Source organism: Crinia signifera, chromosome 1 (assembly GCF_055691185.1).
Source record: "Crinia signifera chromosome 1, ASM5569118v1, whole genome shotgun sequence".
Taxonomy (NCBI): Eukaryota; Metazoa; Chordata; class Amphibia; order Anura; family Myobatrachidae; genus Crinia; species Crinia signifera.
This window is the reverse complement of record NC_139217.1, coordinates 340,681,186-340,803,081: the sequence shown is the minus strand read 5'-3', so window position 1 is coordinate 340,803,081 and position 121,896 is coordinate 340,681,186. Positions and strand designations below refer to the sequence as shown.

At 45.2% G+C, this 121,896-nt stretch overlaps 2 protein-coding genes across 2 annotated transcripts; one reads left to right on the top strand and one right to left on the bottom strand.

Annotated features, from left to right (window-relative positions):
- The first annotated feature begins 259 nt into the window (after positions 1 to 259).
- On the top strand, positions 260 to 56,889 carry GLTP (glycolipid transfer protein). Its single transcript, XM_083146248.1, has 5 exons — positions 260 to 454; positions 43,334 to 43,392; positions 44,283 to 44,416; positions 51,899 to 52,049; positions 53,958 to 56,889. Exons 1-5 carry the CDS (start codon positions 352 to 354, stop codon positions 54,138 to 54,140), a joined length of 630 nt encoding a protein of 209 aa, XP_083002374.1. The 5' UTR covers positions 260 to 351; the 3' UTR covers positions 54,141 to 56,889.
- Positions 56,890 to 82,911: 26,022 nt separating this feature from the next.
- On the bottom strand, positions 82,912 to 86,165 carry LOC146007694 (lysosomal-associated transmembrane protein 4A-like). Its single transcript, XM_083146232.1, has one exon. It carries the CDS (start codon positions 85,839 to 85,841, stop codon positions 85,152 to 85,154), a length of 690 nt encoding a protein of 229 aa, XP_083002358.1. The 5' UTR covers positions 85,842 to 86,165; the 3' UTR covers positions 82,912 to 85,151.
- Positions 86,166 to 121,896: the final 35,731 nt, after the last annotated feature.

Below are 121,896 nucleotides of genomic sequence, written 5' to 3'. Positions count from 1 at the left end.
AGAGAAAACAAGCAGGCAGCCTCCGCTCTGTGACTTATTCATTTCAGGCTGCTGCACAATAGGGAGCCTATTCGCTGCTGACTTCGTAGGGATTTCCTGTGATTGGTCAGAGAGTAAACTATTTTCAAAGAGTTGCCGAGATGACTGTCGTCACAACCTGAATATTATTTTTTCATTGGCTGAGGATGTTCCCGCTGATTGGATGCGAAGCGTCCAGAAAGCCCCGCCCCCGCCAGTCAGCTGTACAGTGAGTGGGTGAGTGGGGCAGTTCCGTGTTGAAGGGACAGTCTGCTGCAGGCGGTGGCTTAAAGGTAACGTTGTCGCCAGAACCTCGTACGGGACGGACTCGCTATGGCTCTGCTCCTCCAGCACCAGTTCAAACCCTTACCTGCTGATAAGCAGATAGACACCTGCAGCTTCCTAGACTCTGTGTCTCACCTGCCGACTTTCTTTGGTAAGTAACATACCAGGGCAGCGGGTCAGTGTGCGGCTTGCTCTGACCTGTACGGCTCATAACCAATAATAGCATTTCATTTACATCAAATAATGAGTAATATTTCAACTATTAGTTTAACATACAACATTAACTTTATTATGTGGGCACTTTTCCCGTTTATAGGCAGTGATCTATGAAACGTGTCCACAGGTGATTATCAGTGGGCCATGCAGGATTTTAACACTCACACTTAAATCAAGTCAGTAAATTGAAGACAATAGGTGAATAATCACAAGGGTTTTTTTTTTTTTTTTTGTATGTATGTGGAATGCTGTGTACACACATAGCGATTCCCATGGCCACCGATATAGATAACTATATCGGCGGAGCCACGCGGGAACGATATACTGTAGTGCATACACACTGACTGATATTGGTCAGTGATGTCACCCGCCCCCCCACTCTGTACATGCAGCTGCTGATGATATTGTCAGATTGGGCTACATGTACAGAAAATATATATTCCTGTGAAAACATGCCTGAGAGGGAATGCATACTTTATAACCTTTGTGTTATAAAGGGTTGTGTTTTATCAAAGCTCATAAATAAAGCGAGACAAACTACTGCAATCTGCTTCTACCTTAACATTATAAAGGCTGTGTTTGAAAATTGACAGGAGCAGATTGGTAAGCACTTTAAAGGCTCTCAAATTACATGTGGTAATTTGCTGCGGGTGACTATCGCCAGGAGCTTTATTGGGAATTTGGTTTTGTCTTTTTTTTTTTTTTTTTTGTTCTTCAGCATTTGTGGCAGTGAAAATATATAGGTCCCACACATGGATAGATATCAGATCCAATCCAATATCTGTCTAATTTTCTTCCAAATTCAGAACACTGATCATGGCCACACACGGACCGATTGATTAAAGGGGTGTTCGGGGTCTGCCCCTTCGCTGCACCTCAGCAGTCACTTCAACTACTGGCAGACATGGGGAGAGAGAGGTCAGCAGTGGGCAGGAGATTTTCAAATGAATAGGACATGCTCTGATTGGCTGAGAGTACTCGCTCAGCAAATCAGTGGCCACCCTGTTCATTTGAAGTCTCCTGACTGCGGCAGGCCTCTTTCTCTCTCTGTCTGCCAGCGGCGGGGGTAACTACAGAGGTGCGTGCGGCGCAGGGGAGATGCCTGTGCCAGGACATAGCCACATCATGGATCGTGCCCACAGTCGTTAATCTTTCCGCCTGCTGAAGGGATCAGCAGGCTCGATGAGCAACCTGCGGGCAACTGACAATTTGAATGTGTTGGAGAAAGGGTAACTGATGCAGGTTTAGATCGACACCTGATATTGAGAGACATGTGTGATTGTGTATGTATGTACAGTATGTTGAGCATCCCGTATCCGGATATCCATTATCCAAATTCTTCCAAAAAAAAGGTTGTTTTTTTTTTGGAATAGTTCGAAGAAAAAAATTTCTCCCCCCATCCCCTGACCCATTTTTTTTATACTTACCTAGTCCTCCAGCGCATCCACGGCAGGCCTTCAGCTTCATCTCCGGCGTCTCCAGCGGTCCCAGGAGTGTATTGCACGATTTCCCAGGCGCGCCGGTGATCTCGCGCAATGCACTCCTGGGACCGATGGAGACGCCGGTGATGAAGCTGAAGGCCTGCCATGGACGACCTCAGGGACCCACCAGGGGACAGGTGAGTATGTAAAAAAAAAAAAAAAAAAACCACGTAAAAATCCCTTATTCGGAATGCTCGTAGTCCCGAGCATTTCAGATAAGGGATACTCAACGTGTGTATGTATGTATGTATGTATGTGTATATATATATATATATATATATATATATATATATATATATATATATATATATATATATATATATATATTATTCTCTAGCACAGGTTTGGTTTGCATATCAGTGCTGATATACAGACCACTCTGTGTTAGAATCACTACAGCAGACTGTGATACCCCAGGCAGGGAAGAGGAACTGCATGGGTTTTCAAAGATGGCGGGTGCTAGAGTGAACACTATTGGAGATAATGTCATCTCCAAGCACCACCCCTGTTTACACTGCCGGTAGGCACCGCAGTGTAAATGGTGCAAATCTAGGATCCAACCTGGCTTGGATCCGTGTTCCAAATGCCAGGTTGGATTTGGGTGTAAAAGGGATACTTATAAGTGACTTAAATATCTGGGGAAGAAGAAACTGTACTGTACTGATCATCCATCAAAAGTGCCCTGTATGTAGTGACTCAATTCTGTGAGTATCCCCTATATGGTTTTAAATGCACTTCATGGCCATAAACATTGCAAATTTAGCCTTGCATGTCACACCCTATAGTAGAGCGTAGGAGAACTTGCCATGTACAGCATACTGTAAATGACTGATATATGTGCTGCCGACATCTATTTTTACACCTAAAACAAGAAAAGGGATGAATGCACCTTCTAATGTACACATGACCATTAAAGTGACTTTTCTAAACCCCTACCTTAAATAAATAAATAAAAACATTCTTATCTGAAAGAACATGGGTGTCTCCAATTAATTTTTTAATCTAAAAAGAAGATAAAGGCAGAATATAATGTAGTACGATTAAAATCAAAAAGCACATGGTAAATAAAGAAATGCTAATAGAGGAGATCAAGGGAGGTATGCTCTTGGGGAGATACAGTTGTGAGAGATAAAGTGCCACTTAATCAGATCCTAAAGTTGCATACAGATGGAGTGATTTTTACAATGTGATTTCCCTTGAACTCCCCGGAGCCCAGAACTGTACAGTATTGATTATATTTACTTGAGATATTGAGCAGTATACAGTGCCCTGACTGCAAGCTATCGGCACATAGAAGTGGCAATAGCTCGCCGTCAGGGTATTCAACGAATCTGGTTCACTCACCGTTTGCCTCTTCGCCTCTTTCCTGCGTCGAGGAGGAAAACCTCACCGTTTAAGGGGATCCTCGTTGGCCTCTCGCGGCAAGCATTCAGCCCTTACATTGAATACGGCGAGGATGGTTTTATTTTCGGCAAGGAAAACCCATCCTCTCCATACAAACCGCCTCACTGGAGGCACTGAATACCTCTCATTGGGCCTTATTTTGGTTCACTCTTTCTGACAAAATCCTTCTTAGATGGACAAAACCATGTGCACTGCAGGGGGGCAAATGTAAAATGTGCAGAGAGAATTAGATTTGGGTGAGTTATTTTGTTTCTGTGCAGGGTAAATACAGACTGCTTTATTTTTGCACTGCAATATAGATCTCACTTTGAAGTAAAACCCCACCCAAATCTAACTCTCTCTGCACAAGTAACATCTGCCCCACCTGCAGTGCACATGGTTTTGTCCATCTAAGAAGGATTTTGTCAGAAAGAGTGAACCAAAATAAGGCCCATTGTCTAGGGCCTATTTTGACTATACTAGACTGTATACAATATAGTAAAAATAAGCTTGCCTGCACATTCTTTCCCTTGCAATTCTGAACCACTATAGAAAGGCTTATCATACTTATCCCTTTAGACAGTGGCGCTCATGGATTGTACCCGTTCTGTGGTTGTTTAAAACCAGGTGAACCTGTGTAAGTCATTTTTGTCCGGTTTATAGGGAGAGTATAGTTAGGGAACCAGAGTTCTCCAAATATGTGCAAATAGCAAAGGTAACTGTCAGGAAAGTACAACTCAGCGTTTCATCTTAACAATGCACATCGTTCAACGTCCTTGGGGTGGTTATTATAACTATTACCATTGCTAAACTCATACATAATCTATTTTGTTTGAGATGAGCACCTTATGAATAGTGCACGGTTTAGTAGTGACTCAGATACTGTCACTGAAGTTAATATCTGGAATCTCAACACACCCAATATTAAATCTATATGTACTGTGCAATGTCATTATGATCTTGTACAGCAGAATAGGATATATTTTATTGAACCTGTTGTGTTTTTGTGTAGTGATTTTGTATTATAGAGCTTGTATCTACTGTATGTAGTTTGTGTTTTATTCATAGCATTCCTCTTGCTTGTTGGCAAGTCAGTGCAACTTTACACCAGTTAAGGTTTATTAAAGCTTAGAGAGAAATAAAGTAGTGGGTAATCTACTTGTGCCTTACATTTTATAAGCTATATTTGAAATTGACAGGAGCTTCATTGATAGGTACTTTATCTTTCACAATTTTATCTCTCCCTGTGCTTTGATAAATACCCCACTTAATGGATTTACATACTGGGTGCAACGATCTTTATTTAACTTCGATGGCCTTCTAATTTGTGTTTATATCTACCAGAAATGCATGTCCTTTATGTACAGTATTGGTGCAGAACAGTGCCTTGCCAGAGTGGATAGCATCTCTGTATTTTATGAGAAAATTGATGGAAAAGTTCTAGCCTGTCTGCTCTACAGTTGCAGCAGATTTGCTCACACTATTATATTTGTAATAATACAGTCTGCCTGTATGGCATGTATCCTGTTTGGACCCTTGGGGACCACAACCTCTTTCTTTAATTTGGGTATTAGAGGTGGGAGAGAGATAAAATTGTGAGAGCTAATATACCAACCAATGATCTCCTACAGGTGCCCGTACAGCATTTTATAGTAGATGGCATCACCTCCTCTAGTTGAAACCGCCTGTAATGTGCTTTATCTCTCTGAGCTGTGATAAGTACTCCCTTTTAGTCGCCTGATGCTTAGTTCCATGGAATTGTGTAGTCATTTTAGACTAAAATGTAAAAAAGCTAAAAAAAAAATGTTTTTTTTTTTTCTTCTCTTTGAGAACAGCCTGTAATGTAAGTCAGAAGTTGATAAGGTGTTGTCGCCTGCATGGCATTATGCCGGGTGGGGATAGGGGTGTAAAAAGGGGTCAAAAGATGGTTCCAAACCTGGAACTGGTTCCAAAAACCTGGGTGCAACCTGGCTTTTAGGTGTAAAAGGGGTATTAGCAGTCACCCTGATCTGCAAGTTTCGCCTGCGCTGCCTAGTGCCATCTTTGTTGCAGCTGTTTTGTATAACCAGATGTGAGGCTACACTTCAGAAGAGTGGCCTGCTGGAGACTCTAATGCTGCTTTCCCACTGCCTACCCAGGTAAAGACCCGTTTTTTTTTAAACGTGTCTTTACCCGGGTAATAGCCACAAAGACCCTTTCCCACTGCAGCTTTTAAACGTTAAAATAACGTTTAAAAGCAGTTTTTGTCCCATTCACACTTACCCGTGTAAACCACAAAGCAACACGTTTAAACTCTCTAGTAAACCTTGCCTGTCATTAAAAACATCACATGCACCAATCATGTTCTTAACCTTTATTATTATTTCTAAATACCGTTTAAAACCCTTTCCCATTGCCAAAAAAACGGCTCTTACACGGTAAAAACACTGCTTTTTACCCGGGTAACAAATACCGGTATTTGTTACCCTTGTAAAGCAACCTGGAGCTTTCCCACTGCAGCTCTAGCCATTTAAAAAGGCTAAAAAAATGGCATTTTACCGTGTAAAGCCTGCAGTGGGAAAGGGGCATAAAGCATATAACTTTACTTTGGGATGGAGCCCATGTTCTAGTATTTAAATGATGTATATATACAATAGGTACTGTTCTAAAGGTGTGTACAGGCTAATAGCTGATTTCTGACTATCCTATTTCTATCATGTTTTAACTATGCGATTTTGGCTAACTGTTCTTGCGATTTTTGACTATCTTGCTATTTTGTCGTTGGGCCAAATCATTCTAAAATAGACTTGCCTCCCCAGTCTATGTCCCCTTGTGATGCCGACACCGTGGGGCCGCACATCAGTATCGCAAGCCTCCTAAACACTGTGCTATTTTGGTAACTTATTATCCTATTTCTAACTTATACCCCTTTTACACCAAAACAACGGGTCGCTCCCGGCTTTTTGGACCCAGGATCAAGCCGGGTGCGACCCATCGTTTTGTATCTTTTACACCGGCGCCCCCCTCCCGGCGCAGGCGGTTCCTTAGCCGCCGCCGCTTGGAGATGACACCATCTCCAAGCACCAATCGCTGGGACCTGGACCGCTGCGCTGGGGGCTGTGTTAAGAAAACATTTTTCTACATCATTACACTTAAGGCAAGGTAATCTGCTGGGCTGCCCCCAGTCCCAGTGCACCCCCCAGCCATCGTCGGAGGTGAATGGATGCCGCACGCAGGCATCCATTCACCTCCTCCCCTACCGCTGCTGCTGTCTGCAGGGTATAGCAGACAGCAGCGCAGGCTGTCTGTGCCCCCCCCCCCCCCCCGTCCAACCTGGTTGGGCGTCCTGCATTGATGTAAATGGGGGCCAGGTCGGAGGACCCGGCGTACCCATTTACACCGCCCTCTACCCAGGTCCTGGCCGTGTTTTTCACCTTGAAAGAGTCCTCCGTTAAGAGGAAGAAACGCGTTGGTGTTTATGCATATGGATTGATGAGACGGACTGAAACCCGGGAGATCGTGACAGGACCTGGAGCCCAGCTGATATACTCCATAGGACTGTACACACAAGCTGTTTTGGAACTGTTCACCTATCAGTTCCCACTTACCCGGTAATTCTCAGTACCTACTCATTTAGGATTCTGCCCTTGCACTTTAAAGCAGTGCTGTGTGTTTTGTGTATTTGAGATACTTTTTACATGTTTTAATGTCGTGTTTTAATGAGAAATGAATTAAATTAAGGAGTGCTTTAAAAAAACGTACTTCACTATTGCATGCATTTTTTCTCATTTCTATGTGAACTATCACCGGAGAGATCCAGGTGAAATCAGGATTCCAAGCGCCGGACAGTTAGGGCCTGTTTCAGAGTTGAACCTGAAAGTAATGGCTCTCAAATGGGCAAAACAATGCTGCACTGCAGGCGGGGCAGATATAACTTTACAGAGAGAGTTAGATTTGGTTGAGGTGTGTTCAAACTGAAATCTAAATTCCAGTGTAAAAAATAAAGAAGCCAGTATACATTATATCCTGCACAAAAACAAAATACCCAAATCTAACTCTCTGCACATGTAACCTCTGTCCCACCTGCAGTGCACATGGTTTTGCCCATTTGAGAAAGACTTTGCTTTCAACTCTGAATCAGGCCAATTGTACCATCACACAGTTGCTGCAACTGTCCTTTAACATCCCACAAGGGCTCTATAGTCTGTAGAACGCATTAGAGTAAACATACCTTTCTTCTTCTTACTTCATGGCAGCCACACAATGGGTTCATCCCTCTCTCCCCTCGCAATTAGACAGGTAGTTTTTCCCTAGGACACGCCCCTTCTTCCACCAGTACATAGCCAACACCTTCCCCCCTTGTCTCCAGTCTTTTTCCTGTCTCCTAGACAGATAGACAGGGTAGTATAGGTTTTGTTGTTTTTTTCTTACCTACTGGTAGGCGTTACGCTGCCAGTCCTGGGCAGCGTTGGGGTGGCGGTGCCTTTCCCATTTAGAGGTCTGGCCGGCGGCATGTACCTCGCGTGCTGGCGCTGTCAGGAGCCCGGCTGTGAGAGGCAGAAAGTACCGGCGGTTTTCAAACTGGCCGCTGGGTCTCAAGCATATGTCTGAGCGGCGTGTGCTGGGCTTCTAGCGTACGGGTCATCAGGCATGTAGTCGCGCTGCTCTGACCTAGGCACGCTGTCTCCGCTCGGCGCTGTGACGCGAGCGTGCGGTTCACGGGGCAGGAAGTCAGGTGAGCGTGCGTTCCAAGCGTCGGGATGACGCGCACGCTGCCTGACGCTCCCGGAAGGCGGAAATAGCCTTCTTAATGCGCCTGGCCGGTGTTACAGGCGTTCCTCGTGCTAGTTTGTGCGTGCAAAGCCCTGTGGTACCGGAGACATGGAGGAAGAAGCCTCTCAGAAACTATCTGCATTGCTGCCCAGGTAAGTCCTCTCAGAGGACTTGGTTGTTTTTTACGAGTATACTCAGAGTAGTTAGTGATTACTGTTATTAATCTTCTAGTGTGCCCGTGGGGACTAAGAAGAAAGTGGCCAAGAAGAAACATGTTAGCAAGACATGTATTGGTTGTGATAAGATTTTCACTGGAGAGAATTCATTGTGCCGCAGCTGTGACAAAGGAGCGGATACCAGTATTGGGACTGTTTCCCAGATTAGTGAGCTTATGGCCTGGATGAAAGATAACTTTGTCTCCAAAAAAGAATATCAGGGGAAAAGGTCTAGGTCGCAGACAAGTTTGGATGTGGAATGTGATATGCCGGAGGCCGCAGATCCAGAGGATGATGATGAGGAGGATGATGAGATAGAGGCTGGTGAACTAGTTGAGGAAGAACGGTCCTTTAATCTGGAGTTGGTGGAGGTGGTTCTGAAAGAACTGTATAAAACACTGAACTATAAACAACCAGTGAGAACCGAGTATGACGCTCTGTTTGAGGACAGGTCAAGAAAGGGGTTATGTTTTCCCGTGCACAAGGTGGTTAAGGAGATCCTGATTAAGGAGTGGTCCAATGGGGACAAACGGATTGGGCCTGTGAAAAGGACAGAGAAGATGTATCCCATAGAGGATGCAGAGTTTCTAAAGTGGTGCAGTATTCCCAAAATTGATGCGGCGGTGTCCGAAGTCACCACCAAAACCACTATCCCCCTGGAGGACGGCGCATCTCTTAAAGACGCTATGGAGAAGCGTATGGAGAGCGCTTTGAAAAGACTGCACATCTCTAGCGCCACCTCTATAAAATCAGGGGTAGCTATTGCCTCTTTGGCCAGAGCCCTTAGAATATGGTGCGCTTCTTTACAAGAAGATCTGCAGGATAGGGTGGCTAGAGAACAGATGGTCAGCAGTTTGGCCCAAATTCAACTCACTGTTGACTATATATGTGAGGCATCCCTAGACGTGCTGGATTACTCAGCGAAGGCGTTGACCTCTGGAGTAGTGGCAAGGAGAGCCCTGTGCCTCAAGTCCTGGGCAGCAGACGCCCACTCCAAAAATAAGCTGGCAACCTTACCGTTTGAGGGGGAATTCCTTTTCGGCAGTAAACTCGACCAGATGATACAGAGGATGTCGGGTGGGAAGTCAGTTAGACTCCCCCAAGATAAGAGGGGAAGAGGTTTCAATTATTTCCCCAGGCAAAGTTTCAGGCAAGCCAGGGCCTATAGGCCTGGGAGGCCTTTTCGGGAGAGGTATACCTCGGGTATCTCCAGAGCCTTCTTTCGACAGACAGTCAAAAGGGGCGATAAAAAACAGTGACGTGTTGTGTCCCGTGGACAATTTCCAGGTGGCCGGAAGATTGCTGCAGTTTGCCCACATGTGGGAACAAACGGTACAAGACACCTGGGTTTTAGAGGTGGTGTCCACGGGGTATCGCCTAGAATTTCTTTCAAGACCCAGAAGGGAAAAATTTTTAGTTTCAAAAAATCCAGTTTTGAGGGCAGAGCAGGAGGCACTGGCCCTAAGTATAAAGGATCTGGAGGATTCAGGGGCAGTGGAGCCAGTTCCAGAGACAGAGAAGGGCCTAGGGTTCTACTCCCGTCTGTTCGTGGTAACAAAAAGTTCTGGAGGGTTCAGAACAATCTTGGACCTAAGAGATCTGAACGTCAGAATCTGGAAACGCAAGTTTCACATGGAAACAGCCAAGACTATCCTTATGGGTCTGAGAAGGGGAGACTACATGGTCTCAATAGACCTAAAAGACGCTTATTTCCATGTCCCTATCTATATACCAGACAGAAAATTTCTCAGGTTCTGCGTCAGAGGGAAAAATCTTCAGTTTACCTGCCTTCCCTTTGGTCTCACATCCTCACCGAGGGTATTTACAAAAGTACTCATAGTCATGATAGAGTGTCTGAGGAAGAAGAACATAGCAATATGGGCTTATTTGGACGATTTACTTATCTCAGCAAAATCAGAAGCAGAAGCCGTCCGAAATGCGGAGATAGTAGTCCAGTTCCTACAAGAGCACGGGTGGCTGATCAATTGGAACAAGAGCCATCTGTGTCCTACACAGACCATCCAATACCTAGGCGTCATCATAGACACAGTACGGTTCGAGGTCACCCTGTCCGGTCAGAGATGCGAGAAGATTCAAGAGCTAGTGGAGGTGATCCAGGAGAATCGAAAGGTTCCGCTGAGACTAGCAATAAGTCTCTTAGGGATGATGTCGTCCACAGTGGAGGTGGTACCATGGGCCAGGTGGCATATGAGGACGTTGCAGTGGCATCTCCTACCCTATACCAGAAACCAAGTTTCGCTGGAACGCTACATCACGTTCCCTCAAGCAGTGGTGTTATCACTTCAGTGGTGGCGAAGCAGGTACATGGTGTTAAGAAGAATGTCTCTTTCAAGCCCACAGTATGTAGTGCTGACTACAGACGCAAGCGTCACAGGGTGGGGAGCGCATTGCTCAGGCAGAACTACCCAGGGTATCTGGTCCGTCCAAGAATCGGATCTATCTTCCAATCACAGGGAGCTTCGAGCAGTCTTCATGGCCATGAAATTCTTCTCAAACGAAATAGAAAATTCCCATCTAAGAGTCTTCTCAGACAACATAGCGACAGTAGCTTATATCAACAAGCAAGGGGGGACAAAAAGTCCCTCACTACTAGAAGAGATCCGGCTGATCATGGGCTGGGCAGAAAAACATCTCCGATCCATTTCGGCATTACACGTACCAGGGGAAGACAATCAGCTGGCAGACTTCCTAAGCAGGACTCAAATTCTGCCAGGAGAGTGGGAGTTGAAGGACTCAGTCTTCAGACAAATCGTCCGCAGATTCGGCCAGCCACAGATAGATCTGATGGCGACTCCGAAGAATACGAAAGTTCAGCGATTCTTCTCCAGGCACCCGGCACGAGGGTCAGAAGGCGTGGATGCACTGTCCCAGAGATGGCGGTTCTCCCTGGTATACATCTTCCCTCCCTTCCCACTCATACACAAGGTACTGTGGAAGATCAGGTCGGAGAGAGTTCGGGCGATAGTCATCCTTCCATATTGGCCCAGAAGGGCCTGGTTCCCGATGGCAGAGGGCATGGCGGTGGCAGAGCCATGGTTTCTTCCAGTATCACAGGATCTTCTGAGGCAGGGCCCAGTAATGTGCCAAGACCCGCAGAAACTTCATTTAGCGGCATGGAGTTTGAAAGGAAGCAACTGACAGATAAAGGCCTGTCAGCGGTCGTGGTAGACATGCTGCTCCAAGCAAGGAAGAAAGTTTCCTCCGGTATATATTATAGAATCTGGAGAGTCTTCGCGAGATGGTCTGAGCATAAATTCCCCTTTCCCAAAGCTAGACTGGCGCATGTTCTACAGTTCCTCTGTGAAGGGTTCAATAAGGGCCTATCCATAGCAACTCTAAAGGTACAAGTTTCAGCCCTTAGTGTCCTACTGGATAAGAAATTAGCAGACCAAGGATTGATAAAAAGATTTTTTCAAGCAGCCAAGAGAATCCGTCCAAGAGTAAGACCAGTGATTCCTCAGTGGGACCTTAATCTAGTGCTAAACGGTCTCATGGCGAACCCATTTGAACCATGTGAGAGATCGGGGCTAAAATTTCTTACGTGGAAGGTAGCGTTCATGGTCACTATTACGTCAGCAAGACGTGTAGGGGAGTTACATGCGTTACTATGTTGTGAACCCTACCTTAAGTTATTTCCGGACAAAGTAGTCCTAAGAACCAAACCTTCATTTTTTCCGAAGGTAGTTTCATCTTTTCATATGAGTCAAGATATTATTTTGCCATGTTTTTTTCCGAATCCAACCACTAGAAGAGAAAAAGATCTTCATACGCTGGATATGGTGAGAATAATCAAAGTTTATTTGGATCGTACAGCAAGCTTCAGGAAAACGAGATCATTGTTTGTGATTCCGCAAGGAGCAAAGAAAGGATTTGCGCCTTCAAAACAAACTATTTCAAGGTGGCTCAAAGAAGTTATTTGTTTCACCTACAAGAAAGTTGGCCGACAAGTTCCAGAAGGCATAAGGGCACACTCGGCTAGGGCGATGGCAACTTCCTGGGCGAGAGAGGCTAACGTCTCGGTCAAAGACATATGCCAAGCTGCGACGTGGTCGTCCATACATACCTTTGCAAAGCATTATGCATTGGATGTAACTGAAGAGTCTTTCGGAAGCAGAGTTCTACAGCAGGCCTTGATTTAAGGTATTGTAGCCCACCCTACTGCTTTGGTATATCCCATTGTGTGGCTGCCATGAAGTAAGAAGAAGAAAGTTACGGATTATGCTTACGATAATTCCTTTTCTTCGGAGTACTTCATGGCAGCCTATATTATTACCCCCCCCCCCGTGTTTGTGTTTTTCCCTAGGATCGGTGGCGGAGACGAGTCAAAAGACTGGAGACAAGGGGGGAAGGTGTTGGCTATGTACTGGTGGAAGAAGGGGCGTGTCCTAGGGAAAAACTACCTGTCTAATTGCGAGGGGAGAGAGGGATGAACCCATTGTGTGGCTGCCATGAAGTTCTCCGAAGAAAAGGAATTATCGTAAGCATAATCCGTAACTTTCCCAGTTTGAGAGCAGCTTGAAATGACTTGTTCTTTGTGATATAGTATTTTGTCCTGCTGGAAGTAGTCATTGGAAGATTGGTGCCATGAAGAGATGCACATGGGCAGAAAATATTTTTGTGTAGGCTGTGGCATTTAAACAATGCACATTTGTTATTACTGTAAATGGCTCGATTGTGTGTTAAGAAAACATTTTTCTACATCATTACACTTAAGGCCCATATACACTGGGCGACTTTGAGCTGAATGTTGCTCAAAACAGCATGTTTGTCGGCTTTTAGCTCAAAACCGTCCAGTGTGTATGGATCGCGTCCCGGCGATGTCGTGGGAGCGCGCAGCAGCGCTCATCGCCGGGAAAGCCGCTCATCTGCTGGTTATACCAACAGATGGACGGCTTTGCATAGCGCTCCGCTATGCAACGCTGTCCTCCCCCCTCCGTCGGCGCCGGGCAGGGGGAAAGCTGCTCGGTGTGTATGTACTGAGCGACTTTCCCTGCAGCGATGAACACCATCATCGCTGTCCATACATGCTGGGCATAGTCGCCCAGTGTGTATGGACCTTAAGACTACCAGCCTGAACAATTAAACAAGGCAGGATAGGTCTACTTATTAATGGTTATGCCGCATTGTCACTTTAAAGTCTGCATGTAAAAGTGTGGGTGAATGTATTATTATTATTATTATTATTATTCCTACCCTCCCACTTTAGCCTGTTCCTGTAATGAGTGGGCTGTGTCACCTAGTATAGTCTTTCTGAGTTCAGTATGATGATACCAGCAATTAAAATACTGTCACTCATTTGGTTGACACTGTTATAATGGCAAGATATAAATACTGATGGTCAATATCTCAACAGGTACATAATGCCGACAGGCAATATACTGATATGGTCATAATGCCAAACATGTTAAAATGCTGATCAGGACACCCTATTAGTGTACCACATTCCATTGTGTGTCTCGCAGCACCCGCCATGCTTCGGGCACGGTGCTTTGCTGTGCTCAGCACACTGTTATATTCTCCCTCTGTGCCCACTGGGATGGTAAAGTGTGTGTGTGTGTGTGGGGGGGGGGGATATTTGGTATTTATGTCAATATTTTTGATTGTCTGTGTTCTAGAACTGTCAATATTTTGTCCGTTGGCATATGGTTGTGGGGATTCTGTCAATCGGTATTTTGTCAGTAGGTAAATTAAGCACATAGGGGGAAATTTACTAAGGTACCGGGATACGCCGATCCTGGGCACGAATGATGCGACAGGCATCGCCTGTATTTTGTGGAAAATACAAATACAGGAATAGGCAAATTTTACTTTCTGCGGTAGTCTCTGGATTCGTATTTTGCGATGGTGTAGCTGTTCATATCCATTCGTATTCAGCGGTCGTGTTTATGGCCACCAAATATGTAAGAAGTGGCAGCATCACATGGACCAGTCTAATCCGTGCAATGCTTCCCTGTGTAAAAAAAATTGTGGGGTCCCACTACAAATAAATAAAGCTATTCGTAGCCATTCGTGTTTTAGCTAATATCCTCCATAGCGTCTATCCCACTTTTCTCAAACTGTCTTGAACCGCGGCATCCTAGAGTACCATTGCCCTACACATGTATGATAAACTCAGGGGTTAAAGTGAGGGGTAATTAGATTTGTGTGAGTTATTTTGTTTCTGTGCAGGGTAAATAGTTCTAGTTTGCAGGGGGATACCAAAAACCATACCCCTGGCCCTGTCTCTACCTAATGGGGGGGAACGGAGGGGGGGTAATTTAGGTGGCATAGACCCCCACCTCTGCATGACCACTTTAAGCCCTGGATGAACTATAATTGGAGTACATCAAAGCATTCCATTCATAGAGAAGGTTTTGTAACGCCCTGAAAAAAAAATGTTAATGACCCAGCTGATTTACAGCATAAAAACTTTCCCAAACTAGAATATAAAAATATGTTCTGTGCTTCGTAGTTAGTAAACCGGAAAGTCTACTTATTTATAAAAGTCTGAACAAACCGAAACCGGTTTTTGTTTTTTTGTAAGGACCTGTGATTTCTTTGGCCTCCAGGGAAGAGTTGTAATGTGTCACCTCTCACCCTGGACATTTTTCAGTATTTATGGAGTGTAATGGCTCCATGTAAATAAAACTGCCCTGCAAGAAAAACCCATACCTTGACCTAGCACTGACTGCCATTGCCGCTGCGTGGGGAAAGGAAGTGGCAATACCACCGTATTCTGGCCCACTGGGAGCACTGGATGAGAGAGAATTTGATGGAAACAACACACCTCATTCATTATTATTATTATTATTATTATTATTATTATTATTATTATTTTTTTTGTGTGTGAACGGTTCAAGTTGTTGGTGTATTGGAGTGAGCAGTATTTTTATGGCACACATTTTGCCCCTTTCAGCATTTCAGAATTGTTTAAATGACCCAAACTACCAGAGTATGGCTATTTCTAACAGGATAATGTACTATATAACAAAGCCCATCATCCCAAACTGGGACTATTAACATGAAAAGGCATTCATTGTGCTCTTTTGGCTTTCACAGTCACCAGATCTCAAACCAAGCCACCTTGGGCTTTAGTAAAATAATAGATGTTACTTAAAAAAATATGTAGCATCTGTATGACCATAGACTGCAAAGAAAGGCCCTTATTCAGATCTGATCGCAATACAAATTTGTTCTGAAAATGGGCAAAACCATGTGCACTACAGGTGGGGCAGATAGAGTTAAATTTGGGTGGGGTGTATTCAAACTGATATCTAAAGTGCAGTGTTAAAATAATGCAGTCAGTATTTACCCTGCACAGAAACAAAATAACTTGCACATCTAATTCTCTCTATACATGTGACATCTGACCCACCTGCAGTGCACATGGTTTTGCCCATTTTGAGAACAAATTTGTTCTGCGATGAGATATGAATAAGGGCCAATGTTTCCAGCACCTTGAATCCAAGTAATAAAGTATTCAGGCTGTTCTGGAGACAAGTGTAGAGAGGGGGTCCTAGCCAGTATTACAAACATGTGAAAAATTTCATAATCCTAATTTTTTTTTCTCTCTTCTTATCTAGTGATCTAAAATATGGTCTAAATTTTCCTTTATGCTTGAAAATTAAGCCTTATCTCCCTGTTCTGAGAAGAAAAACGTACTCCCCAAGATCTGAATAAGTAAAGTTTTGGCTTAAGCCAGTAAAGTAGGAAAAGTTGTGATCCCCCTTTTACACCAAATTTGTTGCCAGGAGAACCTGGGACCAAGTTTGATGTGAAAGGGTCTACCCAGGTTGTGTTACCCAGCAATCCAATTCTGGTAGTTACCAGGATTGAACCAGGCACTGACTTGGTGGCTTCTAGTGTGAAATGTGTCATTCTAAAAGTATTTTCTCTATCATTCTTATGGGATACAGGGAGTCGTTCATAACGATGGGGAAAAGAGCTTATCCGAAGGAGACAGGCACATATAAAAATTTATACAGGGTGTACTGGCTCCTCCCCTCTGCTCCCCTCCCTCTAGCTTCAGTTTGAGAACTGTGCCTCAGGAGAAGCACAGATCAGGAAGAGCTCCAGAGAGTTTTTCTTCTGTTTTATTTTCTTTATTATTTTGGGGCTGCTGTTTGGACTTAACAGCAGTCCTGCGTCGTGGGAGACTAGGGGAAGGGTTCAGCTGCTGGCCACTTCAAGGTACCGAGCTGTCCCTGCCACAGGACCACCGTCCTGAGTGGGTGATGTTACCGCGGGCATTGCGCTGCAGCGCGCACACCCCTGGCACGCCGCACACCCCTAGTCCAGTCTGAAGACGTCAGTGGTGAGTATTACCCCGGGGTCCCCGGGTTATGGTGCGGCGGTATGGCGGTGCCCTGCACAGGGACCGCGTAACCCCCTGCCTACACTGAGACAGGGTACAGTTCCTGTTTTGTCCAGGGCAGTTACCAAAGAGGATTTGGACATTCCCCAATGTCAGTCTCAGTATAAAACGCAGGTAAGCTCCGGCGCCATTACGCTGGGCGGAGCTTACCCAGAGTGAGACCAGCTCTGTGAGGGCACCAAAACCTGCTTCCTGCTTCTTCCCTGGCTGCTGGAAACGCCATTATACTGCTCCAGACACTCCTCAGCGGTGTGGATCAGAGGGAATCTGCTTGCAGAGACAGCTTCAGGTTTTCAGCGCTTGTGTACTTGTGCACTTGCCTGCTTACACTGTAAAGTACTGTTATTGATTACTGTACTGTATTACCAGCTCTTCTAATCGGAGAGCTAAGGTTATCAGGTGTATTGGTCTCCTCCATTATCCTCTGTACACCACCCCACTGGCTTGTTAAGCTGTACAGATCAGATAAGGCTACACATAGTATTTATCTGGTTAATTTCACACTGCATATCCACTGTGTGTGCGCGCTGTGTGAGGGGAGACTGTTTGTTTGTCACAATGGTGAGGAAACTTACATGTATGGTGTGCAGTGATAAGTTTGTGCCAGCATCTTCATCACAGGTTACTTGTGAGCCATGCATGTCCCCTCAAAGTACTGGGGTCCCCCCACAACTAACTGGGCAGCAAAGTAGCACACAGGACAGCTCACAGGAGCCAGCCTGGGCTACAGGTATAAAAACCATGCTTGAAACTGTGACTACACAGTTAACTGCTACTGCAGCACAGACCCAGAGAGTACAAAGGGAGCTGGCTATCCTCTCTGCCAGAGTGGATGTAATTACTCCCACCCCTGGGGATACTCGTAAGAGAAAGGCCCCCTCTCAAACCCCTGATTCCGGGGCTGACGATGGGGATGATGATGATGATGCAGACGCAGGTGATGACGAGCCTGATGCTTCACAGTCACTACTGCGGGGCACAGAGCCATTGATTCTGGCAATCAGGGAGGTGTTGGACCTTCCCTTGGCTGAATCCACAGCAGGGGATGCCTTCTTTGCTACTCAGAAAAAGCAACAGGTAGTTTTCCCTGAGCAGGCTGACCTGGAAAGTACATTCAAGTCAGCGTGGAATAACCCAGAAATGAGGTTTAAAGTGGCTAAAAAGTTTAAGTCCACGTTTCCCTTTGATCCTGAGGGACGTAAGGTGTGGGAGGAGCCACCAGAGGTTGATTCTTCTGTGTCTCGCTTAGCCAAAAAGATGGTACTCCCAGTACCAGGGTCGTCTTCATTAAAAGTCACCACGGACAGAAAGGTTGAAAACACTTTGAAGTCCATTTTTACTGCTAGTGGCGCGTGTCAGCGTCCTGTATTAGCTAGTTGCTATATGGCCAAGTCCATATACACGTGGGCCTCCCAGATCCAGGAAGGTCTTCTGGGTGACATGACAGTAGCACAGGTGTCTGAGAAATTACACCATATTCAGGACACTGCTAAAGTTCTGTGTGAAGCGCAGAAGGAGTTAGGAGCCATTAACGGCCGTAACTCAGCCATGGCAGTGTCAGGGCGCAGGTCCCTCTGGCTCCGGCAGTGGGTAGCTGACGCTGACTCAAAAAGGAGTGTAGAAAGCCTCCCCTTCACAGGTGGCAGGTTATTTGGGAGTGATTTAGACGATTTAATCTCTAAAGCCACGGCGGGAAAGTCCACTTTCCTACCATCCACTCCACAGGCGCCGAAGCGTCCTTTTCAGGCTCACTCCCAGCAGTCCTTTCGGGCAAGTAAATTCCGCCCTAAAGCCAGGGGTGGTTCAAACGCTGCTAGAGGCTCCCGTGGTAAATTCAGGAAGCCTTCCGCTTCGGCCACCGCAGAGCGGCCATCCGGGGCAGCTGCAGGGAAACCAGCAGCATGACGGTGGGGCTCCACCATTAGCTCCGGCAGAGGTGGGAGCCAGACTGGCGTTCTTCGGCCAGGTTTGGGAAGCCTCGTGCCTCAATTCTTGGGTGCAGGCTCTTATTACGCACGGCTACAAGCTGGAGTTTGCAGTTCAGCCACCTCAGAGGTTCTTCAAGTCAGGCCTCCCAGCGTCCCCAGAGGACCAAGTGGTGTTGCAGCAAGCAATCCAAAAGCTGGTACAGGCCAAGGTAATAACCAGGGTCCCTCCCCTAGAGAGGGGGCAGGGTTATTACTCGAACCTATTTGTAGTTCCGAAACCAGACGGGTCAGTACGCCCAATTCTGAACTTAAAATCCCTGAATCCCTTCTTGAAAGTAACCAAATTCAAGATGGAGTCCTTGCGGGCCGTGATAGCGGCACTGGAGGAGGGGGAGTTCTTGGCGTCCTTAGATGTGAAGGACGCCTACCTTCACATCCCTATATGGCCCCCTCATCAGAAATACCTGAGGTTTGCGCTGCTAAACGAGTACTATCAGTTTCGAGCACTGCCATTCGGCTTGTCCTCAGCCCCGCGCATATTCACCAAGGTGATGGCGGAGATGATAGGGATTTTAAGGAAAAAGGGTATCTGTGTGATACCATACTTGGACGACCTGTTAGTAAAGGCGCGGTCGCCACAGGAACTACAGACAGCCTTACAAGTTACCATACAGACCCTGTCGGGCCATGGTTGGCTTCTAAATCTGGCAAAGTCTTCTCTGATCCCTTCACAGAGACTCCAGTTCCTGGGCATGGTGATGGACACAGCTCTCATGAGAGTGTCCCTGCCACAGGACAAGGTGTTGGACATCCAGCAGCTGGTCACAGACTTGCTGAGGACCCCCCAGGTGACGGTGCACCAGTGCATTGTCCTATTGGGAAAGATGGTCGCCTCTTTCGAGGCTCTCCAATTCGGGAGGTTTCACAGCAGGATTTTCCAGCTCGATCTCCTAGGGAAGTGGTCCGGTTCACACCACCAGATGCACCGGCGTATTGCGTTGTCATCTCGGACCAGACTGTCACTACAGTGGTGGCTCCACACGCCCAACCTGCTGGCAGGGCGTCGGATTGGCATCCAGGATTGGGTCTTAGTCACCACGGATGCAAGCCTCACGGGATGGGGGGCAGTGACCATGGGTCAGTCCTTTCAGGACAAGTGGACCCTATGGGAAACACGCCTCCATATCAACAACCTGGAGTTACGTGCTGTGCATTACGCACTTCTGAAGGCGGCCCCTCTCCTCAGCGGTCAGGCGGTCCGTATCCAATCAGACAACGCCACCACTGTGGCATTCCTGAACAGACAGGGCGGGACCAAGAGCAGGCCCTGTATGAGGGAAGCATCGAAGATCCTGTCCTGGGCAGAGAGTCACTGCCAAGCGCTCTCGGCCATATTCATACCCGGGGTGGACAACTGGGAAGCAGACTTCCTCAGTCGCCACGAGCTCCACCCCGGGGAATGGAGTCTACACCACCAGGTATTCAGTTCTCTGGTGGCTCGGTGGGGGACCCCACTGTTAGACTTGATGGCATCAAGAAGCAACTGGAAAGTATCCAGGTACTTCTCGAGGGCAAGAGACCCTCAGGCAGAAGGAGTGGACGCCCTCTCCATACCGTGGACGTTCAACAGCCTGGTGTATGTCTTCCCACCGATCCCCCTAGTGGCTCGGGTGCTAAGGAAGATAAGAAGAGACGGAACCGAGGTGATTCTGGTGGCCCCAGACTGGCCACGAAGAACGTGGTACCCGGAGCTTCTAAGTCTGCAAAGGGACTCGTGGCGCCTACCCCTGCAAAGAGATCTACTCATGCAAGGACCGTGCGTCTTCCAGGCCTTGGAACAGCTGCGTTTGACGGCCTGGAAGTTGAACGGCAGATCCTGACTCAGAAGGGGTTTCACACTTCAGTCATCAGAACTATGACAAGTGCAAGGAAACCGGTAACGGCTGCACATTACCACCATATCTGGAAAAGATATGTGGGTTGGTGCGAACAGGGAAAGTTTTCTCCATCAGAGTTCAAACTTGAAAGATTTCTTAGCTTTCTTCAAGCTGGTCTGGATCTAGGCCTACGCCTAGGCTCTTTGAAGGTGCAGGTATCTGCATTATCTGTTTTCTTCCAGAAGAAACTAGCTAATATTCCTGAAGTGCAGACATTTCTGCAAGGGGTATTGCATATACAGCCTCCTTTTGTGGCCCCTACTCCACCGTGGGACTTGGATGTTGTGCTGAAGTTCCTTAAATCCTCCTGGTTCGAGCCCTTGGAGGAAATTGACCTGAAATATTTAACCTGGAAGACAGTGGTCTTACTGGCCCTAGCTTCGGCTAGGAGGGTCTCGGAGCTAGGGGCATTGACTTGCAAGAGTCCTTATTTGATATTCTTTGAGGACAGGGCAGAATTACGCACTAACCCACGTTTTCTACCCAAAGTGGTGTCTGCGTTCCATGTGAACCAGCCAATTGTGGTTCCTGCTGGTGGGCCTCATTCTGAGGTGCCAACGTCCTTGGACGTAGTAAGGATTCTCCGTGTCTACATCAGGAGAACAGCAAGGATTCGCAAAACTGATGGACTCTTCGTCCTCTATGACGCCCAAAAGATTGGACGTCCTGCTTCCAAGCAGTCTATTGCACGATGGATATGTGCAACCATTAAACAGGCTTATGTGGTAGCAAAGCTGCCTATGCCTGTTGGGGTGAAAGCTCACTCTACTCGTTCCGTGGGGACATCCTGGGCGGCTGCCCGAGGAGTTTCGGCCTTACAATTGTGTAGAGCAGCCACATGGTCTGGCCAACACACTTTTGTCAAATTTTATAAGTTTGATGCTCTGGCCACTGAGGATACTCAGTTTGGGCAAGCGGTGCTGCGGCAATAGGTTCCGCACAATCCCGCCCGTTCTGATATCTTTGGTATATCCCCATCGTTATGAACGACTCCCTGTATCCCATAAGAATGATAGAGAAAATAGGATTTTAATACCTACCGGTAAATCCTTTTCTCGAAGTTCTTATGGGATACAGGGCACCCGCCTCTGTGCGGAGGTTTGCCTTGCTCACTTTGTGAGATGTGGACCAATACTGGGTCCTTCTGCTACCCTTCTTGTTCCTGGCGGACATAAGGGTGTAGGTTACCTAGGTAACTTAAACTTACATAGTGTACCTTAAAGGTCCACGAGTGTAAATTGTCACTTAGGTGATAATTCTATACATTGTTCCAGTTGGAACACGGTTCAAAATAGTTGTCATGTTGACATGTTCTTAGGCCCTTAGACTTCCCAGGTTATGGGGTTGCTAATGTGGTCTGTTATGTTGAATGTTGGGTGTGCTGGATGAATCTCACCACGGTAAGTATACACATATTCCTTTCATATTGTTCTTCTCCTTCGGCACAGTTCACTTAACTGAAGCTAGAGGGAGGGGAGCAGAGGGGAGGAGCCAGTACACCCTGTATAAATTTTTATATGTGCCTGTCTCCTTCGGATAAGCTCTTTTCCCCATCGTTATGAACGACTCCCTGTATCCCATAAGAACTTCGAGAAAAGGATTTACCGGTAGGTATTAAAATCCTATTTTTAGAACCAGATCAAATGTTGCCAGAGAGAAGACTCTGGTCTACACTGTGGTGTGAACAGGTTCAAGCAATTGGGACACAACTTGAAACCTTGATCAATGATGCAGGGGTAGCATTGTTGTTATTGAGATTAAAAATTTCTTATGGGGTGGAATGATTCATACTGGATTTTGCTGTCAAACCTCCGAAAATGCAGTTTTCTTAAGTTTGGGATGCAATCCGGAGCTTGGTGGGTAACGCTCTCTTTTTTTATATGGATAATAGAAGCATATAGGCTTCATTCTCACTCACCTGCCTCTACAAGGGATTCCATCTGATCGCTCCCAAAGTCCTATACCCATAAATCCCCACACCATAAAGGACCACTTATCGGGAGAGCTGCCCTTTGCATAAAATCTACATGCATACAATGTTAATAAATGCCTGCCCTATATGCATGTGATGAGTGAAGGATTGAACCAGTTAGTTGCTGGATTTGTAACCTCAAAAGGTCATGTGCTACCAGAGGTTGGACTTGTACTATGTAGTTTACATTTTGCCTATTCGTAAAACAAAGACTTTTGCTTGCTGTGAGTTTTGTTTGTTACATTATTTAGTATTTTAGATGATACCGATGTTTGTCATTCTTCTGGCTCTAGTAAAGTGTTCAAAATGAGTTCATTTGTTAGGATTACACAAATACCTGCTGTAGTGTAATTCAATGGGAACATTAATGTTTCACAAGGTACAAATAAGTAAAACGGTTACTTTAAGGGTGACTGGCTTCCTTGGAAGCTTCAGTTACACTGGTTAATGGGCAGACAGATCTTCTTTACTTTTGATTCTGAGGGCTGAGATGGCCCTATTTAGAAGACTACTGCGTGGGCGTATTTCCTTTCAATTCCATGGCAGCTGTTCATAAAAAAATTTAAAGTTGGCTGAGTAAAGACAGTGAAAGATATACCCCAGAAAGGTTTTCATTGTGACTCCTCCTTTCAGTCTAGGTCTGTCTTGTTTTCTCAGATGAGGTAAGTGCCCCTTCTTCTTGCAGCACTCCTCCTGTCCTTAGCAGCTGCTCTTACTGAGAGCAGCTGCAGGCGTCGTCTAATCTAGTCTGGTGCCAGATAGCAGGGGCTGCTGGTATATGTGGTTTTCAAGAGTTTAATGTAATCTAGAAACGAAAGCCCTGGCAGGGAGTATGTACACGCAGGGTGGGTGGTAACCGGGAAGGGAAATGCATAGCTATACATTGCGCGATACGCTCATACACTAAAAGTTAAATATATAATTAGTGGAAGCACAATAGGCATGCTGCAAGTCAACTATAATATAACAAAAATTATCACTATGTGAGCATTATAATGCCACCCAGGGATTGGATACCCCAATGAAAAAATGCACTATACAAGAGTTTTGGAATAATGAAAACTAAAAAAAAAAACCATCAAAAGTGAAAAAATTCCAACACAAATGATTGTCTTGGATTGGAAAAGATGTATACCAGACTATAGGAATGAAGATCAGAAAAAATATGAAAAAAAATAATAATAAATGTTCGAGAAATAATCTGAAAAATTGGGTAAGCTTAACAAAAAAGTGAAGAGTGAAATTAAAATACTCGTACTGATAAAGTTTTGTGGTTTATATCGGAAGGGTGAATGGGACCTTACAAAAGTGGATACAAATATACACAAACGTGGATACAAATATGGTGGTGTGTATGCTACTAATTTAGAGTGCACTATATAGAGTGTGCTACAAAATTGAGCATGTTAATATCTAAGATGGTATAAAGTGAAGGCTATGAACTATGAAAATTGGAAAAATTTAGAAATTATTTAGATTTTTTTTTTTTAGCTTAGATCAGTCCACGTTTCTGTGCTTTCAATCCTTACCGTCATGGCAGTTGAGTCTGTTTTGACAGATAAATGAGGAGTCTGGTTGTGGTACTTCTAGTTGGTGATGATCATTGTAGAAAGATGGATAGTGGATTGTTTTCTTTCATACCTCTTGGTGCTATGGTATCAAGCCGATTATATCTATTTGCTCTTCAGCTTTCGTAACATGAGTGTGGCCACCTCCACAGGCAGGGGGTGGGACTCGGCTAATTAGTTTACATCTTAGGTCTGAGACTTGGTGTTCTGAAGAGAAGAAATGTCTAGGCATCTGCTGTTCAGCAACACGATTGTGATGGGCCTGTCGGATAGATAGCCTATGGTTAGCCATGCGGTACCTGAATTTTCTTGTGGTCATCCACACATAATGGAGTCCGCACGACATGTCAGAATATATTAGATGATCCATAGGGCAGTGCATGCTACAGTTGATACGGATGGGACGGCCAGAGTGTGGGTGCTGGGATGAGGGGCCGGTCAACATGCTTTTGCATGTAGTACAGCCCATGCATCTGAAACAGCCTGGTTTTCTTTCATGGAGCCATGTTGTATTTTTAGGGGTTTCTGGGCAGTTTATTGGTCTTGGGAGTAGTTGTTTCAGATTAGGTGCCCTTCTATATGCCATCATGGGGGGATCCATTCTCCCTAGGTTTAGATCAGTCTTTGTAATAGACCAGTGTTGCCGAACCGTTTTCTGTGTTTTATTTGACATGTTGTCATAGGTGGTGGTGTATAACATACGGCCTGCTTTGGTGGGTTTAGTTTGGTGGATCTCCAGATTAGTGTGCTTGTGTCTAGCATTCTCTAGACATTTGGTAAGGATCTTCCTCGAGTAGCCACGTTCCAAGAATCTGCTAGACACCTCTTGCAGTTGGTGTTCCATGATGGTAGGCTCGGAGTTATTCCTCATCACTCTCATGAACTGGGAGATTGGAAGGTTATCTTTTTAATGCCAGCGGGTGCTGACTGGTAGCTAGTAGCAGTGTGTTGCAGTCTATTACTTTATGAAATAGCCAGGTGCAGATGGACCCTTCACTCAGTGACAGTGATGTCGAGGAAGTTGATGGTTTTGTCTTTAAATTGGTGGGTGAACTTAATAGGGTCCACCATGTCGTTCAATTTGGATATCTCATTGAAGGAGTCAGGTGATGTGTGCCATTCCACAGAATACAGATATTGTCTATGAAATGTTTGTAAAACACAAGATGTTTTCCAAAGTATGGGTAGATATAGGTGTTTTCGAGTCTGGTCATGTAGATATTGGCATGCCAGTGCCAGGTTGAAACCCATAGCAGTGTCAGCTTTAAACAAAGAAGGTATACAAATATGTAAAATGATTGCATTTAAGTACTAGTTCAGCTAGTTCAAGAAGGAACAGCACTTTTAATTAAAAGCAACCTTTTTAGGTATAGTATGTGAAATTGATGGGGAGAACTTACTCCAGAACGTCCAACTAGGTGACCTAGCAATATCTATATGCAGGATGTCTGTTCTAGCAATGTACCCTGTTCCGAATCTTGTTAACCTTGGGACATGACCAATACCATTGTAAATGTTTGCTTCCAGCAAACCGCAGTTGTAGCCGTATGAATTATCAGATTGACCTATCAAAAATTGGAATTTCAGATTATAATAGGCCATATGTAAAATTATGCAGTTCATTTCTGATTTAATTGTTTTGTAGCCAATAACATTTGGGTAAGGTCTTATGCTGGCCATACACGCGACCAACTTTCATCCAACCAACTATTGGACTAAAAATCTGGTCCTGTATGGGAGCAAATGACAGTCTGCAATTTGCTTACAATCCTAGGAAAACGGACAAAAAAATGAGTGTTTAGTGTTGTTGTCACTTTCCAGAATATGACAGACAATAGTATATATGCAGTCAGAAGAGGGGAAGTGCACCATCCAACCTACATTGCTTCCTGTGGTGTGGAAGCAATGTGGTGTGAGGCATGGTGTTTTCCAATTGACATTCTTTACCTAACACTCCTTTTCAGGTTATTGTGGTGTGGCATGCCACTCATAACTAAATGCCCCTTGTCTTTTGCTATTATGAAAATCGAATGGAATTTGTCAGTGAAGCTAAAACAAACAGAGAACAAGATTACATATATGCTGTGAACAAAGCTAAAGGCCCATGCACACTGGGTGATTTCGAGATGAGCGCTGCGCAAAACAGAAAGTTTGAGCAGCTTTCAGATCAAAGCCGCCCAGTGTGTATGGTCCGGCGGTGAGTGGTGATGTGCACTCCCGCATCATCGCCAGGAATGCCATTTATCTGCTGGTATAACCAGCAGATGAGCGGCTTTGTATATGACTTTGCATATCGCTGTGCTATGCAAAGCTGTCTGACCGCGCCGGGCAGGGGGAAAGCCGCTCAGTGTGTATGCACTGAGCGGCTTTACCCCCAGCGATGACAGCAGGTCATCGCAGTCTTTAGCGTGTGTATGTCAGTTGGATTAGGAGCAATGTCTCTGCTGTAAACAAAGAAGAAGAAAAAAACTGGTAGAACCAGTTGATCAATAACATTGATGGGTTTAATACAATATCTGAATAAGTTGTTTAAAGGTATGTCCTCCCAAAAACAAACGTCATTTTAACTTTGGGTAGAGATCAGCAGGTTAAAAGAAAATATGCAATATGAACTTAACTTTGCTGTGTACAAGATCTGTAATTCCCATATTTGCCCCTCTCTAGTTTCTTTTGTAGTATGACTGGGAAGTTTACAGTAGCACTAACAAGCACTCTGATTTATTTGAAATAGAATGCCCGGTAAGAGTTAGTTATTGGGATACATGGAGGATCAGATTAATTGCAGGGCTGCAATTTTGGGGGGTGTTATGTGCCAGATTTGAGGGGGCGCCGATACCTCTGCCAGACTGCTTCCATCTGAGGTCCTCTCAGCCAGCTGCTCCTCACCCCACCTACTGGCGGCGGCATTATCTGCCTTCCCTATTGTACTCCTGCGATTGTGGTACCCCCTTCTTCCCTTGTTCTGTGTTTGCTCCATTTGGTGCTGCTACCCTACCAGGAGACTCTGCTGACAGAGCAGTAAAGTGTGTGGGAGATCCAGTAGGCAGCCTAGTGGGACATGCTGCTGCTGTGCTAGCACCTAGCTGTGTGCTCAGTGGGGATCTGGTGGTGCCCATACCAGCTGGTGAGGAGGTCAGGGTCCAGACCTTTGTGGTAGACTTCCAGTGCACAGAGCTTTGTTAGGTCTATATCCTAGTTTGGGGGGTGTTGGGGAAAGACCTCTGATGTCACAGTCACATGACACAGCACAACAGAGGATGGAGCATTGCCTGAATATGGGAGCTTAAAAGAATACTTTCATTCTTGTTGCGCTTCTAGTGCGGTGGCTCGCTACACTTGCTTACTAAAACTAATAGGTGGTGGCGTGTAGTGACAGCTTAAGGCCACTGGCCTTTCTCCTCCCCCTGCCGTCTCTCTAGTGGCTGGGTGTGAAAGATACTTTCTCCAAACGAGGTCTAGCAACTAATGCATGGGGCTCATCACTCCAAACGAGGTCTAGCAACTAATGCATGGGGCTCATCACTTTCCACAGGCTTGGACAGATTGCTGTGCTGGAGCTCTGTTGCCTGTGCTGCATCCTACTTCTGGCTATCCCAAATGACATGACAGTTGTTGATAGCCAATAAGATCCTGCTTTGAAATCAGAGTAAATCAGAGCCTGCACATCTCCTGCGCCTGGATTAGACCCATTACACATTGTCACACAAAGTTCTGCCCATTACATATTCTACCATACAACGTAATGCCCATTACATAGTATGTCACATAAGTGCTGCTAACTAAATGCTTGTTGCCAGGGTTATTATATGCTCCTTGCCCATGTTAAGAAGTGTATTTCAGCACCTATTAGTCAGGTTCATCTTCTGTTGAACAAAATAATTTTTTAATATGAAAATTGTATAATGCATAAGGATAGAGGTTACTCCTCCAAGGTTATCTTGCACTTTAGGAGTTTTTAGGATTTATCATTTACATATAATTTTTTTTTTTTTTTTTACCATTATATTATCCAAAAATCTTTTATTTGAAACTACGTCCTTTTGGAGTACCCTGGACCCTAGTAGTGTTTTGGAGACCTTAATTCCACTATCTGGGATGCACTACCACATCTGTAGCAGCATGTATTTCATATGGTGACAATCTATTGAATTTTGAAAGGCATCAAAAGAATAAACAAATATTAATTTGATATTGTATCCGATATAGCGAATGTTTCACTATTATGGTGTGTAAATTATTGATTTTTCTTTTATAGTGGTTTTTTTTTTTTTTTTTGTCAATCTGACTTTTTGCCTTTTAATGGTACAGCACTTTTTTTAGCAGGTTAAAAAAAAAAAAGAAGCTGATCAATCTCCACCTATAGTAATACAGATACTTTTAGTCAGTTTAAAAGGTCACAACTATTATTATTTATTTTCTTTTTAACCACCTTCAATGCTATGATCGCATTTCATGTCACATGCTATTTAGGTGTAGCTGAAGCTACATATGTGAAGGATTAGTAATTTAGTCTATTTGTGGAGTTTAAAAGTAACTTTTTTTTTTTTTTAAGTATTATTTCTTCTACGATCCCCATGGCAGCCAAGACCTTGGGATTTCATCCCTCTCCCTTCAGATAGACAGGTTTTTTTTTTTCCAGGACCTCCCCCTTCCTGTATAAAGCCTCTCTCCTCCCCTTCCTCCTTGTCTTTTTTTCCTGTCTCCTAGTGGTCAGTTAGACTAGGGGAATAGGTTTGTTGTTTTTATAGTAAGAGCTTGCCTCCTTTAAAGCAAGGGTTACTCTGGGGAATAGGGCATATGGGAGTGTGACCCGTAGGGGTTCCTGCCCATACAGACAAGCCTGGAGGTGTCCCTTTGGGGTTTTTCACCCAGGTGAATGTAGGATGCATGGTTTTGCACTTACATGGCCGGCTGGAGTCCCATCATGGGGGTAAGACCGTCACCGTGCGGCGCCCGTTTGATTGCCGGAGTCCGGAGCCCGCTGCAGAGTCCGTAACAGCAGGGCAGGAGACGCCGCCGGAAGACTACAGGTACCACAAGGCACCAGGCGCTGAACTTCCGTCGGACGGCAGCGACGGCAGCGAGTGGCAGAAGCTTTGCCGCTAATAGCCTCCGCCGGAAGACTACAAGTCCCACAATCCAGTGGGGAGTGTGGGTAGCTTCCGGCGGGCGGCAGAGCCGCAAAAAAAGGCTACAAAACTACAGCCCCCACAGGGCAGTGCGGCGGAGAGATCATAGTGCCGGAGGCTCAGGGATTTTTTCTCTCAGCCCCTCCCCTTCTCTGGACTACGTTTCCCATGAGGCATCGGGAGAAAAATCCCAGGATGCCTGTTGAGGCGGGGTATTTAAACCCTGCACAAGTGAGGCAGATTGGGTGATTGATCCATGCACTGACCTAGAGACAGCTGCGCCTCTGAGTAAGGTAGGAAAACTGTGGTTTTTTTCTTCTTTTGTCCTGTAACACAATGCACATGGATAAGGTTATGCTAAACTTGCATGGTTTGGTTATGCAGGTCTGTCTATTCTGCTGCAACAGAAAATGGATTTGCCCTCCCCCATAAGTCTGATAGTGCCCTTGTGAGGTAAGCTCTGCAGTATTCTTTCCAGGAGATGATCTTTTAGATTAGTTTAGATAGTGACAGATACTTTTTATTTTTTGTTTTTTCACTAGTGTGCCTTCTAAAGAAGCAGCCACAGTTCCAAAAAAGAAAACAGCAAAAAAGAAGTACATTGATAGGAAGTGTATGGAGTGTGACACTGCGTTTTCTAGCTCTCAGGAAAAATCCCTGTGTGATAAATGTGAAGTTAACCCTATACCTGCTCCAGACCAATCTAAGATTCTGCTTGATCTGATGGATTGGATGAGGAATTCGTTCGTATCAAAACAAGAGTTCCAAAGTTCCCAGACTAACAAGAGATCTAGGGACCAAGCAGACCTCAGTGATGGAGACGCCTCCTCAGAGGGTCCGATAGGAGATAAGGATGACACTTCTTCTGAAGAAGGAGAGATTAAGGAAGATCCCAGAGTATTTAACTTTGATAATGTGGAAAGCATATTGAAAGCCATCTACAAGACCATGAATATCAAAGAGACAGTCACTCCTACCGAAGGGGAGGATATACTGTATGAAGATAGGTCGAAAAAAGGTAGACACTTCCCAGTCCATAAAGTTATGAAGGATATAATCTTGAAGGAATGGTCGAACCTGGATAAACGGCAAGGGAAACTCTCTAGGATAGACCATATGTATCCAGTCAAGGACGAACTGTTTCTAAATGGTGCACTTTGCCGAAAGTGGACGCCGCAGTGGCGGAGCTGACTTCCAAGACCACAATCCCTCTGGAAGACGGGGCATCTTTTAAAGACCCCATGGACAGGAAAATGGAGGGGTCCCTGAGGAAACTGCATTTCTCATCAGCAGTAGCACTAAAATCAGGGGTGTCTATTGCGTCAGTAGTTAGGGCGCTGAGACTCTGGGGTACGTCTCTGCATACCGATATTAATGAAAAAATATCTAAGCAGTATCTCCTAAAGAACCTAGAAATGATGCAGAAGGCAATTGAATTTGTTTGTGAGGCATCGATAGACATGGTTTCCTTCTCAGCGAGATCTATGGCAGCAGGAGTGTCGACAAGAAGAGCTCTTTGGCTCAGAGCCTGGGCAGCAGACTCTCACTCCAAAAACAGACTGGTGTCCCTTCCGTTCGAAGGTGAGCAGCTTTTTGGTTCTAAATTGGACGCATTAATCCACAGAATTACAGGAGGAAAATCCCTCAAACTGCCACAAGATAAGAAACCAAAATTCCCGTTTACGTCTTCAGCCAGACAGCAATACAGGGCGGCAAGGGGATATAGGCCAGGAAGGCCCTATTATCAGAGAGGAATGTTTCAGGCATCGAAGCAGTCCTTTCGCCAGAACTTTAGAAGAGGGCCCAGACAATGACAACTACAGTCCATGTGTGGGAGCCTGTCTGCTGCAGTTTTCAAAGATCTGGGAAAATACAGTCCAGGACAGGTGGGCGATGAGGATCATAAGAGAGGGGTACTCAATAGAATTTATACAGATACCAAGAAGAGACCGATTCTGGGTGTCCAGAGCTCCCAAAAAAGGAGTAGAAAGAATAGAAATGAAGAAGATTGTAACACAACTACAAGACATAAAAGCGATAGAACCAGTGCCAGATCAAGAACAGAAAAAAGGCTTCTACTCAACCATCTTTCTAGTAAAGAAGAGTTCAGGGAGCTACCGCATGATATTAGACCTAAAGAAGCTGAACGGGTACGTGAATACAAGGAAATTCAGGATGGAGACCCAGAAATCAATCCTGGCGGGCATAGAAGCAGGCGACTTTATGGTCTCACTCGACCTCAAGGACGCATATTATCATGTCCCAATCAAGTTTCAAGACAGGAAGTTCCTGAGGTTTTGCGTGATGGGGAAGCACTATCAATTCAGATGTCTCCCTTTTGGCCTGGCCACATCCCCCCCCCCCCCCCCCCCCGAGTATTCACAAAGCTCTTAATTACCTTGATAGCGGAACTAAGGCTAAAGCACATTCGGATCTGGCCGTACCTGGACGATCTGCTGATTGCAGCTTCATCAGAAAGGAAAGTCCAAAGAGATGTAGAGACCGTGATAAGAGTTTCTTCAGGTCCACGGCTGGATAATAAACTTCCAAAAAAGTCAGTTGAAGCCATCAAGAAATATACAGTTCTTGGGGGTTGTGATAAACTCCGAAGCTTTCGAAGTAAGGCTTTCAAAGGAAAGGTGTCAAAGGATAAGATCCACAGCCAAGACTATAGCGAAGTCGACTCAACTAAAAGATCTGTTAAAATTGTTAGGCATGATGATGTCAACCATCGGAACAGTCCCATGGGCTCATTGGAAGTTAAGAAAGCTGCAATGGACAGTTCTTCCATATATAAAAAGAGGTGCGGCGTTGGAGACAAGCATCAAAATATCACCACAAGTGAGAGAGTCATTGACCTGGTGGAGGAGCATAGAAATGGAAGAAAGGGCAACGTCGTTGGCACTTCCTTCTTTTCAGGTGGTCACAACGGATGCCAGCTCGATTGGATGGGGGGCCCATCTAGAAGAACTGACGATTCAGGGGGAATGGTCAGGGAAAGAGAGCCTAAAGTCGTCCAACTGGAGAGAAGCAGAAGCAGTCTGGAGGGCGATAGGTCAATTCGCAGAGAGACTGAATGGAAAACATCTAAGAGTCTTCTCGGACAACACGACAGTTGTTTCACACCTGAATCATCAGGGCGGAACAAGAAGCAAGGACCTGATGTCAGTCGTCTCCAAGATCATGAGCTCGGCAACAGAGAATGTTCTTTCATTAACAGCAGTATTTGTTCCGGGGGAAGAAAATACCCTGGCAGACTTCCTGAGCAGGAGCAAGATCCTACCGGGAGAATGGGAGCTAGACTCGGACGTATTCGATCAAATAGTCAGAAGGTTCGGGAAACCGGAGGTGGACCTTATGGCGACGACTGCCAACAGGAAGGTCAAAAAATTCTTCTCCAGATTCTATCTATACCAGACAGCGGCAGTAGATGCCTTTTCGATAAGATGGAGCTTCCACCTGGGGTATGTGTTCCCCCATTCCCTCTAATACACATAGTATTAAAGAAAATTATAGAGGACAAGGTCACAGTGATCATAATTCTCCCTTTCTGGCCGAGGAGGTCGTGGTTCTCCACAGTCCTGAAGTTGGCAGTCCAGAGCCCCATGACTCTACCCTTGTTTCCCGGCCTGTTACATCAGGGTCCGGTGGTCCATCAAGATCCAGAGACACTATCATTGAGGGCATGGAAATTGAGAGGAGGATCCTGAAAAATCGTGGCCTGTCGGATCAAGTAGTCAACTTGCTACTTAAAGCGAGGAAAGAAGTTTCTTCTTTGGTGTACTATCGAGTATGGAAAGCGTTCATCCGCTGGCGGGGATCAGCGAACAATATGGACCAGACCACCATTTCGCAAGTATTACAGTTCCTGTACTTGGGCTACGAAGGGGGGCTTGCTGGATCAACCCTGAAGGTCCAAGTCTCGGCCCTTAGTGTGTTACTGGGGAGAAAACTGGCGGAAGAGGACCTCATCAAGAGGTTTAGCAATGCAGTTAAGAGAACTCGTCCGGCGTTCAGGTCGTTGGTGGCACCCTGGGACCTGAACCTAATCTTAAATGCTCTTACAAGGGAGCCCTTTGAGCCATTACAGGAGGCAGCATGGAAGTACCTGAACTGGAAGATCCTGTTTCTGGTCGCGGTCACATCTGCGAGAAGGATCAGCGAGCTGCAGGCCCTCCATACAGAATAGCCTTATCTGATACTGTTCCCGGACAAAGTGGTCCTGAGAACGCATCCCGACTTCTTGCTGAAAGTTGTAAGCTCTTTTCACATAAACCAAGAGATCACTCTTCCAGCATTCTATCCTGAACCTAAGGACGAAACTGAAGAAGTCTGGCATACACTAGATCTAGTGAGGGGTATCACTATTTACCTGAACAGAGTGAAAGAGAGCAGGATTTCCAAAAATCTATTCATAGTCATGGAGGGGGCAAGAAAAGGATTGTCTCCATCTAGACAGACCATGGCCAGATGGATTCGTGATCTCATTGCATTCAGCTACGAGCGAGAGGGTCAAGAAGTCCCAAGCATTATAAAGGCACACTCCACTAGGGCCATGGCGACATCATGGGCAAGGAAGGCTCAAGCGTCGATCAAAGACCTCTGCGGCGCAGCTACCTGGAAGTCCGTGCATACTTTCTCCAGACATTACGCTCTTAATGTCTCAAAGCCATGTTATGGGGAACAAGTTCTCCACAGTGTCCTTACCGATTAAATTTCTTTATTTGACATTGTGTCCCTCCCTCTTTCTGCTTTGGTATGATCCCAAGGTCTTGGCTGCCATGGGGATCGTAGAAGAAAGGCTTCAATTATACTCACCGATAATTGCTTTTCTTCCTAGAGATCCCATGGCAGCCATTAGTTTGCCCTCCCTTTGTGTGTTTTTTTTCTTAGGACCTATGTAGAAGAGACACTCAAAAAGACAAGGAGGAAGGGGAGGCTTTATACAGGAAGGGGGAGGTCCTGGAAAAAAACAACCGGTCTATCTGAAGGGAGAGGGATGAAATCCCAAGGTCTTGGCTGCCATGGGATCTCTAGGAAGAAAAGCAATTATCGGTGAGTATAATTGAAGCCTTTTTGTTCTTCTCGAACTCCATAGCTTTCAAGGTCCCCTAACCAGCCAACAGAGTATGGAAAAGCAGAAACACACCTGTTGGAGGTAGTTTCCTGGTGTTTTTATGCTTTTTGTCTTTTTTTTTTTTCTTACAGCTTTTTTTCCCCCTCCTATCTACAAGACGTAATCCATGCTGTTACTCACAACTACCCTCCCTGCAATGGCCTTGATATGTTTAAATGCTCCCTGAAGAAAATAATCTCTATTAAAGCTTCCCCTACTTTTGCTTATGCTACTCCTGTTACTACACCTTGCTTATGCTACTCCTGTTACTACACCCTAACAACTGTGACCTAACCATTATGAACCACAGCCACTCTGATTCAATAATTTACTTTTCCATTTTATAAATTAGAGGGGCATTCAATCCAGGCAGGACATTTCCTGCTGTTTTCGGTAGGAAAGATCAAATTAGCATTTGATGATTTGATCTAATCAATGATCTTTTTTATCAGACTTTTGGAAACGTACTGAAAGTCGGACATTCTTTTTCCACAGAAACAGACCCTAATTTACGAATTTAGCGGCTGTTTTGTTAATGCGGATTCTGCTTTCCAAAGAGCTGAATGTGCAGTGGTGTGTCCTGGCAGGTATTTCCAAGTATTGACAATATCAGCCAGCATTGAATATACCCCCCCCCCCCCTCCCTTAAACTCTCAGGAGCATGGCACTCCCTACCAATCAGCTGCTCTGTATAAATATGTATTCTGCAAATTTTAGATGTTACTTCAGTGCCAATTGGTTGTCGCTTCTCCTCCCTTGTATCACTGCTTTATACATCTTTCACTAAGATAAAGAAGTCTCTGAATTGCCTGTAGGTGCTAATTTTATTTTATATTTATTTTCAAATAAAGAGATTAGACTCTCTATTCTACTGTTTGTGTCAATTAAGGATCTTGATGTGGTCCTGTATCCTGGAACTAGGGATTCCTTAAAAGAAAAATGCCCCCCAGAATAATTTACTTTTGGGAGAGCCACATGGAAGCAGTCAGCGAGTGTGCTGCCGGGCGCAGTCCAGCATGTGATGGAGGGTTCAGGTGGCGGAAGTGCGGCCTGGGCAGCATGACCTATGACCAAGTGAAGAGCCACATGCCGGGGTGGGAACAGCTGGGCAGCATCTGAGTGGGTGCTCAGACGCTGCCTGGCATTAGACTGCACATGCGCAGACATGTTGTGGCCGGATCCCAGGATTGGCCACCCTACTTGGAACGTTTGAGCCTTTGTAGTGTGTGTGTGTGTGTGTGTGTGTGTGTGTGTGTGGTAAAAATATATGTCTGTGTGTCTTCGAAACACTGCCATCTGTTGGTAGCGAATGAAATTGTACTACATCTTTCTCTTAGAGGCAATCATGTACAATTAGCTGCCTTACTAACTTTCAAAGCATTTGTTTCGGGCGGGCTTACTAGAATCTCAATGAGTGAGCATAGAGGCCTAAACTGTATGTAGTAGGAGTATTTCAGAGTAGCTTTTTGCTCAACTGCTATTGCCTTGTCTGTGCTCAGAACAAGCAAAACGAAACTATTATAATGAGAAGGCTTCATCTAGCTTAAAACAGCATTGTCTGCTCTTAGAAGGGGTGTCTAAATGTTGGAATTTTCAGGAAAGCCCTCTGATATGGTGTGTTTTTGTTTCCTTTTCATACCAATTTCCTTTTGGTTAATACCCAAATCCCCATATATTTTTATTTTTTGTTTTGGTTTTATTACGTTTTGGCTTTTTAATAATAACATTATTATTTATTATTAATTTTTGTTTTTTAAGTGTGTGTGTGTGTGTGTGTGTGTGTGTATTGAATACAACAATCTAAGTGGATGAGACCCTTACAGTTGTACAAGGTTGTGTGTAGGTTGAAATATAACCTAGAACAGGACAGGCCACCCTGTTTCTCTCCAGATGTTGTCAAACTACAAATCCCAGCATGCCTTGCCACAGTTTTAACACTCCCTTATAGCAAAACTGTGGCAAGGCATGATGGTATTTGTTGTTTGACAACATCTGGAGAGCCACAGGTTGGTCAGGTCTGGCCTAGAATCAAAATATTCCAAAGGTACAGGGGGTCGACAAAATGTCTGTCTGTGGCGATTCAAGCTTTAGGTCGGTACAAGGTTTGTTTTTGTGTTGACCGTATAAGTGTACCGCTGCACTGGCCATACTTCGGCATGGTGCCTTGCTGCGCTCAGCGCACTATTATATTCTCACTCTATGCCCACTTGGACAGTTAAGTATGAACTAAGTTGGTCTAAAAGAAAACTGAAAAACCCACATTCACCTTTTGTGTGTCGACCATATCAATGTTGGCCTTTAAGCTTGTGTCGACCTTCTGTCAATGTTGACCTGGTATGTCAACCATTTTTAGCTGTCTACCTAGTCGCTGTCAACCTTTAGTGGTTAACCCTTGCCTGCTGACCTAGATATTTTTTGACCCAGGGACCGGATACCAAGTGCACGTAAGATAACCCCCATAAGTAGACTTGGGGCAGATTTATTAAGCTTGGGGAAGAGATAAACTGGAGATAAGGCAAAAGGAGATAAAGTGCCAGCCAATGAACTGTTTGAAAATGACAGTTGGGAGTTGATTGGCTGGTGCTTTATCTCCAGTTTATCTCTTCTCCAAGTTTAATACCCCTTTTACACCAAAAACCCTGGTCGGACCCTGGTCTTTGATCGCTGGAGTTTCCAGGGTCTGACCCTGCTTTATACCCCATTTACACAGCACTTCGACCTGGGTCTGCACCATTTACACTTAACCTGGGTCAGCCCTGCCTTTCATTAAAAATGCTTGCTCATTGCCAAGGGGGTATAAAATATATAACTACTACTACATTATTTTTGAAGGGGTAGATGGGGGAAGCTGTCCCCGGGTGCTGGGAGGAGGGGGGCCCTGCGGCTGCTGGGGGGGTACCTGTCAGACTGAGGTCGGAGGGGGGTGTCTGCAGCTGCTGAGGGGAGGTGGGGGGTACCTGTTAGACTGAGGTCGATGTGCGCTGTCCCCGGGTGCTCCCCCCGCAGCCGCAAAGTTCCTGCAGCAAATGTACAGTCAGTGCCGGGGGTCCCTCCAGCGCATGGGAACTAGTACTAGTTCCCATGCGCTGCAGGGACCGCCGACACTGACTGTCCATTCGCCGCATGGACCGGCTGACGGGGGGAGTTACAGCAGCAGCGGCGCACATTATCCCTCAGGCTGACCGGTACCCCCACCTCCCCTCAGCAGCTGCAGACACCCCCCTCCTCCCAGCACCCGGGGACAGCGGCGGCGCCGCACATCGACCTCAGTCTGACAGGTACCCCCCCTCCCCTCAGCGGGCGCAGGGACCCCCCCTCCCGCAGCAGCTGGGCACAGCTTTCCCAGCGCTGCGTGCCTGGACCCGCAGCGGGACCATTTATACCAGCATTTACACGGGTCCTATCCGGGTTCTACCCAGGTCAGGACCTGGGTAGAGGACCCGTGTAAATGGACACGGATATACCCTATTTACACCGCCGGTGATCCGGGTCTGACCCGCCACTGACCCGGATTTTTCGGCGGTGTAAAAGGGGTATAAATCTGCCCCTCAGTCTCAACTCTGCATCAGCTTCGTTATGTCTTGCTAACTTTAAAAAACAATATGTAAGGGACGGCCCTAGTCTGCACACCCTAACCACCATAACAGGTGCTACTATACTGAGACTTTTAGCATTTCACACAAAGAAAAAGAATGCAGGACCACTAGTCAAACATTACCATTTAGAGCTGTAATGCAGTTAGCAATTTGTGTTTCTGCATAATCTTGGCCAAGGTTATGGTCTTACCCACTACAACCAAATAACCCCATCATCTGGTAAATCACTAGCATTCTAACGATTCAAGAATGCTACGGACTTGCCCGATAATGAGGTTACTGGACATGGTGGGTAAACCCATAACCTTTGCCAAGATTATGCAAAAACCTGTATTTAATTGCAAAATGTATTACAATTCTAATTTGTAATGTTTTGAATAGTGCACCTGCATTCGGTCTCTAATTTTAAGAAAGTTTTAGAAAGTTTAAATAACCAGTCTCTCACTGTATTCTGTTAAAGGCCTACACATAACTACTATTCATTGTCTGATGTGTGGGAATGCATTTGCTGAGCACACCATATCTAAATGTTTCCATTTGTTTCTTTAAAAAAACAAAACTGATGACCTGTTGTTATTTGTAGGAAACAATAGTTGGTAACATGCACTTTCAATACAATTCCCTGTCTGTTTTTGTGTCCTTGACAACAATAGTAACTGAAACAATATGTACAGTAGTCTGTGTATTTAATACTTGAAACAATGACATCCCCCAAATTCTCTGATGGCATTGTACTGCTTTACTATGTACGTATTGTCTTATGCAGGGTGTAGTTTTCATTAACCAAAGCTGGGTGCACACCTACAGATTGATCTGTCCCATGGGAACAAAAGTCTGGTAATTGCTGGAAGCATATGGCAATCAACCATTTGCTTTCAAATGCTGGGAAATGAACAAAACCAATCTGTCCATTGTCGACCACTGTCTATTGTTGTCTATTTTCCAGTGTTTTAGAGCAAATGTTCGCTTTTCATTTGCTCTCATACATTACCAGATTTTTGTTTTCACCAGGCAGATTAAACAGAAAAATCTTTACGTGTGTACTCTGCTTAAAATCACTCCTGGAGAGTAAGCATGAAATCCAGTGCGCTATTTTATGTGCTTGCTCTCTTCCCAGTTGGCTTCCTCCCAGAACACATAGCAGCTGTGAGAAATGGAGGATGTCTGCCTGGGAGCAAGATCTGTACTGGCCACTTGGCACTTGATATGACAAGTAATATTTTCTTTTCCATTTGTGTGTTTGCAGTTCTGCAGCTTCACTTTATTAATTTCAGAGCGAATTCAGTGTACTTGAAAATTGAAAACAGTGGTAAAACAAAACTCTGTTATAACAGACAGTCCATAAATGTAAGGAAGGCCCTGCTCACAATCTAAAAGGTCATTAAGGTTATGTAGACGGTTATTGAATTTGAGAAGCTAAAAGCAAAGGTAGCCGACTCCAGTCCTCGAGCGCTACCAACAGTTAATGTTTTCTAGGTTTCCTCATAGAATCACAAATCAAGTAATTAGCTCCACTTGTGGATCTCTTTAAATGTGTAATGAGTACACCTGTGCACCAGCTAGGTGCTCTGGAAAATGTGAGCTGTTGGCTACCCCTGGCATCAATTTTTAGTGTACGCTTGACGGCTTAGAGACCAGGGCATTACACAGAGTGGCATACCTTCCAACTGTCCCACATACTGCAGGAACATCCCGGTTTGGTCACAATCATGATCGTTCGGGTGTGTACCCTGCATCAGTGAGGATGGAAGACCTAGATCAGTGGTAGCCAACCCTAGCCCTCAAGAGCTACCAACAGTTCACATTTTCCAGACAACCTAGCTGCTGCACTCATTAATCACTGACACATTTTAAAAGATACACAGATGGAGCTAATTAGCTCACTTGTGATTCTGTGAGGAGATCTGGAAAACATGCACTGTTGGTAGATCTCGAGGACTAGGGTTTGCTACCCCAGACCTAGATCTTGTGAAGAGGTTGGGTTGGGACATACTGAGATGAGTGAAAAGATGTACGTTTGGTTAATTGGCTTGTGTTTGAGGAGATTTTATTTATTGAATACGGTAAGTACATATTTGTCAAATTATTAAGCACATAATCGGCAAAGTACATTAAGGAAACTTTTAAACCTATTAATTCATGTACTGACCTAGGTATGTGTCTACCTATGTTAGATACAGCCAGGCATGTATATATATCAAGCTGTAGTATTCAAGTTATGAAGGAGAATGTCACTCATAAGTGTATAGAAGAGGAACAGGGTTGACCTGGATGTTCCGTCAACTTATTTTTTATTTATTAAATGTAAGGTTTAGGTGATGCAGCCAGAGACTTTTAGGATCTTTTAAGACTGAAAGCCTAGCAAATGAATGTCTGTCAATCAATCAATCTGTGCCTGTCACCGGCTGATCTTTCCTCACAATGTACATTTGTCTTGATTACACCAAGAACTGCTATGGTATAATGTGAGTGCTCTGATGATTACAGATCCTCCTCTATTATGCATGTGTGTCTGTGTAAATTAACGGAAATTCTAAAAACTGCTTTAAGAGAAATACTTATTAAACATTAAAATTAAGTCTACAAAAGGCTAATTTTAACATGTCCTCTTGCAGACTTTCTTCACAGATCATTGTATTGCATTATTTTCTCTAATTTTAGGATATTTATCAAGTATATCCATTTTATATTCATGTAAACTTTTGTATGTACTACTGATAGGACAGGTGTGTAGGGATCGGAAAGTTAGGAGTATGTCCTCTTTATTAAAATGGTCTGTTGAAATTAGGCACTCCCCTGTGTTTCTGCCATATTTATAGATGTGTAGAATATTTTTAATTATTTATATTCTGCATAAACACAGATTTCTAGTTGACAGAATAATTAATTGATGGATGTCATAGGGTAACTGATTACCTAAAACAATTAAATTTCCCTTGGGGCATCTTAAGAAGTGCCGTCTATTAGAACCCTATAAGCAAGTCAAGCGAGAGAGTTACTTGATGCCTATCTCCGTAGAGATGCCTGATCAAGTATCTAGTCTTTTGTTACTGACGCCAGAAAAATAATGAAATAAATTTGATACAGGAGGCCATTCCAATCTGACCTGACTCTACAGAAATAAGGATTCAGCTCATTATTTATTCAGAGTGGATGCCGACAGTTGCACTTGGTGACTCTGCTCACTAGGTATTTTTCCACTGTTGTAGTGACATCAAGGCTTTCCGTCTCAAATATCCGAACAAAGTTTAGCAGGTGTGATAGCCGTCAACTGTTGGAAACCTAGGAACTAGTGAAAGCTGACAATCTCTCGTACGGTGCACACGCATTCAGTTCATTGTAACATGTGCTGCAGGTCTTTCGTTAATGGACTGTTGCTTATCAAATATTTAGTTTTCTATATACTGTTCTCATTAGTTTGTGTTTTGGTCATTTTTAACATCCATGTTCTCATATAAAATTGTTTATTTAGGGCCAAGATTAGTACTGTATTTCCTGACTTTACCATCTTCTTCCTTCTATATGAAAGAATTCATATCTGTTGGGAGATTGCAGCAATATCTCCTATAAATATACATGCCAACAGAATGTCCTTGAATTAGTAATTGACAATTTGGTATGCATAGGAGAGAAATGGGAGGAAAGGGGGAAAATAGAACAATGGGAGAAGAGCACAGGGGGATGTTTGTAAAGGAAAGCAAAAAAGTAATGCTGGGGATAACTATGAAATGCAATCATATTAACCTTGGCCTAATATTGGGAGACCAAGTGATATTAAAATTATGCAGGCGTTCATGTGGCTGGTGATGTGTCCGACATAAGATGTATTCCAGAGGCAATAAAACAAAACTGAAGTAGTGTTCTTAGAATTTAGGGATGCTGAATTCAGTGTAATGAGCAACAATAGTGGAAAACAAAAATAAGAGTGCGCAGAATGTCCACACAAGGAAAATAAAAAAGACTCTAAAATCACAAATTAGTGGCCATTTCTGCGGAAAACGACGAGCATTTGCAGATCACATCTTTTTCGATTTTTTTTTTTTTTTTTTATTGCTTTCTGCAAATCCGAAATAAATGAGAAACTTTGAATAGACTGATTGTGAATGCCATATATTCTCTGCAAAAAAAGGCCAAAAACGGGAGCTATTTTGCCATTTTTGCAGGGGATTGAATCGCTGAATAACCCCCATAGACTAAATGTGGGATACAGTGCAAACCGGACTCTTCAAAGACTATAAAAGTGTAAACAAGTATATTTTAGTAATCCGAAAAAGCGGAATTAACGTTTCTTGGATACATAGGAATATGTAACCAATAACAATAATTGACAAACTTAAGGGAAGATTCTAGTTCACTCGCAAAAGCAAACTCCTTCTCTATTGGACAAAATCATGTGTACTGTGGTGGGGCAGATGTAACATGTGCAGAGAGAGTTAGATATGAACAGTCCGTTCGCCGTGGCCGCATGCACCCGGCGTATGCACATGCTCAGAAATGTGACTGCGGATTGAGCCAAAATTCACAACATGCTCCATAAATAGGACCACCAGCCCCACACTGTCCCCCATCATACCTGGCCCTTTCTGTGCCCCTGCCCCTTTCAGAACATATAATACAAGTACTGTGTACACAAACAATATATACTCAGCAGCGGGGGGGGGGGCAGAGTGGTGCACTGCTCATTGCCGTCTGCCGCGGATCCATTTTGGCTGCCTGGGTGGACATAGTGGCAGCGGCGGCGTGGGAGGGTGGAAGGAGCAGCAACAGAGACACACTGTGACTGTCAAAGCCTGCCCAGTGCCCTGCACAGTCCGAACACACTGGTAGCAGGCGGGCGGCGACTGATGCAGCGGGGGAGTAGAAATGTGTGAGCCAGCAGAGTTTGCCACAGACCCGGCCGCCGGTGTTAGCTTCCTCCCAGTAACACGGCAGCCACTGCTGTAGTGCTCACTCACCACCAAGGCTCCAGCTCCCAGGTCACTGGCGCACCTTCTCCCGTCAGTGTCTACTGAAGGCGGGAAAGCAGGGTGGGGAGGCAGCATCTGCGTATTGGATCCTCTCCCCTGCACAGATCATGTGTGCAGGGCCTGGGGAGCCAATCCTCACACACTGACATCTAAGGGTGGGTTTACAGGCTGACTGGCCAGCCCAATAGTTATATACAGAGTCCGGGGCAACACGAAAAATGAAAAAACTTAGTTTAAAAAAAAAAAAAAAGCAACTAAACGACAGGGGGTTCAGCTGCCCCCCTAAAATCCTCCCATGTACCATAGTGTGCACAGGGATTTGGGCTCAAATGTTTTGGGGTTTTTAAGTGTATGAAATATAATTAGTAATTATTCTGTTTCCTTTGTGTTTTTCAGACTGCCTTGGACCTGCTATATTTTCCCCAATCAAGGCTGATATAACAGGGAATATCACGGTAATTTTTAAAAAGTGATTTTTTTAAATTCTGTTCTTTATAGTGTCTGAATATAAAAAAAGGAGTTTTAAAGATCTCCATTCTAATCCATGGTTGTTTTTAGTACGGTATGGCTCTAGCTTCAGATTTCCGCCTCCCTACGTTCCACATGCTTCTGATCTATAATCTGGCTCCATAGTCCACTGCTCTCTGCTGTCTGTGTAAAGTGTGTGTGTGTATGTATGTACATACCAACTTCTGTGTTGGGGAAATCCGCGCGATCGCCCGAAAAGGGGGCGGGTGTATGCAAATGAGGGCACGGCTTATGCTAATTAGCCGCGACCTCATTTTCATACGAGAATAGACGCTGTGCGCACAGCGTCTATTCTATTAGATTTGGGGGGTCTCCCAACTGCCACACCCCGCAGCGGGACAATGCCTGCCGCGGGTTGTACAGCGGGACAGGACCTGAAAATCGGGACTGTCCCGCTGTAATCGTGACAGTTGGGAGGTATGCATACATACATACATACATACATACATACATACATACATACATACATACATACATACATACATACATACATACATACATACATACATACATACTTTTTTGGTGAAAGAAGCCTCAAATCTACCTAGATTATAATGGGTAGGAAAATCGTAGCTGTACAAAGCAGTGCATTTTAGTTATTTGCGTGATAATTAGCACATTTTGGTCACTAAATACCACACTATTTTTACCTTGATGCACAGTAAAACTGTCTCGACATTGCCTGTTTTTTTTTTTTTTTCTTTATTTTTTTTTGCAGCAGCGCATAGCATTTGTCTTGAGTAAAATAATTCCTGTCATCTTGGTTTCCTTTTTTTTTTTTTTTTTCGGTTTAATTTTTTTTTATTTTGTGACATAGAAAATTCGTGCAGTGTATGAAACAAATCCCACGAAGTTTAAAACCTTGCAGCAGATTCTGGAAGGTGAAAAGGAACTGCACGGACCGCAATGGCCAAAAGTTGGTGCAACATTGGCTCTGATGTGGTTAAAGAGGTGAGATCCACAAATAATTGGTTATGTAGTCCTACATGGGTAAGAGAGCCATCACGCTCTCATGCTGTTCTCATGGGTCGGAAGCAAGGGACTCTGCCCTGGCGATTTCGCCTGAGCCCTGTGTGTATCACTATGCAGAGAGATGGCTAACTACAACCTGCCAGCCCCAGGAGTTATGGCCAAATAAACGGTGTAGAAAGAATATTCTTACCTGCACTGACTATTTGGCTGGGCGATAGCAATGCGTGGCCCGGGAGCATCGCTATCGCCCGCTGTGTATACATGGAGCAATTCAGGCAATCCAATTAAGCGATTTTAACAATGTAGTCAAAATCGCCCCGTGTGTATAATCCTTCAGTCCTGGAGAGTGATAAAGTCCACAGAGATAAAAAAGCAACCATCTTCTGACCCTTCAAGCACTGCCTGTAGCATGGCAGTTAGGTGCTGCATGGCAGTTAGGTGCTGATTTGTCCACTTTATCGTTCTCCAATGCTTAGTACATAAACCCCTCAGTGCTTTCTCGCACATGGCACTTCTCTGGTTAAACGGACTACTCACATCTTTCAGCAGTCCTAACCAGAGACCTAGGAACCAAGCCACCCTAAAAGTGTTGTCCTTAATGTACTCTTTTCTTTACAATTGTAATAAACTACATATAATGATATTTGAGTAGAATATTTTTTTCCTACCCCTAAAAGATGTTGGTGAGTTTAGCTGAATACTATGTAAATGACTCTGCATGTGGGTGGGAAGAGCCTTCAATTGTAGCAGTCTAAAGGCCCCCATACTCTAGAAAGATTTGTCTGAACTGTAAATTGCATCTGATTTCCCTTGAACTTCCCCGGCAGCTTCCCAGGAAGGCTACATCCAATTTGACACATGATGTGCCATTTTTTACATCCAATTTGCGTCCGATGAATCTAATATGATTTATCTGATGCGAATTGGATGTACCATAATTTTTAATATTTTAAAATACGAATTCACCTGGAATACGAATGTATATCGACCATAGTAAATTTGGCTAGATACGACTAGAAATGGCTATGATTATGCCATTTCTGCTTAGCAAATTTCCCCATTGCCCCCCCCTCCCACACCCCCAAAAATCTAAATAAGCAAAGACAGATAAGCACTCATCAGCTGACACGTCTTATGTTCTCTGCCACATTGATGTACAGTTAAGTACCAAGCAGTACAGTAGGTCACTTAAACCGTGAGCCACACAATATTCAGACAAAGTAAAACTACAATAGTTGCTGCTACAGATGGTAGAGAGGAACCACCGCAGCTGCAATGTCCTGAGTCAAAAGTTAGTTGTTCTCTCAGTACACTGAAATCAGGCTTGAGCTCCGTTGCAGCACAGCACCTGATTGGTTATGCGGCTCTCCATGGACTCCTGTGCAGGTAACATCGGTACACTGAAATCAGGCTTGAGCTCCGGCGGAGTATGGCGCCTGATTGCCTGTGCGGCTCTCCATGGACTCCTGTGTTATTAAAATGTATGGAGAGCCGCATGAGCAATCAGGTGCCATACTCCGCCGGAGCTCAAGCCTCATTTCAGTGTAATGTATACAGAGGAAACAACTCACTTTCAGCTCAGGACATTGCAGCAGCGGTGGTTCCTCTCTCCCATCTCCCTGCTTCTTCCGGTGACGTACTGCGGCTGCTGCGGGGGTCAGTCAGGCGGAGGAGGGTCCAGAGCCAGTGGCGGATTCAGGGGGGGGGCACCCGGGCACGTGCCCCCCCTGTCATTTATTTTGTAGCTGAGGACCAGGGCTTTCCAACGAGCCCAGCCCCGTGTCTCTAGCCCCCCGGGAACCGGAGATATCGCCTGGCAAACCTGTAACGTTTTTTCCCCATAGGATAATATGGGACCCGTCAATTCCGACCCCCACCCGGTTCCGACGGCTGCCAGTTCCCGCCCTGGCATCATAGAAGCTTGTGGTTGATTTTATTCAATTCCAAATCGCTGGGCCTTCAATATGATATCAGGCTGGTCCAAATCGGTCAATCGCTTCCAGAAATATTGCGTGTAAACCGATTTTTTTATTTTTGAAATGTAATTTCATAGCTGTTCATGTTCTTTGAGGGCAGATTACTCTGGAACCAAACGTTCCAGTTTCACTGGACCAAAATCATTCAAAGCCCGATCAGAAGTTCTTCAATATAATACTTGTCTCATGTAAATGGGTCAGTTGGTTCCGAAGATATAGCCGGTTAAATGAGATAACTGGTTAAAGGGGGGAGGGGTGGTTTTCTCTCCCCCTCACACCAGAAAATGCAGGGACTCGGCTGGTGTAAAAGGGGCCAACCTGGGAATGCATTTTCTGGTGTGAAAGGGGTATTATTTCAAATAGCCGGGACCTGCAGTACTCTGAATACAGCCAGGCTCTGACACTGTCAGTGGCTATCACTTCTGCCTGGCGGCGGCTGTCCCCCATTTACCACGAGCATGTATTCCCCCTTGGCAATGAGCATGTAATCCCACATGGCAACGAGCATGGAACCTCTGGCAATGAGCATGTAGAGAAGCAGCACTTATGTAGCATAATTTTTAATAGGCATTATGGTGTTTGGCATAACACATAATGGACATAATGGCGTGTAACTTAACGTGTAATGGACATTATGGTGTAAATGTTTAATGCGAGCCTTTGGTGGATAATGTCCCTGTTTATGAAGTGTATTGTGAATTTTGGCTTAATCTGTGTGGCATTATGTGAATTCTGGCTCAATCCATGTGGCATTATGTGAATTTTGGCTCAATCCGTGTGGCATTATGTGAATTTTGGCTCAATCCATGTGGCATTATGTGAATTTTTTCCCAATCCGTGTGGCATTATGTGAATTTTGGCTCAATCCGTGTGGCATTATGTGAATTTTGGCTCAATCCATGTGGCATTATGTGAATTTTGGCTCAATCCTTATGGCATTTTATGCATTTGGCTCAATCCGTGTGGCATTATGTGAATTTTGACATAATCCATTTGGCATTATGTGAATTTTGGCTCAATCCGTGTGTGTTATTATGTAAATTTTGGCTCAATCCATGGCATTATGTGCATTTTGACACAATCCATGTGGCATTATTTGAATTTTGGCTCAATCCATGTGGCATTATGTCAAGTTTGGCTCATTCCATTTGGCATCATGTGTAAGGGGCAAGTATAATGGGATCTAGTATTTTGTTGCATAATGTGTAGAAGTTGTATATGGTGTTGACACGCCCCCCTGTGGAGTGGCCACACACCCTTTTCCGGAGCGCGCCTTTGGAGCGCGCACAACTACATCCTTCACTTTTGTCGCCATGGTGGGCCTGCGTACTTTAAATGCCAGGGCCTATTTTTAATTCCATTCCCACCCTCTCCTGCCACTCTCTTAGCATGTACACTGGCACCACTAACACCGCCCCTCCCCCACCCAAACCCTTTTTTATCATGGTGCCCCCCCTGTCATTTTATCCTGGATCCGCCCCTGTCCAGAGCTACACAATAGATATATCGGATCTGACCCATCATGGGTGCTTTCAAGTACCCAAGATGTGCCCAGATTCCGATATATCTTATCTTCAGCAGGTCCGACGCCCTGATCCGATCTGATGCGCACGGGACCGTGCATCAGATCAGATGTCAAACACATGCGATTTTCGGCCGATTTCACCCGATTTATCGGTCCAAAGTGCAGACATCGGGTGAAATCGGCCGAAAATCGCATAGTGTATGGGGGCCTATAGTGAAGGGAATTTTTGCTAGATGCTAGGAAAGATAAAGTCCTCTATTCAGTGTTTGTTAAAAATCAGCAAATCTGTAAGGAAAATATATCCTTTTTAAGGTGCTGATAAGAATTTGGCCAGAAAATGTAACTTATAAACCTATTCCACCCTAAAGCTAATAGATGCTAAGTAAATCAAAAGAACACAAGTAAAATAATCTAGGCAGGAGGTATATGGGTGTTCATGCAAGTACAAGACTTGAAAAGTAATAAAGTGGAGTGTGATAAACTACCAACAAACCAATTTGCTCCTGTTATTTTTGGAATACAGACTCTAACATGACAGTTGGGCAGGTAGAAGAAAAAAACTTTTAAGGTCCCAATACACCTGAAAGACATTGGACCCAATCATACAATCTCGAGGTATTGTGTGCACACAATCGTGCAACACGCGGTCCCACGGGTTGGAGGATTGGTCCTCTGATCAGATGTGCTTTATCAGTTGGGATTGGGAGCTGATTGCATGTGCTTAAAAGCACATGCAATTGGTCATTTGCCGGCTCATACAACCGGCGTCATTTGAGTGTCAGTTTTCAGACAGGTTAGGTGCATACAATCGATTGTGAGACGGACGGTCGTATGCAGTAGCTGGATTGTATGATGGATTGTGAGTACATTGTGTGTCCAAAAACCAACAAGGACTGCTGGGGAGTTGAAGGGAAAGTTGGACACAATCATTGTAAGCAGGTCTTTCTGATGTATGGCCACCTTTAGTGCTGGAGGTTTATTGACACCTTTTCAAATAAATTCAATCGTTCACTGGCTGCAGCTAAATCAACAAATATGCCAGTTTATATTATAAAAAAAAAAAAAGAAAAATTGCAGCACATGGGAATGAGTGGAATATGGGCCTGTCGCAAAAATACAGAAGTACAAAATAGAGATAATAAAATATAACCATGTTTATAAAACACTTCAATGCAATAAACACAATCTAATATCAATGTAAGAAGGCCAAGGTAAATTAAAAAATATATATATATAAATTTATAAAAGGTTAGCCAATATGCTAACAATGTTAGAACAATTCATAGAATATGGTTAATTTTGTGTATATAGTCAGTTTTTTATTTTTAGGAACACAAAAACTGATTCTGCTGCTGGGAGTATAAATTAATATATACATTTTATGTATGAAGGAGAGAGATCAGAGTGTCTCGGGTCTCTTGAGTGGGTATAGTTACCTGTATAATATAATATGGGGGAAGAGAAAAAGAACAGTCCTCTGGAGGTCGCTGCTATGGAATCACTGGGAGCCCATGAGAGCAGCCTTTGCTGGAAAGCCGGTGAGAGGCTGGCGTCGTCTGCAGGTGGAATAGCTGGCGATCGGGATGGTCACACAGGGGATGGATGGGTGACCGGAAAAAAAGAGGGGGTATTAAGCAGCGCTGAATTAACAATGGTGAATCAATTCAGTTAAAAAAGAATACATTTATTGCAACACAAATGAATAAAATTATGATATACATTTAAGAACAGTAAAAAATAATTGATCCAGATCTCACGTGGTAGGGAATGTCCACATTCAGATTGTGTGCAACCTGTACTGTCCTCACCGACAATGATCCCTGTGAAGGGCAAGGTCCAGAAAGGGGATGGAGACCCTTATGGAGTGAGTGTGGTGGTTAAGGGAGTGGCTGATGTATGGAGCCCAACTGCTACCTCACCATCATTTGTATCCAATTGGAGAAAACCCCGGGAAGCCCTGATATGTCAGAATATTTCTTTGATGGTTTGCATGAAGGTGGTGCATCAATATTAAAATAGCTTGGATCGTTTAGTTGCCATGGCAATGCCCTTTCTAAAGCAAGAATCTGTTTCAGGTTCTTCCAGGTTCTGTTCTTTTTGCCAGCTGCAGCTCCTCCAATTCCTGAATGAAGAAAATGCTCCTGTTTAAACGGCAGCGGTATCCCAGCTGCCTCTACTGCCCGTGTGCTGCTCGCATTTGCCACACTGGCAAAAAGAACAGAACCTGGAAGAACCTGAAACAGATTCTTGCTTTAGAAAGGGCATTGCCATGGCAACTAAACGATCCAAGCTATTTTAATATTGATGCACCACCTTCATGCAAACCATCAAATAAATATTCTGACATATCAGGGCTTCCCGGGGTTTTCTCCAATTGGATACAAATGATGGTGAGGTAGCAGTTGGGCTCCATACATCAGCCACTCCCTCAACCACCACACTCACTCCATAAGGGTCTCCATCCCCTTTCTGGACCTTGCCCTTCACAGGGATCATTGTCGGTGGGGACAGTACAGGTTGCACACAATCTGAATGTGGACATTCCCTACCACGTGAGATCTGGATCAATTATTTTTTACTGTTCTTAAATGTATATCATAATTTAATTCATTTGTGTTGCAATAAATGTATTCTTTTTTTTAACTGAATTGATTCACCATTGTTAATTCAGCGCTGCTTAATACCCCCTCTTTTTTTCCGATTACCTTGGGGACCGACCCACCCCACCTAAGCAGCTGCTATAAGGAAACTAAACATATTAAAGCGCTCTTTAGTCAGAGGCATTTTTGTCTCTGACTTTTTGCATTCTTCGATGGATGGATGACCGACTGCAAAACCAACGCCAATGATGGATTGAATAAATTGAATACACTGTTGTGATACTGGCTTACTTACTAGTAGCCTGTATTATGACTTTCCTCTGGAATCAGTCCTATAGTCCAGGATATCCTGCTTGTTGTGTTCAGTGCCAACTATTTTTCTTTTTCTTTACAACATGATAGTTGGCGCTGATTACTGTGCCACTTTACCTTTTCAAGGCTTAGTTCATCTGCCCCATTATAAGTTTTTAAGGAGAAAACAAATAAATGTATTCCATGGAATCCTACACTAAAATATAACCTCTTTATTGCCATCGCAGTACATCTGATATTAGTAAGGCAAATATTATTGCTTAGCTGTCATAATTCTTATCCACTATGCAGGCATAAATTGATTTGGCACGTTAACAGCACAACTTGCAATTTGCCAATATTGAAAGATATTAAAGGTAATAGCACTCTGCAAGTGTAGGGAAGCCCTGAGAGCAGAGATGGCTGTGATAACACGTGGGTCTCCTCCTTAGGCAGCGAGAGTAAAGCATGTCCCATATTGGTGGGTGTGCTGGATCATTGAGGAGCATAAAGTGAGCAGGCTGTTCTGCTCCAGGAAGGATGTCCAAGCAGTGATAGCAATATGCCAGTCTAAATTGTACCGCTGGTGATGTAGGTCAGTGAGCCTTTGATAGCTGCTGGGCCATGGTATCACAAAGTCTATGCACAACATCCTCGACAATAAATATTGGGCTGCAGCATAATGTTTCAGCTTGGACATCTTTACTGGAGCAGCAGAGCTTACTAACTTGATAGAACTCTGTACGGATCCAGTTCAATACCCAACAAATGTACGCACTAGAGAATACAGAATGCTGCTATAACCTATTTAACATGTACTCTGTCCAGGAGAACAAATCTAATAAAAACAAAACATTTTGATCAAACCTTAAGGAAGATTCCCATGATATAATCCAATCAACCAAACCTAGATCTATTGTGGGAATTGAGTATGTTCGCTGGAGCCTGTTTTGGCATGGGGGTGATGGGCTTTTATCAGATTTTATTTTTAATATGTAAAACCTTTCTTTTAACATACCTATTTCTATCTATAACACATTTTTATGTTTTTTGTTTTCTTTTATCACAGGGGTCTGAAGTTCATTCAGGTTTTATTACAGAGCATCTCTGATGGGGAACGAGATGAACAGAACCCAAATCTAATAAAGGTCAATGTGACAAAAGCTTATGAGATTGCACTCAAAAAGTACCACGGCTGGCTAGTGCAGAAGCTATTCCAGGTAAAACCACCTTTTTAACATTAAGAAGAAATTCCACCCATTCCTGAGAGATTACTATTTTTATTTATCTATCTATCTATCTATATATATCACTAAGGGACAGTAGCACGACAGGAAGCAAATCTGTGTATATTAAGTTTGTGCCCAGAGTAGAGAAAAGAGGACTGACACTGCTGAAGTAGCAAAGGATACGAGGAAGGTTTGGAAATCAAGCCAAGAGTCCTGGAATCAGGTACAGGGCCTAGTTAAGTTGATGATGATGATGATGATAGTGACAGTAGGAGGACACAAGGGAAGGACCCTCCTCGGGGAGAGCTTATAGTGGGTGATTTCAAGGGGAGAAGACCAGCGAGGGATTATTCAGACCAAAAATATGTAATCAGTGGGAAAGAAAACTGCAATCTAGGACTAGGCGGGAGAAACAATAAGGCTAGAGATAGGGGAGTACCTAAAAGCTTTTTATAAGCTAGGTTGAAGAGTTTGAACTGAACTCTATAGATGTTAGTGAGCCAGTTTAGCAACAGGAAGGGGGTAGGTTTTGAGAAGGTGAAGGTTGAGAAGGTTCAAATGATGGCGAGAAGTGGGTGAGCGGAAGACTATAGAGGAGGGGGTAGTGTTACCCCAGAGGAGAGATGACAAGTGAATGGATGAGCTATAGTTCGGTCTGGGATTTGCTATAAATTGAGATAATTTGGAGATAGACTCCGGAAAGAGTGAAGATTAAGCCCACACATGCTGAATAGATGGGGTAGTGTTGTTAACAGAGTGGGGAGGTAAGGGGACGCTGGAGAGGTGGGATAGGTTTTTTTTTTTCGTATTTTTTTTTTTTTTCATTTAGATTTCTAGAACTGGACTCAATTTTCATATTGCACCCGATCTCCCATCTGAAGCGCCAGGAGATTGCGGGGTGATATGCAGTTGATATGGGTTTTTGGGAGCTGTATGCACCATTAAGGTAGGATTTAGCCACACATAGCGGGAGGGCTGCAAAAAGTCCTATTTGCATGCTGAAACGGTTGACTTGTCGCAGCTTTCAGCTTGCCACCCCAGGAGGCTGTGAACTTAAATGTCTGTACCGGCAGCCAGGTGCACCCAAACAGAGATGCATTTGAAATGCTCCATTAGGCACCCTCTAGTGGTTGCCAGTGGTGCAAACCATTGAATACAGCCCATTGAGTCAAAGAAAAAGTAAGGGCATGGCGATAGCGATGCCCCGTCCATCTTCATTGCCCCTGTGATAAATATCCAGCACATTGGACAAATCGCCAGGGTCAGGGCCTGTGTTCTCTCAGCTAGATTGCTCAGAACACATCGCTACACAACAATGTGCCTCTGAGCGATCTGTCAATGGGGTTTATTCTAGTTCATTCTTTCTGACAAAATCCTTCTTAGATGGACAAAACCATGTGCACTGCAGGGGGGGCAGATGTAACATGTACAGAGAGAATTAGATTTGGGTGAGTTATTTTGTTTCTGTGCAGGGAAAATACTGACTGCATGATTTTACACTGCAATATAGATCTCACTTTGAAGAAAAACCCCACCCAAATCTAATTCTCTCTGCACAAGTTACATCTGCCCCACCCGCAGTGCACATGGTTTTGTCCATCTAAGAAGGATTTTGTCAGAAAGAATGAACTAGAATAACCCCCAATGTGTGTAGGCCCCATTTAAGTTGGGTCATAAACCTACAGTAGTTGTTTATAGTGATGTTTTTGTTTCGTATTCGTATGTCCCTGACATGATGATGTTGCTGTTATTTTTGGTTCAGATGGTAGTTTCCTTCTTACTGTAGCTGGTACTTTTTGTACTAAAAATGCTGATATACATACACAGGAAAAGGAAGTATACATGCAGAAGTAATGGTTTTTAATGTGTGAACAATGACTTCTATATCCTGCCTTTCAGGCGGCACTCCTCGTGGCTCCATATAAGGATGATTTTCTTAAGGCCCTTTCCAAAGGACAAAACGTGAAAGAGGAAGAGTGTATAGAGAAAATCCGTCAGTTCTTGGTCAACTACACCACCACAATTGAGGCAATCTACATAATGTACAACAAGATGAATGCAGAGCTGGACTACAAAGCCTAGCAACCCTAAGGACTTCTTCTCTCATTGCTTTTGGCTAACACTCAGGACAATCATTTTTATTAGTCATTGTCTCAAGGAGATGTTCACTGGATGCTTAGATGGTCCAAAACAAACTAACGTAAAGATGCCTAGAAGGATATGGTGCCCACGTGTAATATGTAGCCCGCCCTCTACCTTAGCAGTTTTGTTGGTAACTTTCTTGGCATTCGTCAGACATTGGGCAAATTCAATTAGCTGCAGTACTTACTATGGGCTTGTAGCCTTGGACGTTAATGCATGGAACCATTTAGCTTCAAGCTCTATGGGTTAATGCACATTTACCAAGGAAAAAGAAGTGGCCAGTGCCATGGATTAAAGTGCCCACAGCAGCTGCTGTAAGTGCAGCCTGCTACAAGCCTGCAGAAACTAATGCGCTGATTGCATATAGTCCTTTGTCTCCGTTCTGTTTTTCCTATAAAAACCAAAGCAAAATTCTGGCATTATTTGTGTGACATTTACAAAACTACAATAATTGGATTCATTTTACATACATAGACGTCTTAAGGCCCATACACACGAGAAGATTATTTTTCCAATCTGGCTGGTTGGAATGAAAATCTGGGAACAAATTACAATTGACCGTTTGCTCCCAAACGCTGGAAAATGAACAAAAGCAGTCATCTGCATAAAGGCCCACATACACTAGAAGAAAGGGGCTTCTGAATGATATTGATGGCAAGATCTTCTAGTGTGTATGCCTAATATCTTTAACAATGCGCCCCGCCCCCCGCTCATTGTTAACGATATTGAAATCTTCCGGACATGCAGTTAAGTCTGCCAATATTGCTCATGCCATTTGCACCCAGTTTTCAGTGTGAAATTGTTCACAAATATCCTTAGTCTTTCATATTTTCTAGATGTATGGGCCTTAACCTGCACACAACTCTAGTAAATGGCATTTTAAACTAATACTTAGTCTACACGGAGAATATTTTATAAAATGCATACATAAATGATTGACATATTCCAAGTTAGTGGGAGCTACATTACAGCCCTCCATTATGAGAAGAACAATAGAGCAGGCATGGCCAAACTGAGCTGAAACTACACATCCCAGCATGCCTTGCCATAGTTTTAGCATTCCCTAATGGCAAAACTGTGGCAAGGCATGATGGGCCTTTGTAGTTTCACAACAGCTGGAGGGCCATAGTTTTGACTTGCCTGGTCTAGAGTTACCAGTTGCAATGCTTTATATCATGGCAATCCACAACTGTGTGAGTTTAGAGCTGTGGTAGCCAACCCTAGCCCTTGAGAGCTACCAACAGTCCATTTCCAGACAACCTAGCTGCTGCACAGATGCAATAATTAATCACTGACACATTTTAAAAGATACACAGATGAAGCTAATTAGCTCACTTGTGATTCTGTGAGGAGACCTGCAAAACATGCACTGTTGGTAGCTCTCGAGGACTAGGGTTGGCTACCCCAGGTTTAGAGAGTACATTTGGTTAACAGCAGTATAAATTGAGTTGTCCCATTCACTAGTGTGTTTTTGGTGGGGAGAAAGAGTATGTGAATCCATGTTCTAGTTAGCATAAGGCAATTGCACTTACTATCTAATGCATTATAGTAATGTGAAAAAAATATATATTTTATGAGTCGCATATATTTTCTTGAGCAAGTGAAGTAAATTACCTACTATATTTGGGTATGGATCATTGGGTCAACCTAAAGATGGTCGACATCACTAGGTTAACAAACTGGAAGGTCAACAGGTGTCTAGGTCGACACAAGCATTAAGTCAACATGGTCTAGGTCGACTGTTTTACATGAATGTCGACACAGTCAATATGGACACAGTTTTTAAGTGAATAGCGTCCCCTCGCATGGCTTGCTGCGCTCGGCACACTATTATTATCCCGCCACGCCATAGTGGATGGTAGGGCAGGAAATACCGCCTGTTGGCTCAAACAGTGAAAAGCCCCATGCCGACTTTTTGGCTGTGGACCCAACCCATGTCGACCTAATGCTTGTGTAGACCAAACCACCTGTCGACTTTGTGCCATGTCGACCTAGACACCTGTCGACGTTCCAGTATGTTGACCTAGTGGTGTTGACCATCTTTAGGTTGACCAACTGACCATATCCCCTATATTTTATCAGAATACTTCCAAAGAACAAAGTTCTGGCATATTTTCTGAGTATATCTGCCAGTCAAACTCCTCGGCGTATGATGATTTCTCTTGTTGGTCTCAGTACTCTCTTCATTTCTCTGAAGGGAACATGTAGTATACTGTACATAAAAAGCAAATAATCTCATGTACTGAAAACACGCAGAGGCTTATTGTTTCATTAAACCAAGTAACACAATACAATTATGACTAATGTGCCTTATATTTTTCTCCAAGAATAGTAATGGCATTTTCTCAGCCTGTTTGTCATTTTGCATTTTCTTGCAGGTCCCATTGTATGTGTCCTTGCTTCAGCTAAGTGACCCTTCTGTGCTTATGCAAGCAAACCATTTTAATGCATGTTATAAATAGTGTGAATTTAATTTTATTGTATGGAATTAATGTTAATGAGAAGAATGTCCATAAGATGACTTACTTGTAAAGCAAGTTTTTAATGTTCTGAAATATCAGTCATGTATCAAAGGATAGTTTCAGTTTTCTGAATCGAAATTCCGGTGCCTGGCACATAAGGTTGTTTCCAGGGCTATTTTTCAGTAGGCTCCAGCAGGAACTGCGGCCCTTATTCTAGTTCACTCTTTCTGACAAAATATTTCTTAGATGGACAAAACCATGTGCACTGCAGGTGAGGCAGGTGTAAAACCCCACCCAAATCTAATTATCTCTGCACAAGTAACACCTGCCTCACCTGCAGTGCACATGGTTTTGTCCATCTAAGAAATATTTTGCCAGAAAGAGTGAACTAGAATAAGGGCCTCAGTTCCTGCTGGAGTCTACTGAAAAATAGCCCTGGTGGTTTCCATGCAAAATGTATTTCCCAATACATTAAATAATCTGTTTCTAGTATGGAAATAAGGATACAACCCAGATCTGTTGATAACAAACCATTGTGTTTTGGGTGAAATTTACTAGAAATAACCTATACAAAATTCTGCTTTTGGTGCATTGTAGTCCTTGTTTGGTTATAGTGATGGTCTATTGCACTCTCTCCTACTGAGGTAATTGTTGATGCACATGTTGACACGGCTGAATTTACCAGTCATGTTCATCAACACTGCTGCCAAGTAGGAGAAAAGAGGCTTTGGGACCAGATGCACTAAGCTTCCAAAGCGATAAAATGGAGAGTGATCAACAACCGACCAATGAGCTCCTGCCTGACATTTTTCAAACACAGTCTGTGACACGGTAGATAGGAGCTGATTGGTTGGTTGTTTATCACTTTTGAAGCTCAGTGCACCTGGCCCTTGGTCTGTCACCTCACCAGAAGGTAAATGGAAGTCTGTGTACTTCATCTTATGTCTGTGGGCTCTGCCCAACACTATACTCATTTTTTTTCTTTGAGGGAATTCATTAATATTTCTACGCATTTTATCAAAGGGTGTATGTTTTACATGACAACTAAATGTAGTGTTCAGATGTCTTCATCAATATTGATCACAAACACCATTGACCAAATTGCTTGTTTTAAATGACCTTGTTAATTTAAACAATAAATTATTATATTTTGACGCTAAGCATTGTTTTGATTTATGTTGTGTGCATCACAAAAAGTATCTTTTACTCCCTTTCTTAAGAATTGATCAAAGTTTATAGATTTACATTTTAATTAAATTTTCTTTACATACACTGAACACAAATGCTGATGCAGACACAATATGAACTATAACTTAAGATTTATGCTGGGTACACACCAGGACGACTAGGGCACGATTCTGTCAATTTAGATCCAATTCCGACCGGTTGTATGCAGATTGTGTGTATTATCGTGTGTTTTTGCCATTTATTTGATCCGATTCCGATCCAATGCGCGTTCACGCCGCTCGTTTGGTCGCATCTTTGGTCCTACGTGCTGCAGGTAGGATCCGTCAATCCCAGGCCGACCGACCGTCAATCGTATGCAGATCGTGAGTGTTTTTTGCCGCCTCCGTCGTCCGTCCGTCGGTGCGTCCGTCGTTTGATCCAGCCTATTTGAGTGGCATTTCCTAAACACTCCCCCGGCGCCATGTTTTTCCACATAGCAAACAGCGCTGGCGCAGCAGTTGGACTCTCCTTCTTGTCTCATCTCCCAGAACAACAACCTGGTATGTTTGCACTCCCAATGCTCTTCTATGCATGCCCACTGTTGCCACCAATGTATATAGTGTGTATAAAGCACTGGTTTGGCAACCGTGCACCCGACCATGTCACTTTTGTTTTTTTGGGTGGGCCCCATCTGTGTGTGTATACATATAACCAATGTCCACCATTGCAGTATTCCAAGCACTCCTCTCTGCTAGGCCCCATTCACCTGTGTGCGTGTGTTTGTGTATATATAGATATATATACATAAACCATTGTCCACCATTGCAGTATTCCATGCACTCCTCTCTGCTAGGCCCCATTCACCTGTGTGCGTGTGTTTGTGTATATATAGATATATATACATAAACCATTGTCCACCATTGCAGTATTCCATGCACTCCTCTCTGCTAGGCCCCATTCACCTGTGTGCGTGTGTTTGTGTATATATAGATATATATACATAAACCATTGTCCACCATTGCAGTATTCCATGCACTCCTCTCTGCTAGGCCCCATTCACCTGTGTGCGTGTGTTTGTGTATATATAGATATATATACATAAACCATTGTCCACCATTGCAGTATTCCATGCACTCCTCTCTGCTAGGCCCCATTCACCTGTGTGCGTGTGTTTGTGTATATATAGATATATATACATAAACCATTGTCCACCATTGCAGTATTCCATGCACTCCTCTCTGCTAGGCCCCATTCACCTGTGTGCGTGTGTTTGTGTATATATAGATATATATACATAAACCATTGTCCACCATTGCAGTATTCCATGCACTCCTCTCTGCTAGGCCCCATTCACCTGTGTGTGTGTGTGTGTGTTTGTGTATATATAGATATATATACATAAACCATTGTCCACCATTGCAGTATTCCATGCACTCCTCTCTGCTAGGCCCCATTCACCTGTGTGTGTGAATAGCAATCTGCACAATAAAATGTATAGTGGTTTTCATAAAAGTTTATTAACATTTTAAATACTTAAAACATAAGAACTAGGTAAACTGGTAACTATAACTATAAAAATTTAAATATGAAACAAAACATGGGTATAACTATAACAACTAAAATGGTTTTATCTTTTTACAGTCCCAATGTCCAACGCAAAGGAACAAGAGTTTCTTGAAGGGTTTATTGAAAAATATCGTTCACAAGAATGCCTGTGGCGAACAAAATCCAAGGAGTATTCAAACAAAATGAAAAGAAACCAAGCCTTGGAGGAGTTGGCACGCTACAGTCTTCCATTTCACCCAGAGGCCAATGTTGAATGGGTGAGGAAACGCATCCAGAATATGCGCACGGTGTTCTTAAAGGAACACAAGAAGATGGAGGCTGCAAAGAAGTCTGGTGCTGGAGTCGACGAGATGTATCAAACATCGCTCTGGTACTATGACCGGTTGACATTCACCCTCAGCCAGGAGTCGATGAGGACAGGAGTAGTCCTTATGGTAGAACATGAAAACCAAGAAGTCACGGCGCAGGAGGAGGAGGAGAATTCGCAGTCTGCATCGGTGAGTCTATTTTTTTGGCTATCTAATTGATTCCTCCTGCCAATCCACAGCGCCCTCCCCATTAAAGTAGGCCATGTACTCTTCCCTCACCTGTTTGGCTCGTGCACTCCCTGTGTAGTGTTGTGTTGGGGTTTGCAAGGAGGATATCTGCACTACCTCCTCTGGCAGTTCTTGGTCTTCTTGGAGTGCTGTGCCTGTAGCCCTTTGCTGTGTGGCTTTTCTGCGGAGCAAATTGTGCAGGACACAGCACGCCGTGACAACCCAGTCAATTTTGTCCACCCTCAGGTTAATGGCAGTGTGGAAAATGCGAAACCGGCTTGCCAGGATGCCAAAAGCATTTTCCACAACACGCCGTGCCCTGGATAGCCTGTAGTTAAAGATCCTTTTGTCATGGTTCAACCCCCTTTGCGCATATGGCTTCATGACATGCTCGTGCAGGCCAAAAGCCTCGTCAGCCACAAAAACAAAGTTAAGCCCCTGTTTAGTTTCCTGGACAGACGGCAAGTGAAGGGTGTTCGCTATGAGCCTTTCGTAGAACTTTGTGTCCTTGAAAGTGCCACCATCCGATGCACGGCCATTCCTTCCTACATCCAGGAAGATAAACTCATAGTTCGCATTAACAACAGCCATTAGTACAATGCTAAAATAGCCCTTGTAATTAAAATAGTAGGAACCACTATTGATAGGCTGGGCTATGCGGACATGTTTGCCATCAATGGCTCCACCGCAATTTGGGAAGTTCCATCGCTGTTCAAACTCCTCTGCGATGACTTTCCATTCATTCACGCTGGTAGGGAACTGAAATTAGAAGTAAATAGAATTGATTAGTAAACATGTTCAATTTTTTTACAGCTTGGTGACTACCCACCTGCAACCCCAGACCTATCTGTCCTATCTGAGAATGCATGCACATCGAACGAAGTTCCTACTCCGGCACGCACTCCGCCACCCACCCTGGAACCCACTCCACCACTCCCCCGTGCCAAAAAAATGCGTGGCAAAGGAAAAAAAGGAGAAGCAGCGGCACATGAAGAATTTATGATGCGGGCACATCAAGTCCTGCAAAGAAACCCCGACAAACATGACAACTACTTCACTTATGTGGCAGAGTGTGTTCGCAACATGGCTCCTGACCAGCAACTTACTTTTGAAAAGTTATGCATGGAGTTGGTGTATAATGGCAGTTTAGGGTATCTCAACAGTGGCACTAAAATAGTTGGCATTGGTAGTGCACCAGACACACCACTGTCATTAGAATCACCAGTGCCTACTCCGCCTGCCACCGTAGCAGGCCAGTCGAGCACAATTCCAACACATACCCAGTCAACACCTACACAGCCTTCTCAACCCCCCCAGTACCGTCAATTCTACAGTTCTTTACTGATAGAAGATCCAGAGTGTCCTGTTTTTGAGGATCTGTCTTAAAAAATAGGCTACTTTATCATTTACCATCGACATGGTCTCAGCTGCAGGTATGTGATGGCCACTGCTCACATGGCGTATGGCGCACATCAATGGGGCCGGGACCATTGCATCTGCGCCATGCGCCATGTGGGCCGCAGCCTTTACATATCTGCAGCAGACATCCTCTGCCACACAAGGGCCACAGTGTGTATTTTTGTTTATTTATATGCTGCTACCTGTACCTGCATTACCAGAGGGAGAACAGGATTCTCCTCAATCTGGATAGCAAACTCCATTTATTGCCCTTTTTTCTTTGCCAATAGTATGGGGTACTGTGCGGCAGACATGGTCTCAGCTGCAGGTATGTGATGGCCACTGCTCACATGGCGTATGGCGCACATCAATGGGGCCGGGACCATTGCATCTGCGCCATGCGCCATGTGGGCCGCAGCCTTTACATATCTGCAGCAGACATCCTCTGCCACACAGTACCTTATCCCTACTGTTGTAAGGGCATGTTCCAGAAGTTACCAGAGTGTGTTTTTTTTGTTTATTTATATGCTGCTACCTGTACCTGCATTACCAGAGGGAGAACAGGATTCTCCTCAATCTGGATAGCAAACTCCATTTATTGCCCTTTTTTCTTTGCCAATAGTATGGGGTACTGTGCGGCAGACATGGTCTCAGCTGCAGGTATGTGATGGCCACTGCTCACATGGCGTATGGCGCACATCAATGGGGCCGGGACCATTGCATCTGCGCCATGCGCCATGTGGGCCGCAGCCTTTACATATCTGCAGCAGACATCCTCTGCCACACAGTACCTTATCCCTACTGTTGTAAGGGCATGTTCCAGAAGTTACCAGAGTGTGTTTTTTTTGTTTATTTATATGCTGCTACCTGTACCTGCATTACCAGAGGGAGAACAGGATTCTCCTCAATCTGGATAGCAAACTCCATTTATTGCCCTTTTTTCTTTGCCAATAGTATGGGGTACTGTGCGGCAGACATGGTCTCAGCTGCAGGTATGTGATGGCCACTGCTCACATGGCGTATGGCGCACATCAATGGGGCCGGGACCATTGCATCTGCGCCATGCGCCATGTGGGCCGCAGCCTTTACTTATCTGCGGCAGACATCCTCTGCCACACAGTAGCCCGTACTTATTGGGAAAGTTTAAACTGGGTCATACATACTTAAATCTTTATATATAGTGTGTGTTTTTGTACAATATCTTTTATATATGGTATTATAATATATTTGTGTTGACACAATCTATTTACTATTTTACATGTTTTAACCATGAAAGGCCTAAAAAACCTGTTTCTGTCCTAGGCCTAAATTATAAATAAAAATATTTTGTTTGCACAATAAAGTGTACAGTGTATATTTCATCCTTACCTTGCAATACTGGTACTGCAGCACCTTCACAATGGCTTTGCAGGTCTCCGGGATGATGAGGCCCAAAGCTTGCGGGGAGATGAGGGATCCAAACTTTAGGTCAGCAAGAGACCGTCCTGTCGCCAGAAACCTCAGGGTCACCACCAGCCGTTCCTCAGCAGGGATAGCCATGCGATACTTGGTATCCTGCTTCTCGATGTGGGGAGTCACCAGACGCAGCAATTCCTGGAATGTGGCATCATCCATCCTCAAGAAGTTACGAAAATCGTCTGGGTTATTCTCCCTGATGTCCCTGAGCAGTGGCATGTGCGAACGAGTCTGACGCTGAAGTAGCCACTGCTTTGTCCAGCATGATCTTTCTCTCCTGCGCTGGGCTCTCTGACGTCTGAGCTTCAACACTGCATAATAGAGCAGGTACTGTTGCTGGTGACTACCCATCACTGCATTCTCCATAGTGCAGGGTTAAAAGACACTTTGTAATGGCAGGCAAAACAAAGTAATGTGTAAATAGCTATGTCCAGCGTTCAGCAGGTATAAACCAAGCCTCACTAGTAACAAAGCAGAAATACACTGGTTTAAAATGGCTGCTGCTATTCCTATCCCCTCTGCTAGTCCAGCCCCTTCATTTAAATTTCAAAGGCCAATCGGACGACGGTCGCAGGTGTTCTTGCAAAAAAACAAAAACCAGCGATCCGACCGTCTTAACGACCATCGCGGGCGCATCGGGATCGGATCTAGATCGTTCCGCCAAAAAAACACAATTTTTGCTAATCGTTTGCTGGGGACTGCCTGGGAGCTCCCGGGAAGTCCAAGGGAAATCGTTCCATGGTCGTCTATCGGTCGTGAACGACGGTGGTCGTCCTGGTGTGTACCCTACATAACTTATTGTGTAGTCATCACTAACTTTGTGGATTTCACAAACCACCTTTTATTGCTTCAGGAGCGCAGGTTTTTAAAAGGCAATTCCACTCTAAAGTCCTCATAGGCGCCGAAACCGTGGTGCTCCGAGGCCTGAGCGCCCACGGAAAGGGAGGAGCACCCACGGGCCACGGCAGCAGGGTCCCAGCAGCAGATATGCTGTCGGCAGCGGGGGTCACTGTGGCGGACGGGAACTAGTAGCGTTATTAATACCGATGCTAGTTCCCATCTTCCGAAGGGACCCTGCTACTGACAGCATATCTGTTGCTGGGACCCCGCTGCACCGCTGCCAGGATCCCCGACGGTGAGTCGCTGGGTGGGGTGGTAGTCTGGGGGGGGGGTCTGTGGGAGCACTGCTTCAGCTGGATTTTGGTACAACACCTGGTTATTTTATTTATATAATATATATATATATATATATATATATATATATATCAGATGGATCTGAGAAAGCCGCGCATCTGATCCGAGGGTGCTCAGATTCGGCCTTTTTTTTTTTCGGTCTACCAGATCTATCTGAATCTGACAAAAACAGGCCAAATCTGACAAGTGAATGAGGGCCTTAAACTAGATCAGTACTGCAGGGTCCAAGAGCAGGAGTGCCACAATAGGAGTGAGCAATGAAATACACAGGCTATGGGCAGGGCAGCCGAGAGGGGGGGGGAGCGGGTACTAATTACCCGGGCCCAGGCTTGCTGGAGGGGCCCTGCAGGGGCCCTGGTCCGACCCCTCCCTTCCCCCTCCATCCCTCTCAGGTAACAACAGTAGCACACACTTCTACAGCATGTGCTGTGCTGATAGCAGGCTCAGCATGAGTGTCTCACTGACAGCGAGTGAGCTCATACTGAGCCTACTGTCAGCACAGCACATGCTATAGGTGTATGCTGCAGAGTTTAGCATTTTTAGAGGTTTCTTTCACCCTCCTCTAAACATTTTGGGGGTGTGGCCTAAGTGCGGGAGGTGGCCACACCTCCCACACTTAGGCCACGCCCCCAAAATTTTACCGGGGCCCGACATTCCTCTCGGCTGCCCTGGCTATGGGGCTCCATGCTTAGGCATTTTGTCCCTTTGTAGACTTTCAATTTTTAAGCCCCATACACTCTGCACGAGCCAGGCTGCTGCCGATATCGTTAACTATATCTGATGCGGGTGGCTACATTGAGTGTACACACTGATATAGTTTATAGATATTGTTCAATCAGTGATGTCACGGGACTTGCTGCACATGCTGGTCATTGGCTATATAGCGAAAATCGACCCACATGTTCAGTAGACTGGAGGAACGATGCACAGAAGTGTGCATTGATATTGAGTAAACACACTAGAGGATATTTTAGAAGATCTCACTCAGAAGGCCCTTTCTGAGCAATATATTTTAAATATTCTCTAGTGCAGGGGTGGCCAAACCGATCCTCGAGATTTACTAACCGTTCACATTTTTCGGTATTTTTTCCTAGCACGGCGCCCATCGCATCGTATACCATTACACTAAATAAGTTATACAATGCAACGCCGACGTGGATAGTGGGGGTATGAAAAGGTCGTAGGATGCGTACCGCCGCCCCTCGCCATGCTTCGGGTTCACGTTGATCGTGGGGTGGCGTTAACAATTGTGGGGGCCATTTCACACTTCAGGGTGCTTATTTGGCCTCTGTGGGCCATTTAACATTGTTTCCTATGGAAAAATCGGGTCAATTGAGACATTTAACATTGTTCCCTATGGGAAATCGCGGGTATCGCGTCGGTCACGTCGCACCCGATTTTTTTTTTTTAGTGCATTCAATGCCCGCGATGGCCGCCGTGCTAAGTAAAGAGTACCAAATATTGCACTGCATCGTATGCCATACGATGCGATCGTATACGATTTTTGATTGTACAAGCACCCTGATGGGTCCTTACAATGTTAAATGGCCCCCCCATAGTCAACGCAACCCCCATGATCAACGCCAACCCGAAGCGTGGCGAGCGGCGTCGGTACGCGTCCTCCGACCTTTTCATACCCCCACTATCCACGTCGGCGTGGAGTTGATTTTAGATAGTGTGGCGTGTGCAGCGAGCCACCGAGCCCGAAGCGTGGTGAGCGGACACTGAATACGAGCCCGAAGCGTGCCCCGTGCAATACATGTAAAGTTATAAAGTAATCAGCACTACCGGAATTCAACTCCACGTGGATAGTGGGGGTATGAAAAGGTCAGAGGATGCATACCGCCGCTCCTCGTGAGCTCGCCACGCTTCGGGTTGGCGTTGATGGTGGGGGTGGCGTTGCCAATGGGGATGCATTTAACATTAAAAGCACCCATCAGGGTGCTTGTACAATTAAAAATCGGATTGCATGCTGCTATATTGCATGTGATGCGATTGTATAAGATGTAATACAATCAAAATCGTGGGGGGCTGTGCTAGGAAACAAGTACCCATTTTTCAGACAACCTAGCTGGCGTATATGTTTGTCACATTAATGGTTAACATTACTGCCTCACAGCACTAAGGTCATGGGTTCGATTCCCACCACGGCCCTAACTGTGTGGAGTTTGTATATACTCCCCGTGCTTGCATAGGTACTCCGGTTTCCTCCCACACTCCAAAAATATACTGGTAGGCTAATTGGCTCCCAACAAAACCCTAGAATATCTGTTTGTGTGTATACATGTGGTAGGGAATATATAGATTCTAAGCTCCACTGGGGCAGGGACTGATGTGAATGTTCAAATATCCTCTGTAAAGCGCTGCAGAATATGTATGCGCTATAGAAGAAACTGTAAATAAATAAATGTGCTTCACTCATTCCTAACCAACACCGTATACCCCTGCTCCAGTGTGCATGCAGCTAAACAGCAATGAGCACTGAACAGGCTTGATTTTGCGTTACATGTAGTGATTGTCATAGTTTTACTTCACCTGTGGAAGTAGCTAATGAACCCTGTAATGACCAGTGTTTTGGGCCATACTCAAAAACTGTGTAGAACCAATTCATACACCTTTCACACCACACTCTCCAGTCTAGGACAGATAATTGAATTGGTGGGGTGGTGGGTGGCGATAACATTATTTCAAAGCATCTGTAATAAGCAGGACCCTGGTGACCAATTCACACTGCCCCATAACCCTGGACCAACCAATTTGGGATCACGGGTTACTGGACACAAGATATCCCTTTCACACTTAGCGACTACCTAGCAATAACCCTGGTTTTTCCCATGATGTGAAAACCGGTTTCACATGGACAAACAAAACATGCGTTTTATCCCAGGACCCTGCTCATTGTAAAGGGTTAACAACATTGGTATAAAGTGTTAATTATCCTGACTTGGAATAGGGGTAATACATACTTTCAGTGTGTCAGGTAAACTGTATGTATGTTGCCACCCCATGCATTAAGGCAGGGGGTAGCCAACTCCAGTCCTCGAGAGCTACAACCAGTTCACATTTTCCAGGTCTCCACACAGAATCACAAGTGAAATAATTAGCTCTACCTGTGGTTCTTTTAAAATGTGTCAGTCAGTAATGAGTGCACCTGTGTATCGGTGAGGTGAGATAGAAACTGTGAACAGTTGGTAGCTCGCGAGGACAGGAGTTGGCTACCTCTGCATTAAGGTATATGATTGCATGTTTTTACCCTTTTGCCACTAAAGCCTATTTTTGCCACTTTTTAGGTTGGTCACAATATCTGTTATTTATGCTTTACCAACCCAAACTGCAATTCTGAGAAAAAGGCAGAAATAAGATACCTTTAGAAAACAGATTAATTGAATGTAATTTAACAATGTAGGAGATCTTTACTTTCTTCAGTGATGAGTAGTCGGTGACAGGATATCAACGCTTGTCTGTGTATGGACTAAGTTGATCTTACTCAGGGGTCCTCAAACTATTTTGCTCTGGGGACCCCATCAGACAATAAAAATAATTACAGGACCCCAGCAAGTTACTGCAGAAGGTCATCAAATCACGTGTAGGTGGCAGCATTTTGGTGGCAGAAAATGATGGAAGGAGTCTAAATAACAGACAATTCAACAGATTTTTCAGACTCCATGAATCACTGACAGATTAGAAAAGTCATCAACCCCATGCTGAGAAGGTCGGGACCCACAGTTTGATAACCGTTGATCTAACTTAAAGATCTCATCAATACATACTAAATAACTTCTCAAATCTATTTGTATGTTCCAAAATGAGTGGATATGTGTGCAATTGATACACTGTATGTAAATAAATCGATCTTGTACAAACCAACAAACGTGAACAGACCATACATTTTTATGGGGGAAGAGATGCTTTTGTGAAATAATTAGATCCACCTGTGGATCTTTTAAATGTGTCACATGCTTGGTGACCAAGAAACCATGAACTGTGTGGGGGTCTTGATGACTGAGGTTGGGAACCATTAGACATTTGTATTTGTTTAACCTTCCCCACCAGACCTGTTGACATGTTGCCAGCCAGCACATTATTTCTGGAACATACTTGCCTACCTGACCCTCTCCATGCGGGAGAAAATGCTCTGCTCCTGGACTTCCCTGGTAATGTATGATTGCCATCACCTGTGGGGAGCTAGGTAAAGGTGTTTCAACACAGGTGCTGGCAATCACACATGATCAGGGAAGTCCAGGAGCAGAGCATTTTCTCCCGCATGGAAAGGGTCAGGTAGGCAAGTATGTTCTGGAAGTGCTGAGCATACTTATGTAGATGGCGTTGCTTCTGTACCTTGAAATATTTATCTCCCCCACTATATTATACAGAAAGACAAGAAATCCATTTTCAAACCACATTGCCCCAAAGAAACGTAAACCTGATAACTATTACAAGGCATTAACTCCCAAACTACAGAAAGTTAATTTAGTCCAAGGATGGAGGAAGATGTTTCCCCTCCCCCAGTCACTGTTCAGCTGATTACCCACTAATAATTATTATCCGGTTATTACTGATCATGTTACCCAGTGCTGTGGCAAAGATAAGATTTCCTTATATGGGGAGAGGGCACTGAATGGCACACCACAAAATGCATGCTCTGAGTGCCCACCAGCAGGCAATGTGCTGTGCTTACTCCTGAATTCTCACAGGATAGCACAATGTGAATGGTGCTGCAGCATTTGAACTAAGGGGGTTATTCTGATTCACTCGGAAAAGCACAATCACTCTAATGATGTAACATGTGCAGAGAGAGTTACAGTAGATTTGGGTGGTTTATTGATTCTGTGCAGGGTAAATACTGGCTGCTTTATTTTGAAGTACACCCCCCACAAAAATCTAAATCTCTCTGTGGGTTACATCAGCCCAACCTGCAGTGCATATGGTTTTGTCCATTAGAGAGTGATTGTGCCTATCCAAGTGAATCAGAATAACTCCCTAAATCGCTTATCCAGTCTCACTTTGCTGCATGGATGTCTAAACATCTTTGGGCGCCCAAAATTACAGCCTTTAAACACCCTGTTATTCTCGAACCTCTGGAGACTGCAAGAAAAAAAACGGTGTGCACTACGGGTGATGGGGATCTGATCAGCGCAACAGTTGAATTGTTCCAGTAGATGCATATTACTAAATACAACCAGCAGGTTTATGATCAGAAGAATTGAATTCCCATATAGTGGACCACACACAAACACACACCAATGAGTAATGGTATTATCTTAAAATACTAAGTAGTCAGTTTTATTGTTTGAACCCTATGAGTGCCAACATTTGTGAGCCGTCTGCTAGAAAAAAATAAAAATACCAGCGTACCTCACATTTCTTATATAAATTAAAGGAAAAAAGGGGATTTTGATTACCTACCGGTAAATCCTTTTCTCGTAGTCCGTAGGGTATACTGGGGTTCAGGTAGACAATGGGGTATAGATGGGTCCAAAGGAGCCGGTGCACTTTAATAAAAATTAACATCCTGTGTGCTGGCTCCTCCCCTCTATGCCCCCTCCCACAGCCCAGTTTAGAAAACTGTGCCCGAAGGAGACGGTCATACTATGAGAGGAGGAATAACTTTAACTTTAACTACCAACAGCATAACACTGACCAAACCAGTCAGTCAAACACGCCAAACAGTAGAACGAAGCACAGAGGTGGGAGCCCAGTATACCCTACGGACTACGAGAAAAGGATTTACCGGTAGGTAATCAAAATCCCCTTTTCTCTAACGTCCTAGGGTATACTGGGGTTCAGGTAGACAATGGGGACGTCCCAAAGCTCCCACAACGGGCGGGAGAGTGCTGAGGTCCCTGTAAAACCGAATTTCCAAACTGTAGATCCTCTGATGCCAGAGTATCAAAACTGTAAAACCGTACAAAGGTATTGTTCCCCGACCAGGTGGCTGCCCTACACAACTGTAGTAATGAAGTCCCCCGAGCAGCCGCCCATGAGGCACTCACCGACCTGGTAGAGTGAGCGGATATAGAGGCCGGAGCAGGAATCGAGGCCTGCGAATAAGCCATCTGAATAGTTAATCTAATCCATCTGGCGATGGACTGCTTTGTCGCTGGACATCCGATCTTTCTAGCATCATATAGAATGAAAAGAGCATCAGACTTCCTTGTACGAGCTGTTCGAGAAACGTAAGTCCTCAAGGCTCTGACCACATCCAAAGATTTAGGGGTGGAAGAACCAGTAGTAACCGATGGAACCACAATGGGCTGGTTAATATGAAAAGCCGAGACCACCTTCGGGAGGAACTTCGGCCCTGTACGCAGCTCAGCTCTGTCTGCATGAAAGATTAGATATGGACTTCTGCAAGATAGTGCGCTCAGCTCGGAGACTCTTCTACCAGATGCTAACGCCAATAACAGAACCGTTTTCCAAGTAAGGAACTTTATTTCTGCTGTCTTCAAAGGCTCGAACCAGGATGATTGTAGAAACTCCAAAACGAGGTTTAGATCCCAAGGCGCCACCGGACTTTTGAAGGGTGGCTGGATGTGTAGGACCCCTTTGATGAAGGTCTGCACCTCTGGGAGAGTCGCCAACTGTCTCTGAAAAAATATAGACAGTGCAGAGATTTGGACCTTGATGGATCCTAGCCTAAGGCCCAGATCAACACCAGCCTGTAAAAATCTAAGGAATCTTCCCAATTTGAATTCCGAAGGAAAAAAACTATGGCTTTCACACCAAGAGACATACCGCTTCCAGATTCTGTAGTAATGCTTTGAAGTGACCATTTTTCTCGCCTGGAGCATAGTCGGAATAACGGCACTTGGGATGCCTTTTCTTGCTAGGATTTCCCTTTCAATCTCCACGCCATTAAATTTAGCCGACGTAAGTCGTGATAAATGAACGGCCCTTGCTGCAGAAGATCTGGTCGATGTGGCAGAGGCCAAGGGTCTTCCAGAGACAGGGACAGAAGGTCCGCAAACCAGGTCCTGCGCGGCCAATATGGGGCGATGAAGATCACCAGAACCTTTTCCCGTTTTATCCTCTTGAGAATTCTCGGGATCAATGGGATGGGGGGGAATAGGTAAATGAAACTGAAGGGCCATGGCGCCGTCAGTGCGTCCACCGACACTGCCAGAGGATCCCGCGTTCGAGAGCAATAACTCGGAAGTTTCTTGTTCCTTTGTGAGGCCATCATATCTGCCTGAGGACGCCCCCACCTGTCCACCAGCATTTGAAAAATCTGAGGGTGTAGACTCCACTCCCCTGGGTGTAGAGTGTGTCTGCTGAGATAATCCGCTAGTAAGTTTTGTACTCCCAGAATGAAGATGGCCGATATGGCCTCTGCGTGGTTTTCCGCCCACCTTAGGATTTTTGCCGCTTCTCTCATGGCAGACCTGCTTTTTGTGCCCCCTTGGCGATTTATATATGCCACTGCCGTGACATTGTCCGATTGGACTTGAACTGATTTTCCTCTCAACAGATCGGAGGCCTGTAGTAAGGCCTGATGTATTGCTCTTAGTTCCAAAATGTTTATGGGGAGAGAGGCCTCCTGCTCTGACCATAGACCTTGAAAGTGAACTCCTTGAGTTACTGCTCCCCAACCCTTCAAGCTGGCATCTGTTGTTAGGAGTACCCATGGGTGAATTCCGAACTTCCTTCCCTCTAGAAGGTTGGATGACTTCAGCCACCACAGGAGGGAGACTCTCGTTTCCGATGACAGAGTGACCAAGGAGTGCATGTGGAGGTGAGAACCCGTCCACTTGTTTAAGAGGTCCAGTTGGAAAGTCCTCGCATGGAAGCGTCCGTAGGGAATCGCTTCGTATGCTGCTACCATCCTCCCGAGTAGTTGTATGCAGGAGTGGACAGATATTCTGCGCGGTTTCAGAACCAACCGCACCATCCTTTGGATGGCCAAAACTTTCTCCGTTGGCAGGAAGACCTTCTGTGCCACCGTATCTAGTATCATCCCTAGGAAGAGAAGTCTTTGAGATGGTACCAGCTGCGACTTCTTTAGATTCAGTATCCATCCGTGTGTCGACAGGATCCTGGAGGTGGTGTTGACACTCTCCTCCAGTAACTCTCTGGTGGGGGCCTTTATTAAAAGGTCGTCCAGGTATGGCACAATATTCACTCCGGCCCGGCGGAGTAGAAGCATCATCTCTGCCATGACCTTTGTGAATATCCGAGGGGCTGTAGACAGGCCAAACGGCAAAGCCCTGAACTGGTAGTGGTCGTTTAGAATCGTGAAGCGAAGATAGGCCTGATGTGGCGGCCATATCGGGATGTGAAGGTAGGCATCCTTTATGTCTAACGACACCAAGAACTCCTTTTCCTCCAATCCCGAAATGACCGCCTTCAAGGACTCCATCTTGAACTTGAAAGTCTTGAGATGCATGTTCAGAAACCGAAGATTCAGTATAGGGCGTACCGAACCGTCTGGTTTGGGTACGACAAACACGTTGGAGTAGTATCCCTTTCCCCTGAGATGGGTAGGTACTGGAATTACCACAGCCTGATCTATTAGTTTCCGAACCGCCTCCAGAAGGTTCCTTTGAGATTCTTGTGAAGCTGGTAAGGCTGACTTGAAGAATTTTTGAGGCGGGGTAGAGGCAAACTCTATTCTGTATCCCTGAGTCACTATTTCTAGCACCCAGGGGTCCAGGGCAGACGCCCGCCAGACCGGACTGAAATGTAGTAAACGTGCTCCCACTGGAATGTCCCCCCCTTGAGGAAGGGAACAGTCATGCTGAGGGCTTTTCCTGAGTGGAGGTGTGAGCCTGATCGGGCAGGACTGCTGACTGGGTTCTGCGGGACTTGCCTTTTGTGCCTCTGACTGCATTTGAGGCTCCACGGCCTCTGGACCTGAACCTCGTGGTCCGAAAGGACTGCAAGGGGGGGCCTGAATAATTTCTCCGCGGGGGTGGAGGGGCAGACGGCAAGTAAGTGGACTTCCCAGCAGTTGCCTGTGAAATCCACTTATTTAGTTCTTCACCGAATAGAGCCTCCCCGGTGAAAGGTAAAGCCTCTACACCCCTCTTAGACTCTGGGTCGGCCGCCGATTGTCGCAACCATAAGACTCTGCGGGCGGAAACAGACATCGTGTTTGTCTGAGCTGCCACCACGCCAATCTCTTTTAACGCTTCACATAAGAAATCCGCAGATTCCTGGATATGCCTCAACAGAGTAAGCATATCCACTTGAGGGTTATCCTCTTGTAAGTCAGCCTGAATTGCCTCAGCCCATTTGCTAATGGCCTTGGTTATCCAACAACCTGCAATAACTGGCCTCTGAGTTGCCCCAGATGCCACATAAATAGCCTTTAATGTAGTTTCCAGCTTTCTATCTGCTGGATCCTTCAAAGATACTGCCCCGGGGACTGGGAGCACTATCTTTTTAGAGAGCCTGGATACTGATGTATCCACTGCCGGTGGGGTCTCCCACAACTTCCTATCCTCGGAAGGGAAAGGAAAAATAGATAGGAACCTTTTAGGCACCTGAAATCTCTTTTCTGGGTGAGCCCAGGACTGTTGAAATTTCCTATTAAGCTCTGTAGAGACAGGAAAAGTGACAGAGGATTTTTCTTTTGTAGAGAAAAACATTAGTTCTGTCTGTTCCTCTTCCTTGTCAGGAAGATTTAGGACCTCTCTAATAGCAAAGATGAGAGCATCCACCCCTTGAGAGTGAGATTCCTCAACTACCTCAGGAATATCTACTTCATCCTCCTCTAATTCCTCATCTTCAGTGTCTGTGCCAAGCAGAGCAGGCAAAGAGCGCTTTTGAGGAAGTAGCTTAGGGGGTCTCTGAGCAGCAGGTGTAGCTCTAAGATCAGCCACAGACTTCTGTAAATCATGTCTCTCCTGTCTAGCAACAGCTAATTCAGAAGAAATAGAAGACATCATTCCCTTAATAGAATCCAACCAAGCAGGCTCCTGGCTGCTAGTACCCTGCTCAGGTGGCATACAGCTTTCACACACAAGAGACCACTCCACCAGGGGGGTGAATTTTGTGTGGCATGACTGACATACAGACTTCTTCCCTGCCATGCTGTCGGAAAGTATATAAAGCTTTTATAAGACTATCCGCACCCACAGAGCAACTGTCTCTTCCCCAAGCAGTGAGAAGGGACAGAGAGGGAGAGCCAGCACACAAGCCCTTAGCTGGGCGTTAGGTAGGCACCCGGGCTAACAACAATCGCAGTTTTGTCCTACAGAGGACAAAAGTGTGGCACTATACAAGCACCCACGGACCCCCACAACCCCACTGTGTTACCAGTCTGTTGTACGGTCTCTGCTGCGTCGTCGCGGTGCCCTCAGCAAGCTGTAATGGCGCCGGCTGCTGCTGCTTTTTCGCGCTCTCCGGGAGGCTCCGCCCCCAACATGGCGCGGCTCTGTGTAAAATACACGCCGCCGCGGCTACAAGAATCCCTATTAGAGGGAGACTTATTGCCGCCGTTCTCCGTCACTCTGATGGGGCGGCGGGCTGATGGTGTGCTCGTCAGTCCTTAATGACTGCGGTAACATCACCGTCCGGGACCAAACCCCGGCAGCAGGACACGGACCATTAACCCTGTAAGAGGTTGGTGCCGTGTCCCTCCATCAGGACAGCAGTAAGCTCAGCTTGCTGCAAAATAAAAGTAAAAAATAAAAATAGAAAAATAACGTAAAAACTCTGGAGCTCCAGAGTGTGCTACCGGCCCGTAGGGCACTTTTTTCTAAACTGGGCTGTGGGAGGGGGCATAGAGGGGAGGAGCCAGCACACAGGATGTTAATTTTTATTAAAGTGCACCGGCTCCTTTGGACCCATCTATACCCCATTGTCTACCTGAACCCCAGTATACCCTAGGACGTTAGAGAAAGGATGTTATGTTTAAGGTAAATATTACAGGTCATTATGATGAATAAAAACGTTTGCTTTTGCAATTTTCACACCTATTTTGACAAATTCAATTGGCACTCAAAGGGTTAAAGCACAGTCTCTTCAGAGCAAGCGATATCTGTTGTTTTTCCAGCACTAGTGACAACAATATTAAGCTGTGTACACACGGGGGCGATTTCAGCACATATCGGTGAGCGACTATATTGCCAGTGATTTGTTTGTGATGTCAGCAATAAATCGCCAGGTGCACGCTCCCGTGTGCAGCCCCTGATGGTCGCTGGTCCAGCTGTTTCCCTGCCTCTTCCCCCGGCAGAGTCTCCTGTTCATCAGAGACCATCTCTGGTTGCTGATGAACAGGAGACACTGAGCAATATATTGCTGTGTACACACGGGGGCGATTATTGCGGGCAATATGGTTGTTGAGCAACCATATTGCCCGAAATGTCAGTGTGCACTGGCGATATATGCTCCCGTAGGAACATGCTCCTGCGACCAGCTGATTACCACTGCCGGGCTCCCCCGGCAGTTTCTTTTTCATCAGCGACCATCTCTGGTCACTGATGCAAACGGGACACTGAGCGATATATATCGCTCATTGCAAGCAATATATCACTCGGCGATATATTCCCCCGTGTGTACGGGGCTTAAGACCAGAGTCAGCCTCTCATCAGCCTTCGGTAGAGACTAGATCCCCTTCAGTTTTGATTACCGTATGTGATGTTCAGTGAGGGTGGAAGTTGTTAGATGCCCTCACAATGTCGTTTTTTATTTTATCTGTAATTCATGTAGGTGTAGGCAATTTTGTTTTATTTTAGCTGCATTGTACGCTCGCACGCTTTGCTCGCCAAAGATTTATATTCCCCCTCCAGGTATACATGGACCCAGGGCATGATGGGAAAATTGTCAAAACTGAAGAGGATCAAGACACTACCATCAACCTTTACCTTAGGCCAGTGGTTCTCAAAATCAGTCCTCCACAAGTTTACGTTTTCACAGTTGCACTCATTACTGACATTTGAAAAGATCCACAAGTGGAGCTAGATATTTGGTACTTGTGTAGTTTTACGGCGGCAGTTACGTCATCAGTGTAGCGTCCCTGTCAGAATCAGCCTAGTATTCCCGCGGCCAGCATAGTTAGTGTAGTCCAGGGCTGGGCAACACCGGCCCTCCAGATGTTAGTAAACTAGCATGCCTTGCATCAGTTTCAGCATGGCCACATAGCAAAACTAATGCAAAGCATCCTGGGATGTGTAGTTCACTAACATCTGGAGGGCCAGTGTTGCCCAGCCCTGGTGTAGTCAGTCAGAAGTAGCGTAGTGTTCCCATTAGCATCCCTGTCAGAATCAGCGTAGTGTTCCCGCAGCCGACTAGCATAGCCAACATCTGTCAGAGCCAGCGTAGTCCATGGGTCTTCAAACTGCGGCCCTCCAGATGTTGTGAAACTACAAATCCCAGTATGCCTTGCCACAGTTTTGCTATAAGGGAGTGTTAAAACTGTGGCAAGGCATGCTGGGATTTGTAGTTTCACAACATCTGGAGGGCCACAGTTTTAAGACCCATGGCGTAGTCAGTCAGCAGTACGCTGTTAGCTGAGTCACATTGTCAGTTATGGCTGCCTCAGATGTATGATATGGCAGGTGTGAATGTGTTCCTGAAACACCCCCACTACCCACGCCAGCCCAAAGCGTGACGAGTGCAGCAAGCCCTGCGTTACGCATCCTCCCGACCTTATAATACCCCCACTATCCACGTCGGCGTGGATGTTGATTTTATAAAGTGTGGAGATCGGACGCGGAATACATGTAAAGTAATCTGCTGCGCTCGCCACGCTTCCGGCTCGGTTGCTCGCCACACTTTATAAAATCAACTCCATGCTGACGTGGATAGTGGGGGTTTGAAAAGGAGGCATTTGCCAGTATGTAACATGGAGCACTGGCAAATGTGACCTTTATTGTGCATGAGACGCATTTGCGCACCGCACCCCTTCTCCCCTTTGTGCAGGTGACGCATGCACTACCAAACCCCTAATCCTGTCGACAGGGTTGCCATACCCTGCCGCAATACTGAGATGCACAAGCGTCTCATACAGGTGGAGCGCCTGTCGGCCGCGTCCATCAGCGCAGGGGATCTGGTGGTTACCAGCGCTGTGTGAGAGGCGCTCACTACGCTTCCCAGGGATGGTACAGTGACTACATTAACTACGCAGGGTTGCTGCAGAGACAGTACGCTTACTACGCTACGCAGCCGTTGGGCTACGCTGACAATGTAGCTTAGGCTGCCGCCATGAAACTACACAAGGCAGCCGTTGGGCTACGCTGTTCTATGCTGACAACGTAGATTCAAATGTAGTTTAGGCTGCCGCCGTGAAACTATACAAGTACCAATTATTTCACTTGATTCTGTGAGGAGACCTGCAAAACATGCACTGTGTGGGATCCTGAGGACCGACTTTGAGAACCTGTGCCTTAAGATGTCCATACAAGGTACAATTATTGTATGCAATTTGGACTAGATAGCATTGCAAAATTAAACTATTATAAACATAGGTTGAACTGGATGGACGCAAGTCTTTATTCAGCCTCACCTACTATGTAACTATGCAATCCTTTAGGCCACACAATGCAGTTAAGCAGGTCCTATTCTACGAGACCAGTTTGGCTCCACAGCATGTGTTAAGACTTCTTCCTGCCACACCCACTGGATTCAGCAACATGACCAGATTACAACTAGAACCATAGGCGTGCGCACGGGGGGTGCCGGGGGTGCACAGGCACCTCCTAATGCCCGTCGGCACCCCCCACGCGATTGCACGCAAAATGTTTCCAATGCTGCAGTTTCACTTGCCGCTGCCCGCTGCCGTTCCGTTCTCCAGCCTGGAAGCGCTGGCCGGGACGTGGGACGTGGGCTGTGCAGCTCAGTGAGCTCCATTCACAACATTAGCACCCGGCCCCGCCTCTAATAACGTCACACACAGACGTGGAGACGTCGTCCTGGCCGCGCTCCCTGCGTCTTCCTGGCCGCGCTCCTGCCGTCGTCCTGCCCATGCTCCTGCTGCCTGATAGAGAGAGAGCAAGCCCAGCAGAAGCACGCGCCCTGGGCTGGCAGCAGAGGCACTGCAGACAGTGAATGATCCACCACAGCGTGAGTGACCTGGCTGCCTGTAGTGTTCCTCCTAGGAGGAAGCAAGCTAGGTTAGCTTTTTATTCATAAGTGAAATATTAACAATTAACCCCCTTGGTTTTTGGTTTTGCTGGGGCAGGACAAACCTGGGCAGGTTTGTCCTGCCCCAGCAAAACACATCACAGATATTAGGAAGCTTTTGTGGAACTACACGTCCCAGCATGCCCTGCCACAGATTTTATATAATGCATTGCTAAAACTGTGGGAGGGCATGCTGGGGCGTGTAGTTCCACAATAGCTGGAGGGCCATGAGTTTGATACCACTGATGTACAGTGTACACACTAGGCGATATTGGTCACAATATCGCTCAGAAAGCCCTTTCTGAGCGATATTGTGACCAATTTGGCCTAGTGTGTATGGGGCTTAAATAATACATTTCTTTCAAACGGAATCTGCTGCGCTATATAAGACCCTGTAACGGAATCTGCTGCGCTATATAAGACCCTGTAACGGAATCTGCTGCGCTATATAAGACCCTGTAACGGAATCTGCTGCGCTATATAAGACCCTGTAACGGAATCTGCTGCGCTATATAAGACACTGTAACGGAATCTGCTGCGCTATATAAGACACTGTAACGGAATCTGCTGCGCTATATAAGACACTGTAACGGAATCTGCTGCGCTATATAAGACGCTGTAACGGAATCTGCTGCGCTATATAAGACGCTGTAACGGAATCGGAACACCTGTGATATTACTGCTTTGTTATATACAAATAAATCATCTGTGTGAGTTCCTGCCAACACTGTATTTAATATAGTTTGCATTGATGCCCAGTGGGCGGTGATAGACACGCCCAGTGGGCGGTGATAGAAATGCCCCTCCAATTGTGCACCTACTAATAAAATGGGCTGCGCACGCCTATGACTAGAACATACACATTTCAATGTATGTGTTCAGTGTGACTGTACCGCAAACCGTGCTACCTAATCACTTTGGCACACGTTGTTCAACCGCATCCTACTAGAATGTAATGTGAAAACAAACAGGTGTAACCTGCCACACAGGTCCTGCTCTGCTACATCCTGCTAAAATGCAACATATGGCCAAAGCTTTAGGTGTGAAGGTTGATACAGTTATAAGTAGGCTAGCCATAATACCCAGTTAATCTGGGACAACTACAATGAACACAGGTTCTGTAGCCAATTAAAATCAGGCTCAAATTTAGCTAAGTACAGCACCTGAGTATAGGTGCCCACAGACGCATCGATCCCGGCGATTCTGTGCTTAACTAGCACACATAGCATCGCATCATATGCGTTGTGCATGCGATGCGATAAAAAGCTAGTACAAAAAGTATGTGCAGCACATACTTTTTGTACTGTGCGATGAGGTGCCGCGGGAGCACGCACCCCATCGCATAGCATAGCATCGCCAGGATCGGTGCGTATGTGGGCACCTTAAGTCATATGCATCACAGGTTATAGAAATATTATGCCAAGCATATTTTTAGATAAATTAAAAAGTTTAAATATTAACAAATAGTAGTACTACACAAATAAAGCTGGGCACACATATATACAATCCCTGTTTCTTGCGATCGTTTGACCGACCATACACCCGTCGGACCGTCCACAAACAACAGCCGATCACGTGCGTACACACCTGTACAATTTTACTTGCGACGTCCGATGTACTCCCATGCAAACATTCGCAAGAAAAACATTGTACCACCATACAAACTGTCTCGATTTGAGCTATTGACACGTCATATGTGAACAAAATTATCATAATGGGCTGGGTTAGGGCATAATTATAGCAAACCGCTATATACGCGAAATTAGTCAGCCAGCAGGGTGACTAAACTTCTATATAGACGGGTTATGCGTCTACATTTTAGTCACCCTTTTACCCATTAAAAAAAGAAAAAACGATGTGGGGTCCCCCCCACAGCTGTAACCAGTACCAGGCTGAAGAGCCAGGGCTGGTATTATATTAAAATAAAAAAAAATAAAAATCAGGAAACCCGACAAATAGAGTTTCGCTTTTTATTTTTTTTTATTTAAACCAGCCCCAGGCTCCAGGTCCGGTTCCCTAAATACGGGTGACAAAATGACTAGGGGTCCCCCGTATTTTAAGAACCAAGCAAAACCAGCCAGCAGGGTAATGCCACAGCCGGGGGGAGATTTTTTATACAAGTTCCCCCGGCCAAAGCATTCAGCCCTCTGACCGGTCAGCCTGGTCAGGGGTCCTGGGGAACCCCCCCCCCCCTCCCCTCCAGGACTGACCTGACCAGGCTGAAGCCTGGTGCTGTCCCCGGTGACCCTGTGCGGTGGTCACCGGGCTAATTGAAGTGTAAAAAAATAGTTTTTATTCTATTGTCTTTTACTGGGGAACTATGAGTCCCAGCAAGCGGGGGCTTGGAGAACCACAAGTCCCAGCATGCGGGGCATCAAAGGGCCCGCTGGCACTTGCAATTCCACAGAAAAAAGTCAAATAAACACACACAAAAAAAAATAAAAGTTTAATACATCCAAATCCCATACATACTGATACTTACCTATCTTGAGCCCGTCGGTAGGTCCCTGGGTCCGCTGCCAGTGCCTTGGATCTGGTGCTGGTCCGAGGCTCCAGGGCTGAAGAGTCCGGGGCCCTGGATCCGAAGAAATTCATGGGGGACCTGTGGAAGGAAATCCTACTCACCCAGGTCCTCTGGCGAACATCCCGACATCTTCTCCGTTTCCAGTACACGATGGACTTTGAGAGGCGCAGATAGATGTTCCGCGCCTCTCATCTGAATGATTCTATTGCGGCCAATCAGGAGCCGAGAAAGTTGGCTCCTGAACAGAATCATTCGGATGAGAGGCGCGGAAGATGAAACATCTCTGCGCCTCTCAAAGTCCATCGTGTACCGGCAGCTGATGCGGCGGAGATGAGATCGCTGCCAGAGGACCTGGGCGAGTAGGATTTCCTTCCACAGAACCCCCATGGATTTCTTCGGACCCAGGACCAACACCGGAACCAAGGCACTGGCAGCGGACCCAGGGGCCTACCGACGGGTTCAAGATAGTTAAGTATCAGTATGTATGGGCTTTTTTATTTTATCGTGTGTGTCAGTGTGTTTGACTATTTTTTTTCCTGTGGAACTTCAAGTGCCAGCGGGCCCTTTAATGCCCTGCATGCTGGGACTTGTGGTTCTCCAAGTCCCAGCATGCGGGGGAGGCTTGCTGGGACTCATAGTTCCACAGTAAAAGACAATAGATAAAAAAAAACAATTTTTTACACTTCAATCATCCCGGTGACCACCGCACAGGGTCACCGGGGACAGCACCAGGCTTCAGCCTGGTCAGGTAAGTCCTGGGGGGGGGGGACCCCTTTATTGGGGGGGGTCCCCACTTCCCCAGGACCCCTGGCCAAGCTGACCGGTCAGAGGGCTGAATGCTTTGGCCGGGGGGGGGACTTGTATAAAAAGTCTCCCCCCGGCTGTGGCATTACCCTGCTGGCTGGTTTGGCCTGGGGCTGGTTCTTAAAATACAGGGGAACCCTAGTCATTTTGTCACCCGTATTTTGGGAACCAGCCCCGGACCTGGTTTAAAAAAAAAAAAAAAACAGCAAAGCCCTATTTGTCAGGTTTCCTGATTTTTTAATACCAGCCCCAGCTCTTCAGCCTGGTGCTGGTTACAGCTGTGGGGCTCGTTGTTGTTTTTTTTAGTCACTCTGCCAAGAGATCATGCAGCTATGGAACGCCCACATGGGCGTTCCAGCTTTGGCAGTATAGTCGCAAGGACGGCAGCATATGGATCAAACGTGCGTACACACTGCACTTTTGTTCTGATATGGGGCTGTCCTGTCGGATGAAAATTAAACAGCAAAGAACAGTCGGCTGGCCGAGTATGGACGGACAAGACCGTTTTTTGCTGTTTATCGCTCGTACGGGACAGCGTACACACCTATACAATTGAACGGCCGTCCGACCCAGAACGGAACGACAATTGTATATATTTGTACCCAGCTTAAGAGTCCGGTACTTACTGCAGTTAGAAGCCTTTTTTTTTTTTTCTGAAGTCATTTAGTTTGTGGATATTGTACACAAACAAAGGGTTAAGAACCCACTTGTACAACTTTTACTCTTAAGTTCCAGGTCCAACCTAGGTCAGAACCAAGACAGCCCCATTTCCACAACAGCACTGACCTTGATTATTTCCAGTTCAGCTATTTACACCACATGGGTGTAGCAACAGCCAGAATCTATCAGCAGCAAAACAGACTGTCTGCCCCCTTACGTCACTGGCCATGCCCCTGACAAAAGCAGCATTCTCATCATGGATTTCTCCACACAGAAAACAGGGACCAGGCAACTCAGTTTACCCTTTTTCACAGTCCCTAAATCCAGGTGCTACTCAGGTCAAACCCTGCAAGATAGCCATGTTATATCCCTTTAACACCAGAAAATGCAGGGACTTACAGTCCACGGATCATACAGGGACATTCCCGGGTTGGCCCCTTTCGCGCCAGCCTAGGGCATGCATTTTCTGGTGTGAGGGGGGGAGAGATAGTCCGGCGGCAGGCAGGGCCAGGTTTTCATCCGGTACCAAGAAGCCAGGTAAGTACCTTTCATACCACAGCCTGTATGCCAGGCTGGTCATGGGAGCAACCCTGCTAGCGAGTAGGGTTGAAATCCCGGGACATTGGTCACCATCCCTGGGAACCTTCACACCAAGCCGGGAATTTAGACTGGTATGAAAGGGGTATTAGATTCATGGGTCACTGGACCCAGATTAACACATTTCCTCTGAGCCACCATCTGGGTTATGGCAGTGGAAAAGGCAAATTACATCAGATGCACTTGTTCATGTCCAAGTAACTACTAGTGCTATTTTCTGGATAATTAATCCAATAGTTAAAATGTAAATTTGTGAAAAACACTAAAGTAAATAAAAAAACATGGAATGACAAAAGCAATTTTATTTAGAAGCTGTAAATACTACCATTCTAAATCAGAAGAATAAAAATCTTTGGTGTAAAGCAATTAACAGTGTAGAGTGGGCTCAGGTACAATGGTGTGTTCTCCAGCTACTGTTAAGTACAACCCTTGCTCAGCAACAAGTACAGCCTGAAAGCTATACTTCACACAAGTATCCAACCCGATAAAAAAAAAACTCATGTTACAGATTAACACTAGTTTACTTTTTTGCTTAATTGTATTGACACAAAAGCACTAAAATTACAATAAGAGCAAATACATTTGATTTTAAGCCACAAAACTCAGCAATATGATCGACATAAACAATACCGGAAATGAAGCACAATATGCTGGCTACAAATGACATTGCTGTCCCGCATAGTCATGGATTAGACATACTGTAAATAACACATGCGATTGAGGAAAACAGCCATTTACTTTGGCTGCCCATACCCTCATAGCAAGCCAGTGGGGACAGCCTTTGCTTGGAAAGTCTGTTTACACAAGGCACAGTTTATGGGTTGAGGCTGTACTGGTGGTTACAGACCAGAGGACACATTGATTGTGACAGCTAACAAAAGGTTTGTCTCGCCTTTCATGAGTTAACCCTTTAAGTGCCAAGTTGTTAAAATTAGTATGAATACTGCCAAGCAAACATTTTTAGTCATAACGATCTGTCATTTCACACATTTTATATTTCTATTATAGAACAAATGTGAAGCACACTTGCATTTTTAGCAGATATTTTGCATATCTCACAGCGATGTTGGCACTCAAAGGGTTAAGCAAGTTAGCCAATAAATTCTTAAACGCAACCCACTATGTGCAAGACTTTCCAGTATTCTGCATGCATCATATGGTTTTATTGGGGGGAGGGTATTAGTTCCACTTTTGGGCCCAACAGGAAGGAATATTGCACTGTCCATAATCCTCACTACCTGAACGGTGGGAGGTACTCTTCTTTAGGCCCCACATCCTCTTTCTGCTGCTGAGGTTCCAAATGCGACTGCCCCCACATACAGGAGGGCACAGTATAGTTTTAGCGCCAGCACCTGGGAGGAAATCAAGCGGTCCAGGCCTCTGACCACAAGAGCAGAATGCTTAAGGCCCACACACACTAGGCAACTGAGGTGAAAGCAGTTCAGTTTTGTCTTTTGAGCTGCTTTCAGCTCCACTGCCGCCCAGCGTGTACAGAGCAGCGATGAGCTGTCAGCGCTGATGCATGCTCCCGCATAAATCGCTGGCCCAGTGGCTCATCTGCTGGTATTACCAGCAGATGAGTGACGGGGTGGACGACTATCCATAGCGTCCTGCTTATGGACAGTCGTTAACCCTCAGGAAAATCGATAAAGCAGAAAATTGCTCAGTGTGTATGTACTGAGTGTTTTTTCAGCCCAGTGATTTTCCCCATCATCATACCCGCTGGGCACAATCGCCCAGTGTGTACGGACCTTTAGAGTAGAACAGTGGAAACTCAAAGCACACTGCTACACATCGACAAGTCAGGGACAATATTGCAGTTATCTGTGCACTATTCCAAAACTTCCAACAGGAACCTCAGAACAGCAGTTGCCTGTTCTAGAAGGCTTGCTCCCCATATTTCAAAGTCACAGGAGGAATAAAAGGATTATACATATATAACTTCATATGGAGTCAGGCGGTTGCAGATCAGAATTCTACAAAACGGATCACTTTTAGGAGAATAAAGAAACCCTCCCATAGCACTGTACTGGCAGTCCTTCCCCACCCTCCAATACTATGCTACATGACCAGTGACTAAGGTTGATGGCACTTTAGTTTTTTAATACAGTAAGAGGACATAAAAAATATGCAAGAAGTTCTCACAGCCGGCACGTAACTAGAACGTGGTTACAGGCTGACATGTTTTATTGTCCCAGTGAGTGGTGCAGGGAAACAGGAGTCTTCCTCACATAGTGCAGCTGGTAACAGACGTAGAATAGAAACCAACTCACAAGACCGTGCCAATGTTATACTCATTCGCTAAAACTAATTCCAGGTAGCCACCACAGCGGGCATCTGCAGGGTAAGGGGGAGGTCACGGGTGCCTCTTGCCCCCGGGCATCGGCTATTGGGGGTGGGGTCAGATACCAATACAGTCAGGGCTCCTAGGCCTGGCTCGCGTGATGTCCCGTTAGTGGGAGGGGAGAAGGGGGGTTTGCATCCTAGTGTATCCCTGATCAGGCAGCCGGTCCCCGGGGGGAGCCTATACGGCCTCCTTGTGCGGATCCGGCAGCACGGCCAGGCTGTAGGGGGGAGGCGGGCTGTCCTTGGCCGGCATACTCAACGCCTCCTCATAAGAGGGCAGGAACAGGGGGTTCTTCTCCGGGCTGGGGACCACGATGAGGGCCAGGCCGTCCGGCTCGCCCGGGGGAGGGGTGACCCGGGTCAACAGGTAGCGGTAATAGGTCAGCACGCAGCGGATCAGGTAGATCTTCAGCAGGAGGAGGAGGAGGGTCAAGGCGATGAAGAGCACGGAGCCCCCGGCCACCGCGGCCTTGTCCTGCTCGTCCACCCCGGGGAGGTAGGGCCGGGTGCTTATCATGCGGAGCTCGGAGGGGAAGCGCACGAAGAGGCCGCAGAAAAGCAGCACGGAGCCCAGCAAGTCGATGATCTGGAAGGCCAGGAAGGGCAACAGGAGGCCCGGGCGCCGGCGGAGGACGCCGAACAGCAGGCAGAGGCTGAGCAGCAGTAGAATGAAGGACAGCGAGTACATGACGGCCACGGACCCGGCCGAGCTCCAGGGCCCCGCACACACGCCGCCGCATTTGATCACCGCCACCGTCTGCCACACCAGGGACTGCAGGCTGACGAACACATAGTACACGGCCACTCCCAGGACCACCGAGCGGATGTTGAAGTACCCGCAGCACCGCGGCGACTCCTGCGTCACCATCCTGCTGGCAATGTGTCTCCCGGCCTCGTAGCTCTCTCTCCGCCCGAGCAGCAGCTATGTGACGGCTACACGGAAGCGCCAGTGTTTATGGCCGACCAGCCCCGCCCCCCAGAGGATTACGTCGCTCTCAGAGCTGCGGGCCTGTTATGTAATGTCACGCACTCGGCGCGGAGGTTGCCGGGGAGAGCCCGAAATGTTGGCGTCATTGATTGGTCCGGGGCGGCCGGGCTACGGCGATGAGGGATCGTCGCTGTTGGCTGGAATTGCATCTCTCACGTATCACCCGGGATTTTCACGCACAACAGTTTCTGGAGCATACAGGGGAAGATGCACGCACCCAAAAAACGAGAAACAACACTGCTAGTGAGTAGAAGACTAGCAGTGAAGAATGACTAGAGTTGGCCATCGATGGTTAAACATTTATAATTTAGTAATCGATAGGCTTATCGATGGTATGGATTATCATTCTTCACCACCTGATAGTGACAGGACACAGGGATTTCCATGCATGCACCCATCCGCAAACCAGTCAGTGAGAGAGCAGGGATTATGGTTTTCCACAGCTTAATTTCCCACCATCGATTGTCACTTAGTTTCACAATTGTAAATATCAATGACGAGTGAATCGATGGGTGTCCCATGGATAGACTGGTTCACATTGTCAGGAAGTCCATGGCATTGGCAACACACTCGCATGCAACCTCCGACATTAACCCTTCCATCCGGTGCAACATGCTCTGCTCCTTTCAGTTTAGAATTGCTGTCACCTGTGTTGAAAAATTGGGTACTTGTGTATTATCACGGCGCCCTCGATGTTGGTCGTGCGATGTTTTTATCGCATGCCATACACCCGTTGGCATGCGATGCCACGCGATTTTACACCGGTATTCGATTACAAATTGTACAAGGCTACAAGCACCCTAATGGGTGGTTTTAAGCACCCTAATGGGTGCTTACAATGTAAAATTCACCCCCACTATAAACGTGAACCCGAAGCGTGGCGAGCGCCGGCGGTACGCGTCCCATGACCTTTTCATACCCCCACTATCCACGTCGGCGTGGAGTTGATTTTATATAGTGTGTCGAGCCACCGAGCCCGAAGCGTGGCGAGCGCACGCGTATACCTGTGAAGTTCTGCGCGTCCCCTCGTGGGGCTCGATGCGCTCGCCACTTTATAAAATCAACTCCACACCGACGTGGATAGTGGGGGTATGAAAAGGTCGTAGGACACGTACCGCCGCCCCTCGCGGGCTCGCTGCGCTCGCCACGCTTCGGGTTCACATTTATAGTGGGGGGGTGACGTGGGGGTGCATTTAACATTGTAAGCACCCATTAGGGTGCATTTAACATTGTAAGCACCCATTAGGGTGCTTATACAATTTTTAATCGCATCCCATCGCATTGTATGGCATTGTATGCCATATACAATGTCATACAATTTTAAAATTGTATGCCATTGTACAACATCGCGCGATATCGCATCGCATACCATCGTATGCCTTATGGTATGCGATGCGATGGGCGCCGTGATAATAAACAAGTACCAAAAATGTATTTTATTATTAACTAGTTCTAAACAAGTGCTGACAATCACACATTTACTAAGATGGGAGTTCTATTGAAGATGGGGTGTTGCCTGTAACCAGATTCTAGCTATTATCTTATAGAAGTTGCTATGTAAATAAGTAAAATCTGGTTGCTATGGGCAACATCCCATTTTAAAAAAACTCCATTCTTAGTAAACTTACCCCATTGTGGGGAAAGTTTAGGAGCACCGCATTTTGTATTTAATGGAAGGGATCGTGTTGTAAGCTCTGGGAGGGACTACATCAGAAGAGGATTACACCAGTTCCATTTCTGTCTGTTCCCACTGTGAACATAAGTGTGTACCCAAGTATCTCTTGTGGTACTGTTTTTGTCACGTCCCGACGTGCAGACAGGGGAGGCAGCACCTCAACTGTCATAAATGATAAGAAAAATACAAAGATGACTTTTATAACACATACTGTGCTATAAAGATATATTTTGTTTTATTTTTAAATTATTTATAAGGTGGGAAACTGTGTATGGAGACTGAGAGGCAGCTGGAGCTGTGCCTTGTAAACTGTCAGCAGCGGGGGGTGGGGCTAAGCCGCGGGCAGAAACAGAGGCTGCAAACCAATTGAAAACCAATGAGGAAGCCGCACCTCTCACTCTGCCTCAATGACAGGGACACACGCCCCTCTCACTGAGACAGATGTGATAGGACAGCAGATTAGTCTGTCACACACTGACAGACTGATCCGCTGTCCTGCTGCTCTGTGTCAGTCTGACACTGACAGCCTGCTCATCATTACAAGTTTGATAAGAAGGCTGGCAGATTTGCGGGTAGCGGGCCTGGCATCGGCAAAAAAATAAATAAAGGTACTTGTGTAACATCACGGTGCCCAATTTGACTACGAACGCCAGCGTAGAGATCGCATCACTTGCAGTCACATGCGATGTGATGATACTTGTTAAATTTCAGGGCACCCCTGGCCGTGGATCGCATCTCACGCAAATCGCATGCGATGCCATGCAGTGCGATTCAGCACACCCCCACTATCCACGTCACCCCAAAGCGCGGCGAGTGGACGTGGAACACGTCCGCCCGACATTTTCATACCCTTACTATCCACGTCAGCGTGGAGTTGATTTTATAAAGTGTGGCGAGCGCAGCAGAAAACGAGTCCAAAGTGTGGCGAGCCCCGCAAGGGGACGCAGAATACAGGTCAAGTAATCCACGTCCGCATGTCACGCTTCGGGCTAATTTTTCGTGGCCGCTCGCCACGTTTCGGGCTTGGTAGCACGCTACGCTCGCCATACTTTATATAATCAACTCCACGCCGACGTGGATAGTGGGGGAATGAAAAGGTCTGGAGGACGCGTTCCGCGGCCGCTCGCCACGCTTCAGGGTGACGTGGATAGTCGGGGTGTGCTAAATCGCATTGCATCGCATCGACATGGATAGTGAGGGTGTGCTAAATCGAATTGCATGCGATGCGATCCGCGGCAAGGGGTGCAGTGAAAATGAACTAGTACCATCGCATTGCACGGCAATTTGCATGCGATGCACTGCGATCTCACTACGCAGAATAGGGCACTAAGCTATTTGCTTAGTGGGTGACGTGATAATACACAAGTACCAAAAGAAAATTTGAAATTGCCCTGCCCCTTGAGCTTTCTATATTAGCCAGAGCTAGAAAGGGGGCAGGCAGTCCGATGGCAGAGAAGAGCTCCTGAAGATGCTGCAGAAGCCCTGGGAGGACGGCGGCTATGCAAAAGAGTTATAAAGGACGCCGCCCTCAGGTGAAGAACGCAGATGAAGAGTCTGAAGCCCTGGGAGGCTGCGGCCATGCAAAACCACTGCCTCCCGGTGAAGATACTGTAAAGGACAATATTACTTTTGTCAAATCATATTTGATTTTTTGTCAAATCAAATATTATTACAAATCTAAGTGACCTGAGAGTCACTTAGACATGCGTGCACAGTTCCACATCATTCAATGGTCGGTGAATATTGGATGATGTGGGTGTTCACCCACAGGCTGACAATGGATGTTTATATAATGCTGCTTTCCCATTGCCTACACGGGTAAAGACCCGTTTTTTTTAAACGGGTCTTTAAACGTGTAAGAGCCATAAAGCCCCTTTCCCACTGCAGCTTTTAAACGGTAAATTACAGTTTAAAAGCCGTTTTTGTCCCATTCCCACTTACCCGTTTAAAGACCCGTTTAAAATGATAGTAAAGATGGAGGGGTGGGGTTTAAAAAAAAAAAACCCCGACGTGGGCTCCGCCCCCGAATGCTGCTAGGCCGCAAGGCGGCCAATAGCGGCATTCGGGGGCGGAGCCGCACGATGTAAACAAACACATGTGCGGCTCCTGCTCACAGTCCGTGGGTTTCGCGTTAAGCCGGTTTGTTATTTTGCCAAGTCCCGGGGATGCTACATGGAAAGAAGAGGACGTGATCTTCACCGGAGGACACTTGTAAGTATAGTTTCCTTCCACAGCTACACCTATGGATTTCGGCGGAACCGGACACCGACACCGGAGGAGGATGCCGACACCGGATGCCGACACTGACTGAAGGCTACCTACGGGCTCAAGATTGGTAAGTATCAGTGTGTTTGTGTAATGGATATCTTAAACTTTTATTTTTCACGTGTGTCAGTGTGTTTATTTAACTTTCTTTTACTGTGGAACTACAAGTGCCAGCGGGCCCTTTAATTCCCCCGCAGGCTGGGACTTGTGGTTCTCCAAGTCCCAGCCTGCGGGGGAGGCTTGCTAAGACTCATAGTTCCACAGTAAAAGACAATAGTTTTTATTCTATTTTTTTACAAAAATTCCATCAGCCCGATGCCCACCACCCAGGGGCATCGGGGACAGCACCAGGCTTCAGCCTGGTCAGGTAAGTCCTGGAGGGGGGGGGACCCCTTCATTGGGGGGGTCCCCACTCCCCCAGGGCCCCTGGCCAGGCTGACCGGTCAGAGGGCTGAATGCTTTGGCCGCGGAAACTTATATCATGTGTCCCCCGGCTGTGGCATTACCCTGCTGGCTGGTTTGGCCTGGGGCTGGTTCTTAAAATATGGGGGACCCCTATTCATTTTGTCCCCCGTATTTTGGGAACCAGCCCCGGACCTGGAGCCTGGGGCTGGTTTTAAAAAATCAGCGAAGCCCTATTTGTCGGGTTTCCTGTTTTTTTAATACCAGCCCCGGCTCTTTCAGCCTGGTGCTGGTTACGGCAGTGGGGGGGGACCCCATGCCGTTTTTTTTTTACGCGTAAAAGGGGTACCCCTTTCCCACTGCCAAAAAAAACGGCTTTTAAACGGGTAAAACTCTGCTTTTTACCCGTTTAAAAAAACCCGGTATTTTTAACCGGGTAAAGCAACCTGGAGCTTTCCCACTGCAGCTCTACCCGTTTAAAAAGGCTAAAAAAAACTGCAAATTACCGTTTAAGAGCTGCAGTGGGAAAGGGGCATTAAACATCCATTTGCAGGCCCTGCTTGCGAACACACATTGCAAAGGGGTCTACCACCATTCACAGGGCGGGTTCTGGTTGACTCGCAAGAGTGCGAATTCGCATCTGAGCACATCAACCAGAATATACCCTACAGTCTGTTCTCTCTGTATATAAGGTGCAGCCATGTTCATATAGTAATAATACCATAAGAAATTAATACCATAAGAACTATAAAGGGGACTGAGGGTGTCAATAATAACAATGGGCAAGACAGTATAACTAGAAACCATGCCTTAATACATGCCCCAAACTATTTTGCTCTGGGACCCCATCAGAAAATAAAAATAATTACAGGACCCCAGCAAGTTACTGCAGAAGGTCATCACATCACGTGTAGTCAGCAGACATTACATGCATGGCAGGATTGTGGGGGCACAAAATAATGGGAGGAGTCTAATATAACAGACAATTCAACAGATTTTTCAGACTCCTCACTGAGTTAAGAAAACTGAAAAACATCCGCTTGACGGTCAGTAACATGGAGTCGGGACCCCATGCTGAGAAGGTCAGGACCATTTTGGGATCAGGACCCCCAGTTTGAGAATTGCTGTCTAAATACAAGGAATTGGAAGAACAGCCTCTAGGGTGATGTTAGAACAGTCAATAAGGAAATGCTTCGTTGATGCTGTGTTTCAGCAATTGTATGGTTTTGCCACAGACAATCGTAAATTAAATAAAATAAAATTAAATGCAAAACCAGGAGTGTTTTCCTTCCAATATAATTGCTGTTTTCAATCCTACAGTTTTATAAAATAAACCCATAAAAGTCTTAGAAATAAGACACATGAACTGAAGTTGGGTAGTTTTACATTGGGCATAATAGTGCAGAGCTGGATTAGACAATTGTCCTACAGTGCATACAGTGCCTGTTTTAGCAATTTTCCCAGGGGTGGATGGCTTTCTATAGCAGGACGCTATGGAAAGCTGTCCAGCCCGTCGCTCATTTGCTGATAATACCAGCAGGTGAGCGGCCGAGCCAGCGATGATGCGGGAGCGCAAGTCCCGTACACACTGGGCGGCTTTCGAGCTCAAATGAGTAAACTGAACTGTTTTCAGCTCAAAGTCCCTGCTGTGTATAGCCCTTTAGTGGTACATTTTGGAGGACAAAACATTTATAGGAAAAATTATGTATACAAAGAAAATATTGAGTCATTATGGAATATATGAGCAATATATGGAAAAAGAGCTGATTGTGTGTAATGTAATGGGCAGACAGTTTATTATAAGGGCAAATGGAAACCGCAGCACAGCTTAATGGTATTGTGATTATGAGTCATTTAGCTACCCAAAGATAAACTGATACTCAGCCAGAGCAGATGCTTACTAGAATAACCTTATCCAGATGCTGAGGGGGGGGGGAGGACTATAGGCGGAAGCAGGACCTGCCATGCCTGAGGCACATCTGTGTTTGAACAAGGGGCAGGACTTCATACCTCCCAACTTGTAGCTATGACAAGGAGGGACACAGGCGTACGCCGAAGTCGTGAGCCTGAAATTGGGGGCGTGACTTTCCGGGGAGGGGGCGTGGCCTATAACCACATTGTCCCGTGAGGCCACGCCCCGTTTTGTCACTGTAGGGGCGTGGCCCAGAGTCTCTGTGAGCCTCTAGCCATGCCCCCAGCTCCTCTGGCTGCAGGAATAGATGCTGTGCACGCATGCGCACAGCGTCTATTACCGCTGGCCAGCAACTGACAGGGGGGACTCACAACTGTCCCCCCCCCCTGACGTGGGACACTGCCCGCCGTGGGAGGGAAGCAGGAACGTCCCTGAAAACTGTGATGTTCCCGCGGTGGGGGGATGGTTGGGAGGTATGGGACTTTGGGTGAGTGTGACAAGGCCTTTTGCCCCGATCCATGTTTTTATCATTTTTGAAGGCGTACTCAGATCAAGTCACAAGTGGAAACAACTGTGAAATTAAAATCAAGGTGGTATATACTTTGGGCAATATAAGATGGAAAAGTATTTAGCAATACAATATTACAGTAACATGAATCAGATCACTTTCTGTAAGGCAGCTTTTGCTATAGCTAATAACATCTGCTGGTGGGCATGGCAGCGCTCTGTGAGCTAATGGCCACGCCCCTTGTCCCTCTGTCTTTGGGAATAGATGCTGTGTGCATCTGTTCGCTGCTGCTCTGCTAAGCATGATGCAGGCAGAGCAGCAACATGTAGGGGGATTCCCAACTGCCCCACCACCACCATGGGACACTGCCAGCCCCAGTTGGGATGCAGGACAGTCACAAAACAATTCACTGTCCCGCAAATAATTTGTGACAGTTGGGAGGTATGGTATTACTGGGAGGAGGTGTGGCTGTGATTCCGGGATATCCCAGCAGACTCAGCACGGCATACTCCCAGTAACGCATCTGTGACTAGAGAGTGCCGGCGCAAAGAAGATGGGGCACAGCACCCTGCAGCAGCACACTGCTTTTAAAGGAGGACTCGAAGTACATGCTCCCATGCACTAGGGCCAGCACGATAGGGATGCCAGAATTATTTTTTTCTACAACCCCCTAAGCTGAGGGGGGGGGGGGGGGGGGAGGGGGGGTCATACAGGAAAGCGGGCACGCAGCCCCTAGGTAAAATCTACCACTAATGATGACAAATCTATCTCTTTGTATATTCATAAAATGCATATTTAGTATCTCTTTTTTCTTGTTAGTTATAGGAGTATGATAATATAATGATAGGCTCTGTACACATTTTACCAAGATGCAGGTATAATATAATGTAATATTACTACTTGCTTTCCATGATTATTTTATCATCTCTTCGTACTTCCCAGCTGCAGGGCAGCTCTGTTCTGGAGGCAGCACACCAGTTCTTTGTTTTCTAGGGTAAGGCCCAATTCTGCTTCATGTAATGAAAATGTTACATAATGTATTGCAGTGAGCAGGACAGATGGTGATGTAAAATCTAATATGCTGTATGGCTTTCTTTAATGAGCGCATTCACTTGGCTTAATATACATTTGTAATCTATTCAATAATTAAACTGGGTATTTATTATTTTTCAACCATTGTATTAATGATTTAAAGTGAAACGGATCTGAAACGCTGCGTTCTAGACAACACTGTACAGTTCCCACTGTAGCCCGGAGGAAACACTCACTGACATTCAGTTTACATATTTTATCTGGTAGGGAAACTGTAGAGCAGGCATGTCCAAAGTCAGGCCCGGGGGCCAATTGCGGCCCGTGCTGTCATTTCAAGTGGCCCGTAGCCTCCAGCTGAAAGCGGGCAGAGCATCAGATGTGGGAAGCACAGCACAGGACACTAAAGGTGGGGCCCCGGAGAGCGCGCTTTACCTTGCTGTCTGCTGCAGTGAGGAGGTGCCGGCCACCACAGTCAGATGTGTTTGGCATCCTACCCCTGCTGCTGCAATTGTATATCACCCTACTCCACAATCACAGTGACAGCAGTGTTTGGGGAGGGGGGCAGCAAGGGGGAAGCTTGCTCCCGTAACATGCAGAGCGGAGGAGGGCAGCAGCGGGAGTCCAAGCATCTCCTGTCCTTGCAGTGCCTGCTTTGCCTCTCCTTTCTCTGGCTCACAAAAGGGGCTGAGAAACATGCAGAGCGTGGGACATACAGTGAAGGAGGGTCAGGCTGGGGGGCATACAGTGAATGGATGCAGTGATGGCCATTTAGAGAAGGGGGAGCAGGGGCAGGCTGGGGGACATACAGTGAATGGGGGCAGAGTGGGGTACATAGTGAATGGGGGTCATACAGTGAATGGGAGTCATACAGCGAAGGAGGGTCAGGCTTGGGGACATACAATGAATGGAGGCACTGATGGACATTAAGAGAAGGGGGGGCAGGCTGTTCCCCACTCTGCACCCATTCACTCTGTCTCCCATACAGTGAATGGGGGACATACAGTGAAGGAGGGGCAGGTTGGGGGACATAGAGTGAATGGGGGCAGAGTGGGGGACCATTCTGATGTGATAAATGATTCAAAGAATGTCAGGCTGAATGGTCGGCCCCCACACATTTACACTTCACCAAATCTGGCCCTCGTCGCAAAAAGTTTGGACACCCCTACTGTAGAGATATAACTGGACCAAAAGCCTTAAGCCCCATACACACTAGAGGAGATTTTAAAATATATTCCTCCAAAAGGGCTTTCTGAGCGATATCTTTTTAAATATCCTCTAGAGCAGTGGTTCCAAACCTGGAGTACTTGCTCATGCTTTTGCCTGACCAGTAATCCACTAGAAGCTACCCGCGCTGCCCTCAGATATCAGCAATCATCTGACACGGGTGGAGGAAGCCGCAGCATTAATCCTATAGGTGGAGACAGTACACAGCCAGTGGCCAGACACAAAGGCACTGTCACAAACTACAGTAACTAAGCCTACCAGCTCGGGGATTGGCGTGACCTGATGCAAGGGCACAGAATCTCACCATGCTGGGGGGGGTTCTGACAGTGACCCCCACAAGTGCGATTTGGGCTTTTGCTGCAACCCAACATGATGGTCACAGCTCCTTGGACAGGTTCCCCTTTTTAAACTGATATATACTGGGACAGGATATGGAGAATCATAGCCATCTAGCCGGGTCAAGATCAGAAAGGACAAAACAGGTACTGAAGGATAAGGCAAAAGGGAGTCCAAGGTCAGGCCGGGTCATACACAGGAAAGAACAGTTTGCAGTACACTAGGATGAAACTGAAGAGTAGTCAGGAAAAAGGCAGAAGTCAATCACAGGTAATCAGAATAAACACTATGAGTATGAGGGACGCTGGAGCAGGTTAGTGAACCTATACCCTGGCGAGGATTGCCCACCACGAAGTGCCTTTTATTTACCTGGACACGTCATTGACGCCAGTGTGTCACTGACGCTCATGCGTACACAGTCTGTAAATGCATCTCTAGTGCATTGAGTGCGTCCTAAGGAGGCTGTGCGCCCGTCACTGCTGCTTGTGTTACTCTGGCCAAAACACCTAGTCTTACCGCTGACTGTAACTCTGGTGCTACAGGAGGCCTTACCGCTGCACCGAGTCTCAACCAACAGTGATCCGGATGTCTGCTCAGGAGCCTGCCACCATTTCCCAATCCACCAGCGATCATGGATATGGTGAGTGACCTAAGGCCTGTGACAGGGACCAGATTCCTCACCACACACTACCCTTCCGCTACTCCTTAATAAGGATATGCATACTGCTCACTTCCACTCCACTTGTAAGTACTGTGGATATATTAAATGTAGAGGATACTCATAAATTAAAAGCCTAATCAAGGGGTACAGTAGAGGTAAATGGTCGGGAACCGCTGCTGTAGTGTATATGCACAATGTCGTTAACAATGCACAAGACATTTGCATACATTTTGTCCAGATATTGTATTTTTACAGGAGACGCACTAGGAGGAGAATCAACATTGCAAGCCCCATGGCTTTGTAGTGTATATCTTCTAAATTCCATAGGAACACTAGAAGTGTTTCAATCCTGTTCCACAAAGACGTTCGGTATAAGCCTCTGCACCATATAAGCCAGCGAGCCACGCTTCGCGCTCGGTGGCTCGCTGCGCTCGCCACACTTTCTATTCTCAACTCCACGCCGACGTGGATAGTGGGGGTATGAAAAGGTCGTAGGACGCGTACCGCCGCCCCTCGCGGGCTCGCTGCGCTCGCCACGCTTCGGGTTGACGTTGATCGTGGGGTGGCGTTAACAATTCGGGTGGCCATTATACACTTCAGGGTGCCTATTTGGCCTCTGTGGCCCAATTAACATTGTTTCCTATGGAAAAATCGGGTCAATTGAGGCATTGAACAGGAAAATTGGGTCAATTGAGACATTTAACATTGTTCCCTATGGGAAATCGCGGGCATCTCGTCGGTCGCATCGCACCCGATTTTTTAGTGCATTCAATGCCCGAGATGCCCGAGATTTTTTACTAACGATGCCCACGATCAAAATCGTGGGCGCCGTTCTAAGTAAAGAGTACCAATCTGTCAATATGACTTTTATATCCACAGATGTTAACTTGGGAAAAAGCTTTTTTTATATTTTTGTTTTCTATTTCCGCCCTTAATCTGTTTAATTTTCCTAATATTTTATTATTTTTTGGATTTTTTTTGTGTATATCTTCTAAATTTTTTACTTGTTCCTGCATCTGTATCTGTAAATCTTGCTCCTGTTTCCTCGCTTTTGAATTTATTTGGATAATTTTCCCTCTTAACACTGCTTTTAAAGTACACCAGAAATTTAAATGGTTTGTTTCTTCTGGTTTATTTGTACTACAGAATTGTTCTATGGTCTCCTCTATTTGTTGTTTTATGTCTGGTCTGTGTATCAGATAGTTTGGTATCGTCCAAGTTCTCTGCTTGAGTATCTTTCTTTTGTTATCCCAAACTATCATTACCGGGGCATGGTCGGACCAAGATTTTGGTAAGATCTCTGCCTTTTTAATTTGTTGTAGTGTATTTTTATCTGTTAATATTAAATCTATTCTGGAGTATGTCTTATGCGTGTTAGAGAAGAAGGTATAATCCCTTGTAGTCGGGTTTTTCACCCTCCAGGAGTCGTACAATCCTGCCTCAAAAAGGGTATTACTCACTTTTTGTGAGAGATTCAAAAGGGGTTTAGAGTTTTTAATACTTTTTATTGTCGATTTATCCATCTGTGGATCTAGAGTTATATTCAAATCCCCTAACATGATTACTGTCCTTTTTGGTATTTGTTCTAATTGTCTCAGTACTTTCTTCAAGAAAGTGTCTTGAGCTGAGTTAGGAGCATAGATTACCACAAATGTTACTTCTTGCCCTTCCAGTGATCCGCTTAATATCATGTATCTACCTTGCTTATCCGAAATTTGTGTTTCTAATTCAAATTGTACTGTTTTTTTAAAGATAATTGCCACTCCCCTCTTTTTGCAAATATCACTCGCAAAATAGGTTTTGGTATAGTTATGGTCTCCCATTTTGGGCGCATTAAGGCCCTTATTCTGGTTCGTGCGGTAACGGCCGCATGCGGCCGTTCCGCCGATGTTTTCGGTCTGCGCATGTGCAGAGGCTACTCTGCGCATGTGCAGCCGAATTCGCCGTACACGTATTTTGTCCGCCGCAAAGGGGGTGGATAGGGGCGTGAGGGGCTACGAAGCCTCATTTGCATATGCATACGCCCCGCGTTTCATGGGCGTTCCCATGCAAACGCGGGGCGTACGCATGCTAATGAGGCTATGACGCGTGGGTACAGGGCGGGCATCTGACATCGCCGGATGTCAGCTGCCCGCCCCCATACAAGATTTCACACGGACAAGTGTCCGTGTGGTCTTGTGTAGCGGGACCTGGTGGAGCGTGCGGCCCTGCATTCGATGTTCGGCGACCATCGAATGCAGGGGCTGCTCCCACCATGGAGGAGGCGTATCCCCGTACACATTCATGCGGATCGCCACATGTCCGCGTACGGACGGCCGTGGCGATCCGTATGGAAGGCGGGGATTCGCCTGGTGCGGTCAGAGCCGCATATGCGGCTCCGGCCGCACCGATCAGAATAAGGGCCTAAGTCTGGAAAAATGAGTCTCTTGTATTGCTGCTACTTCTATTCCCTGCATGTGTAGATATTGGAGGACTCTTTTCCTTTTCTGGGGTGAATTTAGGCCTTTTGCATTGATCGTCAATATCTTAACCATACTTCTTTCTTTCACTTTTGCTTCTATCCCTCTTATTTTTGTCTTCCTTTTTTGGGTTTTCCCATTTTCTTCCTATTTCCTGCCCCTGGGTTCCTGTTCTTAATATCTGTTCCTGGCACTTCAACTTCCACTCTAAAATCTGAACCATACGACATTCACATCTACATTTACATTGACACATAATTTGTGCTCTATTGTTGTTCTTAGAGCCGTTTTGGTCTCTACACATCGAGACTCCTTTTGTTTTCAGGGGGTAGTGGTTCACCAACCTAGCGCCTAATTTTTTTAACCTTTATGTTTATCTCGTATTATTTTCTCCAGAATGTATTTTACCACTGATGTTGGTATCATTTCCCTATAAGGGGGGTTATATTTTATGTACTGAGGTTTTATATTCCTATCCCTCTCTTCGTCTGTTCCCTGTATCGTCTACTGTCTCCGTACCTTTGTCTATCCCTCTATCTATTTTATTATATTTCCCTCACATGCACCTTATTGCCCTACTACGGCAGTCCCCCTGAGCACCAAGCCTCTTCCCTGCGTTGTGTCGGCATCAGAGTACCATTAAAGTCTGTTTCTGTGTTGTACCGGGTAGGAGTAACAGTGTCCCTTTGATAGAGAGGGGAACTATTGCATATTAAACCTATTGCTCTCACTTCTGGCCATTATGTGCGTATAAACTGGTACAGTAATAGGTATATTTCCATATTATTCATGGCTGTGTACAGAGAGTGGTCAAAAAAAAAAAAAAAACTTGCACCCTTTCGTATTAAATAACTTCTGATATAGCTTCTAAAATAACTTCTGATAGAGCTGTTATGCTCCTATGAGAGGTTTAATTGACATAATATTGCATATATCCATCTCCCTCTCTCCCTCTGTTATAGGTATCTCCGGATTGATCCCTACCTCCCTCAATACATTTCTGTATGCCTCTATAGAGGTTACTTATTCTCTCATGTGCACTTTGTTCCCTTATGTGGACCCGCCCACCCTCAAGCATAACACAAGCACAACTTTTGGTGTATCGCTTCGCTGAATCATAGAATGTGTTCTATATTATACTATAAAAAGCTTTTTTCAAACTTGATTTACATAACAAGACTGCATATACTCTAAATAGCTTTCAGTATATTATCAGCTGTCCAGAAACTGCAAAGATGTACTGTATGTTATGTAAATCAAGTTTGAAAAAAGCTTTTTCCCAAGTTAGCATCTGTGGATATAAATGTCATATTGACAGACTTTTACTATTACAATTATTGTGATTTTATTATACGTGCTACCGGCCGGTGGATTTATATGTTATATATAAAAAAAAATATTATATCAAAGAGTCTATAATTCTTTTATGTTATAGTCCAAAAGCGCTGTATATTTCTGTTTTTTTTTGTTCTGACTCCAAAAGGGTTGAGTATCCCTTTAAAACAGTGGCACGTTGGACTATAACTTGGATTTTTGGAGTCTATTACATGACTTAACCTTCTTGAGATTCAGATACTTCCAATTGGGCAACAAAACCGGTAGGTTGTTAGCCACTATATCATTCTAAAATTTCGAGGAGGCTGATCACAGACATTAAAGATCCGCATTCAGCATCAATTGACACCAGTGGCAGTTTTTACCTATGGCAGCCCTGCAGCCCTCACAGGTAAAATCTGCCACTGTAGTGAAGCCAGATGCCGTCTGTGAGACTGCTCTGGCTTCACTGTGACTGGCAGTGACTTCCGTTTAGAAGTCCGACCTGACAGTCCCATTGGGAGTTGTTCCCTCCCTCCGGCATACCTCTCTATTGGCTGCATCGTGGCAGCCCATAAAATACAAGGTCTGTGCATGGGCAGTACCTTCATCGGTACTGCTCATACGCTGGTCCCAGTGCCTGTCATCTGTATCGTACAGGCGGGCTAAACGGGTGGAGGATACACATCAATACACATTGTAAACCAGCAGACAAGCGGGAAACGATATATAGAAGATACATATGACTGTTTGATATTATTCTGCAACAAATAGACATACTCTTGCTTCCTCTATTTATTTATGGCATGTGAAATCAAGCACCACAAATAACATTATAGTCTTTTATTAAAATCAGAAGCAGTTAGCAGCATAACAAATACAGTCAGAAGATCTCCATATTAGCTGTCGGCTTGTTTTCAGGGATAGACATAAACACACAGGGACATCATCCCTGCAAATTTAGGATTCTGTAGGACAGTGGCCCCATACTGTTTTATACACTTATTCTTTTCACTTCTATTTACTATGTTTTAATATTTCACCTTTTAACTTAAATGAATAAAAGCTATATTTTATAACTAGATATATAGGATTCTCAGTGCACCCATTAATACTTTTTTTCTTGTGGAGTTGTGGGTTTAGATAGACAGCACTACTACTGTCAGCAACTGGTGTGGGCCTATGTATAGTCAGCACTACTACTGTCAGCAATTGGTGTTGGCATATGTATAGGCAGCGTTATTACTGTCGGCAACTGTTGTGGGTGTTACATTTTAGCACCGCTACTACTGTAGGCAATTGGTGTGGGTGTTATGTATAAGTTACGATACTACTGTCGGCGATTAGTGTAGGCATTATGTATAAGTTGTGATATTACTACTGTCGGCAACTGGTGTGGGCGTTATGAATAAGTTAAGCTACTACTGTCGGCAACTGGTGTGGGCGTTATGTACAGTATAAGTTGCGCTGCTACTGTTGGTAACTGGGCATATATATATATATATATATATATATATATATATATATATCCACTGTAGTGGGGTCAGTGATGGAAAAGTTCTTAATGATTTCTCCTTTGCTCTTTCCTCTCTCCACTCCAGTCGCTAGATGCACCCACTGATCACTGACCTTGGGTCTGGTCCCTATATTCATATAGGGGTTTCTTTAATACGGAAAGCCTCTCCTGTATCGCCCTCAGACCTCTCCCAGTGCGTGCATATATCGACTCTTTCAGAGGATAATATATCAACAAACCACACTGACCTGTTGTCAATGCCCTATAGGCACATAAAGGTTTCTTTGACTCCTCTGTCTGGCCACCCTGGATTCATATGGAATACAACTTACCAAGGGAAAATGCCCTATGTTCCTTGAAAGGTATCTTTCTGGAATCCTTCCCTCCAAACAGCAGTCACAGAGATTCCACTTCTCCAAAGGTATAAAAAATATTGGTACTTATGTATTATCTGGGCTCCCATGTTAAATGCACCCCATTTTTTCATACCCCTACTATCCAACTATGCATGGAGTTGATTTTATATAGTGTGGCGAGCGCAGCCAGCCACCGTGCCTGAAGCGTGGCCAGCGGATGCGGTCTCATAAGAAAAACGGGAGCCCAGATATTACATAAGTAGCAAAATATTTATTCAACACAATTTCCAATAAAATCCTTGGTTAAAAAGTCCATACAATAAGTAGGGAGGAAAAACACAATCGTTCCTGGAGACTCTCAGAGGGATCAACTTTCCAGATAGAAGATCCTCCAAACAAGCTTGAGATGGAAGTCAGCAAGGCCTCAACAGGATACCAGGTGTTTCGGGCTACTAGGAGCCCTTTTTCAAGGTATAAATAAGAGAGGCTCTAACCAGGTTTTTATACCTGTAGTGGCTCTCTCTGTAATACCCCTTTTAGACCAAAACGCTGGGTCGCACCCGGCTTTTTGGACCCTGGTTGAAGCCGGGTGCGACCCGGCGTTTAGGGGCATTTACACCGGACGGGCTTAAACGCCCGCACCCCCCTCCCGCCCCTTCCCGGCGCTTGAAGATGACAGCGCGATGTCATCTTCAAGCGCCGATCGACGCCGCCGTACCCGAAACGCTGCTGGGGGCAGCCCAGCACTAAGGTAGGCTGCCCCCAGTCCCCGCGCGCACCCCCCCCGCCATTGGACAGGAGGTGAATGGATGCCGCACACAGGCATCCGTTCACCTCCCTCCCCCGCCGCCGCTGCTGTCTGCAGAGTATAGCAGACAGCAGCGCCGGCTGTCAGTGTCAGACTGACAATCCGTCCAACCTGCGGACGCTGCGGTCCGCAGGTTGGACGTTCCCCATTCATGTCAATGGGAGCCGGGTCATCCGACCCGTTGTTCCCATTTACACCGCCCTCTACCCAGGTCCTAGCCATGTTCTACCCAGGTCAGGACCTGGGTAGAAGTCCCGTGTAAAGGGACACGGCGTTAGGGATTTACACCGCCGAAGATCCGGGTCTGACCCGCCGCTGACCCGGATTTTTCGGCGGTGTAAAAGGGGTATTAATTAGCAATTTAAGTAAAAGCTGGACTGGATTAACTTCCTCACCAATATTAAAACCTACAGACAACATTTTATACACCATCACATTATTACATCATTAATATGCGCCATACATTACATCAAATATATACAACTATGCAATTTCCTGTATTAACATTCACACATCAATGTATTGGAACCCCTCCGATTCCTCAGCCAGGTTTTAGATTTCTCCAATTCCACGTGGAGTTTGGAGGTTTTAATATTGGTGAGGAAGTTGATCCAGTCCAGCTTTCCAGTTGATCCAGCGCGCACTCTCCCTATTTTGACTGTGGCGGTGGGGCAGTCACCTGGTACAGGGTACCAAAATGGCTAGTTACGCCACTGGTTCTGTTGTGCTACTGTGTGGTGTAATTTGGAATGGAAGTACTATCGTACTGAATCTTGTTAATAACAGTGGTGCATTTTTTACACCAATATAAAGAAATATATAATTAAAATAAGTATATGTATATATACTGTATACCAGGGCTGGGCAACACCGGCCCTCCAGATGATAATGAACTACACATCCCAGGATGCTTTGCATTAGTTTTGCTATGTGGCCATGCTGAAACTGATGCAAGGCATGCTGGAATGTGTATTTTATCAACATCTGGAGGGCCGGTGTGGCCCAGCCCTGCTGTATACAGTATGTCGCCTAGCAATGCTCCACAACGCTTTCACGCTGCTCAGCCACTGGATGCAGGGTAGAGACCGATCTGCACCGGCTAGATATATCAATAAAGTGCAGTACATGATTTTGTGTTTCCAAAATGCCATGTGGGGTGGGGTGGGGGGGATCAGCACAACAATTTTCTGTTGGCAGGGGGAAGCAAAATTTATAGTTATGCCACTGGTCAGACATAAGCATTTAGGGAACGGGATTAGAACTGCAATAGCAGCAGTAGTGGCATCTCAAAGTAGAGCCAATCTTATTAAAATGATCTCATTTCCAAAATTAATGTTCCACATACAAGCCATTTCTTTCTTGATTTCCAACAAAGATGCACCGTTAATTAATTTTAACTTTACATTTATTTGGAAAGGCAAACATCCACGGATAGGATTAAATAAACATTAGGTATATAAATAACTGGTTATATGAACAAGACTTATTTGCTCATACATCTCTCAAAATAGAATTTCTAGAAGGAAGTAATCTTACTAGTTTTCTTCACATGCATGATCAACAAATTTCACCAGTATTGTGAGACAACCCACCTTTGCATAGTAGGAAAACCTGGCATGTATTGAGGTACAAGTTTGGACTGAACGCACATAAATCTCTACCTTTTATTGCCAATTCTGAATTTCAAAATGGACACACTTCTTATACATTTAACATTTGGCAAACACTTGGAGTGGATGTTGTGGGTAAATGGCATTGTGGGTTTGCAAGAAGGCCTCTCAAGTTCCATGAGTTCAAGGAGCAATACTCCATTTTGCAGATTTTCCTCTTGTATTTCTGCAGGCCCAACAGTATGTCAGACCTTTATCAAATTCAGATTGGGATAAACCAGTAGATACTCTGCTGCAAAATTTGTCCCTATACAGGGGCGGAACTACCACCGGTGCAGTGCACCGGGGCCCAAGAGGTTAAAGGGGCCCAATGCTGCCGTCTACCCAGCATTGCAAATTTAACTTTTTTTTTTACATGTGGAGGGAAGAAGGGTACGCGGGCGGCAGGGGTTAGCTGGTGGCGGGGCCAGGCCTGCCTGCCTGGCACAGTGTACTGGTACTAGGCTGGCAGCGTGTTGTGTCGGACAGACATGGAATGGATGCAGCTGCAGCAGAACCCTGCACGTCTGCATTCATCCGGCCCAGGACTGGTCTACTCCGGTAGCCTAGCAACAGGCAGCCAATCGCAAGGCTGCATGTCACTGCTCTGAGACTACAAGCAGACCGGAAGTGATTATGCTCCAAGGTTGAACATGGAGGCAGAGCGGAGGAGTGACAGCGACTCACTGGAGCACCAGGCAGCCGGACTCGAGGTAAGTACATTTAAGAGGAAGGGGAGGGCCACGGCCACTGACCACACATTCCTGATAACTTCTCTACAAATTTAGCCCCTTGGCTCTCTCAATTTCCCAATATATCATAAAATGACTTACTTGGTTCCCATGTGTGGGCCTGTGCACTACTACACTACACTTCCTACACTGCCATGTTTTTAAACATATTGCATAGAGCTTATTTATCACTTCACAGGAGATTCTTATTAGGAAACTTGTGTAACTCAAATTGTTACAAATGCGGTACTTAATTTGCAGACTTCTATCATTGCCTCTGGGCATTCCCAATAATTTGAGGCTTTTGGCTACAAGTTATTAATTATGCCGCAGCAAACTGGTCAACTATATCCCTATAACAGCAGAATATGCTTTATTTGGTGTACACTCATATTACACAGGAAGGTAAGTGTCTCTTGTTGGCCATTAGCGCTGCAGCTTGTAAGACTATCTTACACACTGTTGCAGTCTCTCCCTCCCTCACTGTAAAGCTAAATTACACTATTTGTTTAGAATGCAAAGGATTGAGGTTATACTGGACAAGGTAATCAAAACAGAGAATTTTTGGTGGTATGTGGTATATGTACATAGCCACACTATCAACTCCACTGAGAACGCAAATACGTAACAGCTTGAAAATATGTTACAGATAGCAGTGAACGATCCCACAATTCAATTGTAGGGTAATAATTAAGAAAGAGTGAGGTGTAATTATACAATACCATATACACCTGTTATGGGTGGGGGTTGCAGTAGGGGGGATGATTTTATTATGTGTAATTTCTATGTATTGTAATTTACCAATCCAGCATCTCTGATGTCCTCACCAATACCATAATTTGTTACTGCTTGTGAAAAGTATGACTAGGCACTTGAAGCTTCAATAAAAATATTTTTATATATAAAAAAAAAAACAATGCACGCTCCCACACATCGTTAACACCCCCCCCCCCTCCCCCACACACACACACCTCTCAACTGAACATACAGGTCAAATTGGCTATATAGCCAATGACCTGCATGTTCAGCGGATACCAGTGATGTAAAAGAACAATGTAATTTACCAATATTGTTCAGTGTGTACACTCAGTTCTCCACCTGTGACCATTATCGTATACTATATTGTTCTGTGGTGCAGGTCATGTAGTATTTATGGGGTTTAATTAGCATTGGTTTCTCCAAAGGAATTACAGATCAAACTAACATTATTTACCTGAATTTAGAAGAGGTGAAAATGTCTGACTATTCTATTTATGTTTTCGTTCCAGAAGAAATATCCTGCCTACAAACAATCTACATCCTATGCCATAACAAATGCATCTCTTTGGCTGACAGTAGTGCCGGTACTGCTGAGAGTGCCTCTACCTCCAGGCCACCTATGATTACAAATACATGGATATCTCCAGGGTTCTGATTTGTGTAGTAATGGCTTACCAAGGGTTAGTGTGAATACCTAAGCAAATATAGGAAATACAAATCCAGTCTAATAATAATTATATAGTGCACATGCTCTTCCTAGAATAAACATCGGGCTAATTCAGCATGGATCATTAATGAGAGAATTTGTAAATCCATAATGAGAGAATTTGTAAATCCATACGCAGCTCCTAAACTATTGGACAGTTTTTGCCATCTCTACAATTGTGAGGTCTGTCTTCCAATAATCTGCAACTGAGACAGGGTGGAAGTGGTCATCGCTGCCATCACAGTCCCTCCTCAAAAATGCAGCGTGATTGGAGGCGCACAGTTTAAATGGTGTTATCAGATTGATAAGACAGCATCAATGCACCAAAAACCTTATATATATATATATATACAATAATATCGTATGTATAAATCCTGCGTGTGCTGTGTCTCTTATTTTGGTGAAATGGTGTTTCTTGTTTTGATGGCTCCCAAAGTTATGGATTCCGATAGTGTGTATATGAAACAAAAGTAAAACAAAACAAGTGATTAGGTCAATATTAAGATAAGTGATTGCAGTTCAGCGTATCTTGAAGTGATGGGCGTACCCGACTCACTGTGAAGTGTGGTGTTTTCGAACCTGTAAAGATTTCTTTTACCTCCCGGTAGTGTGATGATCTTCTCAATTTTATATCCTTGAAGCTGATTCGTGAGGATGGATGGGAAAATGATTCCTGAAGATGTGCTTCAATAGTATGAAAGAAATAAAAACACCAATGTGTAGATTCTTTTTTTGACTATTATTTACTTCCTCAAAGGAAATAAAGGTAGTGTATTTTCGCTATTCTAGCATACCTCACTCACCATTGTAGGTGTAGTGAGACATATATAAAGGTATCTTTTAGATGATCACTCTCAAAATATTATATTTATAGGTCGCACCCCAAACTCACAGCAGGTATGCGTGATAACACATATAATGGTTTCTTTTCCCAACTTAGAATACTGGCCCTTATTCTGGTTGGTGCGTTCGGACCGACGGGCGTACGGACCGACCGCACAAATTCCCGCACTCTTTCGGAAATCGTGATTCCGCCCACAAAACATCCGCACACGGTCGGACATAACATCCGACAATGGGGAGTGGCGTGCATTTGAGCGTACGCTACCACGGTTCACAACCTTAGTGATCGGGGACAGCGCACTGCTCCGATCGCGAGCGGTTGCTTACGTCCGTGCATGGTTGCGTGTGCGTCACTTTTATGGACCAGCAATTATTCTGATAATTGGAAAATTGCTAGAACGCTACCTCAAAGGAAATTCCCTTTGAAGCTGGCTTCTTACAAATTTCCAATTATCCTAAGTGTGATTGTTGATTTTCTCATTATTACCTCATTTGTCTCCCTTAATTTTACTACACATTAACCCTCATTACATGTCTATGTAATGTGTACTAATGTAGACATTTTTCACTATCTATGTGTCCCCCAATGTGTATTGTTGTAATATTTTTGATGTTTCTTTGCATGATGTAACTAATGTGAATACTTAATATGTTCCTTTTTATTTACATGTCTTGCTACCCTAATGATATGTGTGATTTTTTACTGGACCAACAACTAACCTTCATGCAGTTACATTATGTGCAATTTACCCTTACAACCCACAGATACACACAACATTCATTCTTTAACTTTAACTTTGAATTACATATATAACCAGTGCCAGATTAAGGTCTAAATGGGCCTGGAGCTGAAAATGATCAAGGGCCTATTATTCGCAATAATAGGGGTTGTGGCCATCACCTAATAATGGGGCAGATGTATTAAGCCTTAACAAGAGATAAATCCAAGGGTGATAAGGAGAGATAAACGTCCAGCCAATCAGCTCCTTACTGACTTTTTTTAAACACAGGCTGTGACATGGCAGTTAGCAGGTGATTGGCTGGACATTTATCTCTCCTTATCACACTTGCATTTATCTCTTGTTAAGGCTTAATACATATGCCCCAATGTGGGGGGCATGACCACTGTTCTGGTTGGGTGGTCATGTGCGAGCCAAGACATCCAGATATACATGTTTTCCATGTATTTGCACTAATCATAACAAGTGCAACACACTGAAATAGTTATAGGCGACCTGTAACATTTTCAGTATCTTTTGATACAACCCTACATTAATTTAACATTTACGTGCCACATCTTTATGACTTACTTCGCCCCCTCTTGTTTAAATACATTTATACACTAGCATGGATGACAGCAACACTGAACTTTGCACTTTCTGCCACTACCAGAAACTGAGCTGTCTACAGCTTACACCCACACGTATTATATCTACCTCTCGACTGAGCATCCGATATTGTGGATTTGAACGTCAGTACAACTCAGATATGGTCATCAGCACTTCAGAAATGGGGTGGTCCTGTATTGATTAAGACATCATATATACACACCAAAAATAGGTGCACCAAGAAGGCCGCGATCAGCCCATATACTTGTGGACACTTCCACCTTACATTCGAACTATTGGATTTCTGAGATCCAGAATTTACCCAAAGGTTGGGCTAGTTACAACAGCCAACAGCTTCCAACCAATTACACCCTGCAGGTGTCTAATAGAAGGTTTCTGACATGTGCATACGCATTTGAAACGTTCCTATATTATATTTAGTGTAAAACCCCTGATGAAGTCTTTTTCAAGATGAAACGTGTCGGGTTATTGATGTCGTATTCCGAAATGGAAACAATGTCCAGATGTGGATCTTCTAATAAAGCATTCTGGTTTTAATTTAATTGGGTCACTGTATTATATACCAGTAATATTGGTGTGAATTGTACTAGGTGGTGAAAGCGCTCTCTATATTTCTTGTTTTATATATATATATATATATATATATATATATATATATATATATATATGCATGTTTGTGTGTGGTGGTGGTCAGGATGCCGGTGTTCACTATATCAACACCGACTGCCGGGGGGGAGGGGGGGGGGAGTTAAAGGAGGAGGTTCTGTCGGTATTATGACTGCCGGCATCCTGCCCGCCAGGGGCACATATGCATTCCACACACACACACATATATTATATACATATTATTTAACACTTAGTCAATGGAATTGTAAATTACTTTCAGGTGGCAGTCAGCATATTCTCTGCACAAAGTCTTGCTCCACACGCTGCCCAGGATTCCGCCTCCCAGTGATGTAAGTTCATCCCAGTTGCCCGGAGGCAAGATATATGTTGGTGCCCCCTCACCATGCCTGATTTAAAGTTGACTGTTATGAATACACACACCACACACACCCTCCCGCAGCCTAAGCCCTAACCTTCCCTCCCGCCGCCTCAACTCTGACCTTCCCTCCCACAGCCTTAACCTTGACCTTGCTTCCCGCAGCCTAAACCCTGACATTCCCTCATACGGCCTAAACGCTGACCTTCCCTTCTGCAGCCTAAAGTTAAACCCTGACTTTCTGGCCAGCAGCTTAAACCCTGACCTTCCCTCCTGCAGCCTAAACTCTGACCTTCCCTACCGCAGGATAAACCTTGACCTTCCCTCCCGCAGCCTAAACTCAGACCTTCCATCCCGCAGCCTAAGCCCTGACCTTACTTTCTGTAGCCTAGCCCTAATCCTCCCCTCCTGCAACCTGACCTTTCCTCCTGCAGCCTAAAACCTAACATTCACCCCTGCAGCCAAAACCCTGACCCTTCAGCAAGCAGGCTAAACCCTGGCTTTCCCTTCCGACAGCCGAAACCCTGACCATCCCTCCCACAGCCTTTGTATAGAGTGGGCGGGCAAGATAAGACAGATGTAGCAGCTATAAGCAACCTATATATATATATATATATATAATATATATATATATATATATTGTACTGAATGGCAATAAACATGTAGGTAAACACTTTTAATAATTCATGTTGAGGTTGGCGCCAGAAACTTTTTTGGCTGGGGAGCGCAAAATTTCTAGTAACGCCACTGCCCACAACATTGCTACTCAGCCCCCCCCCCCCCCTGCCCTACAGCACTGCTCCTCTGTCATTATCCCCATAGGCCCCCAGGCATTGCTCACACCCCCCCCCCCCCCCCAGCAACCCTCCTCAGCAGCCAGCCACCAACTTTATGTCTAAACCAGGCTCCATTAATGCCCCCACACACAGAGCTGATTCCCCCCCACCACCACCTTCAGGCTCCATTCCACCCCCAGCATCATCCATCCCTGGGGCGGGTACTCACAATGAAGGGCAGTGCACTGTAGGCAGGCAGCAGCGTGTAGGCCCCGACTTCCTTGGATGGATGGCATCTGTGTGGTCGCTGCTGCTAATGCAGCAGCTCAGCAGCATATGTATGTGATGAGTGGTGGGATACATCAAAACATAATTTGAGAACAATCCTCAGAAAATGCAGTTTTTCAGCGTTTTGACTGTTTACAACATATGCAACAATCTCCAGAATGCAATAGATTTCGGGGGCTTGGATGCAGTGCGCAATGCCACCTGTATATGATATTACTCTATAGAAGTTTGTTTGCCATTGAGAGGGATCCAATCAGATCGCTCCCAGCACCCATCGCATGCCTGCGCATCTTAAACCCAGACGTCTGTCCATTGTAAAGGACAATTCTTACAAGGAGAGATGACAGTCGAGATTTTCTACCACCATACAGTGTCATGCTCGATGCTTAATATAAAATTGACAGCTCTTCAGCAATCATTTGTCTAGATTTCCCACTTGCTTCTTCTTTCTTGTTCAAAGTACCGTATACTAGTTACAATGTAATAACAGCATAATAGACTATAGGGTCATTCCATGGTAACAAATGTTAAATTGTGGCTAAACATTTTGTTTGAGCATGTGTTTTGAATATTTTGTGCAAAGTAAATGTTGTTTGTGTGATATGCTTTATTATTGATGCAAATCTTGTCATGACCACTGGCAACAAACGTTACATGAAAAGGACATTTTCAAGGAATGACCCTATGGTGTAAAGATCATGTGCTAAAACATGAGCTCTAATGTGAAACCAAACTGTTCCTCTCTCCTGTTATTCATGGTATGCTAACTCTGAGGTGAATTATTGCTCAAACAAAATTACCTCATTAGTCACCTGACATGAGATATTCTTTTTCCAGAAAGACAAAAATACATACGAGAAACAGGCTGGATTGGTTGAGTGCGTGCCCTAAGCATTTAGCATTACACAATACATGTCTTAATCAGTTCCCAGAATTGGAGATATCACAATGAATCAGTGACCAGCAGACAGAACAAAATATGTTAAAGTGATAAAAAGATAGTAAGAACTATGTTCCATTGGCATAATGCACTATCCTCAAAAATGTGGACAAGCCTTCGAAAATGCAGTTTCTAAAAAGTTCCGTGATTGTGTCCAATTTCCCTTCAACTCTCCGGCAGTCCTTGGTGGTTTTTGGACACACAATGTACTCACAATCTGTCATACAATCCATCATACAATCCATCATACAATCCATCTGCGGCATGATTGTATGATTGAAGCTTCATTTAAATAGGGTACTGGCCAACTAGGATCAAAAGTATAGTAGTACCAAAGATCCTGTTTTATGTCATTATTAAATAGCCCGAAAGCAGCAATCCTCTGAAAACTGTTTTCAGAGTAGTGACAGAATTGTGCAAAAGGACGGCCACCGCTCTCTTCAGCCACCCGCCCGTCTGCCGCTTGGAAACTTCTGCGGCTCCCAGCATCTTCACTGCCAAGGGCCACCTGGAAGCTGCACCTCTCTTCTCTGCTAGACAGGGAGGGAGTGTCACATGACTCTGGTTGTATGAGCCATCTAAAGACAAATTGCATATACTTAAAAGCACATGCAATCTGCTCCCAATCCATACTGATCTGACGTGCAGCATGTCAGATCAGAGGACCAATCCTCCAATCTCCCAGGGCTGAGAGATTGTGTGATTGAATGATTGTGTACACATGAAGTGCACACAATCTGCATACAATCCATTTAGATTGTATGATTGGGTGCAATGTCTTTCTGATGTATGGCCCTTCTTTATACTTCCTTAGGCAGCAGTCTGAGGGGTGAATTTATGAAGCTTGGAGAAGTGTTATCTATCCCCATAAAGAACGTTATGAGCAAGGTGATAATGGTTCAGCCAATCAGCTACAATATGTAAATTGACAGGTAAGAGCTGATTGGCTGAACCATTATCACCTTGCTCATAACGTTCTTTATGGGGATAGATAACACTTCTCCAAGCTTCATAAATTCACCCCTGAGTCTTGTAAGTAGTAAAAGATGGGGCTGTGAAATGCTAAAGGTCGCCATACATCAGAAAGACCGGTCTTTACCAAGCTAAGCCAGTTAGAAACCAAGAGCACCACAGCTGCATCCACTGATGCTGCCAGAAAGAGAAGTCACTGTGAGAAGTACAATGGGGCAAAGAAAGACACAGAGGACAACAAGAGCATGGAAAGACTAAAAAAAATGGACAGGACTGCAAATTCTTGAAGCAACAAGCAAATGAACAATTAAAAAAAGTTGTGATGTGTGGTTCAGTTCTCCAGAAATCCGAATCCACTTTTGTGGCTCCGAACCAAATCAAAACTTGGCCTGAATCTCTCAAGGAGATACGATCCAAACTGATACCGGATTTTCCTGCAGTTCATAATTCGGATTTAAAAATATGAATTTTGGGTTTGTGGCCATACACCAGAGCTATATCATTCCAGCCGGACAACTACATGCAGCATCTGTCTGTGTGTCAGCATCTGTGTTTCCTTGTGTCAGCGTCCGTGTAACATCATAAGTCAGTTTTATTACTATCTAACAGCATCAGTCTATGTGTCCGTGTGTCAGCATCAGTCTGTGTCAGCATCCATGCTTAAGTATCTGCCTGTCTGTACATGTGTCTGCGTTTGTGTGTCAACATCTGTGTGTTAACATCTATCATGATCTGTATGTCATTGTCAGTGTTCCAGTATCTGTCTGTGTGTCAGTGGCTATCTGTGTGTCAGGGCGGGATGTATCAACGCTTACCGTCGCGCTGACATCCCGTTTTCGCTTCCGCCGACTGTTCGTGTGATGTATGAATAAAGTTTCCGATTCTTGTTCATGAAAAAACTCCGCCGGGTTGAAATATCGCTGAGTTTCCGGCGCGCAAGATCATCCCATAGCAGTGTATTGTAGCTGAAGCGCTGTGTTATGTATTAACACTCGCAGCGCTCAGCTTTTTTTGGACATAATTCGCCTTGTATTGCTGGCGAACTGCAGTTGTGACAGTTCAATTATTAAAGTATAATGTATTTTTACAGTGTGTTATTTACCTTATGAAAACAGGTTGTGCTGTGGGATGTATTTTACTTGTATGGGAGGCAAGATTGGTTCTTTTTTGGAAGGTGTGAGGCACAGATCATCAGGGCTGAGGCAGTGTGCCTCACACCTCACTGCCTCTTGCCTAGCCCTGATGATCTGTGCCTCACACCTTCCAAAAAAGAACCAATCTTGCCTCCCATACAAGTAAAATACATCCCACAGCACAACCTGTTTTCATAAGGTAAATAACACACTGTAAAAATACATTATACTTTAATAATTGAACTGTCACAACTGCAGTTCGCCAGCAATACAAGGGATAAGTCAAACAAAAGCTGAGCGATATGAGCCGGGGAAACCCAGCCAGCAGCAGGACGCATCTGCGCATGCGCACAAAAAAAACAAAACAACGAAAAGATTCCGACGGAGGTCTGCATTACCACAGACCTAAGAAACAAGGGAAAAAATCATACATAACGCGGAAAACTCTGCAAAAAGCCTGCGAAAACAGCACGAAAAAAAGGACTCCACTTCACTACAGAAATGCGAGTATTGATAAATCCCGCCCTTAGTGTCTATGCCAGGCATTCCCAACCATGGTCCTCAAGGCACACCAACAGTGCAGGTTTTGTAGATATCCAGGCTTGAGCACAGGTGACTTAATTAGTAGCCGAGGGATTCTGATGAAACAATCTGTGCTGAAGCCTGGATATCACTAAAACCTGCACTGTTGGTGTGCCTTGAGGACCGTGGTTGGGAATGCCTGGTCTATGTGTTAGTTTTCGTTTGACACATGCAGAAGGATTTTTTTTTTAATATTTAAAACATGCAAGAGTAGGCAGTCCATCTACTTCTGTGACATCATAAGTTGGAGAGAAGTTGGCAGGTCTGTGGAAAAAGTTCTCAGGCTTTCTGGTCTGATGAAAAAGTTGGTTAGGTGCAGAGGCGTAACTATAGCACCGCAGCCCCCTAGGCCGCGGGGGGGGGGGGGGCGCTGTGCATGTGTGGGCGCCGGGGGGCTGTGGGGCTATAGTTAGCCCCCTCCCGTCTGCCCATCTGTCGCCCGCCAATCCGCCGCCCGCAGCCTTACCTGACTTCACTGGTCCCGTCCCGGCTCCCTTGCTGGCTTAATTCTTCTGCTAGTGAGACGGACCACAATAAAATGTCCGCCCCATATAGCAGACAGTTCTCTGAAGCTGTCTGCTGTATGGGGGCGGACATTTTGTTTTGGTCCGTCTCACTAGCAGAAGAATGAAGCCAGCAAGGGAGCCAGGACGGGACCAGCAAGACAGGTAAGGCTGCGGGCAGGGGTTGCGGCGGGGGGCGCCCCCCTTTAACGGCGGGGGGGCTCCCAATTCATAGTTACGCCACTGGTTAGGTGTGTGGAGAGATGTTTTAGTTGGACAGACAAATTGGCTGGTTGGTCAGTTGGATGGTTGGAGGAAAGCTGGTCTGATGTATGGCCAGCATAAGTCTGGCCTCTTAAGATGGGTATACATTAGACGATAACATGTACCCAGCGACCTCATTGATGGGACCTGTTGGGATGATGGCATCGGCAAGTGCATATACGCGGGGACCATGGCTCTCGCTAACGATATCCTCTGTCATCCTGCATATACAGGTGACAGAGGACAACCCATGCATTTACTCACTTTTACTCCAGATCAACACAAATTTGTCTCTTGTATATAACTGAAAAGCTCCCCTTATACACAGCATCATGCTGCAGGAATGGATATGATCAGTCAATCTCATATGACACATAGAATAGAACACACAATGGTCTGAATGCATAGGAACACTGACTTAATAATTTTGGTAACTTTTATTTAGCTTTATTGAGGCTAGACCTCATTCATTGGAAAAAAAATTATTCAGACTAGTAGGACTTCCTGTTTATATGTAAACAAGATCTACAGTAGCTGTTGATTACACAATACAATGGCCTAGTAATCTTATTATCATTTACAAAAATCCTACATGCAATCCTATAATCAGGGTTGCCGACTTTAACATTCTCCTCTCCGGGAGAAGCCCGGAGAGCAGAGTTTCAGCAGCCGCTCAGGGGGCGGGGCTTACTAGTGACATCACTAAGCCCCGCACCATACTGGTAAAAGCAGCAAATTCAGGGATCTCCATGGAGGGGGCGGGGCTAAAATGACGCGATTGTGTCATTTTAGCTCCGCCCCCTCCTCTGAGACCCGAGGATTGCGGCATTTTATCGCCGTGATCCGGGGGTCAGCGGGGGTCCCCCCTGAATCCGGGAGGGTTGCCCACCCTTCCGGGGGCCGGGAGGGGGTACCCGATTTTCGGGAGACTCCCGGAAATTTTGGGAGGGTCGGCAACCCTGCCTATAATCCATTTAACCCTAACATTTCCTTATACAAATTACACATCTGACATATTCAGTGCCAGACCTAGGCATAGGACACATAGGCAAATGCCTAGGGACATGCATTCCCAGCCTAGGGCCAGCTCAGCTAGATAGTGGCCAGCAGTGGTTCATGTACAGTGCCAGCAGCACTGATGTGGCTGCCTACTGTATTTGAGCTTAATCTGGGGATACCATTGTGTGACCACACCCCTTCACAGCAAGAACACAACCCTTTTTCGGGATATGCCATTGGTGTGCACTGCCATTTTTAAAATATAGCAGTGGGGGCAACAATGCTATTGCTGATATAGGGCCCCACAATGAGTATTGCTATGGGTGAGGGGTGAATGATGTTGCTGGCTGTTGCTGTGATCTGTGCTGAATGAAGGGTCATATATCAGAGGCAGAACTAGCGTCAGTGCTAGGGGTCATCAACCAAATCTTGCCTAGGGCATCAAATTGGTTAGAGCCGGCTTTGGACATACACACACAATACTTGCTATGCAACATTCACTTCGTGAAAGAGTCCTGAATATTATTCATAGTAATTACACAACATAACAAATACATGAGGACTAAATAGTATTACTATAGCCTGCAGAATACAAATCACATTAATACAGGCATTTCCAAACTATGGCCCTCCCGCTGTTGTGAAACTACAATTCCCATCATGCTTTGCCACAGTTTTGCTATTAGGGAATGCTAAAATGATGACAAGGCATGCTGGGATGTGTAGTTTCACAACAGCTGGAGGGCCACTGTTTGGACATGCCTGCATTAATACCTAGGTCACAAAGACCTGCATTTTAGATGCAACAGTTTCCAATAATTATAAGTAGGAAATATGAGTTGCTTGTTACAATGAGACAAAAAGTGGCAGTTATAGGCAGGGCTGCCTCTAGGAATTTAGGGACCCGGGACCAGAGGCGTAACTAGATCTTTGTGGGCCCCATAGCAAAATTTATAATGGGCCCCCCAATGCCCATTACACAACACACCACAATGACCATTACACATTATGGGACACACTGCAATGCCTACAGTCTGTCCCACAAATCAATGGTTCTTGTGAACTGCTACAAAACTATGAATCATGCACAGAAATCTAGAGTGTTGTCATACAGACAGCTCCCAAGCACACATATGTCCGACACTATATACACACATACACACACACACACACACACACACACACACACACACACACATGTCCTACACTATTTATACTGTACACACACATTTTCCACACTATATATATACTGTACACACACATATATCGCACACTATATATACTGTACACACATACATATCCCACACTATATATACTGTTCATACACACATGTCCCACACTATATATACTGTACACACACACACATATATCCCACACTATATATACTGTACACACACATATCCCACACTATGGGCGAGATGTATCAAATGGAAAATGTGGTAAAACCCCGGTTTTACCACATTTTCCAATGTATCAAAAATGATACCACATTGAAGGGTATACCCTATAGAAGCCTATGGGCTTCTTTTCGCCGCCCGCCGACACAAACCTGCCGCCTCGCCGACCCCCCCCCTGGCTTACCTTCCTGAAGGGTCCTCCTGGACCCTGGAAGGTAAACCCCTCCTCCCCTAGTGAAGCAGCCGGACAGGGGGGAGGAGGAGGCACCGGGGACAGCTTGCTTAGCTGTCCCCGGCGTGAGGGGAGAGCGTGACGGCAGGGAGATGACGGAGACCCCCCGCACACCAGTGTACAGGTATCGCGGGGGGCCTCCGTCACCGCATCGCGATGCCAGCCGCATATGTTAGTACATATGCGGCGGCATCGCGGCGGGGGGCCGCGAAGGGCGGCGATGTATTTTAATACATCCCGCCCTAAATATACTGTACACAACACATACATATCCCACACTATTTATACTGTTCATACACACATGTCCCAAACTATACATACTGCTGTACACAAACACACAGACATATCCCCCAATATATATACTGCACACACACGTCCCACAGTATGTTTGCAAGCACAGTCCCAGAATGAACACACTGCTCTTACCGCATCCATTCACCTTTTTGTGTGCAGTCAATACAACCACCGCTGCGGCCGCTCTAAGCTCCCCGATAAGGCAGGCACTACCCGCCTTCCTACAGCAGGAGGTGAGCGGCTGCTGTCCTCGGCTCCTTACATTGCTTCTTCCTCTCACAGCTTCGGCTTAGGATATACAGTTAACTAATTACAAAGGCTTTTACAGCTTTGAAGAATTGCCCACTGTATTCTAGCTGCATCTTACGTCTGTTAAATTGCACTGGAAATCTATTTCACAGTATTCATCATACAGGCATACCTCCAAACTTTGAAGGTAAGCAAAGTGGGAGTCTGGGCACCACAAAGCGGTGCGCTCCTGGTAAGAGGTCATGGCCAAAAGAGAGCATGTATTCACAGGGATGACGCTCCCACAAGGCCATGCCCCCATTTTGCCACCTTGAAGGTATGGCCAGAGCCCCCCTGGCTGCCATGAATAGACGCTATATGCATGGGCACAGGGTCTTTTCCTTGCTGCTCTGGTAGCAGGGGGAACTCCCAAATGCCCCATCCCCCCAACATGGGACAGTGCTGGCAACAAACGGGACGGTCCCAGGAATATCAGGACAGTTGTGAGGTATGATAAAGGGAACTCAGGCTCCTAGAAGCTTGAGTCTGCAGACAAGACAAATATTGTCGGAAACTGACTACCTATAAGGATCCCGGGCTGGATCCCACAGATTATCTATAGCACAAAGCCAGTGTGGACTCATTACTTATACACAGTGGTTACTGATTTTCTCTAATGCGATGTGTATGTTACAATTCGTATTTTGCAATTAAAATTTCCTCATCTTTACTTTTACATTTTGTCATGACTTCTTGAGTAAGCTATGAAGGGTATACAATATATATTAATATATATCATTTCTGTATATTGCAGTACAGAAGGGTATACAAATTATATTAACCCTTTAAGTGCCAAGTGAATTTATGAAAATAGGTTTGAAAATTGCCAAATAAACATTTTGGTATTCATCATAATGACCTGTAATGTTTACATTATATAGGAAATATACAGGTTTTTTTTACACAACACTTTCTATTTGATTTATATAACAAATGTGAGCGACGCTGACATTTTTTGCACATCGCTCGCAGAAATATTGGCACTCAAAGGTTTAATGGAGCAATGTATCTAAACTTCCTGGAGAAGTCACATAGGGACATGTGTTATTTAGTTTTGGGGGAAAGAATTACATTTTCTCACTCAATAGACTCCTGGTTCTGATAGACCTATTCAGACCTGTCCTTGGGTGTGGTTAGTCTTATATTGATTCCAAGGCAGTTGTTTCTCAGTCTGTAGTGAGTAGGAATTGGCAATCTGTCAGCGTAAAAGTATACACAACCAGTGAGATAGCCAGGGGGTTTACAGCGAAAACCTGAATGGAATGGAGCCGAAGAGAGCGAGGCCGCAAAGTGCCAGCCAGAGCATATGATAATTAATTCATGAATAGTTTGAAAGATCGCACTGTCTGGTATTAGTCATCCAGTTGGGTACTTTAACAGTAAATGGATTATATGTTACTGTTTTGCGCCTACATGATAAATCTATTTGAAATGTTAATGTCTTTTTAAATTATAGTTAACCCTTTCAGATGCAATGTCTAGTCAGGCTCAACAGCCCTAGCGCTAATAGCAGATCCAATGATGAGCCACTTTAAAATAAATATGTTAACATTGTTCAACATTCAATGTAGACCATTTTTTTATAAAAAAAAAACCTATATTTACAATTAATTGAAACATTTAAATCAGACTGCCAGACTGTATGAATTGCAAAAAAAAAATTTGGACTGCAAAGGGTTAAAATCCCACAAAAAGTCAAGTTTCTCTCTCCTATAATGTACCATTTGGACTTTGTTCCTGGTCTTCAACTTTACACCTCTGTGTACTGGAAGCCTGGGAGTCTCCATCATGTGGTGCATGGAAAGATAATTCTCACTTTCCAGCAGCTTCAGGACATGCTTTGCTTTTCGCAGAGGCCTCATTGGTCCTACTTCCAGATCTGGCACTTCATTTTAAGTGCAGGTAGGTTAGAGCATTTCCAGAGAGAATGTGTACTTGTACTGTGCACTGCATCGCTCGCACTGAAACGCACAATTTCTACAATATGTAAATTACCGGTATTTATAAAATGTGTGCAATATTGAGTAACATTTTAAATATATGATATATTCTACTTAATATACTACACAATTATATAACAAATGAATTACAATTAGTGTTTCCCAAACTCTGTTTTTAGGATATCCATAATAATATTTCTGGAACAAGATTGGTCTATGTGTTTCATACATGCAAGGACACTCATTATCTTAGCGGTTGAATCCCAATTTAAATGTTTGACTTGGGATAGAACACCTATCTTTCTCTCCTTTATTTTGAATGCTTCTGTTGCAGACAAATAATTGTATTTACTTGTTCTTATGCTTTATCATTTGTTTGGCATGAAGTTGAAAAATGCTCTTAGTATATGCCAGCTGTATTCACCTGAAAAGCTAAAAATACAGAAAATAAATTTGGGTACTTGTTTCCTAGCATGGTGCCCATCACATCACATACCATAAGCCTTACAATGGTATGCGATGCCATGTTACGCGATGGCACCCGATGTTATACAATTTAAAATCGTATACCATCGCATTGTATGTCATTGTATGTCATTGTATGCCATATACAATGGTATACGATTTTAAATTGTATAAGCACCCTAATGGGTGTTTTCAATGTTAAATGGCCCCCAATAAGATTATTAATTGTATAAGCACCGTAATGGGTGCTTACAATGTTAAAAGCACCCCCACGCCACCCCCAGTATCATCGCCAACGGCGGTACGCGTCCTCCAACCTTTTCATACTCCCACTATCCACGTCGGCGTGGAGTTGATTTTAGATAGTGTGGCGAGCGCAGCGAGCCACCGAGCCCGAAGCGTGGTGAGCGGAATACATGTAAAGTAATACACTGTGCTCGCCACACTATCTAAAATCAACTCCACGCCGACGTGGATAGTAGGGGTATGAAAAGGTCGGAGGACGCGTACCGCCGCCCCTCGCGGGCTCGCTGCGATCACCATGATTCGGGTTGGCGTTCATAGTGGGGGGTGGCGTGGGGGTGCATTTAACATTGTAAGCACCTGTTAGGGTGCTTATACAATTAAAAATTGTATAGGGGGGGCCAAAATCGCATCACATCGCATGCCGCTATATGGCATGCGATGCGATAGAATGCATAAGATGCCATATGATTGAAAATCGTGGGCGCCGTGCTAGGAAACAAGTACCTAAATTTCTGGTGCACTTTTCTGCAACCTTAGTGATTAGAACCTTTTTGTGCTATACACATATCGTACATAGTGGTGGTGGAGGAGCAGTACTGCTGAGCAGGGTATAGAAGGCCGAAATAACACCGCATTTGTCATGGACCGACCCCATACAGAATAGAAAGCCACTGCCTGGAGCATCCATAAGATCTCAGGATGCTCAGTTTTCCCTAGTCCCAGCGGCAAGCCACCAAAATGCTCCGCATCTACAGCTTCTCCTTGGGCCAGCACAGAGCATGACTTTTTGCCATGCAGTCCATTTGTTCCCTCTCAATAAAATAACAATAGTTTTACAAATGCACTCAGAGGGCAGTATTCAATGAGAAAAATTTGCCCTGTTTTATGGCGAATTTGTGCTTTTTTCGCCTTGGACGGTGCATTTTGCTCTCCAAAAGCGAGCAAGCCTATTCAATGTGAAATATTCGCCATCTTTTTAAGTGATTTAAAAGTTTTTTTTTTTTTATTTTGGTGTCAAAAAATCAGTTTTTTTTTTCTGTGAAGGGGCATGTTATTTTTATTCATGTGCTTATAGCACATAAATATATATATATTTTTTTTTACACCGAGCAGCCAGCAGGGGGCCGGA

Coding starts and splice junctions, on each gene's coding strand:
- GLTP (XM_083146248.1), top strand. CDS start 352: ATGGCTCTGCTCCTCCAGCACCAGTTCAAACCCTTACCTGCTGATAAG. Junction 455..43,333: donor TCACCTGCCGACTTTCTTTG/GTAAGTAACATA, acceptor TGTGTTTTTCAG/ACTGCCTTGGACCTGCTATA. Junction 52,050..53,957: donor TAGTGCAGAAGCTATTCCAG/GTAAAACCACCT, acceptor CCTGCCTTTCAG/GCGGCACTCCTCGTGGCTCC.
- LOC146007694 (XM_083146232.1), bottom strand. CDS start 85,841: ATGGTGACGCAGGAGTCGCCGCGGTGCTGCGGGTACTTCAACATCCGC.